Source organism: Coregonus lavaretus, assembly GCF_964263955.1.
Source record: "Coregonus lavaretus genome assembly, chromosome: 1".
NCBI classification, from domain to species: Eukaryota; Metazoa; Chordata; class Actinopteri; order Salmoniformes; family Salmonidae; genus Coregonus; species Coregonus lavaretus.
In genome coordinates this window covers 89,060,169-89,204,347 of record NC_139988.1, presented here as the reverse complement: position 1 = coordinate 89,204,347, position 144,179 = coordinate 89,060,169, and the positions used below count along the sequence as shown (strand labels likewise).

Below are 144,179 nucleotides of genomic sequence, written 5' to 3'. Positions count from 1 at the left end.
ACACACCACTGGCTCTACCTCGGGATCTGGAACGGGCCGGACCGGACTGGTAACACACCCCAGTCCCTCTCGCCGTGCCTCTACACCTTCCTTCCCTACTTTGACCAGTGGCCCCCGTAACCTGGTGGCCTTCTGAATCCGCCCCTTTTCTGCCTCCGTCAGCCCCGTCGTCCATGCCGTGTGCCCCCCCCTAAAAAATTTCTGGGGTTGCCTCTCGCCTGTCCGACGTTGACACTGCTGACGCCGCTGCTCCTCTCTCGCCAGGGCCTTAATCCTAGCCCATGGCCCTTTTCCCCCGAGCATGTCCTCCCAGGACCACACTTTGCCCACCTGGGCCATCGCCAACCTCTCCATCTCCTTTCCCGGCACTTCCTCCCATGTCCAGTCCAAGATCTGCCCCTGGACACGCTGCTTGGTCCTTGTATGGTGGGTTCTTCTGTCACGTCATTAATAGAGGAGGACCAAGGCGCAGCGTGTTGAGCGAACATACTTTAATTAGTTAAAGTGCACACACGATACAAAACAACTAACACGATAACGTGACAGCCAACGGTCAAACACAAACCTAACTAGAACAAGATCCCACAAACACAAAGGGAAAACAGACAGTTTAAATATGGCTCCCAATCAGAGACAACCAACGACAGCTGACACTCGTTGCCTCTGATTGGGAGCCACTCAGGCCAACATAGAAATACACAAACCAGAACTCCCAACATAGAATACACCACATAGAATGACCACACCCTGGCTCAACATATAGAGTCCCAGAGCCCGGGTGTGACAGTTGGGTCTGTTGTAAACAAATTGGAGTTTGGTTTGAAATGTAAACTGCTGATGTTCTACTCAAAACGGTCCTGTCATCTTTACTTCTTTCTTTATAAACATATGGCCCAACTTCCTTGCTTTTGTACTTGATGTTTCTACTTCTCAAGAGGAATTAGGAGCAAAACCTTCACTCTAATGTTGTTATTGGTACTAGGCTACAATGTTGCACCACTCACCTACTGCTCTGCCAATACTGTTTGAAGGTAGGTAAATGGCACAAGACAACAGGTAAGTGGTGGGAGACAGTATAGCCCAAGTGGTGCAAGACAGTAGGAAAGTGATGCAGAAAAGCACAAAAGTGACACGAGACAGTAGATAAGTTGCTTCCACCAGTAAAAAGTAGAAAGAACAAGTTTAGCTCCTACTCCTCCTGCTGTAGACCCTCGTCTTTCAAAACCCCATTAAATGATGCTTGTATGTGTATTTCAGATGACATTGCGTGATTCACAGCCAGTTGTGCTTGTTAAAAGCTACTGTTCCTGTGTGGCTGGGTGTGGGATATGCAATCATTTTGGTTGCATTACTATATCAGACCGCCCATTACTCTGAATGTGGCATGTCTGTCGTCCCTCCTGTGCTTTCGTGCACTGAAAACAGAGCAGAAGTGGCATAAACCACGAACAATGGTTTGTATCATTTCAATACCAGACAGTTGTGTCACATGCATACTAGCATCTCTCCTAATCTCCATCTCATAAATAAATAGGGAGTGAAGCCAGGACCTGTGGATGCCATGGTTGTAGTGAAGCCCAAACCAGATGCTACTCCGGCAAGGGGAATTAGGTATGCAGAGTCCAATTAAATAGGCAGACTACAATGTGTTGCGAAATAAATGTTATTAATCGCTGTTAGATTCTGGCGTATTTCCTAGTGAACCCTTTACTTTTCCTGATATTGTTATTCCAGATCTACGCTTTACAAAGGCTACAGCGGTGAGCTACCAGACCCATCAACCCTCAACCCACTACCTGCCTATGCTGACATGGAACCAGACTCTCTTCCCCTTATCTGCAGAATGAACATCACATCTGACAAACCACTCGTGGACTCCATTTTTGGCAAGGTACAAACTGGCAGTATCCTGTCATATCAACACCCACCACCTCCACCTGACAGTGTTGTCATCCATGAGGACGCACCACCGTTCCCAAAAGTGCCACTGGACGGTTACCATTTACAACCAACAGACTGTTCATACGAGATCGTGCCGGATCAAGAAAAGCTTCACCTCAGTTCTCTGTCTGTGACTTTGTCACTGTCACACCTGATTGAGGAAGCAACCAGATGCCGAAGTGAAACAGCCGAGTGGCAGTCACTGAGGAAGGAGAGCGTGACTCAAATACAGCTCAAATACATAGGCCTATATATTAAACACATTGGACATTTTTAATTTACCTTGTGAAAAACCTTATGTCATCATCAGATCCAGCAATCCGCTCCAAGCAGAACTTGCTGCTGATAGTTATCTCCTCAATTTGATTTCGGAGCCTTGCTATCTCTACACTAAGTTCTTCATTGTGGTCAAGGGACATATCCAGCGCAGCAGGTTCAGTACTGTTGCAGTAGTCATGGTCAGGAGGACAGTCCAATTCCACAGACGGATCATTCATGGTTTCTGTGTTGGGACGCTCGGTCCTTTCCCAAACTCCGGGCCGCGGGGCTGGAAGACTGAAATTGTTCCATTGAAACAGCACTGGAACAGCTCCCCTTCTTCAGACGTCTGCGCCCAGCTGGAGTCGGAGGCTCTATCACATCTTCACTTAGAAAGTGTCGGCTGCAGACTCGTGTGTTTGTTGTAAGAAAGTTGACTCGTCGAATGTTAATCACCCACCGTTTATGTAATTCACTGTCTTTGGGAAAAGTAAAAAAACGAACAGAAGAATTGCATCTGGCAGACACTGTACATTGTGGCACACAGCAGTGACGGCTGGAAGAGCTGTCATCCCGTTTTTGAAAGGACACTTTCGTACGTTTACACGTCATCGTGTTATAAGTCAAGACGAAGTATTACAAGTAAAATCATTAACATAAACATTAAGATAAACAACAACAACGACGAAAATTTACCGTTTCGGATGTTTTTGACGACAAGCATTCAATGCTAGCATACGGTAGCACAGCATTCTACGACAACCGGAAGTTTACATCCGTCCTGAGATTTAACCGGAAATACGTCATGCTCGCCTGTGAATATCGCCTATTCTGCAGTAAACAGTACTCGAAACACCAAAATAAAGGGATCCGATTCTGCAGTAAACAGAACTCGAAACACCAAAATAAAGGGTTCCGATTCTGCAGTAAACAGAACTCGAAAAGCCAAAATAAAGGATTCCAATTCTGCAGTAAACAGAACTCGAAACACCAAAATAAAGAGTTCAGGAGCTTTAGCGAGAGGAATGACACCAAAAGTGAATAGTGTTTTCAACCTCTTCCGGGTTAGTGCGTCCAGTCTCTGGCAAGGTGTTGCAAAACTCTTGATATAGTGCTGTTACAACACACCATGTCATGTTTCAGAACATCGCAGGAGGAATGTTTTAGTACACCTTAAATCTGTCCCAATACCCTGCCATGTGTTTCAATATTCCAGCATAGTTAAGGTTTCTACTCCTTTAACTGCTATTTATAAACTTTATATAAAAATTACACATGAGGAAAAAAGTTGTCGGCTTGAAGATAAATTCAGCCACTATTTATTGTTGAACTCAAGAGGTTTTGTCTGGCTAATAGCCTACACAAATGGATATTCAAGGTAAATTAAATTAGGCCTAAATCAAATTAAATCCAACTTGAGAGACTCCCCTGGTCTCCTGAAGTCCTCCTTTTTTGTGTGTGCAATGTTTTCACCACGGCCTGTAGGTTCAGGTTGCGTGTCCGACTGTTTTCTATACTGAGTATTGCAAACACATACAGTCTTTCCTCTGACATTGTGCATTATACTGCATGTCCATTGCGCTGCACACAATTTAAACTCAGTCTTGAATGATGCATGCCAAGATATACCAGAGATAAAGGAAGAATCACAAACGTTTTATTTTTTTGTTCAAGCCCTCGTGAACTGTTTCCCGCTAAATATGATAATCTGTTCGCATCTGCACATTTCTGGGGTGTCCAGGATCCAGACGACCCTGTCCCCAGAGCTTCCTATACAGTTCATCTCTTTCCGTAACGTGTTGAGGCCGGGCAATGAAGGAGAATGAGAGGCTCAATTAGCTTTCAATTGGCTCATTCATCCCCCCTCCTCTCCCCTGTAACTATTCCCCAGGTCGTTGCTGTAAATGAGAGTGTTTTCTCAGTCAATTTACCTGGTAAAATAAGGGTTAAAAATATATATATATAAAAAGAAAAAAGAAAGATGTTGCAAAACTGCTGTATTTGAAGCACTCCTCCCTTCTGCCCAGTTCCCCTGATGTTCCTACGGTAATCAAGCAGTTTTTACCATCCCTGTAACTGTTGTTTCTGTGGAGAGATCGTTTTCTAAACTAAAACTTATAAAGAACTACATAAAAGCATTAGGCTCTCGGTCTGAGTAAGCTCCACTCATTGCACTGGCGCGGCAGTAGCCTTGTCCACGGAATCTGTTCGCCGATGTCTCCCTTATCCTTTCAATTGTATTTTCCCAAGGCCTGAGGCACTTTTTCAGTCACATTCCTGAAGCCCAAGAAAGAAACACTTAGCTTCCTAGTACATATGGAAATTAAAAAGGTTTATGAATGAATTACTTTTTGGAGGGTTACTGTCAAAATGATTTATTACATTTTTAAAAACAGACATCGATGACAGGTGCATGGGCCCCCAGAGCTCGTGGGCCTGCAAGGGTGTCCGGTATGCCAGTGATGATCTCTTACACACAATTTTAGGCCCAGCCCTTGGAATGTGTAGCTCAGTTGGTAGAGCATGGCGTTTGCAACGCCAGGATTGTGGGTTCGTTTCCCAGGGGGGCAAGTATGATTTTTTAAAAACTAAAACTAAATAAATAAATAAAAACTTTTGGAACTTGACTGTTAGCACTTGATGGCCTATAGCAGCTCCCCAAAAACATAGGCTTCAGATGAGGCAGGTGAACCTGCAACCACAACACTTCAACAGCATTAGACAAGATGCTCTATAAGCATTACAGGAATATAGCGCTGAACATATATAGCAACACCTTCAACATAGGCATTCCTGTCTCTTCCCCAGATGTTATATATCCTTGCTACTGCTGTATCATCAAAGGAATAATCTAAGTGAGTCTCAGAGATGGCCAATATACTGAACGAATGTTATGTGATTTTAGCAAGTTCTTGATTTCATGAACCTTATTTGCTTATTTTAAAATGAGCTATTTTGAACCTTTTTTCACACCTCACATTGACAGTTTAGTGCACCTGGTGCTATAGTCTAAAGAGCTCTATTTTCCTTCATCTGCGGGTGATCTGAAAGAACTGGACAGGTGACGGCAAAGTCCGACTCTAGTGGATGACATCCTGTTTCCGGATCAGTGAACTAAGATGATGAGGGGAAGAGAGGAAGACGTTGTTACAAGACCATTGTTTTCATACAGCCACTGTGCCCCCTTTCTTAATCAAGGGATGTAGTGGCAAAGCTGCCATTGCTAGAAACAGTTACAATGGTGACGCTAATCATAGTAGTAATAATTGTCCGTTCTAGTTCTAGGCTACTATAAAAAGACATATGACGAATTTTGAGATATAGACCATCACTTTCCATGACTTGAATCCCTATCATGCCATAGCCCTCACAGTCCCTCCCAATACCTTCAACAGTCAACCAATACATTCCCTTCTCATTCCTCCGTTTCCCTTCCATGTTTCTGTCGCTAATCTGTACGGAGACAGCGAGGACGGTCGCTCCGCTCCTGGCGTGCAGGCATGGTACGCTTCTAGGCTTTTACCGATTCTCGACTGCTATTGGTTGAGGCGGAAAAGGGGCTGGCGCTTCGCGTTCGGTCTCTGCTCTCCTCTCATATCCTCTCATCCAGGAGCGATGCGGAGACAATAGGACTGGAGCTAGAGAACCCTGCGAAACCGCTAGCGGTCCGCTGAACAAGGTGCATTTACCGCTAGACCAGGTGTCAATAGCACAATAAGAAGAATTTTAATACCGACGGTGAAGATACATTTTTACATTAAACTGCAAAGCTATAAACTACTATCATCCTCACGATTATTATTTGTTTTTATCTGGCGTGACTTGGCTGACTTCAGAGCCCTTGTATGTTGGACGAATTGAATGGTGAGTAGCGTATTGCAGAATGAGCTGTGACTGATATTGAATTATCTAAGTCTAAACAATAGAGAATCCTCCGCTGCTGCTGCGGACTGGGTTATGCGCATTTGCCTGGCAGGAGATGCGACTGCTGCTTGCAAGGCTACTGCTGCAAGGTGTCCATCATTTGAAACAATCCAAGTAGCATTTGCATTTCTGTGCTGATTAATGTGTGCATTGACGTCCTCTGACCCGGATGCAATGTCTTCTGATTTGTATTATGGGCCTGGGTAAATGTGTTCCGGGATTATGCCAGGGATGTGTAGTGGATAGCATAATCCATTTTATCAGATTATTTATATATATTTTGCCTCTATTCGCAATGGTTATCTTGATTTGCTGTAGGTTATAAGGCCTACACTAATGTATGGAAATTAATTCCTTCTCTCTTTCACTCTCTCTCTCTCGTGCTGTCTTTCTCACGCACGCACGCACACACACACACATTCACACACGCACACTGAAAGCAATGATGTATATAAACCCTGGATCGCTGATGCTATGTATTGGCCATTGAGAGGCTTTGAAGCCACCGGTCCTAGGAGAAGTCATCCATAGGAATGAATGGAATTCTACAGTATTTCAATTAAATGTTTCATAGACAAAATTACATGTATTTAATTATGTTTTCTGTTGTAGTGGGGACAGTCACATTAGTAATCTCAAAAAAGTATACTTTAAGGAAAATGTTTTTATATATTTTTTTCATTTTCTAAAAGTATGCATCAAGGTGTTTGTAATAGAATAAATGTGGGAAAAACGAATGTAGACATTAATAAATGCATTTCTATAGCTTCCAAAATATGTTTTACACTGGTGAGGGAGTGCTAAGATGGAGGCACGGTGGCTTCAACACAGGGCCCCTATTGGTCATCTAGTGTATATATAAATCAGTGTCTGAAAGTCACTTTGCCTCATATTGACTGTTTTCCAGTCTCTATTTCCCCCTCTGCCTCGTCAGCTCTCTCTCTCTCTCTCTCTCTCTCTCTCTCTCTCTCTCTCTCTCTCTCTCTCTCTCTCTCTCTCTCTCTCTCTCTCTCATCAACTCTCTCTCTCTATTTCCCCCTCTGCCTCATCAGCTCTCTCTCTCTCTCTCTCTCTCTCTGCCTCATAAACTCTCTCTCTCTATTTCCCCCTCTGCCTCGTCAGCTCTCTCTCTCTCTCTCTCTCTCTCTCTCTCTCTCTCTCTCTCTCTCTCTCTCTCTCTCTCTCTCTCTCTCTCTCTCTCTCTCTCTCTCTCTCTCTCTCTCTCTCTCTCTCTCTCTCTCTCTCTCTCTCTCTCTCTCTCTCTCTCTCTCTCTATTTCCCCCTCTGCCTCATCAAATCTCTCTCTCTCTCTGTTGGTCACTTGCAGGTGTCGAGCAGGCAGAACCAAACAGTAGATATAGGATCTATACCTAACAGGGACACCAGCATAGCCGCGTCTGGCCGGGGTTGAGGCAGTTGCCGCGGGCTGCCAGAGCGCTCAGGGTCGGTCCGTCAAGCCGTCATAAACAAACCGATCAGATCCAACCTCCACGTCAGGGCCAGAGGGGAAGGGCAGCGTGATGTCGTAGGCTTGGGCTCCAGCTGCACCATGCAGCTACTGAGAATGCTGCCCCCCATAGAAATGATCATGCCTGATATAAGATGGGTGTCCTTTACACATACCTATATGTTTAGTGGCCCAGTGATCAGTCGGCTGGCCTCTAGTGGACACAGGGCTACAGCGCCGAGCACACTGATTGATCCAACCATCGGTGTGGAATTGATAGGCTACAGCAACAGCCCTGCGCTATACTGTGTCAGGAGAAAGTGAAACAATGGAAATTGAACATGTCACTCACCAACTGACTGGCTGACTGCTGGGAGGGAGTTGATTGAATTCATCATAACATTGAAATTGAAATGTCTCTCTTGATATTTGAAGGACATAGCTCCAGAGACAGTCCAATGAATATGATATCTTCCAGAGATGGTGCACAGCAAATTCTCCAGTGTTCAATTTAACACTGAGAGTGCTACTGCTCTAATATATAACTTTTTGTGCTACCTTTTTGTGCGACCTGATTAATATAGAAAATGTGTGTTATAGAGCTGTCATTCTCATTGAAAGCAAGTCTAAGAAGCGGTAGATCTGTTCTATGTGCGCTATTTCTATGCTTCCCGTTCTTAAGTTTAGTTTTTGCGTCTTTTACTTTTTGTACACCAACTTCAAACAGTTGAAAACACAATATCTTTGGTTATGGAACAGATATTTCACAGCGTTTTAGATGGTACAATGATTCTGTACACTATACTTGCTTGTTTTGTGACACTAGCATATTTCCCAGCATGCTCTATTGCAGATAGATTTTAAGAATTGTTTGTTTCACTATCTATGTTTTTGCATTTACATTGATTGATTAATTAATCTTATGCGTCTCAAATATAAGTGACATACATTTTCTAAACTAACTGTTACGGAAATGGGTGTTCCAGTTTAGATGCTTTAGGCAGTCTAATTTTTCAGTCTTCTCAACCCTGTCAGTCATTCTGAATACAGGTTGCGGGTAAGTAAAAATTCCTAAGGTTGGATATCCCCACTGGCTGGTTTTCAATAGGAATTATACAGTGGGGGAAAAAAGTATTTAGTCAGCCACCAATTGTGCAAGTTCTCCCACTTAAAAAGATGAGAGAGGCCTGTAATTTTCATCATAGGTACACGTCAACTATGACAGACAAAATGAGAAAAGAAAATCCAGAAAATCACATTGTAGGATTTTTAATGAATTTATTTGCAAATTATGGTGGAAAATAAGTATTTGGTCACCTACAAACAAGCAAGATTTCTGGCTCTCACAGACCTGTAACTTCTTCTTTAAGAGGCTCATACATCATACATCACTTTGCAAGTCAGCATAATGTGACAGGTTGCATAAATAACCCGACTGATAGCTCTTTGAAACGTCTATGTCAAGCAACTTGGAATCAGAGGGCAGTGTTGTAGTAAAATCATCTCAAGCACATTTGTGACCGACCAGCTCGATCTTACGTAGCAACATTTGAAATTGTGTTTTTTACATTGGATAAAAGAAGAGACTCAGAGCTAGAAAATTGTATATCATACACTACAGTTGAGGAACAATGGGAAAGTAATTCTGCTTTGAAAGTTGATAAACTTGAAAAATCACTTTTGAGAAAATGGCCCTTGAATGTTTTGGTACACATACTGGAGAGCTCTTCTTTGTCTACACTGATTCAGCATCGTTCACACCCTCTTAAGCTTTAGCCCCACCCATCTCTTTAAGGATTCACATGTTAGACCATGTACTAAACAACCAAAGATTTCAAGACTAAAGGCTGGTTTATACTATGGGTGTGTTCGTGAATTTAATCTGGAGTGCCAGGGTTTTTTCTGGGAGTTTGTAAACTCAGAGCGTTGTCAGATTGTCTGTTCGTAAATTCAGAGCGTTTCGCTCTCGGAGCGTTCAAAGCGCATACTGGACGCTCTGGCTGAGGAGTAGGGTTGATTTGAGCGTTCTGACCTAACAACAGCAGTCAATCACCCAAGCTAACTGGCTAACGTTGGCTAGCTTGCCATCTACTTCCAGACACAAATGAGAGAACAGCTCACTCTGACCCTTTTACTCACCCTAGCAGAGCTGGTTAGGCTGTTTTTATGTTATCCAGAGCGTTGGTGACTGCAACTGTGCTGCTGGCAACAATTGAATTACGTTTTTTTGCCAACGTTTACTGACACCGGCCATATTCAACGGGTGTTGAGCGTTCGTAAATTAGTCAGTTATTCTGCGCTCTGGCACACTCAGACGAGAGTGGTCTGAAATCGGAGTCAGCCAGCTAACATTAGCTAGCTAGCTAACAGTACACTTTAACTTGAAATGAAAACGACTTTCTGACAAAATTAGAAATGTGTAACATCTGAAAATGTATCTAGCTAGACTATCTTACATGTATACATGGATGGACGCTTCTCCCTCTCTGTCACGGATGCCATGGATGCCCTTAGTTTGAAGATGTAATCAGGAGACAGGTGTTTTATACAACAGCCTTCTGTGTGTTCTCTTTTCGACTCCGTCTGCATATTAGCAATCAAACGGCAGAATTTTCTCCATCTCCATAGCTATCATACTCTAATTCCACTGATTTCAAAACTCGGTCCTCCAGAAAGTGGAGAGCAACACTTATGCAGTTCTACTACTGATATTTTTCAAAAAAGCAGCGTTAGAAAGGATTACCTACACATAGTGACCAGCTCATTTTATACACAGAAGTATGCTACATGGCAGACCAATCCGAACTCATCTCTCGGCATGTACAGCCCGCTCATTATTTCAGCCAATCAAGGCTAGTGGGAAGGTTGCTGTCTTTTTCTGTGGCTAAACCAACTAGGCTCATAATTTAACAATTGTATTCGTATTTACAGATGGCATACAACTTTGTTATTAAGGCACATGAAAGTTCACATGTTCCAGAAGGCATTTCTGCCCCCCAAAAAACGCATTTTGATAAATAAAAAAAGTTTACATTCAAATGGCTCTCCTGTGAAGTAGTGACGCCCGACATACACCTAGTTTCCTGAAACGAGTCACATTTGAAATTGCATCAATGATATAATGCGTTATTCTACAGTATATCTCTCATTTGGTATGTCTCTTGTGATGCGGTTCACAGCAGCACTGACGGATGTATTGACTTGACAACTGCATCAGAGTTTTGAACAACCCTTCCCCCGTTTTGTTCCATGCTGGCTGAAGACCTAGCTAGCCAGTAACTAGCTAACACCAGACACAGATGAAGACCTAGCTAGCCAGTAACTAGCTAACACCAGACACAGATGGAGACCTAGCTAGCCAGTAACTAGCTAACACCAGACACAGATGAAGACCTAGCTAGCCAGTAACTAGCTAACACCAGACACAGATGAAGACCTAGCTAGCCAGTAACTAGCTAACACCAGACACAGATGAAGACCTAGCTAGCCAGTAACTAGCTAACACCAGACACAGATGAAGACCTAGCTAGCCAGTAACTAGCTAACACCAGACACAGATGAAGACCTAGCTAGCCAGTAACTAGCTAACACCAGACACAGATGAAGACCTAGCTAGCCAGTAACTGGCTAACACCAGACAGATGAAGACCTAGCTAGCCAGTAACTAGCTAACACCAGACACAGATGAAGACCTAGCTAGCCAGTAACTAGCTAACACCAGACACAGATGAAGACCTAGCTAGCCAGTAACTAGCTAACACCAGACACAGATGAAGACCTAGCTAGCCAGTAACTAGCTAACACCAGACACAGATGAAGACCTAGCTAGCCAGTAACTAGCTAACACCAGACACAGATGAAGACCTAGCTAGCCAGTAACTAGCTAACACCAGACACAGATGAAGACCTAGCTAGCCAGTAACTAGCTAACACCAGACAGATGAAGACCTAGCTAGCCAGTAACTAGCTAACACCAGACACAGATGAAGACCTAGCTAGCCAGTAACTAGCTAACACCAGACACAGATGAAGACCTAGCTAGCCAGTAACTAGCTAACACCAGACACAGATGAAGACCTAGCTAGCCAGTAACTAGCTAACACCAGACACAGATGAAGACCTAGCTAGCCAGTAACTAGCTAACACCAGACAGATGAAGACCTAGCTAGCCAGTAACTAGCTAACACCAGACACAGATGAAGACCTAGCTAGCCAGTAACTAGCTAACACCAGACACATATGAAGACCTAGCTAGCCAGTAACTAGCTAACACCAGACACAGATGAAGACCTAGCTAGCCAGTAACTAGCTAACACCAGACACAGATGAAGACCTAGCTAGCCAGTAACTAGCTAACACCAGACACAGATGAAGACCTAGCTAGCCAGTAACTAGCTAACACCAGACACAGATGAAGACCTAGCTAGCCAGTAACTAGCTAACACCAGACAGATGAAGACCTAGCTAGCCAGTAACTAGCTAACACCAGACACAGATGAAGACCTAGCTAGCCAGTAACTAGCAAACACCAGACACAGATGAAAGGGGAAACATAGAAGTATCTTTGCCATAGATAAATAAGGTAAACCTTTAATTATATTTGCTGACAACCTACAGCCAAATTTTGGCACCAGTAGAGTAGCTATCTAGCTTTATAAACCACGCCCCTCTGCAAAGACGCCTTCTCTGATGTCAGTTACAAGGCGGTACTTATTTAAAGAGAATATTATGTTACCATTGGTGTATTAAAATTAGAGTTAAGGTGATGTCACCTTGTCCCCTTAATAATGAATCCAAGTGTTTGACATGGGGGAGGGGACCAGTAATATTCCGGGACTATTACACTACTAAACCCACCTAGTGGGCAGATGTGACGCCAACTATACGGAGATGGACAAATAGGAATGGAAACAGTGTTACATTGGGTGGATTTGATTATGTTGAGCCGCGGGGCACGGGGAAAAGGGTGAACGCGGTCATCGGGTGAAAGCGGGGGGGAGGAGCGCCCTTTTCAAATCAAACTGTAATCTGTGCCACTCGGTCATGTTGTCAACAAGGCAGCATGGTAGATCGTCCAGAAACATACAACATCCCTTTTCCATAAAATATATGTTTGAATTTTCTAACTATTTGTCATTGGGAAGGCAGATAAAGCGTTTTTATCGAAAGCAATCACTTCTGCATGGAAAAACACAGAATCCTACTAATTACTACACATGCTTAATTACTTCACTTTTGTTTTGAGCCGACTTTGCCGTGGGCTTTGAACGGGGCACCACTCATGCAGAGGAAGCAGCCTGGTTCCAATTCGAATGCAATCAACTTTCAGCCGATGAAAAACACACCTACAGTGAGGGTAAAAAGTAGTTGATCCCTTGCTGATTTTTTAACGTTTGCCCACTGACAAAGAAATGATCAGTCTATAATTTTAATGGTAGGTTTATTTGAACAGTGAGAGACAGAATAACAAAACAAAAATCCAGAAAAACGCATGTCAAAAATTTTATAAATTGATTTGCATTTTAATGAGGGAAATAAGTATTTGACCCCCTCTCAATCAGAAAGATTTCTGGCTCCCAGGTGTCTTTTATACAGGTAACGAGCTGAGATTAGGAGCACACTCTTAAAGGGAGTGCTCCTAATCTCAGTTTGTTACCTGTATAAAAGACACCTGTCCACAGAAGCAATCAATCAATCAGATTCCAAACTCTCCACCATGGCCAAGACCAAAGAGCTCTCCAAGGATGTCAGGGACAAGATTGTAGACCTACAAAAGGCTGGAATGGGTTACAAGACCATCGCCAAGCAGCTTGGTGAGAAGGTGATAACAGTTGGTGTGATTATTCGCAAATGGAAGAAACACAAAAGACCTGTCAATCTCCCTCGGCCTGGGGCTCCATGCAAGATCTCACCTCGTGGAGTTGCAATGATCATGAGAACGGTGAGGAATCAGCCCAGAACTACACAGGAGGATCTTGTCAATGATCTCAAGGCAGCTGGGACCATAGTCACCAAGAAAACAATTGGTAACACACTACGCCGTGAAGGACTGAAGTCCTGCAGCGCCCGCAAGGTCCCCCTGATCAAGAAAGCACATATACAGGGCTGTCTGAAGTTTGCCAATGAACATCTGAATGATTCAGAGGAGAACTGGGTGAAAGTGTTGTGGTCAGATGAGACCAAAATGAATCTCTTTGGCATCAGCTCAACTCGCCGTGTTTGGAGGAGGAGGAATGCTGCCTATGACCCCAAGAACACCATCCCCACCGTCAAACATGGAGGTGGAAACATTATGCTTTGGGGGTGTTTTTCTGCCAAGGGGACAGGACAATTTCACCGCATCAAAGGGACGATGGACGGGGCCATGTACCGTCAAATCTTGGGTGAGAACCTCCTTCCCTCAGTCAGGGCATTGAAATTGGGTCGTGGATGGGTATTCCAGCATGACAATGACACAAAACACATGGCCAAGGCAACAAAGGAGTGGCTCAAGAAGTAAGACATTAAGGTCCTGAAGTGGCCTAGCCAGTCTCCAGACCTTAATCCCATAGAAAATCTGTGGAGGCAGCTGAAGGTTCGAGTTGCCAAACGTCAGCCTCGAAACCTAAATGACTTGGAGAAGATTTGCAAAGAGGAGTGGGACAAAATCCCTCCTGAGATGTGTGCAAACCTGGTGGCCAACTACAAGAAACGTCTGACCTCTGTGATTGCCAACAAGGGTTTTGCCACCAAGTACTAAGTCATGTTTAGCAGAGGGGTCAAATACTTATTTCCCTCATTAAAATGCAAATCAATTTATAACATTTTTGACATGCATTTTTCTGAATTTTTTGTTGTTATTCTGTCTCTCACTGTTTAAATAAACCTACCATTAAAATTATAGACTGATCATGTCTTTGTCAGTGGGCAAACGTACAAAATCAGCAAGGGATCAAATACTTTTTTCCCTCACTGTACACGGGTGCCCGGGCAAGATTAATTGAACCCCCTCACTAGCACAGAGACCAGCAAGCTCAACATTCAGTTGGACAGCAGCTCTGGCACCGGATTGGGTGGCACTTGGCAGCTCTGGCTGGTGATTGGCTGAGCACCCAGGAAGTGCTGTGTGAGACAGGAAGTCATTGCATTAGCCCATCTGTCTGTCTGTGGCATCATAAAAAATATTACTGCCGGTTTTGGTTTCTACGGCAATGCCATGTTATCAACTCCAGTCTATTTTGTATGTCCACTGCACCAAAGGGGCTTTACCCCCCCCCCCTCCCACCCACCCCACCCCACCCCACCTCCCCCCTTCAATCTCTATCTTTCCTACTCTCTTTCAGATGTTAGCTTTGCAGCATAGCTTTCAGACAGGAACCCGACGGCACTCTGCCCATTTCCATATTGCTGTTATGCAACAACCTGACATGTCTCAGTTAGCTGAGGCAAGCACACAAGCAACACAATGTTAATCGTCCAACTTTATAACATTTTACATTTTACATTTTAGTCATTTAGCAGACGCTCTTTTCCAGAGCGACTTACAGTTAGTGAGTGCATACATTTTTATACTGGCCCCCTGTGGGAAACGAACCTACAACCCTGGCGTTGCAAGCACCATGCTCTACCAACTGAGCTACACGGTACTGGTCTGCTCTGTTGCTGCTGATGTAGTTAAGCCAATAGCTCTCTAGAGTGTTACGTAAGCAGCTGTTAATAACTAAATGAAAGGTAATCATTTTGCCAGTCCACTGGAATAAATTAAATCAATCAGAATTGAAGATGAAATATGTATTCAAAAGACTGGAGAGAGCACTGGAGAGAAACAGACAGTCTGTAGTGGACAACCCTTCTGGAGAGAAACAGCATGTATTTGCATCTTTGCATCTTTGCATCTTTGCATCTCTCTCTCTCTCTCTCTCTCTCTCTCTCTCTCTCTCTCTCTCTCTCTCTCTCTCTCTCTCTCTCTCTCTCTCTCTCTCTCTCTCTCTCTCTCTCTCTCTCTCTCTCTCTCTCTCTCTCTCTCTCTCTCTCTCTCTCTCTCTCTCTCTCTCTCTCTCTCTCTCTCTCTCTCTATCCTTGCCTACGAGGCTGGCAGCTTTTCAGCAACACACAACCATAGTTTCCACCACCTACTTTGACCACAGAGCTTCAGGTACGCTGGCTCATTTCACACACACACACACACACACACACACACACACACACACACACACACACTGAAGAACCACATGAATTATTTTATGAATGCCAGCACCACAACAGACCACAAAAGCGCTTTGTCAAACCCTGGTGTTTAGTCTGACAGGTCCTTCACCCCAGTCCTTCACCCCAGTCCTACACCCCAGTCCTACACCCCAGTCCTACACCCCAGTCCTACACCCCAGTCCTACACCCCAGTCCTTCACCCCAGTCCTACACCCCAGTCCTTCACCCCAGTCCTTCACCCCAGTCCTTCACCCCAGTCCTTCACCCCAGTCCTACACCCCAGTCCTACACCCCAGTCCTTCACCCCAGTCCTACACCCCAGTCATTCACCCCAATCCTCAACAGAGCCTCATTCACCCCAGTCCTCAACAGAGCCTCATTCACCCCAGTCCTCAACAGAGCCTCATTCACCCCAGTCCTCAACAGGGCCTCATTCACCCCAGTCCTCAACAGAGCCTCATTCACCCCAGTCCTCAACAGGGCCTCATTCACCCCAGTCCTCAACAGGGCCTCATTCAGGACAACATAACGTTACCCAAAATGTAGATATAAATATATTCTATAGAACACACTTCCCTGTCCAAGAACTACCAAAGCCTCCTTAGCAACAGCAGCCAAGCAGTGGTTGTTTCCACCAGCTCTAGTTAGAAACAGACAGAGGGACACAACTGTACTTTACTTTCCCTGGTGGTGAATAGTGAAGCACAGCTCCCCCTGCTGGTGGTGAATAGTGAAGCACAGCTCCCCCTGCTGGTGGTGAATAGTGAAGCACAGCTCCCCCTGCTGGTGGTGAATAGTGAAGCACAGCTCCCCCTGCTGGTGGTGAATAGTGAAGCACAGCTCCCCCTGCTGGTGGTGAATAGTGAAGCACAGCTCCCTGTAGTTAGATACAGCTGGAGACCCTGCTGGTGGTGAATACTGAAGCACAGCTCCCAGTACTTAGATACAGGGGGAAACTTGACTTTAGCTGGAGACCCTGCTGGTGGTGAATACTGAAGCACAGCTCCCAGTACTTAGATACAGGGGGAAACTTGACTTTAGCTGGAGACCCTGCTGGTGGTGAATAGTGAAGCACAGCTCCCTCTACTTAGATACAGGAGGAAACTTGACTTTAGCTGGAGACCCTGCTGGTGGTGAATAGTGAAGCACAGCTCCCTCTACTTAGATACAGGAGGAAACTAGACTTTAGCTGGAGACCCTGCTGGTGGTGAATAGTGAAGCACAGCTCCCTCTACTTAGATACAGGGGGAAACTTGACTTTAGCTGGAGACCCTGCTGGTGGTGAATAGTGAAGCACAGCTCCCTCTACTTAGATACAGGAGGAAACTTGACTTTAGCTGGAGACACTGCTGGTGGTGAATAGTGAAGTAAAGGCAAGCTGTGCTCTCGTCAACATGGTGTTGGTCTGACCTATATCGTGACTCATCACGGATCTGTGTGTGTGTGTGTGTGTGTGGATGTATTGAACTATTCTAGTGGGGACCAGAAGTCCCCACAAGAATAGTAAATAAACAAACATTTGACCAACTGGGGACATTTTGTTAGTCCCCACGAGGTCAAATGCTATTTCTAGTGGGTTTAGGGTTAAGGTTAGAATTAGTGTTAGGGTTAGAATTACGTTAAGGGTTAGGAGCTAGGGTTAGTTTTAGGGTTAGGAGCTAGGGTTAGGTTTAAGCTTAGGTTTTTGGGTACAAGACTGTGTGTGTGTGTGTGTGTGTGTGTGTCATCATAACCTTTGATCAGCTGGGCTAGGCCTAGCTCTGCCTGCAGGCACACACACACACACACACACACACACACACACACAAGCACAAGCACACGCATACACGCACAAACACACACAAATAAACACACACACACACTGCCTCTGACTAGCTAATAGGATAGGATCTTTCGCTGCCTGATGACTCATCCAGCTATGAGGCTGATGCTTCTGCTGCTGCTTCCATAAAAGTACAGCAGGGCAGAGATACGCACACACACATGCACAGACACATGCACATGGATACCAACATATGTACATATGTACCTGTAAATGTTTGTCCTAGCTGCCAACACAGTGCTAAGGTGAGAGTACTGTTGGATGAATCCTCCTCCAGAGTTAAAGAGATGGTGCCTGTGTGTCTGTGTGTCTGAGAAAGAGTGAGAGAGAGGGAGGGAGGGAGAGAGAGAAGGACAGAAAGAGAGAGAGAGAGAGAGAGAGAGAGAGAGAGAGAGAGAGAGAGAGAGAGAGAGAGAGAGAGAGAGAGATGGGAGAGAGAGAATGAAAGAAAGAAAGAGAGAGAAAGAGAGAGAGGGAGAGAGAGAGGGAGAGAGAGAGAGAGATGAGAGAGAGAGCGAGAGAGACATGAAAGAGAGCGAGAGCGAGAGAAAGATGAAAGAGAGAGCGAGAGAGAGAGAGATGAGTGAGAGACAGATGAAAGATAGAGCTGAAAGAGAGAGAGAGAGAGCGAGAGAGAGATAGAGATGAGAGATGAGAGATATGAGAGAGAGATAGATGAAAGAGAGAGAGAGTGAGAGAGAGATGAAAGAGAGAGAGAGAGAGATGAAAGAGCGACAGAGATGAAAGATAGAGCTGAAAGAGAGAGAGAGCGAGATGAAAGAGAGAGAGAGCGAGAGAGATGAAAGAGAGAGAGAGCGAGAGAGAGATGAAAGAGAGAGATGAGAGAGAGAGAGATATATATGAGAGAGAGATAGATAAAAGAGAGATAGAGTGAGAGAGATGAAAGAGTGAGAGAGTGAGAGATGAAAGAGAGAGCGAGAGAGAGAGATGAAAGAGAGAGAGAGAGAGAGAGACAGAGAGAAAGAGAGAGAGAGAGAGAGAGAGAGAGAGAGAGAGAGAGAAAGTCATTCATCACTTAAACAGTCTCATTTCATCACCTGCTGGTGACACACACAGAAACACACAGACACACACACACACACACAGACACGCACAGACACGCACAGACACACACAGACATGCACAGACACACACAGACACACACAGACACACACAGACACGCACACCCTTTCGCTTACCTTGCGTACATGGTCTTTATTGAATAGCAAGGTGGTCTCATGTCACAGATGTTTTCCTGTGGACATTGCTCCGTCTTGACTTGAATTATATTCAAATTTGGTTTCTTTTGGTGATCCAATGTGTCGAAGGGAAAGTTATAGTATTATATTATTATATTATTATAGGAACAGGGAGGGACACTGAGATAGTATTATATTATTATATTATTATAGGAACAGGGAGGGACACTGTGTATAGTATTATATTATTATAGGAACAGGGAGGGACACTGTGTATACTTTTATATTATTATATTATTATAGGAACAGGGAGGGACACTGAGATAGTATTATATTATTATATTATTATAGGAACAGGGAGGGACACTGTGTATAGTATTATATTATTATATTATTATAGGAACAGGGAGGGACACTGTGTATAGTATTATATTATTATATTATTATAGGAACAGGGAGGGACACTGAGATAGTATTATATTATTATATTATTATAGGAACAGGGAGGGAAACTGTCTATAGTATTATATTATTATAGGAACAGGGAGGGACACTGTGTATAGTATTATATTATTATATTATTATAGGAACAGGGAGGGACACTGTGTATAGTATTATATTATTATATTATTATAGGAACAGGGAGGGACACTGAGATAGTATTATATTATTATATTATTACAGGAACAGGGAGGGACACTCTGTATAGTATTATATTATTATAGGAACAGGGAGGGACACTGTGTATAGTATTATATTATTATATTATTATAGGAACAGGGAGGGACACTGTGTATAGTATTATATTTTTATATTATTATAGGAACAGGGAGGGACACTGAGATATTATTATATAATTATATTATTATAGGAACAGGGAGGGACACTGTGTATAGTATTATATTATTATATTATTATAGGAACAGGGAGGGAAACTGTCTATAGTATTATATTATTATAGGAACAGGGAGGGACACTGAGATAGTATTATATTATTATATTATTATAGGAACAGGGAGGGACACTGAGATATTATTATATTAATATAGGAACAGGGAGGGACACTGTGTATATTATTATATTATTATATTATTATATTATTATAGGAACAGGGAGGGACACTGAGATAGTATTATATTATTATATTATTATAGGAACAGGGAGGGACACTGTGCATAGTATTATATTATAATATTATTATAGGAACAGGGAGGGACACTGTGTATAGTATTATATTATTATATTATTATAGGAACAGGGAGGGACTCTGTCTATAGTATTATATTATTATATTATTATATTATTATAGGAACAGGGAGGGACACTGTGCATAGTATTATATTATTATATTATTATAGGAACAGGGAGGGACACTGTGTATATTATTATATAATTATATTATTATAGGAACAGGGAGGGACACTGTGTATAGTATTATATTATTATATTATTATAGGAACAGGGAGGGACACTGTGTATAGTATTATATTATTATATTATTATAGGAACAGGGAGGGACACTGAGATAGTATTATATTATTATCACACACTGTTCTTATTGCAGCAGAAGTGATCAATACAAATCAAAAGAATAAATGAAGATACACTACATGACCAAAAGTATGTGGACACCTGCTCATCAAACATCTCATTCAAAAATCACGGCCATTAATATGGAGTTGGTCCCCCGTTTGCTGCTATAACAGCCTCCACTCTTCTGGGAAGGCTTTCCACTAGATGTTGGAACATTGCTGCGGGGACTTGCTTCCATTCAGCCACAAGAGCATTAGTGAGGTCGGGCACTGATGTTGGGCGATTAGGCCTGGCTCGCAGTCGGCCTTCCAATTCATCCCAAAGGTGTTCTATGGGGTTGAGGTCAGGGCTCTGTGCAGGCCAGTCAAGTTCTTCCACACAGATCTCGACAAACCTTTTCTGTATGGACCTCGCTTCTCCCCCGATTGCTCATTGTTATGCTGAAACAGGAAAGGGCCTTCCCCAAACTGTTGCCACAAAGTTGGAAGCACAGAATCACCTAGAAAGTCATTGTATGCTGTAGCGTTAAGATTTCCCTTCACTGGAACTAAGGGGCCTAGCCCGAACTATGAAAAACAGCCCAAGACCATTATTGGTCCTCCACCAAACTTTACAGTAGGCACTATGCATTGGGGCGGGTAGTGTTCTCCTGGCATCCGCCAAACCTAGATTCATCCGTCGGACTGCCAGATGGTGAAGCGTGATTCATCACTTCAGAGAACACGTTTATACTGTCCAATGGCGGCGAGCTTTACACCACTCCAGCCGATGCTTGGCATTGCGCATGGTTATCTTAGGCTTGTGTGTGGCTCCTCGGCCATTGAAACCCATTTCATGAAGTTCCGGATGAACAGTTATGTGCTGACATTGCTTCCAGAGGCAGTTTGGAACTCAGTAGTGAGTGTTGCAATCGAGGACAGACGATTTTTACGCACTTCAGCACTCTGCGGTTCTGTGAGCTTGTGTGGCCTACCACTTCGCAGCTGAGCCATTGTTGCTCCTAGACGTTTCCACTTCATAATAACAGCACTTACAGTTGACCGGGGCAGCTCTAGCAGGGCAGACATTCGACGAACTGACTCGTTGGAAAGGTGGCATCCTATGACGGTGCCATGTTGAAAGTCACTGAGCTCTTCAGTAATGCCATTCTACTGCCAATGTTTGTCAATGGAGATTGCATGGCTGTGTGCTCGATTTTATCCACCTATCAGCAATGGCTGTGGCTGAAATAGCCGAATCCACTAATTTGAAGGGGTGTCCACATACTTTTGAATATATACAGTGCATTCGGAAATTTTTCAGACACCTTGACTTTTTCCACATTTTGTTATGTTACAGCCTTATTCTAAAATTCCTTAAATTGTTGTTTTTCTCATCAATCTACACACAATACCCCATAATGACAAAGCAAAAACAGTTTTTTAGAAATTTTATCAAATGTATACAATGTTTGTTTTTTAAATCACATTTACATAAGTATTCAGACCCTTTACTCAGTACTTTGTTGAAGCACCTTTGGCAGCGATTACAGCCTCGAGTCTTCTTGGGTATGACACTACAAGCTTGGCACACCTGTATTTGGGGAGTTTCTCCCATTCTTCTCTGCAGATCCTCTCAAGCTCTGTCAGGTTGGATGGGGAGCGTCGCTGCACAGCTATTTTCAGGTCTCTCCAGAGATGTTCGATAGGGTTCAAGTCCGGGCTCTGGCTGGGCCACTCAAGGGCATTCAGAGACTTGTCCCGAATCCTCTCCTGCGTTGTCTTGGCTGTGTGCTTAGGGTCGTTGTCCTGTTGGAAGGTGAACCTTCACCCCAGTCTGAGGTCCTGAGTACTCTGGAGCAGGTTTTCATCAAGGGTCTCTCTGTACTTTGCACTCCACTCCACTCATCTTTCCCTCGATCCAGACCAGTCCCTGCAGCTGAGAAACATCCCTACAGCAGGATGCTGCCACCTATGGGATGAGTAGTGCAGGATATGTAAACATGATTAAAGTGGCTAGTGTTCCATTTCTTAAAGTGGCCAGTGATTTCTAGTCTATGTGTGTCAATGTCTATAGGCAGCAGCCTCTAATGTGCTAGTGATGGCTGTTTAACAGTCTGATGGCCTGTTAAACAGCCATCTCTGTACTTTGCTCTGGTCATCTTTCCCTCGATCCTGAAGAGTCTCTCAGTCCCTGCCACTGAAAAACATCCCCACAGCATGATGCTGCCACCCCCATCTTTCACTGTAGGGATGGTGCCAGGTTTCCTCCAGACGTGACGTTTGGCATTCAGGCCAAAGAGTTCAATCTTGGTTTCATCAGACCAGAGAATCTTGTTTCTCATGGTCTGAGAGTCCTTTAAGTGCCTTTTGAAAAACTCCAAGCAGGCTGTCATGTGCCTTTTACTGAAGAGTGGCTTCCGTCCAGCCACTCTACCTTAAAGGCCTGATTGGTGGAGTGCTGCAGAGATGGTTGTCCTTCTGGAAGGTTCTCCCATCTCCACAAAGGAACTCTGGAGCTCTGTCAGAGTGACCATCGGGTTCTTGGTCAGCTCCCTGACCATGGCCCTTCTCCCCCGATTGCTCAGTTTGGCCAGGCGGCCAGCTCTAGGAAGAGTCTTGGTGGTTCCAAACTTCTTCAATTTAAGAATTATGAAGGCCACTGTGTTCTTGGGGACCTTCAATGCTGCAGAACGTTTTTGGTACCCTTCCCCAGATCTGTGCCTCGGCACAATCCTGTCTCGGAGCTCTACGGACAATTCCTTCAAACTGGCTTGGTTTGTGCTCTGACATGCACTGTCAACTGTGGGACCTTATATAGACAGGTGTGTGCTTTTCCAAATCATGTCGATCAATTGAATTTACCACGGGTGGACTCGAATCAAGTTATAGAAACTCAAGGATGATCAATGGAAACAGGATGCACCTGAGCTAAATTTCGAGTCTCATAGCAAAGTGTCTGAATACTTATGTAAATAAGGTATTTCTGTTTTTTATTTTTAATACATTTGCTAAAATGTCTAAAAACCTGTTTTCGCTTTGTCATTATGGGGTATTGTGTGTAGATTGATGAGGAAAAACATTAATTCAATCAATTTTAGAATAAGGCTGTAACGTAACAAAATGTGGGAAAAGGGAAGGGGTCTGAATACTTTCCGAATGCACTGTAGTGTAAGTGTCGATCAGTGTTTAAATGCTCCATAGTATTATTGATCAGAGGTAACATAAAGCCTGCTTCTTTTATGGCATTCAGAGTTATGCAATGTGTGTGTGTGAGTGTGTGAGTGTGTGTGTCTGCATGTGTGTGAACCTATAGTCGAAGGAATAGGTCAGAGTGTTCTGGATCGTAAATGCTGTAGTTTTGAAAATAACAATTTCCTCTGTGAGAATAATCACACTGCAGTAGGTTGGAGATAGGCTGGTGTGTGTTTGTTTGCTTCTGTAGCTTTTCAGTTTTTTTGTTCAATATTTATTCATTGGACACACATTAGAGACACGAAGAAGAGTTCAAATGTTTTAGTATTGGTTGTTAAATGTCTGTATGTTTACTTTAACCTTTCCACTAACAAAATGTCTGTATGTTGACTTTTACCTTTCCACTAACAAAATGTCTGTATGTTGACTTTTACCTTTCCACTAACAAAATGTCTGTATGTTGACTTTTACCTTTCCACTAACAAAATGTCTGTATGTTGACTTTTACCTTTCCACTAACAAAATGTCTGTATGTTGACTTTTACCTTTCCACTAACAAAATGTCTGTATGTTGACTTTTACCTTTCCACTAACAAAATGTCTGTATGTTGACTTTTACCTTTCCACTAACAAAATGTCTGTATGTTGACTTTTACCTTTCCACTAACAAAATGTCTGTATGTTGACTTTTACCTTTCCACTAACAAAATGTCTGTATGTTGACTTTTACCTTTCCACTAACAAAATGTCTGTATGTTGACTTTTACCTTTCGACTAACAAAATGTCTGTATGTTGACTTTTACCTTTCCACTAACAAAATGTCTGTATGTTGACTTTTACCTTTCCACTAACAAAATGTCTGCCCGTTTCTATTTCTCTGTTCTTCTCTCCAGTTACACCACTCCTGTCCTGCCTGTGAGTCCGTCCCCTAAACCTGTCCCCTGTTCTTGTCCGTCCCCTAACCCTATCCCCCGGTCCACCCCCTAACCCGGTCCTCAGTATGAGTTCTTCTCCGCTGGGTTCCCGTGGAAACATGGACATTCTGGAGGAGCTGCAGCTGATCGCAGCACAGAACCTGGAGAGGTTAGAGGTCAACAAGTACTATGATGTTATCAGGGAGCTTGGCAAGGGCACTTACGGCAAGGTGGACCTGGTCATACACAAGATCAGAGGTGAGGAGGACACACACACACACACACACACACACACACACTAGACTTGATCTTGAGGATGCACACATTTAACAGGATCATTCACTGGTCCAGCTCTGCAGGATTATCTGCAGAATTACATGATCAACCACTATAATCATTCATCACTCCCATGTTGTTTTCCCCTCAGGCACCAAGATGGCCCTGAAGTTCCTGAGGAAGAAGACAACCAAGCTGAAGTCGTTCCTGAGGGAGTACAGCATCTCTCTCTACCTTTCTCCCTGTCCCTTTATCATTAACATGTTTGGGATCGCCTTCGAGACTGACGATTACTACGTGTTTGCCCAGGAGTATGCCCTGGCTGGGGACCTCTTCGACATCATCCCTCCACAGGTACGAGAGAGAGACAGGGATGCATATTTGGGATGTTCTGTTGTAATGGCTATGTAGGGTTATTTTAACCATTACTGCGCTAAATAATGTGCAATGACAGTTTATAATAGCTAATGTCACATTGAAGAATGCTTCATAGCACGTTTATAGTGGTTGTCATTACAGACATCTTTGAGGTTTATTTTGTTTCCTAATCTCTGCCCCTCTCCATCCAGGTGGGTCTCCCGGAGACGGTTGCTAAGCGCTGTGTGCACCAGGTTTCCATTGCCCTGGACTACCTTCACTGTAAGAAGTTGGTGCACCGTGACATCAAGCCTGAGAACATCCTCATCTTTGACCGCGAATGCCGCAAGGTCAAACTGTCCGACTTCGGCATGACGCGCCGCGCTGGCTCACCGGTCAAACGGGTGAGTGGCTAGAGGTCAAATCACAACAAACTTTATTTTAAAAAAACAAAAGTGGTGAACTGTATGAGAAATAGTTTGAGATGCAGAACCCACCAAGTATGCCATAAAAGAGACCAGACCTCATGGGAGCCAACTTAAATGAAGAATGAAATCTTCCTAATCAATTAACAAATATTATTTATTCCTCTCCTCCCAGGTGAGCGGTACCATCCCTTACACGGCTCCGGAGCTGTGCGACACGTCTCGCCACGAGGGCTTCTGCGTGGACTACAGCACGGATGTGTGGGCCTTTGGCGTCCTCCTCTTCTGCATGCTGACCGGTAACTTCCCCTGGGAGAAGGCCCTGCCCTCCGACTCCTTCTACCAGGAGTTCACTCGCTGGCAGAGACGGCGCACGGGCACCGTGCCCTCGCAGTGGCGCCGCTTCACTGAGCAGGCCCTCCGCATGTTCCGCAGGCTCCTCTCTGTGGAGCAGGACAGACGCTGCTCCGTCAAAGAGGTGTTTGGCTACTTCAGCCACAGTTGGATGCTGGATGGAGACAGCAACAGGAACGGAGGAGGGGGCGGAGAGAGAGAGAGGGAGAGAGGAGGAGGAGGAGGGGTGAGGGTGGAGGGGGACGGGAGCAGTACGTCGTCCTTGTCGGGAGAAGAGGAGGAGGAGATGCTGGTGGAGAGGATGAAACAGCAGACTCTGTCTCCTCCGGTGTCTGTGGAGAGGGGGACTGGGGGGACGAAGGCAGGGATGATGCAGTCGGGTGGAGGACACCATTTTGTGTCTGTTTCCAGCTCTGGGCCGTCTACCAACAGCTTTGACCGCATGCCCAGAGACAGCAACAGCGACCAGCCCCCCGGACACATACTGGTGGCCACGCCTATAGAGATCTGTGTCTGAGGTGTGTGACGAGCCTGGGAAGGACTGAGATACTGTAAACGGTACACATACAGATGCCTACACTCATATACACACACACATATCCACACATACACATACTCACACACTCTCATACACATTAAGTACTGTATACTCATACACAGGAAAAATGACATGTTATTATCCTTACCATTTTTTTTGGGGGGGGGGGGAGAACGGGGTCAAAAGGAAGGACCTTTAAAGAACGAATGAATTAACATTTTGCAAAAGAGAAAAGGGATCAACTGGATCCTGATGATTCCCGTTGGGGTATAATGATCCAGTCAGAGATCAGTCATTCTACAGACACAACAAATCTTTCTAGAGACTGCAAAGACTCAATGAACAACATACTGAACGATCAGCCAACCAACAGATAGACAGACAGACGGACGGGCAAGACATGGAAAGAGAGGTTGAGAAACACATTGTGATATGAAATGCTGGTATTCAGAGTCTCAGATGAAGACCAAAATGTATTTCTTAAAGCAATATATTTCCCCCAAAAAGACTGAAACCGAGGGTGAATTGAGCAAAAAACCACTACAGAAGTGACACGGAGGAACCATTTATGGCAAAGCCAAGAGATGAAGAGATGATGTTCTTTTGGTTAGTATTTTTTAAGCTGATAGAAATACCTTGTAAAATGTTCCTCAATGAAAGAATAACCTCAAAATGAACAGCAGTTTTATGTTTACTGTAATGCAATGTGAACTCTGGTACAAAGTATGTATGTGTGTACAGTACGTGTGTAGGTGTGTATGTGTGTACAGTACGTGTGTAGGTGTGTGTGTGTGTGTGTGTGTGTGTGTCTGTGTGTACAGTACGTGTGTAGGTGTGTGTGTGTGTGTGTGTAAGTGTGTACAGTATATCACTGTATGTTCCATGTGTATGGATGGGAAATATGATTAGGTGGATTTTTATTTGCCTTTGGAGTTACTTTATTTACTTAAATCCTAAATATCCAGATTCCATTTTTTCTATTGATTTTGAAAATTTGCTTTAGGAGTTTTCTGTTTGACTAATTTCAGTAAAGGTTTCTGGACGCTCTAGTGCAGCGGTGTCAAACTCATTCCACGGAGGACCGAGTGTCTGCGGGTTTTTGGTTTTTCCTTTCAATTAAGACCTAGACAACCAAGTGAGGGGAGTCACTTACTAATTAGTGACTTTCATTCATCAATCAAGTACAAGGGAGGAGCTAAATCCCGCAGACACTCGGCCCTCCGTGGAATGAGTTTGACACGTGCTCTAGTGCCAAATTTCTACTTGGTCGTCTGCAACACTTTTTGAACAGGAAAATTAATACTGTTGCAACAGCTGGATCTTGTAAAATCACTGCATTTAATAGTAGTTGTTGCATGGAGTATTCTTTCTTCAGTTTATCATTTAGATCTAGTCCGATGATGTGGTAGACATTAATATTGCAAAGATAAATAAAAATATAAAAAATATTTTATACAATATAAAAAAGATTTCGAAGCCACCAGATGGAGAAGAGTAAGGCATTAATTTATAATAATTTATAATAATTTTACAGATAACTTTATTCTGCCGTTGGCAGCAAGCCAAGATGTCCCAGAGCCTCCTGTCTGGAAACAGACAGATAGCTGTTAATGATGTCCAACACTTTATCCCTGACCCCTTAACAGACACGTATCTACTTCATGGCAGAAAAATATATTTTTACACATTTTAGTCAATTAATTTGATTGTTGTTTTGTTTTAAATGTCTTGATGTTGATGAATGGTGTATTGTTTGGAGTTTTGATTATTATTTCGACATTTAAATTCAAGCTGAAAAATACAGTGAAGATGTACACCATCGAATTTAAAAAAAAAATTGCATGACAAGTAACTAAAACATATCTTTATGGAAAATTTGAACTGGCTTTACAAAAAAGTTATGTCAAGATTGTTGTGATGTGGAATTTTGCTGTAGCACAATTTCTTGCATTATATCCCGGTGGGAATATTGTTGTGACCTCTCATGACATCTTAGGGCTAGAAACCAGACAGAACAATAGCAACGGCTAGTTTTGATTCAATGTGTTGTGTTTGTAGGCCGTTGATGCTGTTTCCATCTCACCAATAATATCTAGGATCCAGAGCTATTGAGCTACAATATGAAATGTATCTGTATCTACAGTATATGGAGACTTTCTGGATCCCATAATAATGCATTTTCTGATCAGGTGTGTCGGTAGCTTCTAAATTCTCACGTCTTGAGAAGTTGCAAGGGAAATCTGGAGATGATTTCTCACTTCATTGCCAAGCAAAACGTCACAAGAAAAGAGTGATTTAATGAGTCATTGTAAAGTCCGAAATAAGATAGAAAAAAAAATGATACAAAAAAACATGTGTGTTGTGATTTCCGGACATATTTGCATGAATCTGTATGTGCTGGAAAACAACTGTGGAAAAACTATTTTTCTGTTTTGCTGTCACAAGCGGTAGTATTATGTTGTTCACACTTGGGTGTATGAATGTTGAATAACAGTCAGTGAAGTTACTTTCCTCTTTCGTCTGGCATCTTCCAACAACGAACTGTTCAGTACAGTTTGTAGCCAGTTGAAGTATTGTTGAATTCGACCACGCCCCGGGTAGAAGTTGCCATTCAAATCCTCACCTTATCCACCCAAGGGTGAATCAGTGTCAGTGATTACTACACCTAGTGACAACCTATGACCTTGTGTTCGGACTCAAAACAACTTCCAGTCCCAATGCAGAGGGCTGTAGGGCTGGAGTTGTTTCTCTAACTAGAGGCTAGTGGTCACCAAACCTGGTCCTGGGGACCCACTAAGTGTGCATGGTTTTGTTCTAGCCCAGCACTAACACACCCCGATTCATCTAATCATCAAGACTGAAGGCTGGAACCTGGGTTGGAGACCACTGCTGTAGACAACAGATGAGTTGGTTTCTGCAAATCTATCATGATGTAATGTGTTGGAAGTTGTGTAACGGAGTTCTTTGTTTTTCTTGTCCAGTGACATATTTTGACGCGGCATCGTGAATTTAGTGGAGTTTTAGTGAGTAGGGGAACACAGCTCTAGAACTCGTGTCCGATTCTGTCTCTGCAATACAATTGTCTTCCCTGTAAGCTCCGATTTAGTCGACAATAAAATGACAACTCTTGTTGGAATGAATGCTGGTGTGAGTTCATTCCCTGGACTCAGAGATATGTGCCTGTACTCTGCAGGAGACGGACTTGCTCTTCTCACATTTCTAGCCATTGCAGTATTCATCCCCCTTGGCTTTTTTCCTATTTTGTTGCATTACAACCCGTAATTTAAATGGGGTTTTATTTGGATTTCATGTAATGGACATACACAAAATAGTCCAAATTGATGAAGTGAAATGAAAAAAATAACTTGTTTCAAAAAATTCTAACAAATAAATAACAGAAAAGTGGCACATGCATATGTATTCACCCCCTTTGCTATGAAGCCTCTAAATAAGATCTGGTGCAATCAATTACCTTCAGAGGTCACATAATCAATTAAATAAAGTCCACCTGTGTGCAATCTAAGTGTCACATGATCTCAGTATATATACACCTGTTCTGAAAGGCCCCAGAGTCTGCAACACCACTAAGCAAGGGACACCACCAAGCAAGCGGCACAATGAAGACCAAGGAGTTCTCCAAACAGGTCAGGGACAACGTTGTGAAGTACAGATCAGGGTTGGGTTATAAAAAAATATCAGAAACTTTTAACATCCCACGGAGCACCATTAAATCCATTATTTAAAAAATTGAAAGAATATGGCACCACAACAAACTTGCCAAGAGAGGGCCGCCCACCAAAACTCACGGACCAGGTAAGGAGGGCATTGATAAGAGGCAACAAAGTGACAAAAGATAACCCTGCTCCACAGCGGAGATTGGAGTATCTGTCCATAGGACCACTTTAAGCCATACACTCTACAGAGCTGGGCAATACGGAAGAGTGGCCAAAAAAAAGCCATTGCTTAAAGAACAAAATAAGCAAACACGTTTGGTGTTCACCTAAAGGCATGTGGGAGACTCCCCAAACATATAGAAGAAGGTACTCTGGTCAGATGAGACTAAAATTGAGCTTTTGGCCATCAAGGAAAACGCTATGTCTGGCGCAAACCCAACACTTCTCATCACCCCGAGAACACCATCCCCACAGTGAAGCATAGTGGTGGCAGAATCATGCTGTGGGGATGTTTTTCATCGGCAGGGACTGGGAAACTGGTCAGAATTGAAGGAATGATGGATGGCGCTAAATACAGGGAAATTCTTGAGGGAAGCCTGTTTCAGTCTTCCAGAGATTTGAGACTGGGACGGAGGTTCACCTTCCAGCAGGACAATGACCCTAAGCATACTGCTAAAGCAACACTAGAGTGGTTTAAGGGGAAACATTTAAATGTCTTGGAATGGCCTAGTCAAAGCCCAGACCTCAATCCAATTGAGAATCTGTGGTATGACTTAAAGATTGCTGTACACCAGCGGAACCCATCCAACTTGAAGGAGCTGGAGCAGTTTTGCCTTGAAGAATGGGCAAAAATCCCAGTGGCTAGATGTGCCAAGCTTATAGAGACATACCCCAAGAGACTTGCAGCTGTAATTGCGGCAAAAGGTGGCTCTACAAAGTATTGACTTTGGGGGGTTGAATAGTTATGCACGCTCAAGTTGTTACACAAGAAAAAATATTTTGCATCTTCAAAGTGGTAGGCATGTTGTGTAAATCAAATGACACAAAACCCCCCAAAAAATCAATTTTAATTCCAGGCTGTAAGGCAACAAAATAGGAAAAATGCCAAGGGGGGTGAATACTTTCGCAAGCCACTCATATAACACAGGCCAGTTAGCAACCGCAACATGTTACAGCAGCTCTGCAATAATATTATGAAGATTCATGTTTTCTATGGGAAGTCTAAGACAATGAGAAGTGTGAAAGGTTGGTCGTCTATACTCTATCACAGGGTTCTTCAATTCCGGTCCTGGAGGGCCGAACACTTCTGTTTTTTTATTTCTACCTGGTAGTTAATTGCACTCACCTGGTGTCCCAGGTCTGAATTAGCCCCTGATTAGAAGGAGGATGAAAAACAGAGGTGTTTCGGCCCTCCAGGACTGGAATTGAAGAACCCTGCTCTATCACTATTATGTAACTACTTAACATGTTGCTATTAAAATCAGGACTTACACAAAAAAGGGGTTCTACAAAATACTTATTTTAGTTACATTTACCTCTGTTACCCAGAGGTAAACCACAAAGTACAAAATAGCATCTGTAAAGTTGCCTTAAAATAAAGAGGGAGAGATGAGAAGTGACATTCGCGTTGGCAGTCCTTGTCAAACCTTAACCAAAACACCACTGACTGACAACTAACACAGATGAGGCATTGGAATGCGGTGTGTAGATTACACCAGTAGACTGTGAGGAAAAGGTTTAACCAGTAGACTGTGTAAGGAAAAGGTTTAACCAGTAGACTGTGTAAGGGAAAGGTTTAACCAGTAGACTGTAAGGGAAAGGTTTAACCAGTAGACTGTGAGGAAAAGGTTTAACCAGTAGACTGTGAGGGAATGTAAGGGAAAGGTTTAACCAGTAGACTGTGAGGAAAAGATTTAACCAGTAGACTGTGTAAGGGAAAGGTTTAACCAGTAGACTGTGTAAGGGAAAGGTTTAACCAGTAGACTGTGTAAGGGAAAGGTTTAACCAGTAGACTGTAAGGAAAAGGTTTAACCAGTAGACTGTGTAAGGGAAAGGTTTAACCAGTAGACTGTGTAAGGGAAAGGTTTAACCAGTAGACTGTAAGGGAAAGGTTTAACCAGTAGACTGTAAGGGAAAGGTTTAACCAGTAGACTGTGTAAGGAAAAGGTTTAACCAGTAGACTGTGTAAGGAAAAGGTTTAACCAGTAGACTGTAAGGGAAAGGTTTAACCAGTAGACTGTGAGGGAAAGGTTTAACCAGTAGACTGTGAGGGAAAGGTTTAACCAGTAGACTGTAAGGGAAATAATAATATCAGAAGCCAAAAACAAAACACAAACAACTCGTATCTTTAGAAGAATTGGAGCCCTGAGATTTAGACATGGAAACAACATTACAAACCAAACACATTTTACAACCATGGAAATAATAGTCCAAAAGCCATATTTGGTACAATGCATCCGTTTGATTAAAAACAGCAGTGGCAATATGGAACAACACCAGAGTGGCTGGCGCTCATTTAGCTCAGTATTTGATAAAATCAGTTTCACTGCAGCACATAGAAAAACATAGATTTTTTTTTCTCCAAAGATTGCACGATATAACGAGACGTGTTGCTAGGCGGAAGAGGTTTTGATGTGTAGCTAGCTACGCTCCAATAGCTCTCTGAAACTCACTTTGATGATAGTGGTAGCAATACAAGGTTATAACATTTACAGAAAATATAAATAGATACTGTCGAAGTAATATGGCTACAGGTTCATCTGCCTCACCTAAAGCCCATTCTGGTGGGAAGCTGCTTAAGACCCCCAAGTGCTAACAGTCAGTATCTGGATAACATGTGTGAAATGCTTGATCATGTATGTGATATCAATAGAGGTATACTTTCGGGGGGATTTAAATATTGACTGGCTTTCATCAGGCTGCCCACTCAAGAGAAAGCTTCAAACTGTAACCCTGAGTGGCGCAGTGGTCTAAGGCACTGCATCGCAGTGCTAACTGTGCCACTAGAGATCCTGGTTCGAATCCAGGCTCTGTCGCAGCCGGCCGCGACCGGGAGACTCATGGGCGGCGCACAATTGGCCCAGCGTCGTCCAGGGTAGGGGAGGGAATGGCCGGCAGGGATGTAGCTCAGTTGATAGAGCATGGCGTTTGCAACGCCAGGGTTGTGGGTTCGTTTCCCACGGGGGGCCAGTATAAAAAAAAAATATATGTATTCACTAACTGTAAGTCGCTCTGGATAAGAGCGTCTGCTAAATGACTAAAATGTAAATGTAAATGTAAAAATATGTAACCAGTGCCTGCAACCTGGTTCAGGTTATCAGTCAACCTACCAGGGTGGTTACAAACAGTACAGGAATTAAATCATCAACATGTATTGAAAATATCTTTACTAATGCTGCAGAGATTTGTTTGAAAGCAGTATCCAAATCCATTGGATGTAGTGATCACAATATAGTAGCCATGTCTAGGAAAACCAAAGTTCCAAAGGCTGGGCCTAATATTGTGTATAAGAGGTCATACAATACGTTTTGTAGTGATTCCTATGTTGTTGATGTAAAGAATATGTTGGTCCGTGGTGTGTAATGAGGAGCAAACCGACACTGCACTTGACACATTTATGAAATTGCTTATTCCAGTTACTAATAAGCATGCACCCATTAAGAAAATGACTGTAAAAACTGTTAAATCCCTATGGATTGATGAGGAATTGAAAAATGGTATGGTTGCGAGGGATGAGGCAAAAAGAATGGCAAATAAGTCTGGCTGCACAACCGATTGGCAAACGTATTGCAAATTGAGAAATCATGTGACTAAACTGAATAAAAAGAAGGAACACTATGAAACAAAGATAAGACATAAAGAATGATAGTAAAAAGCTTTGGAGCACCTTAAATGAAATTTTGGGAAAAAAGGCAAACTCAGCTCCATCATTCATTGAATCAGATGGCTCATTCATCACAAAACCAACTGATATTGCCAACTACTTTAATATTTTTTTCATTGGCAAGATTAGCAAACTTAAGCATGACATGCCAGCAACAATTGCTGACACTACACATCCAAGTATATCTGACCATATTATGAAAGACAAGCATTGTAATTTTGAATTCCATAAAGTGAGTGTGGAAGAGGTGAACAAATTATTGTTGTCTATTAACAATGACAAGCCACTGGGGTCTGACAACTTGGATGGAAAATTACTGAGGATAATAGCGGATGATATTGCCACTCCTATTTGCCATATTTTCAATTTAAGCCTACTAGAATGTGTGTGCCCCCAGGCTTGGAGGGAAGCAAAAGTCATTCCGCTACCTAAGAATAGTAAAGCCCCCTTTACTGGCTCAAACAGCTGACCAATTAGCCTGTTACCAACCCTTAGTAAACTATTGGAAAAAAATGGTGTTTGACCAGATACAATGATATTTTCCTGTAAACAAATTGACAAACTTTCAGCATGCTTATAGAGAAGGACATTCAACAAGCACAGCACTTACACAAATGACTGATGATTGGCTGAGAGAAATGTATGATAAAAATATTGTGGGGGCTGTTTTTGTTAGACTTCAGTGCGGCTTTTGACATTATCGACCATAGTCTCCTGCTGGAAAAACGTATGTGTTATGGCTTTACACCCCCTGCTATAATGTGGATAAAGAGTTACTTGTCTAACAGAACACAGAGGGTGTTCTTTAATGGAAGTCTCTCAAACATAATCCAGGTAGAATCAGGAATTCCCCAGGGCAGCTTTCTAGGCCCCTTGCTTTTTTCCATCTTTACTAATGATATGCCACTGGCTTTGAGTAAAGCCAGAGTGTCTATGTATGCGGATGACTCAACACTATACACGTCAGCTACTACAGCGACTGAAATGACTGCAACACTTAACAAAGAGTTGCAGTTAGTTTCGGAATGGGTGGCAAAGAATAAGTTAGTCCTGAATATTTCCAAAACTAAAAGCATTGTATTTGGGTCAAATCATTCATTAAACCTCAACTAAATATCGTAATGAATAATGTGGAAATTGAGGTGACCAAACTGCTTGGAGTAACCCTGGATTGTAGACTGTCATGGTCAAAGCATATTGATACAACAGTAGCTAAGATGGGGAGAAGTATGTCCATAATTAAGCGCTGCTCTGCCTTCTTAACAACACTATCAACAAGGCAGGTCCTACAGGCCCTAGTTTTGTCGCACCTGGACTACTGTTCAGTAGTGTGGTCAGGTGCCACAAAGAGAGACTTGGGAAAATTGCAGTTGGCTCAGAACAGGGCAGCACGGCTGGCCCTTAAAAGTACACAGAGAGCTAACATTGATGACATGCATGTCAGTCTCTCCTGGCTCAGAGTGGAAGAGAGATTGACTTCATCACCGCTTGTGTTTATGAGAGGTATTGACATGTTGAATGCACCAAGCTGTCTGTTTGAACTACTGGCACACAGTTCGGACACCCATGCATACGCCACAAGACATGCCACCAGAGGTCTCTTCACAGTCCCCAAATCCAGAACGGACTATGGGAGGCGTACAGTACTACATAGAGCCATGACTACATGGAACTCTATTCCACATCAGGTAACTGATGCAAGATTTTTAAAAACAGGTAAAAATACACCTTGTGGAACAGTGGGGACTGTGAAGAGACACACACAGGCACACATACATATAGACACTCACTCTACACATGGATGTTGTATTGTAAATATGTGATAGTGGAGTAGTGGCCTGAGGGAACACACTACATGTATTGGGTAAAGTGTTATAACTAACACTCTGTCTAATGTTATAACTGCCTTAAATGTTGCAAGACCCCAGGAAGAGTAGCTGCTGCCAAGGATCCTTAATAAATACACATACAAATAGCCATACAACTTAGAACGAATGCACAATACATTGCTTTATTCTAGGCGCTATACTAGTGTGGATATTGGAACAGACACACACACGTGAATCTCCTGCTGTGTGAGGAATCCTTTCTCAGGGAGCGGTCTGCTGTAAAAATTCACCATCACTGCTGTTCTGGCTCCCTGTACAGACTGACTGACTTCACTGAACTCAGACAGCACCACAATGCCCCTATGGACACACAGAGACGACAACCACCAGACAGCACCAACCGACAGCACCAACCGACAGCAACCAGCCACAGTGACATCTCCTAAATGTACAGTCTATCAAACCTGCTGCTTAGATCTACGTCTGCAGCAGGAGAAGCGTGGTAGCTGTCCTGGTTAGTTGTATTGATGTAACAGACCACAACGTCCTGGTTAGTTGTATTGATGTAACAGACCACAAAGTCCTGGTTAGTTGTATTGATGTAACAGACCACGACGTCCTGGTTAGTTGTGTTGATGTAACAGACCACAACGTCCTGGTTAGTTGTATTGATGTAACAGACCACAACGTCCTGGTTAGTTGTGTTGATGTAACAGACCACAACGTCCTGGTTAGTTGTGTTGATGTAACAGACCACAACGTCCTGGTTAGTTGTATTGATGTAACAGACCATAACGTCCTGGTTAGTTGTATTGATGTAACAGACCACAACGTCCTGGTTAGTTGTATTGATGTAACAGACCACAACGTCCTGGTTAGTTGTATTGATGTAACAGACCACAACGTCCTGGTTAGTTGTATTGATGTAACAGACCACAACGTCCTGGTTAGTTGTATTGATGTAACAGACCACAACGTCCTGGTTAGTTGTGTTGATGTAACAGACCACAACGTCCTGGTTAGTTGTATTGATGTAACAGAAGACAACGTCCTGGTTTCCATCGATCATGCTTGAGATGTTTCTACAACTTGATTGGAGTCCACCTGTGGTAAATTAAATTGATTGGACATGATTTGGAAAGGCACACACCGGTCTATATAAGGTCCCACAGTTGACAGTGCATGTCAGAGCAAAAACCAAGCCATGTTGTTTGTAGAGCTCCGAGAAAGGATTGTGTCGAGGCACAGATCTGGGGAAGGGTACCAAAAAATGTCTGCAGCATTGAAGGTCCCCAAGAACACAGTGGCCTCCATCATTCTTAAATGGAAGAAGTTTGGAACCACCAAGACTCTTCCTAGAGCTGGCCGCCCAGCCAAACTGAGAAATCAGGGGAGAAGGGCCTTGGTCAGGGAGGTGACCAAGAACCTGATGGTCACTCTGACAGAGCTCCAGAGTTCCTCTGTGGAGATGGGAGAACCTTGCAGAAGGACAACCATCTCTGCAGCACTCCACCAATCAGGCCTTTATGGTAGAGTGGCCAGACGGTAGCCACTCTTCAGTAAAAGGCACATGACAGCCCGCTTGGAGTTTGCCAAAAGGCACCTAAAGGACTCTCAGACCATGAGAAACAAGATTCTCTGGTCTGATGAAACCAAGATTGAACTCTTTGGCCTGAATGCCAAGCATCACGTCTGGAGGAAACCTGGCACCATCCCTACAGTGAAGCATGGTGGTGGCAGCATCATGCTGTGGGGAAATGTAAATTTGATATTTCAGTTTATTTTTAATACATTTGCAAAAATGTATAAAAACCTGTTTTTGCTTTGTCATTATGGGTATTGTGTGTAGGTTGATGATCCCTCTTTAGAGGAAGTACATTCACAAAATGAATATACGATACACATAAAACAGTTCCCTCAATAATTATTTATATCACTGTCAAATGACAAAACAAAGTGCAAGTAAAATCAGTTGAAAAGCACACCTCTTCTCACCCCCAGAACTAAAATCAGATGAATCTGGCATTATTTTCATCACATGAGAATAAACCTGTCAATTTAGCAAAGTATGGTCTTCATGAATAGATATCAGGTACCTGTATTGTAATCAGATATGGTTCTGTCGATAAACTTGTGGTCGATCTGAATACTAGACCATTCTGCACTGCTGCTATACGACCACCAGTTCATCTACCAAGTGGAGTCTTCATCATCAGGGTTCTTACTCATAACTTAAGACGCATACAAAAACACACCTCCAGGTAAATTGCTAAATAAAAACTAAAGCCACAAGATACCCCAAAAAATAAATAAGCAAAAATATAAATCACATACTTTGAAAGCTTTACAAAATAAAATATTTCCAATTGTTTGATCAACAATTCAATTTAAAAAAAAGGGAGACCATCCTTTTTCCTAATAAATAATTACAAAGCGATAGCACGCATTTAGCCATAAGCGACATGAAAACATTTCTCTTCAATCGAATGGTGACTGACATTGGCTTTGGGCCCCGCTCCCAACCTCCTCGGTTCTGTTCAGTCATTGGCCCATTTAGTAGCCACCGTTGCCAGTTAGTCCAGAACCATGAGAAGGACTGAAAGGTTGCAGAACGTTAGGACAGCCTTGGTCTCCTGCTTAGTCTTAGCAGTGCTTCTTTTATGTGGTGGAGATAAGAGGACAGGTAGCCGAGGCGTAGAGAGCCAGTTAAGGTTTGTGGGTGTTTTGCCTTCAGCCCCAGCCCAGCTGTCAATCAATCAGAGGACAGTTAGTGTCGCCACGGTTACCAGGCTCACAGGGGAAACCCCGTGTAACGCCACAGATGAACGACGTCTGGAACAGAAAAAAAAAAAAAAAAAAACACTCATTCAGTATGAAAAATGTATGCACTCACTAACTGTAAGTCGCTCTGGATAAGAGCGTCTGCTAAAATGACTAAAATGTAATGTTTCCAAACAAAGAGATTCTAACATTTAGCACTTTGGATATAAACATAAATGTCCTATTACCATCATTGTGATCAAAGAATGTTAGAATATGTCAAAACATATACAGATGTGTGACGCACGTGCAGATCAGTAATGCTGAAATAAAAGTGGACGACGACCAGAAGAGAGGTGGTGTTGTTGTTGTTGTTGTGTATAAATGTAAAAAAAACAGCAACTAACCATGTCAAGTCTGTCTTCTGGTTACGTCACCAGTCATCTCTTCTGCTCCTAGAAGGGCCCTGGAATGACTTGTTCTGGGGAGGAACAGACACGCAGTAAATCCCAGTAACACACAGTGAAACCAAACCGGAACAGTGAAAGGAGATCCCAGTGCACTGTGCACTACAATCATCACAGTGGGTGAGTGCTGGAGAAATCCAATCCCAACGTTCACTCTGATTTTGTGGGACCGTACAGAGCATGCAGTAGAGCTGTGTAGTCAGCGTCAGCATGAAGCAACGCTGAACTGAAGCAAGCCATACCTCATCTCAGCGATGTACAATAAAATCATAAAACGGAGGATTGCTAAAATTGTTGGCTCCGTGACAGCAAACTCTTTCACAAAGACAATCAATGAGACAGTGAGACAGAAAAAACACTGACAGCAACGGAGTGAGTGAATGAGATCAGCTTAGTAAGGATCAAACCTACCAGTCACTTCAATTAAAATCAACCCTCCATACCTTGTGCTTGGTGCATTTCATGGAGAAGTTCTCTTCATTGAGGACACAGTCTGTGGGGAGAAGAATGACTGGCTAAATGAAGACAGTTGGTGATTCATCAGACAGCAAAACAGCAGCTGAACCAGCCTCCACACATACCAACAGATATCATTCTTAAATGGAAGAAGTTTGGAACCACCAAGAGTCTTCCTAGTATTGAGTCAGGTTACAGACCATGTAACTAGGACTAAGACCCCCTAGACATAATGAGTCAGGTTACAGACCATGTAACCAGGACTAAGACCCCTAGACATAATGAGTCAGGTTACAGACCATGTAACCAGGACTAAGACCACTAGACATAATGAGTCAGGTTACAGACCATGTAACCAGGACTAAGACCCCTAGACATAATGAGTCAGGTTACAGACCATGTAACCAGGACTAAGACCACTAGACATAATGAGTCAGGTTACAGACCATGTAACCAGGACTAAGACCCCCTAGACATAATGAGTCAGGTTCCAGACCATGTAACTAGGACTAAGACCCCTAGACATAATGAGTCAGGTTACAGACCATGTAACTAGGACTAAGACCCCTAGACATAATGAGTCAGGTTACAGACCATGTAACCAGGACTAAGACCCCTAGACATAATGAGTCAGGTTACAGACCAGGTAACCAGGACTAAGACCCCTAGACATAATGAGTCAGGTTACAGACCATGTAACTAGGACTAAGACCCCTAGACATAATGAGTCAGGTTACAGACCATGTAACTAGGACTAAGACCCCTAGACATAATGAGTCAGGTTACAGACCATGTAACCAGGACTAAGACCCCTAGACATAATGAGTCAGGTTACAGACCATGTAACTAGGACTAAGACCCCTAGACATAATGAGTCAGGTTACAGACCAGGTAACCAGGACTAAGACCCCTAGACATAATGAGTCAGGTTACAGACCATGTAACTAGGACTAAGACCCCTAGACATAATGAGTCAGGTTACAGACCAGGTAACCAGGACTAAGACCCCTAGACATAATGAGTCAGGTAACAGACCATGTAACTAGGACTAAGGCCCCCTAGACATAATGAGTCAGGTTACAGACCATGTAACTAGGACTAGGACCCCTAGACATAATGAGTCAGGTTACAGACCATGTAACCAGGACTAAGACCCCTAGACATAATGAGTCAGGTTACAGACCATGTAACCAGGACTAAGACCCCCTAGACATAATGAGTGCAGCAAAATGAGTAGGCTAGTTATTGGTTTCATAACACTAAACCCACCTAACCAGACAGACTGTCTGTTCTAATAAGATGTAAAGCAACATTATGATAAATCACGTCTCAGAACTGACTACGAACAACATTCAATCAGTCACTGAGGTGGCTCAAACTTCTAGACTGATTGCAACCAGGTCCCATCTGAAAGTCTTGGCACGCGACAGACTGCAGTCACAGGCCCTCTCCTTAACACTTCAGCTCCACTAGAAGTGGTGCATTGCTTTGCCCTCAGCGTCATGTCATTGTGATGTTGTTTTGAGAGCAGAGAGGAAGAGGAGAGGAAGAGGAGCAGAGAGGAAGAAGAGAGGAGCAGAGAGGGAGAGGAGTAGATGGGGAGAGGAGCAGAGGGGAAGAGGAGAGAAGATGAGGGGGGGAGAGGAGAAGAGGAGCAGAGAGGAAGAGGAGCAGAGAGGAAGAGGAGAGGGGGAAGAGGACAGGAGAAGAAGAGAGGAGCAGAGGAGAGAGGAGCAGAGGAGAGAAGTGGGGAAGGGGAAGAGGAGAGGGGAAGAGGAGAGGGGAAGAGGAGAGGGGAAGAGGAGAGGGGAAGGGGAAGAGGAGAGGGGAAGAGGAGAGGGGAAGAGGAGAGGGGAAGGGGAAGAGGAGAGGGGAAGAGGAGAGGGGAAGAGGAGAGGGGAAGGGGAGAGGGGAAGGGGAGAGGGGAAGAGGAGAGGGGAAGAGGAGAGGGGAAGGGGAGAGGGGAAGGGGAGAGGGGAAGAGGAGAGGGGAAGGGGAGAGGGGAAGGGGAAGAGGAGAGGGGAAGGGGAAGAGGAGAGGGGAAGGGGAAGAGGAGAGGAGAGGGGGAAGAGGAGAGGGGAAGAGGAGAGGGGAAGGGGAGAGGGGAAGGGGAGAGGGGAAGAGGAGAGGGGAAGAGGAGAGGGGAAGGGGAGAGGGGAAGGGGAGAGGGGAAGAGGAGAGGGGAAGGGGAAGAGGAGAGGAGAGGGGGAAGAGGAGAGGAGAGGGGGAAGAGGAGAGGGGAAGAGGAGAGGGGAAGGGGAGAGGGGAAGGGGAGAGGGGAAGAGGAGAGGGGAAGGGGAAGAGGGGAAGGGGAAGAGGAGAGGGGAAGGGGAAGAGGAGAGGGGAAGGGGAAGAGGAGAGGAGAGGGGGAAGAGGAGAGGGGGAAGAGGAGAGGGGAAGAGGAGAGGGGAAGGGGAAGAGGAGAGGGGAAGAGGAGAGGGGAAGAGGAGAGGGGAAGAGGAGAGGGGAAGAGGAGAGAAGAGGAGGGGAAGAGGAGAGAAGAGGAGGGGGAGAGGAGAGAAGAGGAAGAGGAGAGGGGAAGAGGAGAGAAGAGGAAGAGGAGAGGGGAAGAGGAGAGAAGGGGAAGAGGAGAGAAGAGAAGAAGAGGAGAGGGGAAGAGGAGAGAAGAGAAGAAGAGGAGAGAAGATAATATTTATTATGGCATTTGCTCTGCACCCAATCCTACAGCAAATCAGCAATCTGTTCTCTGGCTCACCCGACCTTTGTTGATTGACAGTTTGCTGGTCCAATCAGAGTTCAGAGTGTGCGTTTCACTAGCCAATCTGTTGCACTTTTTATTGCAAAGGCGACGCTGCGGCTACTGCCTCTTGCTGCGTGGAGAGTAATCCACAGAGGCTCTGTGCCACAAAATAAGTCCAGAGTCTTGAGGCTCCAAGTCAAGTCTCAAATTATTTTATTTTCTGTCGAGTCTCAAGTCAAATTTGTGAGACAAGGAGACTCACCTGATGGTCCCAGCAGCGGATAAGGACAGAGGAAGAGACTCACCTGATGGTCCCAGCAGGGGATAAGGACAGAGGAAGAGACTCACCTGATGGTCCCAGCAGGGGATAAGGACAGAGGAAGAGACTCACCTGATGGTCCCAGCAGGGGATAAGGACAGAGGAAGAGACTCACCTGATGGTCCCAGCAGGGGATAAGGACAGAGGAGGAGACTCACCTGATGGTCCCAGCAGGGGATAAGGACAGAGGAAGAGACTCACCTGATGGTCCCAGCAGGGGATAAGGACAGAGGAGGAGACTCACCTGATGGTCCCAGCAGGGGATAAGGACCGAGGAGGAGACTCACCTGATGGTCCCAGCAGGGGATAAGGACAGAGGAGGAGACTCACCTGATGGTCCCAGCAGGGGATAAGGACAGAGGAGGAGACTCACCTGATGGTCCCAGCAGCGGATAAGGACAGAGGAGGAGACTCACCTGATGGTCCCAGCAGGGGATAAGGACAGAGGAGGAGACTCACCTGATGGTGCCAGCAGGGGATAAGGACAGAGGAGGAGACTCACCTGATGGTCCCAGCAGGGGATAAGGACAGAGGAGGAGACTCACCTGATGGTCCCAGCAGGGGATAAGGACAGAGGAAGAGACTCACCTGATGGTCCCAGCAGGGGATAAGGACAGAGGAGGAGACTCACCTGATGGTCCCAGCAGGGGATAAGGACAGAGGAAGAGACTCACCTGATGGTCCCAGCAGGGGATAAGGACAGAGGAAGAGACTCACCTGATGGTCCCAGCAGGGGATAAGGACAGAGGAGGAGACTCACCTGATGGTGCCAGCAGGGGATAAGGACCGAGGAGGAGACTCACCTGATGGTCCCAGCAGGGGATAAGGACAGAGGAGGAGACTCACCTGATGGTGCCAGCAGGGGATAAGGACCGAGGAGGAGACTCACCTGATGGTCCCAGCAGCGGATAAGGACCGAGGAGGAGACTCACCTGATGGTCCCAGCAGGGGATAAGGACAGAGGAAGAGACTCACCTGATGGTCCCAGCAGGGGATAAGGACAGAGGAGGAGACTCACCTGATGGTCCCAGCAGGGGATAAGGACCGAGGAGGAGACTCACCTGATGGTCCCAGCAGCGGATAAGGACAGAGGAGGAGACTCACCTGACTGTAGAGAACACCTGTAGTGATACTTGTTGGGGCATCCTTTGAAGAAGCAGCCCAAAGTGGCACCTGGGTTATGGCAGCGAGAACACGTCTGAAAACAGGAAATACAATCAATTGGTTTTGGCTTGTGTTACGGGCCAAGACCAAAGAACAGCTGCTATTTATTATTATTTTTATAAAAAAAAAAAAAAAATTATTAGTATTTTGCATTGCTAAACAGAGATCTAACACTATTACATACTACCTAAATGTTAAATAGTAAACAGGTTACAACAGCAGACATAGTCCCCCATGGGAGATCGCTATATGTTCACCCCAATCGTAAATCAATAAAGACCAACAAACACAGAGATACATCCGTTTCTATCCTGCAGGATTTACTCTTACCGTCTCCTGAGCCACCTTGACCGCCTCTTCAAGGCCGTAGACCCTCCCCTTCACCAGGAACACACCTGCAGACCAGATGCTGCAGTCCTCGTGGAGCCAGTACTCAAACTGGTCCAGAGGCACCACAGGGGGGATGTACCAGTCATCCACTGCAGCCCCGGCCTCAGATGTAACCCCAGGCCCAGCCTCAGTCCTGGCCCTCTTAGCTCGAGGGCTGCCTGAGGGGTCACTGTCACTGGTCCACCTCCCCAGCCGGCCCTCCTGGTTCAGCCGGGGGCCAGGTTTGTGGGGCCAGGGGACCCCCGGGGGCCGAGCACACTTTCTGCCCTGGCCTCTCACGCTGCAGGAGGAGTCAGAGTCACTGAAATCCTCCTCCTCTTCGAGGCCTGCTTTGCTAGCTGGGGCTTTAGTGCTGGGTCTGTATCCCTCAGGGTAGTAGGGCCCGTGGAGGTCCCCCAGGTCCATGGCGTTAGCCGAGCCTCCACAAAGGCAGCAGACCAGGGAGCTGTGGTACTGGCTGTGGGTGGAGATGCGGCCCAGGTGGAGGCAGGAGGTGGAGGGTACAGCCCCTGGGATGAAACCTCCGGATCCTGAGCCTCCAGCCTGCTGTTGCCCCTGGCCCTTCTGCCTGGGCTTCTCCTCCTCTGGGTAGTTGATGACAGCACAGTTGGCGGGGGAGGTGGAGGAAGGCTTACGCTCCACGTGGATGAACGGAGAGAAGGTTTCCACCCTCACGTCCCTCTTCTCCTCCTTGTAGTTGATGTATTTTAGTTTGATCTCAGGTTCCTGAGGGGAGAACATAGAAGACTGATCCAGTCTGGGTTTCTTCCGTTTCTTCTTGGGAGCAGGGGCCTTCCTTGATTTGGCTGTGGCAGAAGCTGGTTCACTGCTTGCGGTCTTAGCTTTATGCTTCCCGGGTTTCTTTGGAGATGCTTTAAGTGACGGTGATACAGTCAGTACATCCACCTCAGAGGAGGGCTCTGGACCTGACTCTCTGTGTTCCATCTCCTTCTCTGAATCACTGTCTGGAGCAAAGGGCAGGCTGGAGGTTATGGGAAATGTGCTGTGGTTGTTTGGGTATTTTGGAAAACGGGTGTGTTCAGAATCTGAGGTAGACTCTTTGCAGCTGTCTGCGTTCATGTAAATGCTATCCATACGACCTGTCGGTGAGGCTACTGCTGCCTTTACTTTAGCCTCTCCCTCTGCGCTAGATGCTGCTTTATTCTGGACCTTCTTCTTCACTACAGACAAGGTCTGTTTGTTAGGACTAACACCGGCTTTAGATGGACTGCTCTGGGTCAGGGGATTTGTCTGAGGATGGGCCTTTGAGGCCTTGTGCTTCTTAGTGGATCCTTTATACCAGTTAGGGTTTATGTTCATCACTATGGCCTCTAACCTGGTTCCCCTGCCAGAGCGAGGGGCGAGTTGTTTCCTCTCAGAAGTCCTCTGCTCTGCCTTCACATTACCATTCAGGTGAGTAGCAGCCGTCTGCCTGGGCTTCTTTTCTAAAACCTCTGGCACAGCGCTCTCGTCTTCTGTCAAGTCAACAATAGGCTCCGGAGCTGCCTTGGGTTTCTGGTAGTCCTCGCTGTAATCTAACCTTGGTGTATTATCCCCATTAGACCTTGTCCCCTGTACTGCAGACAGCCCAGGCCCTCCTCTCTCCAGCTCATCCCAGCGGGTATCAGACATCTCGTCTGCTAAAGAATTCTCAGCGCAGGGTGAGCAGGAGGCCTGAGACAGAATGAAACCGTCCTCTACGTCATGCAGTGAGACAGAGGGAGAGACCGGGTCCTCCAGAGGGCTGATATACTCCCTATTTGGAGAACACAGGTCCCTGGGACTCCTGCTGTCCTGCATCAGGACTGGCTCCTCTGTTCTAGAGATGAGAAAAATAAGTTCTGAAGCCCTCCTCTGTCCCTCCTCCATGTCTGTAGTGAGAGACTCTGGGGAGGAATCGACACAGATGGCAGAGTTGGACCAGCTGCTACTACCCTGGTCGTTCTGCAATCCTTCGTTGTCTGTGTCCTGAGAAAGAGTGCGTTCCATTGAACTCCCTCTCTGTTGAGGCTTGTATTTCTCCACTCCTCCGTTACTTGCAACTCGATCGCCATTGATTTCATGAGACTGCTGTATCAGACAAACTCTTGGGACATTCTCACCCACCACCTGGGCTGGAGGGATAGAGTCAAACATTTCAGACCGAGGCGCTAAGCCCAGAGGCCTATCCACCTGCTGCAAGTAGCCATCCATTGTTGAGAACCTGCTGATCGACGGGACGCCGTAGAGAGGGGAATGCTGGGAGAGAGTGTCATGGGTGGAGAAGACATGAGACCGGCTCACATACGAGAGGGTGACTGTAGTGTTGGAGAAGGCATTGTCCGGCTGGATCTGGTCTACTGGTTGAAGCATATGGTCAGTCTCGGGGAAGGAGAGTCCCTTGCTGCTCCCAGAGTTTGGGTACCAGCTGGGAGGCTTGACCACCCGTAGGGCCTCCATGGAGTTGGCTTTCAGGAGGCATTCCTCACCTTTTCTGGTCAGGTCCATCACAGCGGGAAGGCTACGGGTGGAGGAGAGGTCCTGTGGCTGTAAATCATCCGAGTCCCCCAGCGGTTTCTCCATAGCAACTGAAATTGAGCAGAAATACAGGAAGGTTGGATAAATACATGACATTGAAATGATCGAGCTGACCTCAGTGGGAACATGACTGGATATAGGCCAAGATTGGGTTCTATCATCAACACCAAGCACATTGGTGAATTGCAACTTTATCTAGCTAGCTAGCTGCAGAGTACAGACAACAAGCAGCTAGCTATCATGCATATCAAATAGATTTAGCTAGCTAAATATCTTCGGTGAAAATCTACTTTCAGAGTGCAACAAGCACTGCACACAAGTCAGAGCTAAACGCTAAACGTGAACTAAAGTTGTTTTCGTTGGCTGTAAGCGTTCACGCAGTTTTCCGTTAGTACCGTTCAAAGTAATGCAGTTGACGTGATATCAGCTAGAATGTTGCAGATTCATTAAGTGGCTGGTTATGCGTTGGCACTAGCAGCTACAGTACAACCTGACTTCGGAAAAGTGGCCAAAATAATACAAGTGTAAACTGAAAATGCATCAAAATAATTTAGATGGGGTTAAGAAAAGATATAGTGACAAAAGTTAGCAAACTGGCTCCGAACCTTTTTTTCACAAACAAATACATTTAGCTAGCTACATTTCTGTTTAGCTAACTTTCCGTAACCTGGAATGACAGCTGACAGTCCCATGCTAGCTGCTACTAGCTAGTTAAATGTTTTGTCGTTAGTCAAATGGGTTATGACTAGGGAGTAGAGCTACGACCAGAAGTGACTTTTCCCGTAACAGGTTAGGAGAATTAACATGGCAGGTTAAGAGATTTAAATTAAGGTTGGGGAAAAGGGTTAGGATTTAACTAAAACGCTCTCCTAACCTGTTACCAAAAGTCACTTCCGGTCGTAGGTGTACTCCCTCAAGTCCAGCTACGACCAGTCAAATGTGAAGGATGATTCGTGCCACAACAAGAAGAACTACAGTACCTCGCTAGTTATCAGATTAACCTAGTTGTGTATACAGGATACGTGTTATGGTTTGGTTAGTTCATGTAACCAGTTCACGATGTTCACTAAACTAAACTGGCTAGGTAGTTAGCCGCTTACCACAAAACAATGTCGCATTCCATTCCCTTCTAAAAGTTGCACCTTATCAAATACTCTTCTAAACTGACCAGTTTAATCTGTAGCTGATATGGTAACGTCCTTTTATTGGGAAATAATGGTGGATGGCTGGTGGTTATAATAATGCAATCATTGAATATTTGCTGGTTTTTGCCATTCAGTGTTGGGGATCGATTTCCCGCAAACCACGGAGGGGTGGAGTGATGCATTTATTGGATGAAGCTAGCTAGCTACCGACTTTGATTTATTCATGGTTTCCTAGCTAGCTTGCTAAGCTAATTTGCTAGGCCCTTCGTATGAAACAAAAGAGCGAGCATACTGCCCTGCCGGAGACTGAAACTTACCCAAACAGGAAGGAGTGGGGGGCTTTACAAAAATCAAATTCAACAGTGAGTCCCACCCAGCATCTTGGTCAAGAGCCAATCTACCTCTTGTACCCTAAAACTCCGAATTAGATGTTTGAAAAACTCCTCATTTGTGTCAGTAAACGGGATAAAAAAAAAAAAATCCCTGTACTTTCCTGGACGCGCGTAAACTGCGCAGCATTTCAAGTCAGCGCTTGTCAGCTCTCAGCTGGCGATCACAGTGAAGCATTATGGGAAGTTGGGAAACGACGAAACTTCATAGACAGTCATTGGGACGAAAGCTGGCAGAGTTGCTTTTCATCGGCAGGTTTTCTTGTCATGGTCCTTAATTTATAAGCATACTTTTTTCCCCACACATATATTATATATGGAATAATCGGGACATATTGTATAAAAATACTTATTTGTTTTTAGAATATTAGCAACGAAATAATATCCTATTGGTGAGCCAACTTGTAAATGCAGAGGGTCTTTTAATTAATTATAAGGAATTCTTACCACTTTACAAGATCCCTGTAACACCTAAATATTTTGCCATTGTTTTAGATGCCATTCCCTCAGGTGTTGCTTTATTATTCAGGAACGTGTCAAGACCTGACCTTCAGAACATACAGTTGAAGTCGGAAGTTTACATACACCTTAGCCAAATACATTTAAACTCAGTTTTTCACAATTCCTGACATTTGATCCTAGTAAAAATTCCCTGTTTTAGGTCAGTTAGGATCACCACTTTATTTTAAGAATGTGAAATGTCAGAATAATAGTACAGAGAATTATTTATTTCAGCTTTTATTTATTTCATCATATTCCCAGTGGATCAGAAGTTTACATACACTCAATTAGTATTTGGTAGCATTGCCTTTAAATTGTTTAACTTGGGTCAAATGTTTCGGGTAGCCTTCCACAAGCTTCCCACAATAAGTTGGGTGAATTTTGGCCCATTTCTCCTGACAGAGCTGGTGTAACTGAGTCAGGTTTGTAGGCCTCCTTGCTCGCACACGCTTTTTCAGTTCTGCCCACACATTTTCTATAGGATTGAGGTCAGGGCTTTGTGATGGCCACTCCAGTACCTTGACTTTGTTGTCCTTAAGCCATTTTGCCACAACTTTGGAAGTATGCTTGGGGTCATTGTCCATTTGGAAGTCCCATTTGCGACCAAGTTTTAACTTCCTGACTGATGTCTTGAGATGTTGCTTCAATATATCCACATAATTGTCCTTCCTCATGATGCCATCTATTTTGTGAAGTGCACCAGTCCCTCCTGTAGCAAAGTACCCCCACAGCATGATGCTGCCACCCCTGTGCTTCACGGTTAGGATGGTGTTCTTTGGCTTGCAAGCATCCCCCTTTTTCCTCCAAACATAACGATGGTCATTATGGCCAAACAGTTCAATTTTTGTTTCATCAGACCAGAGGACATTTCTCAAAAAAGTAAGATCTTTGTCCCCATGTGCAGTTGCAAACCGTAGTCTGGCTTTTTTATGGCGGTTTTGGAGTAGTGGCTTCTTCCTTGCTGAGCGGCCTTTCAGGTTATGTCGATATAGGACTTGTTTTACTGTGGATATAGATACTTTTGTACCTGTTTCCTCCAGCATCTTCACAAGGTCCTTTGCTGTTGTTCTGGGATTGATTTGCACTTTTCGCACCAAAGTACGTTCATCTCTAGGAGACAGAACGCGTCTCCTTCCTGAGTGGTATGACGGCTGCGTGGTCCCATGGTGTTTATACTTGTGTACTATTGTTTGTACAGATGAACGTGGTACCTTCAGGCGTTTGGAAATTGCTCCCAAGGTTGAACCAGACTTGTGGAGGTCTACAAAATGTTTTCTGAGGTCTTGGCTGATTTCTTTTGATTTTCCCATGATGTCAAGCAAAGAGGCACTGAGTTTGAAGGTAGGCCTTGAAATACATCCACAGGTACACCTCCAATTGACTAAAATGATGTCAATTAGCCTATCAGAAGCTTCTAAAGCCATGACATAATTTCTGGAATTTTCAAAGCTGTTTAAAGGCACAGTCAATTTAGTGTATGTAAACTTCTGACCCACTGGAATTATAAGTGAAATAATCTGTCTGTAAACAATTGTTGGGAAAATTACGTGTGTCATGCACAAAGTAGATGTCCTAACCGACTTGCCAAAACTACAGTTTGTTAACAAGAAATGTGTGGAGTGGTTGAAAAACGAGTTTTAATGACGCCAACCTAAATGTATGTAAACTTCCGATTTCAACTGTACCTACGATTAACCCTGTTGACTCATCAGTAGGAAAGATTCGTTTTTCTTTGTCCATTCAACAACAATAGAGCTATACGAGCCTTGTTTCAACAGGATGTTGTAACTATAAACCTTATTATAAAGCCTTATTGGAATGTTTTTATTGATAAAATCTTTTGGAAAAAAGTTTGGATGTTGCCACACACATAACTACTTAATAACAAAATTAAGGAAGTTTCTTTTTAAATTATTCATAAATATTATCCTGCCAACCACTATATGAAGAAGTAAAAAAAATGTACTGCTTGGATTCTTTACCAATGATAGAAATAAGTTGAAACAATTGTATGTAATTCACTTCATTATTATTTGCCAAATTTCATATTCACAAATGTACATTTACATTTTCTTACCTTACAAAAATTAATATAACTATATTTTAAGACATTTAAATACTCTACCAGCAAAAAAGCTGGTAGAATTATGTGTGCTTATGTCCCCTAAAGATCCTTGTGTAATGTGATATTATGCCCCCTAGCCCAATTGTCCTTTGTATATTCTTTTAAAATTATATACTTGTGTTCCCCCATGTACTTTTTGTACTGATTTGTTAATAATAAAAAAATAAAAACGGCAGAGTTCAATACATGAATGTTGTATGTCATTTTACTTGAGTGAGACAACTTGTATGGTGTGAAAAGGTTTGCCGTGAGTCATATATTAACTATATATTATAGACATTTCCATTAGTGCTGAGCGATTAGTGCTTTTTGAGGTTGGTTCAGTTCGATTATTAAAACATTATCATGGTTTTCGATTTCGGTTTTGATTATTTGGGTTGAATGCTGTAACACAGAATAAAACAATTAATAAAAGCCCCATGATGGTAGTGACTGCCCATTACTGCTTATCACTTATTAACCATCCTTTATTCACATGACTTTACTTTAATAAAATATTTCAGTTGTTGTGTATTATACATTTGTTTTATTTGATGACTTTATTTAATTCCAAGTCGTCATCTCACAGTGGCTTGTATTCATGGAGGCCAAGGGAAGCCAGTCTTCCCCAAAAAATTGACAACAAAGAAAATAAATAAAAAATAATGTATCTTTCGTCTCTCTGTGTTTCACTGTAGAAAGCATCCGAGCGGCTGAATCACTGTGTTTCACTGTAGAAAGCATCCGAGAGGCTGAATCACTGTGTTTCACTGTAGAAAGCATCCGAGAGGCTGAATCACTGTGTTTCACTGTAGAAAGCATCCGAGAGGCTGAATCACTGTGTTTCACTGTAGAAAGCATCCGAGAGGCTGAATCACAGTGTTTCACTGTAGAAAGCATCCGAGAGGCTGAATCACTGTGTTTCACTGTAGAAAGCATCCGAGAGGCTGAATCACTGTGTTTCACTGTAGAAAGCATCCGAGAGGCTGAATCACTGTGTTTCACTGTAGAAAGCATCCGAGAGGCTGAATCACTGTGTTTCACTGTAGAAAGCATCCGAGCGGCTGAATCACTGTGTTTCACTGTAGAAAGCATCCGAGCGGCTGAATCACTGTGTTTCACTGTAGAAAGCATCCGAGAGGCTGAATCACAGTGTTTCACTGTAGAAAGCATCCGAGAGGCTGAATCACTGTGTTTCACTGTAGAAAGCATCCGAGAGGCTGAATCACTGTGTTTCACTGTAGAAAGCATCCGAGAGGCTGAATCACTGTGTTTCACTGTAGAAAGCATCCGAGAGGCTGAATCACAGTGTTTCACTGTAGAAAGCATCCGAGAGGCTGAATCACAGTGTTTCACTGTAGAAAGCATCCGAGAGGCTGAATCACTGTGTTTCACTGTAGAAAGCATCCGAGCGGCTGAATCACAGTGTTTCACTGTAGAAAGCATCCGAGAGGCTGAATCACTGTGTTTCACTGTAGAAAGCATCCGAGCGGCTGAATCACAGTGTTTCACTGTAGAAAGCATCCGAGAGGCTGAATCACTGTGTTTCACTGTAGAAAGCATCCGAGAGGCTGAATCACTGTGTTTCACTGTAGAAAGCATCCGAGAGGCTGAATCACAGTGTTTCACTGTAGAAAGCATCCGAGCGAGCCAAACAGCGCCCCTCTGTCTCTTTGTGTGTAGGCCATCTATCTGATGCTGTCTGGTCCAAAAGAGTATGACATTGTTGCCGCCCGTAGCATTGTATGCAAGGGAGCCAGCGAGCACTTGGCCTCCCTTGATAAAAAAAGTATAAAAGAATTGCCAATGAGCTAAACTGAGTGAGCTCAACTGTGAATGGTAATAGCACACCAAAAAAAATGTGTTGAGGGAAGTGTTGAGGGAAGCCAGTTTGGATTTGGCATCACTCCTATCAATTCACATCTAGAGCATACTTCATTGACAGAAACAACTTGAATTGTTGCATCTATACTGAAAAAAAATATAAATGCAACCATTTCTAAGATTTTGCTGAGTTACAGTTCATATAAGGAAATCAGTCAATTTAAATAAATAAATTAGGCCCTAATCTATGGATTTCACATGACTGGGCAGGGGCACAGCCTGGGAGGGCCTGGGAGGGCATAGGCCCACCCACTGGGGGAGCAAGGCCCAGGCAATCAGAATGAGTTTTAAAAAGGCTTTATTACAGACAGAAATACCCCAAAGTTGACATCAGCAAACCACTCGCCCACACGACACCATACACGCTGTCTGCCATCTGCCTGGTACAGTTAAAAATGGGATTCATCTGTGAAGAGCACACTTCTCCAGCGTGCCCAGTGGCCATCGAAGGTGAGCATTTGCCCACTGAAGTCGATTACGACGCCAAACTGCAGTCAGGTCAAGACCCTGGTGAGGACGACGAGCACACAGATGAGCTTCCCTGGGACGGTTTGTGTAAAACCCCCAGTTTCATCAGCTGTCCGGGGGGCTGGTCTCAGACCATCCCACAGGTGAAGAAGCCAGATGTGGAGGTCCTGGGCTGGCGTGGTTATACGTGGTCTGGGGAGGTCCTGGGCTGGCGTGGTTATACGTGGTCTGGGGAGGTCCTGGGCTGGCGTGGTTATACGTGGTCTGGGGAGGTCCTGGGCTGGCGTGGTTATACGTGGTCTGGGAGGTCCTGGGCTGGCGTGGTTATACGTGGTCTGGGGAGGTCCTGGGCTGGCGTGGTTATACGTGGTCTGGGGAGGTCCTGGGCTGGCGTGGTTACACGTGGTCTGGGGAGGTCCTGGGCTGGCGTGGTTATACGTGGTCTGGGGAGGTCCTGGGCTGGCGTGGTTATACGTGGTCTGGGGAGGTCCTGGGCTGGCGTGGTTATACGTGGTCTGGGGAGGTCCTGGGCTGGCGTGGTTATACGTGGTCTGGGGAGGTCCTGGGCTGGCGTGGTTACACATGGTCTGGGGAGGTCCTGGGCTGGCGTGGTTACACGTGGTCTGGGGAGGTCCTGGGCTGGCGTGGTTACACGTGGTCTGGGGAGGTCCTGGGCTGGCGTGGTTACACGTGGTCTGGGGAGGTCCTGGGCTGGCGTGGTTACACGTGGTCTGGGGAGGTCCTGGGCTGGCGTGGTTATACGTGGTCTGCGGAGGTCCTGGGCTGGCGTGGTTACACGTGGTCTGCGGAGGTCCTGGGCTGGCGTGGTTACACGTGGTCTGGGGAGGTCCTGGGCTGGCGTGGTTATACGTGGTCTGGGGAGGTCCTGGGCTGGCGTGGTTATACGTGGTCTGGGGAGGTCCTGGGCTGGCGTGGTTATACGTGGTCTGGGGAGGTCCTGGGCTGGCGTGGTTATACGTGGTCTGGGGAGGTCCTGGGCTGGCGTGGTTATACGTGGTCTGGGGAGGTCCTGGGCTGGCGTGGTTATACGTGGTCTGCGGTTTTGAGGCCGGTTGGACGTACTGCCAAATTCTCTAAAACGATGTTGGAGGTGGCTTATGGTAGAGAAATTAACATTCAATAACCTGGCAACGGCTCTGGTGGACATTCCTGCAGTCAGAATGCCAATTGCACGCTCCATCAAAAACTTGAGACATCTGTGGCATTGTGTTGTATGACAAAACTGTAGATTTTAGAGTGGCCTTTTATTGTCCCTAACACAAGGTGCACCTGTGTAATGATCATGCTGTTTAATCAGCTTCTTGATATGCCACACCTGTCAGGTGGATGGATTATCTTGACAAAGGATAGAATGTTCACTAACAGGGATGTAAGCAAATTTGTGCACAGAATTTGAGAAGAATAAGCTTTTCATGCATATGGAACATTTCTGGGATCTTTTATTTCAGCTCATGAAACACGGGACCAACACTTTACATTTTATGCATTTATATTTTTGTTCAGTGTACATATTAAATTACCCTTTGAGGTTTTCATTCAGTTTGACTTACTGTATCTTCAGATCGTCTTTGTGGCAGCCACATTTATTTTTAGACAAGCACAAGAGACCAATTATAAGCCATTATCAAACATCTGCTAACAGAGGTCACATATGACAACACAGAAAAACATTTGATAAACAATGTTAACCTCACCAACAATGGCCTCCAGTCTTCTTATGTCAAGGGCCTACTTGGCAACAGGTCAAAAGAGGTAAGTAGAATAGGTAAGTATATCAATATGAACATACTGTATATTTGCACACAAACACAGACTTATTAGCTAGCATGACAGAGGCTACATAGCTACATTTCAATGGGGATAGCAAACAGCTAGGCTAAACACAAATCTCTATAACAACAAAACAGCTAACCGTTTAGGTAGGCAATCTTTTTGATGTGGTAAAAAGTTATATAAAGGTCTTAACGACATGAAAGTATTCATAAAACATAATGGAAAGTTCAATTTACAGATGGTTCCAGCAATGAAAGACACCATGACAAAGGATGGAAGATGATTACATTCAGGTTTGTCAAAAATAGTAGTTAGCTAACAACCAACTACTTCCTGTTTTGTCTTCTGCGGTTGCGAAAAGTGTAGTCTGGCTCTACATCAAGTAGTGCAAATCTCTACCTGATTACTGGAAACTACTGTTTTCCTACTGAACACTGCAAAACTCTACTTGTGTATCTTGAGTAGTGCACGAACTACACATTCACTACAAGTCTATAGTCACTACTGCACCAATTACGTTTTGTGTAGTAATTCAGTAGTACTTTTTCATGAGGGAAGATGTCTTTGTTTTTAAAAGTATTTTTTTTATTTAGAAAATGTGGAGAAGGTTGTGTAGATCTGTTGGAAAGAAATCCAATTTAATCCCTTTTTAGATGTAATTTTAAGGCAGCAAAAATGTGAAGAATGTGCAAGGGGTGTGTAGACTTTCACTAGACACCGTAAGAGTTCTCTCTGGGCAGCTGAGCAATGAAATAGCAGACAGAAAAAAATCTACTTGACTGGGGCCCTTGAGAGAAAAGTGTTGCAGTGTATAATTCGTTTAATCAGTTTGGAAAAAGATTAATACAGTTTAGTAGATTAAAAACACTCAAACTAAAAAGACAGGGTGCAAAAATATTTATTGCTAATAAACCTGTTGTCAGTTGGTGTACATTTGCTGTATATTTACAACAGTAGAATACATAGGGATGGACATGTGAGACAAAACACACTTAAATAAATACAAAGGGACTGCCACTGAACAAGACTACAGACATAACTGACTGCAACACGACATCCTCCCCTACAGATGTGCCAATACGATTACAGAGAGAAGAATGGAAATATATTTATATTATAAATCAGCTAATCCCATCCGTTCTGTATCATTTTTAAAATGGTCCTGTTTCAGAAAACATTCTATGATGTTAATAGATCATCATATACAAGCCAACACCTCGGGCAATGAAGGAGCAACATCCAACGTAGCAGATAGTTTACTTGTACAATGATGCAGGCAAACATTTTCTTTCCATAGCTTGTTAAGCGGGTGAAGGGAAGCGACCGCATGTGGACACTGACCTCACCTAGCATAAACACGCAGGCCTGAAGGCAAGATTGTTCCTACGGTTTTGCTCATGTAAGTAATTATTCCATCAGCATTATTGTAGTTGTATTTAGCCTTTACAACATTACATTTATTCCTTCGGCTATTAACACAAGACTAAGGAGTTTAAACAGTAGCTTACACTGTCATCTTTTTTAGTGTATGCATGATAGATGCTTCATTAAAAACCGTACAGAGTATTTACAGTAAGCCATGGCGATGAAAACAAATTGTCATAGTAACTGAAGTGCACGGAATGAGCCTAGACATAAAATTCAATCTTCATACCATGTTTTTTTTTTTTGTTTTTTTTATATACGACGTGTGTGTGTGTGTGGTGACCAGTGTGTTTCTAAATAAGTAATTACAGAAAAAATATAGTGGCCTTTCTAAACATGCAGCAGGGTGGCTGGAGCGGTGCGACACAGGCCACGCTGTCAGAACTCCTTAGTGTCTTTGTCAAACAGGTGGAGGCGCTGCTCGGCAGTGAGCCCTTCCTTAAGACTCTGGGGGGGAGGGGAGGACAGGAGAGGAGAGAGAGAGAGACCGAGAGACAGAGAGAGAGACAGAGAGACAGAGAGAGAGACAGAGAGACAGAGAGAGAGACAGAGAGACAGAGAGACAGAGAGAGAGAGAGAGAGAGAGAGAGAATGTTAATGACGGTGGCCAGGTTTAACTGTGACTTTCTGGTGAACAGGACTGAATCCTTGACGAGGAAGCAGATTGATGCAAACAGAGACGTGCACAAATTTCTGTCACTGGTAAAACTGATATGTCTCTGTAGTCCCACTGGTGCCAACGAAAAGGTGATCCCATTCAAACCCATTATCAATATGTGATTTTGGCTGTTAATGTGTGTGATCCAGAGGGCTTTTCTCTCATTCCGTACCCCTCATTCGTACCATAAACGTGGGGCAATAATAACGTAATACTCTTCTATCCACACCCAGAGTGACGTTGGAGACAATTTAGAATGAGCAAAAGGGGGTATAGTGATTATTTCTGGGTGACACACTGCTGAAGGGTGAACATATAAACATAATGGTGGTACACCAATGGATGCACTCCTATTGGTGGTAGTCTGGTTTGGTAAGTGACCAATAAGGAGAAAGGTAGTCCTTTAGGGCAGAGGGCATATCACAAGACACAGACTGAGGAGAGAAGGTGGGGGGGGACGACGACGACGACGACGACACACTTCTCTCCACATATTATACAATCATTTTAACCCACAATCAAATAGCACACAGGGATTTGTTTCAAGGTTTTAAGAGTAAAATATATTTTTTAACTGCCAATGGAGCCACACAATACAGTACATTCACCTGCTGGGGGAATTAAAAAGTTGCAGTGTAACGCAGTAGTTAACCTGAAGGTGGCATTGTGTCACAGCTCATTGGCACTTGGTTCCAACTGAACTGTTCTCACACACAACCTTCAGCTGTGGGAGACTTCTCTACTGGGTAAAGCACATGAAAGATGTCTTATTCAGGTGTTAAGAAGGCGTACCTTTGACCTCATGGTGCGCTCGGCGCGTTTGGCTGCAGCAGCCGCCATCTTGAGAATGTCAGGGTTGCTTTTGGACTTCATGATATCTGAGGAGAGATAAGACAACTACTTTAAAAAGACAAGTCCTTTGGAAAAGAGGGCTACTGCGGCTTCTGTCCAGTTTACTATAGACACTACTGTAATAAACGGACTTCTCTGGCTGCTTGTTGTAAGGAGGTCAGTGGGTTGCAAGTCGGAGACTATATTTGACATTGAGACATCTTCTTGTGTAAATGCAGAGACCAAATTCAAATGTTGAGGCATTGTGGCACATTGGTTATGACTGAAACAAAAGGCTCAGGGTTTTGGTCAAAGGTAGTGCACTAAGTAGGGACTAGGGTACCATTTGGTAACACACACATGGAGTAGAAGGCTAGAAAGTCTTCTATATTCCTACCGTATCCTCCTGCCCTCTCCACCTCCTCTAGTGAGGGTTCCCCCAGTGCATCGTGGGCCAGCTGCAGCTGTTCTCGGAGCCTCCCTAGGTCTCTCTCTGCTTTGGCCCTCACGATGCTCAGCTCCGTGTAGATGTCCTTGTACTTGTCCGTCGCATACTTCTTATCCTGGAGGGACAAATGATACATTGTTTAAGGTGGTAGGGTGAGGAATACAACCTCAGCATAAAATAATGAGAAAAGAGCATAAAATACATTGAGAAAGTCTAAAAAGCAGTTTTAGGTAACTTGGGTCTTGGGACTTACTCGTTGTGCGGCCTGGAGTTCATCCTTCAGAGAGTTGATCTCCTGTTTTAGATACTGGACCTCTGACTCCTTCACCCTCAACATCACCTGCAACAGACCAAAACGGTAAGATTAAGGGGTATAAACTTCAGCTGTGCATAAAAGCAACGCACACTTTCGACAAACAGGAAGACTTCAGCGCATTTAAAATCGTCCAATCTTATGTTCACCTCGAGCGGAGCTTACCTCTAGCTCGTACAGTTCCTTCCCATGTGTGATGTTGCAGGTGTTTCCACCCCCGTCTTCAGTGGCCATAGAGCGCATCTTCGTGATCTCTGCAGCTAGACGGTTGTTGAGCTCCTACAGACACAAGGCACATGTCATGGTAAGTGTGAGGACTATTACCTGGTTGTGTGTGCGTGTACCTGTGTGTGTGTGGGCGCGTGTACCTGTGTGTGTGTGCGCGTGTACCTGGGTGTGTGTGTGTGCGCGTGTACCTGGGGGTGTGTGTGTGTGCGCGTGTACCTGGGTGTGTGTGTGTGCGCGTGTACCTGGGTGTGTGTGTGCGCGCGTGTACCTGGGTGTGTGTGTGCGCGCGTGTACCTGGGTGTGTGTGTGCGCGCGTGTACCTGGGTGTGTGTGTGCGCGCGTGTACCTGGGTGTGTGTGTGCGCGCGTGTACCTGGGTGTGTGTGTGCGCGCGTGTACCTGGGTGTGTGTGTGTGCGCGCGTGTACCTGGGTGTGTGTGTGCGCGCGTGTACCTGGGTGTGTGTGCGCGTACCTGGGTGTGTGTGCGCGTGTACCTGGGTGTGTGTGTGTGCGCGTGTACCTGGGTGTGTGTGTGCGTGTGTGTACCTGGGTGTGTGTGTGTGTGCGCGCGTGTGTACCAGGGTGTGTGTGTGCGCGTGTGTACCAGGGTGTGTGTGCGCGCGTGTACCTGGGTGTGTGTGCGCGCGTGTACCTGGGTGTGTGTGCGCGCGTGTGTGTACCTGGGTGCGTGTGTGTACCTGGGTGTGTGTGCACGTGTACCTGGGTGTGTGTGCGCGTGTACCTGGGTGTGTGTGTGTGTGTGTGTGTGTGTGTGTGTGTGCGTGCGTGCGTGCGTGTACCTGGGTGTGTGTGCGCGCGTACCTGGGTGTGTGTGCGCGTGTACCTGGGTGTGTGTACCTGGGTGTGTGTGTACACCTGGGTGTGTGTGTGTGCGCGTGTACCTGGGTGTGTGTGTGTGCGCGTGTGTGTACCTGGGTGTGTGTGTACCTGGGTGTGTGTACCTGGGTGTGTGTGTGTGTGTGTGTGTACCTGGGTGTGTGTGTGTGTACCTGTGTGTGTGTGTCCCTGGGTGTGTGTGTGTACCTGGTTGGGTGTGTGTGTGTACCTGGGTGTGTGTGTACCTGGTTGTGTGTGTGTGTACCTGGGTGTGTGTGTGTGTGTACCTGGGTGTTTGTTAGTGCCTGGTTGTGTGTGTGTACCTGGTTGTGTGTGTGTGTGTACCTGGGTGTTTGTTAGTGCCTGGTTGTGTGTGTACCTGGTTGTGTGTGTACCTGTGTGTGTGTACCTGGTTGTGTGTGTGTGTACCTGGTTGTGTGTGTGTATACCTGGGAGTGTGTGTACCTGGGTGTGTGTGTGTACATGTGTGTGTGTGTGTGTGTGTGTACCTGGGTGTGTGTGTGTGTGTGTGTGTGTACCTGGGTGTGTGTGTGTGTGTGTACCTGGGTGTGTGTGTACCTGGTTGTGTGTGTGTGTACCTGGGTGTGTGTGTGTGTGTACCTGGTTGTGTGTGTGTGTGTGTACCTGGGTGTGTGTGTGTACCTGGGTGTTTGTTAGTGCCTGGTTGTGTGTGTACCTGGTTGTGTGTGTGTGTACCTGGTTGTGTGTGTGTGTACCTGGGTGTGTGTGTACCTGGGTGTGTGTGTGTGTACCTGGGTGTGTGTGTACCTGGGTGTGTGTGTGTGTACCTGGGTGTCTGTTAGTGCCTGGTTGTGTGTGTGTACCTGGTTGTGTGTGTACCTGGTTGTGTGTGTGTGTACCTGGGTGTTTGTTAGTGCCTGGTTGTGTGTGTACCTGGTTGTGTGTGTGTACTTGGTTGTGTGTGTGTGCATACCTGGTTGTGTGTGTGTGTGTGTACCTGGTTGTGTGTGTGTGTGTGTACCTGGTTGTGTGTGTGTACCTGGTTGTGTGTGTGTGTGTGTGTGTACACCTGTGTGTGTGTGTGTGTGTACCTGGGTGTTTGTTAATGCCTGGGTGTGTGTGTGTGTGTACCTGGTTGTGTGTGTGTGTGTACCTGGTTGTGTGTGTGTGTGTACCTGGTTGTGTGTGTGTGTGTACCTGGTTGTGTGTGTGTGTGTGTACCTGTGTGTGTGTGTGTGTACCTGGGTGTTTGTTAATGCCTGGGTGTGTGTGTGTGTGTACCTGGGTGTGTGTGTGTGTGTGTACCTGGGTGTTTGTTAGTGCCTGGGTGTGTGTGTGTACCTGGTTGTGTGCGTTGAGCTCCTGGTTCTCCCTCTGACACTGTCTGAGGGCCTGTCTCTCAGCCTCCAGGGCCTGGGCCAGGTGGGCGTTCTCCAGGCACTTCTGAGAATACTGCTCAGACAGCACCTCGATCTCCCTCTGGAACGAACACAGCTCCTCTCTGGAGAAAAAGAGAAAGAAAGAAAGAACAAGAGGGATAGGGAAAGAGAGGGAAAGAGAGGGAGGGGGAGAGAGAGAGGGAAAGAGAGAGAGGGAAAGTCAGAGAGGGAACGAGAGAGGGTGAGAGAGAGGGAAAGAGAAAGAGAGAGAGGGGGAGAGAGAGAGGGGAAAGAGAGAGAGGGAAAGTCAGAGAGGGAACGAGAAAGGGTGAGAGAGAGGGAAAGAGAAAGAGAGAGAGGGAAAGAGGGAGAGGGGGAGAGAGAGAGGGGAAGAGAGAGAGGGGGAGCGAGAGAGGGAAAGAGAGAGAGGGGGAGAGAGAGGGAAAGAGAGAGAAAGAGAGAGGGGGAGAGAGAGAGGGAAACAGAGAGAGAGAAAGTCAGAGAGGGAACGAGAGAGGGAAGGAGAGAGGGTGAGAGAGAGGGAAAGAGAAAGAGGGAAAGAGAGAGAGGGGGAGAGAGAGAGGGGGAGCGAGAGAGGGAAAGAGGGAGAGGGGGAGAGAGAGGGAAAGAGAGAGAAAGAGAGAGAGGGGGAGAGAGAGAGGGAAAGAGAGGGAGGGGGAGAGAGAGGGAAAGAAAGAGAGGGAGAGAGAGGGAAAGAGAAAGAGGGAAAGACAGAGAGGGTGAGAGAGAGAGAAGGAAAGAGAGAGGGAGAGAGAGAGAGGGGGAGAGAGAGAGGGGAAAGAGAGAGAGGGGGAGCGAGAGAGGGAAAGAGGGAGAGGGGGAGAGAGAGGGAAAGAGAGAGAAGAGAGAGAGGGAAAGAGAGGGGGAGAGAGTGAAAGAGAGGGAGGGGGAGAGAGAGGGAAAGAAAGAGAGGGAAAGAGAGAGGCAAAGAGAGAGAGGGAAAGAGAGAGAGGGAAAGAGAGAGTGGGAAAGGGAGAGTGGGAAAGGGAGAGGGGGGAGAGAGAGAACACAGGAAAACACTCAGTAAATCAGACAATACAAGGCAACACACTCAGCCAATCAATATCATACATTTACCACCCAATACCACACTCAGCCAATCAATATCATACATTTACCACCCAATACCACACTCAGCCAAACAATTCCATACATTTACCACCCAATACCACACTCAGCCAATCAATATCATACATTTACCACCCAATACCACACTCAGCCAAACAATTCCATACATTTACCACCCAATACCACACTCAGCCAATCAATTCCATACATTTACCACCCAATACCACACTCAGCCAATCAATTCCATACATTTACCACCCAATACCACACTCAGCCAATCAATACCATACATTTACCACCCAATACCACACTCAGCCAATCAATATCATACATTTACCACCCAATACCACACTCAGCCAAACAATTCCATACATTTACCACCCAATACCACACTCAGCCAATCAATTCCATACATTTACCACCCAATACCACACTCAGCCAATAAATTCCATACATTTACCACCCAATACCACACTCAGCCAATCAATTCCATACATTTACCACCCAATACCACACTCAGCCAATCAATACCATACATTTACCACCCAATACCACACTCAGCCAAACAATTCCATACATTTACCACCCAATACCACACTCAGCCAAACAATTCCATACATTTACCACCCAATACCACACTCAGCCAATCAATTCCATACATTTACCACCCAATAACACACTCAGCCAATCAATACCATACATTTACCACCCAATCAATACCATACATTTACCACCCTCTCTTTTCCCTCATAATAGCTGACCAAAGGAAACAGCAGCACAGAGCATAGAAAACCCCTTCATTCTGTAGGGCGAGTTGGAAAACACCAGACTTAGTTCAGCAACTCCTTCCTTCATATTTTAGTTCTGGCCTGACACTGGAGCTTCAGTCTATTCAGAGGCCAGACAGACTGGGCCAGACTGCTGCTAATCAGTTCCTTAATCAACCCCAGACAGACGGATGGAACTGGAACCGTCTTCGGTCTGTAATTCCGAGTTTGGCAAGGTCACCCAGCTGCCACCTTAGTTCCAGGTTGCCCTGGTTACAGCTGGCAAGGCACAGCCAGTCACAGTCACATACTGGCTTCGTTCCCATGGCGCTGGGTTGGGTTTGAAGTTCAATAAAAAAAAAACAGCATCACAAAATTAAAGTTATTTATCTGAAATATCCCCATTTTTGACGGATGATGGACAACATTCTCCCCCCCCCCCCCCCCCCAACTCAGTTTTTCTCCTCAAACTGACAGGAATGAAACATTTTCATAAATCGGCCATGTCAGGGCATCTGCAGTTACACCTGTGACTGAGGTGAGACGTGTCATACGATAACAAGCACTCTGGCCACCTGAGGAGAAATACCGGCACAAAGGTCAAAACTAGTCATCAGCCCAAGCCGTATAAACTCAGAGACCTCTTGATAACGAAGAGACCCTCTTTGGGACTGAACTGGGGATAGAAGGAGGACGCCGGATTGGCGCACATTCAACAAAATCTGACCTACCAAAGTGGATATTCGTCAAATCCGTCATGATTGATGCATTATAACAGGCCCACAATGTGGGTACTGAAGTCACATTTTGATATCATTTGGCTGTTTTCTCTGCATAACATTTAGAAGTTGTCCCTTTTCAGGTTTAGAAGAAGTACCTGCTAAATGCTAACTCCCGTTCGTATTCACTGGTAACATACCTTGTACACAGACATCGGTGGTGGTAGTCAGTCATTTTGAACTGTAATGCAGTTGATTGGTGACGACGTTATGAACATGTATTGGGGTTGACATCCATACAAGCATTATCCTACGATTTTTTACCTCAAAATAGTGTGAAATACACATATAAACAACAGGCTAAATGTAGGAGACTCTGGATCTTTCCGCCTGCGTTTCCATGGCATTTCCATCGTTTTGGTTGATTTTGATTGACCTCTTTATGATTGACCTCTTTATGACCTCTCGCATGTATGGGTCGTTCAATGAATAGAGCACATTTTGGGTAGTGTATCTTGGTCACAAAAAGCAAGTAATTTCACCTCATTTTAACATTGTCATAAAGAGCACATGTTCAACTCCATAAAAAAAAAAAAACATGTTTTCCCATCATAAATATGATTTATTACTATATTAAGTGCCAATAAAAGGCCATTCAAGTAACAGAGTTGACCGTAACAGGGTTGAGGTTTTCATCTTAAAACAGCAATGAATCCCCTTGTAACAGGGGGGCTGGAAGCTTGTTGTGTGCAAAAGGGAGGGTCGTTTAAATGCAAGCTTCACAATCTTTTTAAATTGTTAAAACATTTCTAGCCTGTCTATGGGTAACAGGGTTGACGTGTTATGCTCGACACGCTCAGTTTTCCACCACTAAACACCAGGAAATGGCCAAAAAGATTAGAACCAGCGCACCTGCTTTTACACTATGATTTGACTATCAGATGATCGAAACTTGACATTTTGGGGTTAAGTGGTTTAAAAACTTCCTAGAAGTTGCAGATTTTTGGAACTTTAGCAAGTCTTTACTCATATAAAAATCGGATTTATTGAAATTTCCACGGTCTTTATTAAAGGGCACTTCATAAAGGCATTTAATTCAATATTGGTGCACAATTTCTCCTTAAAATATCAAAAGGGACGCAAAATGTACCCGTATGTTGTAAGGCAGTTCTTTGGGACTGATGGGGACTTAAGTCCTCAGTTTTGACTCAAGAGGAATAGTAAACATTGTAAATATTGACTCAAGAAGAGTCAGGACTGGAAAATTGAGTCTTGACTCTTATTGAAGAGTGTACGATCTCGGAGAGTCTCTGTGTGTAGTATAATGTGCTTGTGGTACTGAGGGGATATGACAACTTTAAGATAATATGGTCTTGGAGATGGTAATATGCTTGCAGTACTGAGGGGACATGATATCACATTTTATCACAAATCAATTTATAACATTTTTGATTTTTTTGTCTCTCACTGTTCAAATAAACCTACCATTAAAATTATAGACTGATCATTTCTTTGTCAGTGGGCAAACTTACAAAATCAACAGGGGATCAAATACTTTTTTCCCTCACTGTAGGTGTTCCTCTTGTCCAGGTGTAATAGGGCAGTGTGTAGCGCAATGGCGATTGCTTCATCTGTAGATATGTTGGATGATATGCAAATTGTAGTGGGCCCAGGGTGTCAGGTAAGGTGGAGCTGATTTGGTCCTTGGGACCAGCCTCTCAATGCACTTCATGATGACAGAAGTGAGTGCTACAGGTTCGATAGTCATTTAGGCAGGTTATCTTTGCTTGCTTGGGTACAGGGGCAATGGTGGACATCTTAAAGCACGTCGGGGATCACAGACTGGGACAGGGAGAGGTTGAATATGTCTGTGAACACTCAAGCCAGCTGGTCTGCGCATGCTCTGAGGACGTGGCCAGGGATACTGTCTGGACCGGCTGCTTTGCGAGCATTCACACGCTTGAAGGTCTTACTGACGTCAGCCGCAGAGATCGAGAGCTCATAGTCTTCTACAGCAGCGGGCGCCCTCATGGGAGGATCAGTGTTGATTACCTCAAAGCAAGCATAAAAAGTGTTTGCTCGTCTGGGAGAGCGGCATCGGTGTTCGCTGGTTTTCCATTTATAATCCGTGATGGTTTGTAGTCCTTGCCACATGCGTCTCACGTTGGAGCCGTTCAAAAGCGATTCCACTTTATCCCTGTACTGTCTTTTTGCATATTTGATTGATTTCAGGAGGTCGTAGCTGGTCTTTTTGTATTCATCCATATCCCCAAATTGGTCCGGGCTCTCAGTTTTGTGCCATTTACCCATGGTTTCTGGTTGGGATAGGTGCGAATAGTCACTGTTGAGAGAATGTCCTCTGCATTTCCTGATGAACCCCATGACTGAGTCTGTATACTCGTTGATGTTATTGTCGGAGGCGACCTGGAACTTTTTCCCAGTCCATGTGATCAAAAGCAGTCCTATAGCATAGATTCTGATTGGTCAGACCAGCATCGAACCGAACTTACCACGGGTACTTCCTGCTTTAATTTCTGTTTATAGGTTGGTAGGAGCAGGATGGAGGCGTGGTCTGATGAGGCACTTTTCTCAGATTTCCTTTACAGCCGTGATTATAACCACTGGGAATTACCTCAGGAGATAGTGAGGTCAGCATTTAATCGTGAGGTATTCCAGATTGGGAGAACAGAAAGTCCTGAGGAATTGTAAGTTACCACAGTCACACCATGAGTTGTTGATAATGAAGCAAATCCCGCCTGTCCACGCGATATATACGGAAAACCCAGCAGGCTGCATAGCCGAATCCAGCACAGAGCCCATGAGCCACGTTTCAGTGAGGCAAATTACGTGAGTCTCTCGGGTCCCATTGGTAGGAAATCCTCACTCTGAGCTTGTATAACTTACTGTCCAGAGACTGTACATTTCCTAGTAAAATACTAGGAAGCATTAGGTGATTTGTCCTTCTCCTTAGTCGGACCAAAATGACAGCTCTCTTTTTGGTAGGGCTCCTGGAAAAAATGGAACTGCTTCAGGAGAACTGAACAAAGGGTCCAGTTCTGGAAAGTCGAATCTGTCAAATTTGTGGCGCGTAACCGCCGATCTGATGTCCAGGAGTGCTCGTCTGTCATACGAGATAATACTAGAAACATTCTGAGCAAATAAAGTAAAAAAAGAACACTCAAATAATCAAAAGACTGCAAAGTTGGCTAGGAGCAAGCAACAGGGGCGAACGTGTCTGTCGGTGCCATCTTGTCATAATGATATGCTAACTTACTCGTGTTGCCTGCATATCTCCTCTATGTCTGCGTTCTCTGTGTTGCTGTTGGACTTGCGGGCCTTGTCCAGCTCCTTCTCCAGCTCCGACCGGTGTGCGTTCTTCATCGCCTCGATTGCTGGGGCAACCAAAACAAAGAACGTTGTTATTGAGGAGAGATCATCTGGCATAGCCGGACCACGTTAGGTTATCGTGTTGTTTTAGAAAGAAAAATCCACTGTTTTATAAAGCAGAGCCCGAAGACCATGGTAACTCACATTTATGGGTTTGTGTACACAAGTGAACAAAATACTTCATGTTAGCCTGATGCTACTGCTGTGCCTATATAATTACCAAGGTGCTACTGCTGATAGGGTTAGCGTTAGCTGCTATCGCAATTACTACTGACCGGCTATGGTAGCGGCAGTCTCCTCGGCTAGCAGCCTCTCCTTTTCCTCGTGTAGGTTCTCCAGCTCTCTCTGGTTTTTCCTCTGCAGCTCGTCGACCACCCTCTGGTGGGACTCCTCCATGGCAGCAAAGCCCCTCTCACAGGTGGCCTATCAACGGAGGGGAATGGGTGCAAAGTGAATCTACATGAAACCATAAGATAGGGCCAGGGAGTTTCCTGCGTGACCATGTGAACCTGACTAGGAAAACCTCTGGACCCTAGTTATAGGGTATAGAGTGCACTGGAATTTTTCCTGGTCAAACTCTGGACCCAGAACTCCTGACCCCAGCCACAACCACTGCTGATCATCTATTCACTGACGACAAACACCAAGCTAGCTACTTTAGCCATTAACAACACAAGCCTCTGGTACAGAAGACACAATACGTTGAAGAAATGCGTAGGCGGCAAGAACACAATGTGATTGAGAAGCAAAACAAAAACAGAAGGCTGTGTTCTGTAACCTAATTATCCCTGCAACAGTAAAGGTATTCAACCACTGCCAGGTTTTTTAGCCAAGTAAACCCGCTCGCTCACAAAACACCTATTACAGATTGAGTTAATGTCTAGTGTCTCATATTGTTAGCCGTCTATAAATGTGAAAAACCTCTAATCTGTTTTTATTGGATAAATCTGGGTGGAATGTAGGAGGTTGAGATGAGACCAAATAGAACGATGGATAATAGTGGGGTGATTCCGTGGGGACAGACAGACAGTGTGGAGTCTGGTGTGTCTCCATCATAAGGGGCCAGGGACAGCCTGTCTGTGTCAAATGAGGCAGGATTGCCAGTTTAGCACCAACACCTTTTAGCAGTATAGAGAAAGAAGGCTGGGGAGGGGAGGAGGGGGTCTGATCAACACGGTTTTAGCAAGGGCCATTCACAACGCTATTATAATTACAGTGCATGTTTCCACAAGAGGGGATTTGAATGGCCTTCCGACCAGCTCGACCCAAATCCTACTTCCGTCCTCTATTCAGCGCTGCTAATCTGAGTACTCAGTCAACGGAGCTGTCCTATAAATTCCCAGCGTTCGGGAAACTGGCCTAGGTGGGAACAAACTTTGAGACAGAGTGAACCAACCCCCCCCCCCCCCCCCCCACCCCCTCCCTGGATATATGGGGGCACTTCCTGCTGTGACATCACAGCAAGCAACACCTGCCCTTTGTTTAGTGTGTAAGGGATGAAACCTGTCCTGCACACGGTCATCAAGGACCAGGAAGAGCACCGCTACAATGTTCCCTACCGGCACTACAATGTTATTGCAGTTAGAGGACCGCACCACCAGTCTGTCCCTATACACAACAGCAATACAAAGATTACATCATCAGCAGCGACAAAAGACATGGTGTAGCATATGTCAACGTGTCAGCTGTGCTCCCAAGCCGTGTTATAGACCTGAGTAGAAGACCCCATGTTTCCTTCCTGAGGTTTACAACCCCATGTCATCTGCTTAGAAACAGCCTCTATTCAGGCCTAATAAAACCATGCAGAACTCAACAGCTCTTAAAACTATTCATATAGTGCTGGAGCCTGATTATAAATTACCTGTGTAATTCTTATACACGTTTACTTGAATTCTCTAAAGAAATACACAAAACCTAGGATCTATGAGGTATGAAAACATCTGGGTAACTATATGTTTACATACATTACCAAGGATTCTGGGTAGATGATCATGGTGGAATGTGGTTAATAGACTTTTCATTTGCGATTAGATCTCGTTTTGCATTTCTTCCTTTTTTAGAATGACTTTTCCAAGAAAGTAAATATGTCTATGCTTCAAGCATTCTGCAATGTTTTGATAGCCTGTCAATTATCATTACTTGTTAATCAGCATGTCAGAAGGGGGAAAGTTGTTTGTTGTCAGTTAAAGCAACATCACATCAAAGACAAAGAGGTAAGCCCCATGCATCTTTAAATGCAGTTCATTTAGGCTTCATCATCCTCAAGAAAAAAAGCAATATGTCCACCTATCTAAATGATGTATCTGTTGAGGACAACAATAGGTAGACAGCTTTAAAGGGCTTCAACCATTTGTCTAGGACACTTCTAATATATACGACGCCTACTGTAGCTGCCGAGGAACTCATTTCATCAGCAACTATACCTGCTGGGATGATCATTTCACATTGCATGTGTAAATATGCTGATAGATACTAAATAACATGACCTGAATTATTTGTCAGCCTCACTTTCATGGGACTGTAGGACAGGTTCTGGTTGGTCTCCCTAAGCAGATGGGTTGCCTCCCACATTAACAATGTTCCAGTTGGGATTTCGGAGACTAAGTTCTGGTTAACTAACCTTTTCCTGTCAAACAAAAACGGGTTCCTCAGCGCACAACTAGCGTCAACAACCACATGCACTAACAGTGGATTAGTCACCATGCAACACTGGAGGATACTGGTTTACAAAGGAAAGGGAGGTACGAGGGGGTCTGGAGGGTGGGGGGTGGGGGGGGGTAAGGGAGGTAGAAGGGGGTCGGGAGGGGGTAAAGGAGGTAGGAGGGGGGGGGGTCGGGAGGGTGGAGGGGGTCGGGAGGGTGGGGGGTTCCACAAGGAGACAAGGCATCACGGACGGAGAGAACAGAAAGGACAAGGTACGGCTTCCACCTTCAGATTCTCCAGGTCTTTGTCGTATTTCAGCCGGAGGATAGCTGCGTCGCCCTGGAGCTCCCTCCGCTTCATCTCCTCCGTCATGGCCGAGATCTGGGCCACCAGCTCCTGGATGCGCTCCTTGAGGGCGGAGGTTGTGGAGGTCTCAGGGGACATCGTCCCATCCTCTGCCCCAGTGGGATAGCCTACTCCTGGGGTGACATCCATCTGGTGATGGAACTTCTCCAGTAGGACGCTCCTCTCTGTCTCGTGTTTCTTCTTCAGGTTCTCCATGCAGACAGTCAGAGAGTCGATCTCCTTCACGTTTTCTTCACGTTCTAGACGCAATATCTCGGCCACCTTTGCCACCTCCTGTCTCAGATTTTCTGTTTCCTGTGCGTAGACGTCCTTGATCTCCCGCAGCTCCAGCTTGTGCTTGGCAACTACGTCTTGCAGCTGTATGGCCTTGTCCAGTGAGTCAATGGGCTCCCCTTCAATCTGAATGTGTGTTACTGGTCTAGTATCTTCACTCATAGTGCTTTCAAGGCATGGCAGATGATTCTGTAGATCCGCCAATTTGGATTGGAGATCTCGGTTCTGTTCTCTCAGTAGAGAGCAGTTGGCACAGTCAGAGTTGCCAATCTGAAGTTTCTCAAACTGTGTTTCTTTCAGCTCTTTCTCGTGTTGGAAGTTCAGCCTGCTGATGAGATAGGACATGTGAGCTTCTGTGGCTGCGTCTTGAAGGTGCTCAGACCAACGTTTCTTAAGTTTGCCGGAATCAAAGCTAGCTAAGACCAAGGACAGGAGCTTGTCATTTGTGGACATCTCAATGGTGGAGGCAATTAGGTTAAACAAATACACTTTCTCTTGCAATGCCTCTGTTAGATCTTTCAAAATGTGCGTGTTGGTGTCATTATCAAGCCAGCTGCACCAATTCAAAAGGTCTGCTTCCATGGTCTGTGCAGTCACAGTAAACTCATTATCAACTTCCATCTTGGGTCGAGGAGAAATCCTGTTCATCAACAGCAACATGCTCTTCTCAGCTACCATACGCTGTGCTACACACCTTTCAAAACGACATGCACCTTCAGTCTCGCATGGGCTAACCTCTAGAGCGCTCAACAGACCACTCCAGAACGCTGCCTCTAATACCAACCTTTTCATTACTCTCTGACTTACTTCATCTGGCTCCTCTTCAAAGGATCCGAGGCCGTCTGTGATATGTAAAGTGCTTTTCAGATCAATTAGCGTTTTCTCCACACTAACATCTACCTTCACTAACACCTCTAACACCCGACTAAGGGCCTCAGACTTCATCTTTATCTCACTTACTACTTGCCTTACAACACTTTCGTCTGCTACCTGCCTCAACTCTTCACTAACATTCACTTCTCTTTCTCCCCTAGCCGACTTCGCCTCTACCTCCAACTTTCCTCGCAACATCCTAATCTCATTCTCTGCCTCTAAAAGTTTCGGCCTCTGGACTCTCTCCGATTCCTGGTTTCTAGCTTGAAGTTCAACATTCTGAGCTTGAAGTTCTCTACAGAGCTCTTCCTTTTCTAATAGCATGGCCCCTGTTGCCTCCAGCTGCTCTTTGAGTTGCTCCTTCTCCTTAGGAGCACCTTCCTCGGCCATCTGGAATCCCAGACCTTTGAGAGTGGCCTCTTTCAGCTGCAGTCTCCTCTCCCTGTCCTTCAGGCTGCTTCCTAGCACCTCCAAGGTGACCAGGGCTTCGTGAAGCTTCACAGACTTCTCATTCAGCTCGCTCTCATAGAACTCCCTGTCGATAGCGTTGGCTTGGCTCTCCGCTAGTCTGACCCTGACCCTGTTCAGCTCCTCTAGGACCAGTAGGTGTTGTTTCCCGCCTTGCAGGTTGATCAGCTCCGCTTTAAGCCTGTCGATCTCCCCATCTGCCTCAGTTAGTTGGTTCACTATCTCCTGACAGTGCTGGTACAGCGCTCCATTTTCGCTGTTTAGAAGTTCAACCCGCCGGGACAACGTCCCGATGGTCATCTCGTGGCTTTCCGAGCGGTCTTCGATTTGACACAGTGGTCCGTAAGGGGTCTTCAGGCTCTCCGCCTTCTGAACACTTCCCAACATGTCCTCCATGGCCAGGAGACGTGATTCGTAACTGCGGATGCTTTCGCCCGCCCTGGTCAAGCTCCTCTTCATGTTCTCATTCTCTACCTCTCGTTGAGACTTCCAGCTCTCCAAGAGCCTCTGGCAGCTACCCTGTTCTCCTATATCCTGACTACTCTCCAGGCTGACTTCACCGTGCGATTTTAGCAATCTAAGCAGTCCCTTCAGAGTCAGGGGCTTTCCTGATATCAAGTCCTCTAGCTCTTGAATCCTGTCGGCACTATCTTCGATCAAAAAGCTAACAGTCTTTTTGACGGGTGGCTCTGAGGAAGGCAGGCTCTCCAGAGGGGTTGTTGTTTGGGGGTCGGAAAGGTAAGGTTCCGCGAGGGAGAGGTGAGAAAGCGAGAGGCCAAGCTGCGCCTGCATATTACGCTTTTTCAGTTCTTGCAGCTGCAGGAGCTCTTTGGTCTCCTGGTACTTCCTTGCTAAGCTCTGAGCTTGAGAACTAACCAGTTCCGGCCTCTTCGTCTGGGGCTCGGGATCGGACTCCAGAACCAGCTTGGAGAAGGGGACCAAAAAGTTGGTTAACACACATAGCAAAGGGTGAGAAGGCTAGCAAATTTTTTTTAGATTAATACATCAATTATTTCCCTCTGGATTCAGAGCAATGAAACATTATGAAATCATAATATATGTCATTTTGAGTTCAACATTATACCATTTAACCATAATGATGAAAAAACATTGCAGAAGTAGAATCCAGCTTCACTCATTAATGATCAGAATTAGAGAGCTGGAAAGAGATGTAATGGTCATGATTAGTGAATCACAAAATAGCATGCACATTAAATGGATGAGAGTTATTTCATGGGGTAAGGGATGAAAAGTTAGTGCTAGCTAGGTGGTTTCATTAGAGATGGGAGGCATACCAGGCTCTAGGAATAAACGATGTTCTTGAACTATCATTTTTCTGAATTCTTTGTGTTCTTCACAAAAACATTTCTCAAAAAAAGGCACTCATCACATCGCATCACACTGTGTAATAGCAATGTAACAATGCTGGTCAAAACTAAAATCAAACAGTGTAATGAATGTGAAAATTGCTTCTTAAATTAAATAAACCAAAAATAAGTAAAAACAACATGAACAGGACATTTATTATTTTCTCCTGAAATGACCTTTAATTTGGCTTTAGAAAAATGCAAAGGCCAGCATAAACTAATTACATTCTCTCCCTCTCTAAACAGCAAAGTTGTCAACTCAAAAATGTCTCCAAAGCCCCTTTTGAACTGAATCTCATTTAATTTGTTACATCCAAGAAAACCTACTATCTTTGATAAACTCAGATTTACACAATACGTGGTGAAGAATTCAAAAAGCATACTTTAACCCTCCATACGGACACACACTCACCTCTCTCCCTCTCTAACACACATAAACACAAGCAAACATCCAATAGAAAACTATTATCTGCATAATGGTATGGCTCACACATCAGTTAAAAAGAAGAATGGATGGTCGGAACAGTAGTTCATAAAAAATCTGAAATCCATGCAAAGAATTCATTAGGAGACAAGCCGAACATGTTATTTAAATACAGTTCCGAGCCAAACGTCATCATTTCAACAACTATGGCTGTACTGTTGAAGTCAAGCAGCCTAACGCATTCATGCCATTTACAGCATCACAGGAACATCGAAAAGGAAACGTATCCATCTAATGTTAATCATTAAATCGGATGCATCACATTCAATACACATGCATGAGTTTGGAACATCTGTCCTACCTGAAAAGAAACAACATCAGCAAGAGGTGATGGACGAAAAGAAGCCGTAAAAGGAGAAAAACAAGATCTTCACGTTTCTCCTCACATGCAACCAACGGACTCATGCAAAAGGCACGTTCTGGAGAGGTTTTGTAGCTTTGATGTCAGTTTGTTTGATGTTTTCTCACAATAAAAATACAACATGCAAAGGAGGTTACGAAATGGAAAGAGAACACACAGCTCAATCTGTACGGTTGAGTTTATGAAATCTGAACTTGGGTATGAACTCAACAGGACTGCCTATAGAGAATAGAACAGCTCTGAGGAGGAGAACAAAAATAGCTGGTGCTGCTTACCTGGGAGATGTATCCGGAACGGACGTGCTGCTCTCTCTCCAGAGCCGTCCTCAGCTGGACCTCCAGATTGTGTTTGTGCTGGTTGGAGTCCACCAACTGCTGGTGACAGTTCTCCAACTGCACCTTGAGCTCTTCTACCTGGGAGAGGCACGGTACAATGGACAAGGTGAACGTGTGAGGAGAGCACTGACCTATCAAGAATCTCTGACCTTTGACATTGCATTGATCTCGGTTCACATAAACACCCACCCCTTTCTTGTAGCTCTCCAGGAGTTTCTCCAGCTCGGCCGTCTCCCTGGTCTGCAGCGTCGAGGGCAGAGGTACCCGCCTCTCATCCCTGATGGGTGTCTGCTCCACCTGCTGCCAGTGCTGCTCCATCTCCTCCTCCGCCTTCTGCTGCATCTCCAGGGTGGGGGGACCCCCACCCTCACCCCCAGGGCTGCCTTCACTCTCTCCCCCCCTCTCATAGTCCATCCTCCCACCTTCAGAGCCTGTTGATTGGTCCACGGAGGAGCTAGTCACAGACTCATACCTCCTCCTTCGTTCTTCCCTCCGCCGACTCCGATCGGGGTCTCCGATGTCAGTCTGCAGGGGCTCGGACTTCTGGGCCCGCTGCTGGGCCAAAGCCTGGGCAATGGGTCGGAACTCTCCCCAGTCGAAGGTCTTGGAACGGCCCTGTTGTCGGCGCTCGCGTGCCCGGCTCTTCTTGGGGCCTGGCCCTTGCTCACGCTCCACGGACGAGGTCTCGGAGGGAGGGGAGTCCTGGGTCACGTCCGGCTGAACCAGCCCCTCCAGTGGGGAGAAGGAGCTGTGGTTGCTAGCCACGTCTGGAGCGGTGGAGGGTCTGACGTTCTTCATGACAGCCTGGATCCAGTTCCTCCGTATGCCTGCAGTCATGGCCGACAGGGTGTGTACGCCCTCCTGGGTCTGAGGACGACAGTTAGGGCGTTAGATTCACACTGTACAATAACAGCTATAGCATTGGGTGACAGCGAAGGGGTCTGTTACTTCCATACACTGAAGTGCTTTTTGATAATAAAACAAGTGACAAAAAGGGTTACATGAACGCAAATCAATCAAATCATTACTACTACAGATGATAATCTGAGACTGTATGTGAGTGATTGGGGCTTACATGTATCTGGAAGCCGTAGTTGCGTTGAGCCTGGTATTCAGTGACATTATAACACGTACACAGGTCTATTTCCCCGTCCAGATCTGAAGCCTGCAATACAGCAGCATTACAGATCATAAAGTCAGGAACAGAAGACTATTATCAGCGTACAAGCAGCCAGTTGCAGGAGTTAAACAATTATTTTGAAACTGTGTACTTACACTAAACAAAAACATAAACGCAACATGGAATAATTTCAAAGATTTTACTGAGTTACAGTTCATATAAGGAAATTAGTCAATTGAAATAAATTCATTAGGCCCTAATCTATAAATGTCACATGACTGGGAATACAGGTATACATCTGTTGGTCACAGATACCTTAAAACAAAGGTAGGGGCGTGGATCAGAAAACCAGTCAGTATCTGGTGTGACCACCATTTGCCTCATGCAGCGCGACACATCTCCTTCGCATAGAGTTGATCAGGCTGTTGATTGTGGCCTGTGGAATGCTGTCCCACTCCTCTTCAATGGCTGTGCGAAGTTGCTGGATATTGGAGGGAACTGGAACACGCTGTCATACACATCAGTCCAGAGCATTGTGTACAGATGCTTGCAACATGGGGCCGTGCATTATCATGCTGAAACATGAGGTGATGGCGGCAGATGAACGGCACGACAATGGACCTCAGGATCTCATTATGGTTTCTCTGTGCATTCGAATTGCCATCGATAAAGTGCAATTGTGTCTGTTGTCCGTAGCTTATGCCTGCCCATACCATAACCCCACCGCACCCATGGGGCACTCTGTTCACAACGTTGACATCAGCAAACCACTCGCCCACATGACGCCATAAACGCTGTCTGCCACCTGCCCGGTAGAGTTGAAAACGGGATTCATCCGTGAAGAGCACACTTCTCCAGCGTTCCAGTGGGTCTCGAAGGTGAGCGTTTTCCCACTGAAGTCGGTTACGACGCCAAACTGCAGTCAGGTCAAGACCCTGGTAAGGACGACGAGCACGCAGATGAGCTTCCCTGAGACGGTTTGTGTAAAACCCACAGTTTCATCAGCTGCCCGGGTGACTGGTCTCAGACCATCCCACAGGTGAAGAAGCCAGATTTGAGGCCGGTTGGACGTACTTCCAAATTCTCTAAAACAAGGTTGGAGGCGGATTATGGTAGAGAAATGAACATTCAATTCTCTGGCAACTGCTCTGGTGGACATTCCTGCAGTCAGCATGCCAATTGCACACTTCCTCAAAGCTTTTGACATCTGTGGCACTGTGTTCCGACACAAAAATTCACATTTTAGAGTGGCCTTTTATTGTCCCCAGCACAAGGTGCACCTGTGTAATGATCATGTTGTTTAATCAGCTTCTTGATATGCCACACCTGTCAGGTGGATGGATTATCTTGGCAAAGTAGAAATATTCCCTAACAAGAATGCAAACAAGTTTTTGCACAACATTTGAGCGAAATAAGCTTTTTGTGCATATGGAACATTTCTGGGATCTTTTATTTCAGCTCATGAAACATGAGACCAACACTTTACATGTTGCGTTTATATTTTTGTTTAGTATACAAAGTTATCAATAGGAAATCAATACCGTATTGACTAACACGTATTCCATTTCTTTTAAAGATAACCACTGCCCTTGCTACAGTCGGTCACAGTTGAACTAGCACGATTGACGAGTCTGGATGGATTTAGAGATAAGTCACCTCTTCAGCAATTGAGTCCTTGTAGTATCGGAGGCTGTGGTCTGTCAGTACGAACCAATACTTCTTCCACTGTAGGGGAGAAAGGGGACACAGAGTTCACTGGGAATACAGAAACGGTTCTGCTCCCCCTGTAGACTGAGAATAAAACATCTATTTAGCGCCAGTGGGAGTTATGGAGAAATTTTACATTTTTAAATTTTAGTCATTTAGCAGCCGCTCTTATCCAGAGCGACTTAACAGTTAGTGAGTGCATACATTATCTTTGTATTTTTCATACTGGCCCCCCCGTGGGAATCGAAACCCACAACCCTGGCGTTGCAAACACCATGCTCTACCAACTGAGCTACATCCCTGCCGGCCATTCCCTCCCCTACCCTGGACGACGCTGGGCCAATTGTGCGCCGCCCCGTGGAATGACATCAGGAGCTTGGTTCTGTGTGCAACACATAGATTTTAGTCATTTAGTGGTGCGTCTTACAGTAGTGAGTGCATACGTTTTTTCATACTTTTCGTACTGGTCCCGTGCGGAAATCAAACCCACAACCGTGGCGTTGCAAGCACCATGCTCTTAACAACTGAGCTACACTATACCCAGCACAGACAAACACCGAAACAAACCCCCGGAAGAGGAGACTGGGGATGTTGGTAGCCCCTCTGAAAAGTAAGGATTTCTATGAAAGCTGTGTGTTAACTTGGACTGTGCAATAAATCAAATCAAAGTTTATTGGTCACATACACATCATTACAGATGTTATCACAGGTACAGCGAAATGCTACTGTATCTAGCTCCAACAACGCAGCAATATCTACAAATGTATAGCGTTGGCGCATCGGTCTACACATTAAATATAGCTGTAAAAAGAACATAGATCTGCTGTATAAAGAGAGGCACCACATCACCCTTTCAACTGTCACCCATTGAAGCTGTGCCATCAAAGACTGACTGACGCTCGGCTCTAAAGGCCATAGAATACTAGAACATTCTAAAAAGGCATTAGATGAACCTTCAGATGACTGTTTGAACTGCAACTGACTCCCTGCTTTGATGATCTGACCTAAAAAATAAAAATACCATTTAAAAAAAATCTCATGCCATCAAATAATGTTCATTATTCAAGAGTTTAAATTTCCCAGGAACATATCAAAAAAACAAAAAAAACATCAGTTGTTTTGGTGATGTTGGTAGGTTTGGTTTGTTGCTTACTTGTCCTTCCTCATCCAGCTTCACCATCCAACCTTTCTTGAAGTTCAGCAAGTCGGGCTGGACAAAGAAACAAAAATACATAACTTTAAATCTTTAAAAATGCCAATGAAATCAACCCGAGGTCCAGTAAAGTTAGTCTAGTGAACCCACACAGCAACATCATGCAAGATGAACCAAGAGATGCTGAAACGCACAGATTCCAGGTGACCAAAGGTGCAGCCTTTTAAAAACAACATCCATCTGAGATCCACGTAGCTCTTCATAACTTTAACATGTCATACTTACAGGCGCCCACAGCTGAAAGAAAGGTATGAGTTATCCCGACTAGGCGTCTACAATACATAGCTGGCAGATGCGTTGCAATTTCAACAAGCTGCATTTTCTGCACTTTGTTACATAGATGTTACCGTATTTCGACTATTTTGAATATTTGTAATGACTATTTTGAACATTTGTATGGTTCAAAAATACCCTTTAATTAGTTAACTTTGGTCAACCTTCAAAAAAATACTTTATGTTTGAGAAAGAGCAGAAGAAAAAAAACTCCACATTCTGGCTCTGTTCAAGGTAGAAATTTCCCCTGAACACAGACCTAGGATCAGATTACCTTACTGCCAATCCTACCCAATCATTTCGAGGATACAATAATAACTGACCCCGGACCAGTGGTTAGGGGAAACACGTACCTACTCCACTAGGCATCACAAATCCTGCTATAGAAGTCTTAGTGCCCAGTAAAACAGTTCATGTCTGTTGTGGTTTCACACAGTGGGAGAAAACACACACACACACACACAGTGGGAGAAAACACACACACACACACAGTGGGAGAAAACACACACACACACAGTGCCCTGGGGAAGCGGTGCTGGTTTGTGTCGCACACACACACGCACACACACACACTTGAGACAAAAAAAAACACACACACAAACCGTGCGGAATGGGTGCCAACACACAGAGGCCTGAGAACCATGGCTGAACACAGGAGAAGCAGGAAGAAAACCTGGAGAGGAGAGGGAGCTGTGCTGCCCCCTGCAGCATGGAGGACTGCATTAGGACGTCCACGACACCAACCAACCAGCTCTGAAAAAGCATGTCCCAACCACGTCACCCATCACAGCCCCCATTGACTGTACTGCCCCAGCCACGTCACCCATCACAGCCCCCATTGACTGTACTTCCCCAGCCACGTCACCCATCACAGCCCCCCTTGACTGTACTGCCCCAGCCACGTCACCCATCACAGCCCCCCTTGACTGTACTGCCCCAGCCACGTCACCCATCACAGCCCCCCTTGACTGTACTGCCCCAACCACGTCACCCATCACAGCCCCCATTGACTGTACTGCCCCAGCCACGTCACCCATCACAGCCCCCCTTGACTGTACTGCCCCAGCCACGTCACCCATCACAGCCCCCCTTGACTGTACTGCCCCAGCCACGTCACCCATCACAGCCCCCATTGACTGTACTGCCCCAGCCACGTCACCCATCACAGCCCCCTTGACTGTACTGCCCCAGCCACGTCACCCATCACAGCCCCCCTTGACTGTACTGCCCCAGCCACGTCACCCATCACAGCCCCCCTTGACTGTACTGCCCCAACCACGTCACCCATCACAGCCCCCCTTGACTGTACTGCCCCAACCACGTCACCCATCACAGCCCCCCTTGACTGTCCTGCCCCAGCCACGTCACCCATCACAGCCCCCCTTGACTGTACTGCCCCAGCCACGTCACCCATCACAGCCCCCTTGACTGTACTGCCCCAGCCACGTCACCCATCACAGCCCCCCTTGACTGTACTGCCCCAACCACGTCACCCATCACAGCCCCCCTTGACTGTACTGCCCCAGCCACGTCACCCATCACAGCCCCCCTTGACTGTCCTGCCCCAGCCACGTCACCCATCACAGCCCCCCTTGACTGTACTGCCCCAGCCACGTCACCCATCACAGCCCCCCTTGACTGTTCTGCCCCAGCCACGTCACCCATCACAGCACCCCCTTGACTGTACTGCCCCAGCCACGTCACCCATCACAGCCCCCCTTGAATGTTCTCTACAGTATCATCCTCTACCAACCCAGTCATGAAAACCCTGGCCGCTAAAACAGCCAAAAAGAGTAGGAACCGAAAGACACCCCCTACGAGGTGCAGACTAATAGATCATTAACTATAACAATCTCTAGACTGCCTGTTTTATTAAACTAACAAAAGGCACGGCGTACCAAAATGGGTTCATTACATCATTAGTACGGCCGAGCCAGGAGCTGATGTAAGGACGTGTCCCTAGCCAATCCGGCACCATGCGGCTGAACGGACACAGTGACTCATCATCATAACGTTTACATTAGCTGAGGCCTGCTGCACCCTTTCTCAACCCAAATACTTTATGCCCTTATCTTTTATTATTTCTTATTGTTGTTGCGTTGTCAAGTGGGGAACCTGAAAGTAAGCATTTCATTGGACTGTTTATAGAACGTGTATCCCGTACATACGACTAATAAAACTTGAATACTCTTAACCCAACCTATATACTCCACCAACCCCACAACCCCTTTAAACCTCCACTCAGCAGGGCTAAAGTCCTGCATTGCTGATGACCTCTAACCCCGCAGCTTTAGGAGAACAGTAGAACTATTGCGGTGTTGTCTGGACCTGGAGAGAAAGCTCCTACACACACACACACACACACACACACACACCCCTTGGGTAAACAACAGCGCTAACTGATTACAATGTTCTCATTTGAAAACTCTCCCTGGTGAGTTTGAGTATGGCAGACTGACCCATAGAAAGACTGAACGACAGAAGAGAGGAGAGTGAAATGGTACTCACGGTCATGACGGACTCGGTGGTCCTGCGGTCCAGGGACTTGGCTCGTCTGAGAGGCGGCAGAGTGGAGGGGAAGTCCAGGCCCTGGCCCAGGTCATGTCTCTGCCCCTGAGACACACAACATAACATCAATACTCCAGCAGCCATTTGGGTCAAAATGGTCAATGTCTGAAGACAGGGGTCACATCAATGTATCATGAGCCTAATTCCGTTCCTATAGAACACCTACCTACCTCATGGATTTCAGAGGAGCAAATCATATCATACTATAGCCTTAATGTATGTTATTTGTGTTTTTATGATCAGAACATCGACTCCTTCAATGTGAACAGTTTAACGTATGCTAAAATGAGATACCATCTCTGCACAGCTGTCATAAGAAGAACAAGTATTTTTCTATCAGAATCACACGTCTTCAAACAAGAACTTGAACCCAACAGCCTTTCACTAAACCATCACACATCTTCAAACCAGAACCTGAACCCAACAGCCTTTCACTAAACCATCACACATCTTGTAACATGAACCTGAACCCAACAGCCTTTCACTAAACCATCACACATCTTGTAACATGAACCTGAACCCAACAGCCTTTCACTAAACCATCACACATCTTCTAACCTGAACCCAACAGCCTTTCACTAAACCAGAGAGAATGGAAACCAAGACAACCGGACATTGAAGAAAACAAGCCCCATCCAGGAGCAGTGTGTGTGTCTCAGAAAGAGAGAGTGAGAGCGAGAGCGAGAGCGAGAGAGAGAGAGAGAAAGCATAGAGAGAGAGAGAGCGAGAGAGAGAGAGAGAGAGAGAGAGAGAGAGAGAGTGAGAGATGGAGGGAGACAGAGAGAGAGACAGAGAGACAGAGAGAGAGAGAGAGATGGAGGGAGAGAGAGAGAGAGATGGAGGGAGACAGAGAAAGATAATGGGTGTGTACATGCAGGTGGTATGATGTTTACTAGACCTGCCCTTTATTTGTGCCAGTCTGAAAATGCCAAACATGCTCGACAATACAGACAGGACAAACATGACAAAACAGACAGGACAAACTTTGTGTACAAGTCTGACTTCTGGGGACATTTTTCTCTGGAATTTTTTTGGAGGGGGACAATTGCTCTCTTTTGAGGTCTTTCTGTTGTTGATGTTCTGGACCAGACCAGGCCAGAGCAGAGTCACGGTGGGAAAGGGAAGTTAGTATCATCAGGGGAATCGAGCCACAGAATGGAAAATGGAAATGAATACAGCACACGCTCCTGACCTCAAAATAAGGAAAGAGGGAGACTGTGTGTGTGTGTGTGTGTGTGTGTGTGTGTGTGTGTATATGAGAGAAAGAATCTGCTTCATATGCAACAGCTAACAGAATCTAGCTGAGCTATTTCATGTGATGTTGCTTGTAAAACACTGAGCTATAAAACAAGTAGACAATGTCCTGTGTCAGCTAGGGCTATCATATCTGGGCAGACGCTTTTCTCATACTTGATAACCTCTCTATGATCAGCGAACTGAACGGGTTTAAAGGTCATAGTATGACCCTGTAGTTGTACCTCTGTGTGGAAGCGTCTGTGTTCGCTGCGGCCCTGCCTGACTCCAGACCTCCCAGTCTCCTCCACCTCCATCCTCTCCGTGTTCTCCAGCTCCAACGCCTCCAGCTTCTCTATCACCCCAGATCGGCTGGAACACACAGGGAACAAGGTTAAAGGTCAGAGGTGAAGGGTAGAGGTTAGATGCCTTTAGTTGAACTTTCATTACATTTTCCTGTGGATAAAAAAAAAATGGATACAGCGAAAGATAGAATTCCTTCTCAGGTGGAGAGAATAAAATAACCATTGGATAGTTCAGTTTTGCGTGTGTGTGTGGGAGGGGGGGGGGGGGGTCGTTCACCAAGTAAACATCGCATAATCCACATGCATATAAATGAACATTACTTTACACTGCTACATGAAACTGAGAAACCGTTCTAACTTCCACAAACAAACACAGACACACTGACAGCATTCCTCCACACACACACACATCTTTCTTTTAACCTTCTCTTCAGATAAGGAGGAGAGCTATTCGGCTTACAGGGAGCTTGGAAATATAACATTACTGTTTTTATTCTGCCCTTATTAGGGGAATCCTCTGCGGTAGCTGGCTTCCATAAAAGGCAACAAGCGAAGGAGGGAGAGAGAGAGAGAGAACGGAAGAAAAAGAGAAAGAAAGAGGTATAGACAAGAGTGGCAGCGTGTGTGTGTGTGTGTGTGTGTGTGTGTGTGTGTGTGTGTGTTACATTTACATTTACATAATTTAGCAGACGCTCTTATCCAGAGCGACTTACACATTGGTGCATTCAACTTAGGATAGCCAGTGGGACAACCACATCTTGATCACAGTAAGTACACTTCTTCAAACAAGCAGCTGTGAGCAAAGTCAGTGCAATCAGGGACAACTACGTCTCGATCCCAATAAGTACATTTCTTTAAACAAGTCAGTGCTAGCAGGTGAAATAAGTCAGGTGTTAGTTTAGACAAAAGACAGTGGTAGTAAAGGGGGGAGGTAGAAGGATAACTATTATACTATTCCAGGTATTCCTTAAAGAGTTTATAGTTAGTTATAATTCAGTAATAGCGTGTCAGTTGGCTGCTGGGGTCCGTTGGCAGCGTTCCCAACTGAAACCAAACGGACAATAAGTCTACAGGACCGTCCTCCTCTCCTCCTTTCAGGACCAGTTCTGGATGAGGGGACGAGGCGGGTGGGGGTTGGATCTGGGAGGAAGAGGATGAAGCACACCCCGGTGTGTGTGTGTGTGTGTGTGTGACCTCTTGACCCTTTTCCCAGAACAGAGTCAGGAGTGGATGATGAGCGAATGGAAAGTACAAAGCCTGTTTATTCAGTGTGTTTATGTTGAACCTCAGCCCTGATAAAACCACAGGGAAAGATTATTATCAATAATCAACATAGTTCATGGGAAGCATACTGGATCTGTGGAAGACAGAGATTCACACATCTTACACTGGCTGGATTTCACCAAATACAGCCTTTTCCTCTGGGACTGAGTGTGTGTGTGTTGACGCAGGTGCGTTGGGGGTGTGTGTGCATCACAAGGATGTGTGTGTGTGTGTGTGTGTATGTGTGTGAGTTTAGAGGCAGAGACTGTGTATGTTGCTGCGTCATGGGATTCTCTACAGATGTCCTTCTGCTAGTCTAAGATGGCAGTCAGACAGTTCACTAACCTGGTTTACCAGTCTATGTCAGTACCTGATTAACAGATAAAGCTTTACCTAGATAAATATATCCCGGGTAACAAACGGTGATTGCAGTCAGAATCACCTCCTCTCTGAACTAAGACAGGACAAAGACTCACCTCCTCTCAGGACTGAACACGGCCTCTCTCTAACGTCTCTCTGAACTAAGACAGGACAAAGACTCACCTCCTCTCAGGACTGAACATGGCCTCTCTCTAACGTCTCTCTGAACTAAGACAGGACAGACTCACCTCCTCTCAGGACTGAACACGGCCTCTCTCTAACGTCTCTCTGAACTAAGACAGGACAGACAGGACACTCACCTCCTCTCAGGACTGAACACGGCCTCTCTCTAACGTCTCTCTGAACTAAGACAGGACAGACTCACCTCCTCTCAGGACTGAACACGGCCTCTCTCTAACGTCTCTCTGAACTAAGACAGGACAGACAGGACACTCACCTCCTCTCAGGACTGAACACGGCCTCTCTCTCCCGTCTCTCCTCACCAGGACTCCTCACTCTGCTCCTCTTCTCTGCCTTCCTGGCCTCGGCCTCCAGCCTCCTGGACCGTGGTGTATCATGGTGCCCTCCAAGGGCCAGCCCTAACCGCCCCGCCGGGTGGCTCTCTGCGCTGGCCACCGTGCTGCCGCTGGCGTCAGAGTCCAGCGAGCTGACCGAGCCACTGATGTGGGAGCCGTTGGACAGCAGGGAGCTGCCGGAGGGGAAGGGGTCGCTGGGGACCGGGGAGAGACAGCGGGGCACCCCGCCCAGGCTGGAGCAGGAGCCTGTGGGGGACAGGAGGTCCTGGTGGGGGAGGGGGACCGAGCCGTGGAGGCCGCTTCGGTCCACCTCATCACCGTTGACTGAGCCGGCGTCTGAGCCCCGGCCCACGGAACCAAAGTCACCTGGAGAAGGCAGGGGGTGGAGGGTCAAAGATGGAGACGGACAGACGAGATCATCTCCAAATTGTAATGTTATGTTTTACCACTGTGCTGCTTGCTAACACCATACCAATGCTTTCAGATATATTTGATGTCCTATTTATATTAGACTATATAATGGGGACTATGGGACTAGATGTGTAGTGCACTGTGGTTCCTCCATACCTGTAGAGGGCAGTGGTGAGCCCAGCCGGGCCAAGTCAGCAGCAGGCCACAAGGCCGCCCCTTCAGCCTCTCTGTGGCTCAGCTCCTCCTGCCAGATTATGGAGCTGGAGTCTGGAACGTTCTCCGAGCCCGCCTCAGGGATACCTGACCCCTTCACCGCCACCTTTGCTGGTCCTGGCTCCTGAGAAGTGTTGGGCTCCACCTTGCGTTTCTTCTTCTGGTTCTGCTTGTTGGTCCTGGGATACACCACCAGCTGTTCTGTCCAGCTGGGCAGAGAGAGAGGAACAGAATGTTAACCTGGGCATAGAGAACACACACCAGACACACACACACCAGACACAGAGAACACACACCAGACACACACACACCAGACACACACTTACCCATTGATGATTTCTTTGTTCTCCCCGCGTATGAAGTACTCCTGTTCGGGAGTGAATATGCAGAGAGCGTTCTTCTGGCCCGTCTTGGGCTCTGCGTCGATGACGTCAGTACACAGGTTCATATTCACCGTGCCCTGGGGAAGAGTGCTCGACTAGAAGGGGAAGAACAGACGAACAACATTCAGCCACAGGTAACGGCCAAACCTGACATGACACACTGTATACCAGGGGAAATACCAGTAGAACATGACTAGAATCAACACAATGATGAGAGGTGATTGCCCTGTAGCAAACTGGGAAATGTAGTCTACATCCGATTAGTCCCTTTCAACAGCCGCAGTGGAAACTTCAACTTCTGACAGGTGGATAGATCTCAGTCTGTGCCTAAGCAGCTGCTATATAACAGGTGGATAGATTTCTGCATCGCAGTGCTAGCTGTGCCACTAGAGATCCTGGTTCGAATCCAGGCTCTGTCGTAGCCGGCCGCGACCGGGAGACCCATGGGGCGGCGCACAATTGGCCCAGCGTCGTCCAGGGTAGGGGAGGGAATGGCCGGCAGGGATGTAGCTCAGTTGGTAGAGCATGGCGTTTGCAACGCCAGGGTTGTGGGTTCGATTCCCACGGGGTTATGAAAAAATGTATGCACTCACTAACTGTAAGTCGCTCTGGATAAGAGCGTCTGCTAAAATGACTAAAATGTAATGTACATGTAATTTCAGTCTGTGCCTGAGCAGCTGCTATATAACAGGTGGATAGATCTCACGTCCCTTCTCTGTTAATCTTCCCTCCCTCCTTCCACACAGAGAGGACGTGTATGGTGGGCTACTGTAAGTTCACGCCACTGTTATCCAGAGGGTTGCCATGACAAAGAGGGGGGAGGGGATTCGCTTCGGTTCCAGAGAGGGCACAGCGGAGTGAATGGAAGAGGTGACAGCCCTGGGAGGCTGGACTAGAGAAGCGTGTGTGTGTGTGTGTGTGTGTGTGTGTGTGTATTACTACTAACGCACATGTGTGGGTCTGCATATACAGTACCAGTCAAACGTTTGGACACACCTACTCATTCCAGGGTTTTTCTTTATTTTTTACACTGTAGAATAATAGTGAAGACATCAAAACTATGAAATAACACATATGGAATCATGTAGTAACCCAAAAAGTGTTAAACAAATCAAAATATATTTTATATTTGAGATTCTTCAAAGTACCCACTATTTGCCTTGATGACAGCTTTGCATACTCTTGGCATTCTCTCAACCAGCTTCATGAGGAATGCTTCTCCAACAGTCTTGAGTTCCCACACATGCTGAGCACTTGTTGGCTGCTTTTCCTTCACTCTGCGGTCTAACTGAGTAGGTGTGTCCAAACTTTTGACTAGTACGGTATGTGCATGTGTGCCTTTGGAGGGGCACAATTCATCACGGTTTCTCCCAAACTCGTCACCTCAGAATTCCCAGAAAACCCTAGGATACCCGCTGAACCCCAGCTTGTGTTCTCTCTGGTTCAGTGGGAGTCCTGTCCTGGTGTTATCAGACCCAGACAGTACTGTACTCTGCCTGCCTGGTGTTATCAGACCCAGACAGTACTGTACTCTGCCTGTCCTGTCCTGGTGTTATCAGACCCAGACAGTACTGTACTCTGCCTGTCCTGTCCTGGTGTTATCAGACCCAGACAGTACTGTACTCTGCCTGTCCTGTCCTGGTGTTATCAGACCCAGACAGTACTGTACTCTGCCTGTCCTGTCCTGGTGTTATCAGACCCAGACAGTACTGTACTCTGCCTGTCCTGGTGTTATCAGACCCAGACAGTACTGTACTCTGCCTGTCCTGTCCTGGTGTTATCAGACCCAGACAGTACTGTACTCTGCCTGTCCTGTCTTGGTGTTATCAGACCCAGACAGTACTGTACTCTGCCTGCCCTGTCCTGGTGTTATCAGACCCTGACAGTACTGTACTCTGCCTGTCCTGGTGTTATCAGACCCAGACAGTACTGTACTCTGCCTGTCCTGTCCTGGTGTTATCAGACCCAGACAGTACTGTACTCTGCCTGTCCTGGTGTTATCAGACCCAGACAGTACTGTACTCTGCCTGTCCTGTCCTGGTGTTATCAGACCCAGACAGTACTGTACTCTGCCTGCCCTGTCCTGGTGTTATCAGACCCAGACAGTACTGTACTCTGCCTGTCCTGGTGTTATCAGACCCAGACAGTACTGTACTCTGCCTGTCCTGGTGTTATCAGACCCAGACAGTACTGTACTCTGCCTGTCCTGGTGATTTCAGACCCAGACAGTACTGTACTCTGCCTGTCCTGTCTTGGTGTTATCAGACCCAGACAGTACTGTACTCTGCCTGCCTGGTGTTATCAGACCCAGACAGTACTGTACTCTGCCTGCCTGGTGTTATCAGACCCAGACAGTACTGTACTCTGCCTGTCCTGTCTTGGTGTTATCAGACCCAGACAGTACTGTACTCTGCCTGTCCTGTCCTGGTGTTATCAGACCCAGACAGTACTGTACTCTGCCTGTCCTGGTGTCATCAGACCCAGACAGTACTGTACTCTGCCTGTCCTGTCCTGGTGTTATCAGACCCAGACAGTACTGTACTCTGCCTGTCCTGTCCTGGTGTTATCAGACCCAGACAGTAGTGTACTCTGCCTGCCTGGTGTTAACAGACCCAGACAGTACTGTACTCTGCCTGTCCTGTCCTGGTGTTATCAGACCCAGACAGTACTGTACTCTGCCTGTCCTGGTGTTATCAGACCCAGACAGTAGTGTACTCTGCCTGCCTGGTGTTAACAGACCCAGACAGTACTGTACTCTGCCTGTCCTGTCCTGGTGTTATCAGACCCAGACAGTACTGTACTCTGCCTGTCCTGTCCTGGTGATTTCAGACCCAGACAGTACTGTACTCTGCCTGTCCTGTCCTGGTGTTATCAGACCCTGACAGTACTGTACTCTGCCTGTCCTGTCCTGGTGTTATCAGACCCAGACAGTACTGTACTCTGCCTGTCCTGTCTTGGTGTTATCAGACCCAGACAGTACTGTACTCTGCCTGTCCTGGTGTTATCAGACCCAGACAGTACTGTACTCTGCCTGTCCTGTCCTGGTGTTATCAGACCCAGACAGTACTGTACTCTGCCTGTCCTGTCCTGGTGTTATCAGACCCAGACAGTACTGTACTCTGCCTGTCCTGTCCTGGTGTTAACAGACCCAGACAGTACTGTACTCTGCCTGTCCTGTCCTGGTGTTATCAGACCCAGACAGTACTGTACTCTGCCTGTCCTGTCCTGGTGTTATCAGACCCAGACAGTACTGTACTCTGCCTGTCCTGTCCTGGTGTTATCAGACCCAGACAGTACTGTACTCTGCCTGTCCTGTCCTGGTGTTATCAGACCCAGACAGTACTGTACTCTGCCTGTCCTGTCTTGGTGTTATCAGACCCAGACAGTACTGTACTCTGCCTGTCCTGTCTTGGTGTTATCAGACCCAGACAGTACTGTACTCTGCCTGTCCTGTCCTGGTGTTATCAGACCCAGACAGTACTGTACTCTGCCTGTCCTGTCCTGGTGTTATCAGACCCAGACAGTACTGTACTCTGCCTGTCCTGGTGTTATCAGACCCAGACAGTACTGTACTCTGCCTGCCTGATGTTATCAGACCCAGACAGTACTGTACTCTGCCTGCCTGGTGTTATCAGACCCAGACAGTACTGTACTCTGCCTGTCCTGGTGTTATCAGACCCAGACAGTACTGTACTCTGCCTGCTTGGTGTTATCAGACCCAGACAGTACTGTACTCTGCCTGCCTGGCTGTCTGCTGCAGATTTAAAACAGGTGTTGTTTCTCTCCTACTTTTAAGGCCATTCACATGGATCCTGTTTTAATGCAGGCTGCCAGTAAACCCTGTGGGCTTCCAAATATGGCTATTACACTGGGTCACACTTGTTATGGTGCAGAGGGGAGGAGGGGGGTAGGGCTGGGAGAGGGTTCTCTGTCTCATAAAAGATGCACCTCTATCTTTGTGAAGGAGAAAGCTTGAAGGTATTACATGGACTTGGTCACGCTTTTCCCTTGTTCCCCCCAAATGGTGGATAGGATTGAGGGAAGATAAGATGATTCTAGATCTGTGCCAGAGCAAGTCCAGTCCACACGGACAGAGAGGGCCAGTCCAGTCCACACGGACAGAGGGGGCCAGTCCAAATGGAGAGAGAGGTGTGTTCTTTATGTAATGTTGTCTGATCTGATACAAGCGTCAACACAAAGAATCCTCCATCTGCCAACAACACTGCCATTGATCCTCTTTGGCTAAGTTCCAAATTGCACCCTATTCCCTATATTAGTGCACTACTTTTGACCAGAGCACTATGGACCCTGGTCGAAAAGCAGTGCACTATATAGGGAACAGGGGGCCACTTGAGATGCAGTCCATATGCTGTAGTGGGTTTGATTTCTCCAGATCCAATTCCATAGCCTCCTACTGTGCTACCCCACCGAAGACATTCTTTAAAAAAAAAAGTATACTCGGTCATAACAGACTTTATATGGGCAAATAAAACTCTGAGAATAAAAAGGAAAGTTTTACATCTTCCTAAATCGGAGCGTGGTTTTAACCTTCCAGACTTGAAATTGTATCAACTTGCCACCCAAGGCTTTTACTTGCAACATACTGTATAGTTAAATGCACTAAAGATGCGCACGCTCATCCCCAGAATCTTTTTACATGTCTATTTTCAAAGGATAAAGCTATGAACATTAACAACTTCATGGTTAAGAACACTATAACAATATGGAAGAAAACGTAACGTATTCTACAAGAACCAATATCACTTCCTAAAAACACAACCTTATGGAACAATCCTTGGATAGCTTTTCAGAATTCATCGATAAATTGGCCCACATGGAAAACTAAAGGTATAGACATTGTAAATTACTTGGTAATAGGAAATACATGCATTTCCATGACAGAATTAAAAAGTAATTTTGGACTGAACAAAAATATAAACGCAACACGAAACAATTTCAACGATTTTACTGAGTTACAGTTCATATAAGGAAATCAGTCATTTGAAATAAATTCATTAGGCCATAATCTCGGGATTTCACATGACAGGGAATACAGATATGCATCTTTTGGTCACAGATACCTAAAAAAATACAAAGTAGGGGCGTGGATCAGAAAACCAGTCAGTATCTGGTGTGACCACCATTTGCCTCATGCAGCGTGACATCTCCTTTGCATAGAGTTGATCAGGTTGTTGATTGTGGCCTGTGGAATGTTGTCCCACTCCTCCTCAATGGCTGTGCGACGTTGCTGGATATTGGCGGGAACTGGAACACGCTGTCGTACACATCGATCCAGAGCATCCCAAACATGCTCAATGGGTGACATGTCTGATTAGTATGCAGGCCATGGAAGAACTGGGACATTTTCAGCTTCCAGGAACTGTGTACAGATCCTTGTGACATGGGGCATTGCATTATTATGCTGAAACATGAGGTGATGGCGGAGGATGAATGGCACGACAATAGTCCTCAGGATCTCGTCACGGAAACTCTGTGCATTCAAATTGTCATTGACAAAATGCAATTGTGTTTGTTGTCTGTAGCTTATGCCTGCCCATACCATAACCCCACCGCCACCATGGGGCACTCTGTTCACAACATTGACATCAGCAAACCGCTCGCCCACACAACGCCATACACGCTGTCTGCCATCTGCCCGGTACAGTTGAAAATGGGATTAATCTATGAAGAGCAAACTCCTCCGGCGTGCCAGCGAAGGTGAGCATTTGCCCACTGAAGTCAGTTACGACGCCGAATGATAGCCTAACTCATAAGTCATGTTGTAACCTATAGGCCTATATAAACGGTGTCAGAGTGAGACTCGCAGAGCCAGCTTTAGAATTAAGTGGAGTACACCCACTCCATAAATGATCAATTCTTCCGGGGGTTTTTATTGGCCGGGCCGGTGGCAAGTAGCGTCAGAAACCACTGCTCTGCTCTGCTCTGGGGTTGGAGTGAAGCAGGAAGCTGCTGTTTAATATGCCATATGTGCCTCGACACGCCGCTGCATCAAACAGAATACACACTACTCCTACCTTCCTTCCTTCCTTCCGCGGACAAACAGACAGACAGTCTCGGTCACTCACTATAGTTTCTAGTCCCGTCGGCTGAATACTTAAATACCTCAGTGAATACTAGGGTTAAATACCTCAGTGAATACTAGGGTCAAATACCTCAGTGAATACTAGGGTCAAATACCTCAGTGAATACTAGGGTCAAATACCTCAGTGAATACTAGGGTCAAATACCTCAGTGAATACTAGGGTCAAATACCTCAGTGAATACTAGGGTCAAATACCTCAGTGAATACTAGGGTCAAATACCTCAGTGAATACTAGGGTCAAATACCTCAGTGAATACTAGGGTCAAATACCTCAGTGAATACTAGGGTTAAATACCTCAGTGAATACTAGGGTTAAATACCTCAGTGAATACTAGGGTTAAATACCTCAGTGAATACTAGGGTTAAATACCTCAGTGAATACTAGGGTTAAATACCTCAGTGAATACTAGGGTTAAATACCTCAGTGAATACTAGGGTTAAATACCTCAGTGAATACTAAGGTCAAATACCTCAGTGAATACTAGGGTTAAATACCTCAGTGAATACTAGGGTCAAATACCTCAGTGAATACTAGGGTTAAATACCTCAGTGAATACTAGGGTTAAATACCTCAGTGAATACTAGGGTTAAATACCTCAGTGAATACTAGGGTCAAATACCTCAGTGAATACTAGGGTCAAATACCTCAGTGAATACTAGGGTCAAATACCTCAGTGAATACTAGGGTTAAATACCTCAGTGAATACTAGGGTTAAATACCTCAGTGAATACTAGGGTTAAATACCTCAGTGAATACTAGGGTTAAATACCTCAGTGAATACTAGGGTTAAATACCTCAGTGAATACTAGGGTCAAATACCTCAGTGAATACTAAGGTCAAATACCTCAGTGAATACTAGGGTTAAATACCTCAGTCAGGGGATCACAACGGCACTGTGAATTCAACACCTGGTGAAGACAGGGGTCCCAGGATGGTATCTACTCTGCTCCCTAGCATTATATCAGTCAAGTGTGGACTGTGGAGAGAACTAGACGACCCCGTTTCCTGTCACTCACTATCCCTCCTGGTCATTGACCCTCTGGCCCAGGGTTTCTCAACCAATTATCATCAGGGACTGAGGAGCTGTAGTCCTTCTTCTTAGGAGGTCCGTTTAGATTAAAACAAGCACTTCAGAACTGCCCAACTGGTGTCAGTCGACTACCTAAGGGACTGTTCTGCAGCAGCATCTCAGGGACCGGTGTCAGTCAACTAATGTTAGTACTATGTTTTGTGCTGCTGCCATGTTGTGTTGCTACCGTGTTGTTGTCATGTTGTGTTGCTACCGTGTTGTTGTCATGTTGTGTTGCTACCGTGTTGTTGACATGTGTTGCTGCCATGTGTTGTTGTCTTAGGTCTCTCTTTATGTAGTGTTGAGGTGTCTCTCTTTATGTAGTGTTGTGGTGTCTCTCTTTATGTAGTGTTGTGGTGTCTCTCTTTATGTAGTGTTGTGGTGTCTCTTTATGTAGTGTTGTGGTGTCTCTCTTTATGTAGTGTTGTGGTGTCTCTCTTTATGTAGTGTTGTGGTGTCTCTCTTTATGTAGTGTTGTGGTGTCTCTCTTTATGTAGTGTTGTGGTGTCTCTTTATGTAGTGTTGTGGTGTCTCTATGTAGTGTTGAGGTGTCTCTCTTTATGTAGTGTTGAGGTGTCTCTCTTTATGTAGTGTTGAGGTGTCTCTCTTTATGTAGTGTTGAGGTGTCTCTATGTAGTGTTGTGGTGTCTCTCTTTATGTAGTGTTGTGGTGTCTCTCTTTATGTAGTGTTGAGGTGTCTCCCTTTATGTAGTGTTGTGGTGTCTCTCTTTATGTAGTGTTGAGGTGTCTATGTAGTGTTGTGGTGTCTCTTTTTATGTAGTGTTGAGGTGTCTCTTTTTATGTAGTGCTGTGGTGTCTCTCTTTATGTAGTGTTGTGGTGTCTCTCTTTATGTAGTGTTGTGGTGTCTCTCTTTATGTAGTGTTGTGGTGTCTCTCTTTATGTAGTGTTGTGGTGTCTCTCTTTATGTAGTGTTGTGGTGTCTCTCTTTATGTAGTGTTGTGGTGTCTCTCTTTATGTAGTGTTGTGGTGTCTCTCTTTATGTAGTGTTGTGGTGTCTCTCTTTATGTAGTGTTGTGGTGTCTCTCTTTATGTAGTGTTGAGGTGTCTCTCTTTATGTAGTGTTGTGGTGTCTATGTAGTGTTGAGGTGTCTCTCTTTATGTAGTGTTGTGGTGTCTCTCTTTATGTAGTGTTGAGGTGGCTCTCTTTATGTAGTGTTGAGGTGTCTCTCTTTATGTAGTGTTGAGGTGTCTCTCTTTATGTAGTGTTGAGGTGTCTCTCTTTATGTAGTGTTGAGGTGTCTCTCTTTATGTAGTGTTGTGGTGTCTCTTTATGTAGTGTTGTGGTGTCTCTTTATGTAGTGTTGTGGTGTCTCTTTATGTAGTGTTGAGGTGTCTCTCTTTATGTAGTGTTGAGGTGTCTCTCTTTATGTAGTGTTGAGGTGTCTCTCTTTATGTAGTGTTGTGGTGTCTCTCTTTATGTAGTGTTGTCTCTCTTTATGTAGTGTTGAGGTGTCTCTTTATGTAGTGTTGAGGTGTCTCTCTTGTCGTGATGTGTGTTTTGTCCTACTTTATTTGTTTAGCCCCCGTCCCCGCAGGAGGCCTTTTGCCTCTTGGTAGGCCGTCATTGTAAATAAGAATTTGTTCTTAACTGACTTGCCTAGTTAAATAAAGGTTAACTAAAATACAAATAAATATCCAAGGGAATGGCCTGCAGCAACATCTCAGTGACTGGCGTCAGTCAACATCACAGGGACTGGTGTCAGTCAACTACCCAAGGGACTGGTGTCAGTCAACTACCCAAGGGACTGGTGTCAGTCAACATCACAGGGACTGGTGTCAGTCAACTACCCAAGGGACTGGTGTCAGTCAACATCACAGGGACTGGTCTGCTTCAATATCTCAGGGTTGGAGAAACACTGCTACAGTCTCCGTCTCTCGTCTCTTCTCATTCTCTCACCATCTGTCTCTCACCTTCTCAACGCCCAATCCCAATCCGATGTAGTAACATTACATTAGCCTACATTAGATCTGGGTGCTTGCAGTGGCAGGCTGCGTGTGTGGAATGTTTTGGTCTGGGGCATATCTGGCGTTTCCGTGTGGTTTTGGGGTCTAATGCTCTCTCTCTCTCTCTCTCTCTAGCCCCGTTAGTTACTTGGAGTCCGCTGCACTTCACCAAATATGGGCATATCAGAGGAACGCTGTGTAGAGCCTAGACCTCTGAGCATCTCCTGGTCAGTCCGTCTCCTCGTGGGCTGAAATAGTCCGGTTCCAAGAACACACTAAACATCTTCAGTGAAACCTTCCCTTAATTCTTCCCTGAAAGACCTTATTTTTTATAACATTCCCCTAACTATTTCGTGTATATTATGTGTCACACGCAAAACAACATCTTGTGGGGAAATGTGGCCTTCCAATCTGCCTTCCACGCACGTCATGACGCACGTCATGGTTCCATGGCAACAAACAACCTGCTCAATGAATCATGACATGGGGAGATCATTAAGATCAATGTTTGAAATCCATCTACCCGTGAGATAGCTTTATATTTACCAGGATTCATCAAGTGCTGCTCTAGTCATTGTTGATGTTTCCACTAATCCCGTCGTGGCGTCGGCCCAGCCCTTCTACCCCCGTGGGTTGGGCTGGGTTACCTAACTCTGGCCTCTTCAGCTGGCCAAGAGCACAGGAATGACTAACAGTAACCACCACTTTTGGAGGAGAAGGGATACAGCAGTCCATATTGGGTCTTTTATGGGGGTAAAGTAGCAGACAGAGCAGAGGAGAATCAGGGCTGAGGTTCGTATTCTCTCTGGCACATCCCAGCTAGCTAATATCAACAACACATCTGTGAAGTGTGGTAATTCTCTGGCGCTAAGCGAAACCATCTTTAGCATTGTCAGGTGGCTGGCTAATCAAGAACATCTTCTGTCGATACAAGAGGAGAGTGTTAGAATGATCAGAGAACAATGGCATCTTTATCACTGGGAAAGCGAGGAGAGTACTGTACAGTGAGATATGGAGAGAAAAGCTCCTCAGAAAGCTGAAGGGCTGAGCAATAGAAGACAAGATCCCTTCATCAAAAAGAGAGGTAGAGATATTAGTGCCATGTTGTACAGGGCCAGGATATAGACTATAGAGATATTAGTGCTATGTTGTATAGGGCCAGGATATAGACTATATAGATATTAGTGCTATGTTGTATAGGGCCAGGATATAGACTATAGAGATATTCATGCCATGTTGTATAGGGCCAGGATATAGACTATAGAGATATTAGTGCTATGTTGTACAGGGCCAGGATATAGACTATAGAGATATTAGTGCTATGTTGTATAGGACCAGGATATAGACTATAGAGATATTAGTGCCATGTTGTACAGGGCCAGGATATAGACTATAGAGATATTCATGCCATGTTGTATAGGGCCAGGATATAGACTATAGAGATATTAGTGCCATGTTGTATAGGGCCAGGATATAGACTATAGAGATATTAGTGCTATGTTGTATAGGGCCAGGATATAGACTATAGAGATATTAGTGCTATGTTGTATAGGGCCAGGATATAGACTATAGAGATATTAGTGCCATGTTGTACAGGGCCAGGATATAGACTATAGAGATATTAGTGCTATGTTGTACAGGGCCAGGATATAGACTATAGAGATATTAGTGCCATGTTGTACAGGGCCAGGATATAGACTATAGAGATATTAGTGCTATGTTGTAGAGGGCCAGGATATAGACTATAGAGATATTAGTGCCATGTTGTACAGGGCCAGGATATAGACTATAGAGATATTAGTGCTATGTTGTATAGGGCCAGGATATAGACTATAGAGATATTAATGCCATGTTGTACAGGGCCAGGATATAGACTATAGAGATATTAGTGCCATGTTGTATAGGGCCAGGATATAGACTATACTGGTATCTGTATTATGTAGGCATATATGTCAAGCAAGGGGAAATTCTCTCTCTACTATATACAGGTGGCCTATATATCTCTCTACTATATACAGGCGGCCTATATAGCTCTACTATATACAGGTGGCCTATATATCTCTCTACTATATACAGGTGGCCTATATAGCTCTCTACTATATACAGGTGGCCTATATAGCTCTCTACTATATACAGGTGGCCTATATAGCTCTCTACTATATACAGGTGGCCTATATAGCTCTCTACTATATACAGGCGGCCTATATAGCTCTCTACTATATACAGGCGGCCTATATAGCTCTCTACTATATACAGGTGGCCTATATAGCTCTCTACTATATACAGGTGGCATATATAGCTCTCTACTATATACAGGTGGCCTATATAGCTCTCTACTATATACAGGTGGCCTATATAGCTCTCTACTATATACAGGTGGCCTATATAGCTCTCTACTATATACAGGTGGCCTATATAGCTCTCTACTATATACAGGTGGCCTATATAGCTCTCTACTATATACAGGTGGCCTATATAGCTCTCTACTATATACAGGTGGCCTATATAGCTCTCTACTATATACAGGTGGCCTATATAGCTCTCTACTATATACAGGTGGCCTATATAGCTCTCTACTATATACAGGTGGCCTATATAGCTCTCTACTATATACAGGTGTCCTATATAGCTCTCTACTATATACAGGTGTCCTATATAGCTCTCTACTATATACAGGTGGCCTATATAGCTCTCTACTATATACAGGTGGCATATATAGCTCTCTACTATATACAGGTGGCCTATATAGCTCTCTACGATATACAGGTGGCCTATATAGCTCTCTACTATATACAGGTGGCCTATATAGATCTCTACGATATACAGGTGGCCTATATAGCTCTCTACGATATACAGGTGGCCTATATAGCTCTCTACGATATACAGGTGGCCTATATAGCTCTCTACGATATACAGGTGGCCTATATAGCTCTCTACTATATACAGGTGGCCTATATAGCTCTCTACTATATACAGGTGGCCTATATAGCTCTCTACTATATACAGGTGGCCTATATAGCTCTCTACTATATACAGGTGGCCTATATAGCTCTCTACTATATACAGGTGGCCTATATAGCTCTCTACGATATACAGGTGGCCTATATAGCTCTCTACGATATACAGGTGGCCTATATAGCTCATGGGGTTGGGGTCCGATCAGGGCTGAGGATGTATGTTGATGATGAATAAGAAAACAAAACGTTTCCATTTCCATCTTCTCCTGACGTGCGCTGAGCTCAACGCTGAACTCCCAAAATGTTGTATCAGCTACATTTTAGGAACGTTCCTATTCTAGAGGGCTGGGGGGGGGCGCACAGTGACGGCAACAAAGCGGCCATTTTCCTGACCCAGTTTCCCGGTGCCGTTCCGGAGTGTTCCCTGAGCTGAAGATGAAAAGGCAGGAGGACAATGAGGCCCACCGCGTCAGACTAGCCTAACCAGGGTAACAATGAGAGGAAAACCCTGCTGCAACCCAACGAACAGGTGTCAGTCACACAAAATTCACACTGGAAAAATGGACGCACGCAAGAATAGTCGGTGCGCGCACACACACACACACACACACACACACACACACACACAGAAACTGTGATGTTTCCTCCCTTTGTCATCGCGTGCGGAATCCATGATAACAAGAAGATAATTATTATGATTTCAAACATCTCATCTCCACAAAGCAACCACCTACACAAAAACACAGTGCCCAGGCCCACATCTCAGCAGTCATAACCAGCATTAACCCAGTGCCCAGGCCCACATCTCAGCAGTCATAACCAGCATTAACCCAGTGCCCTGGCCCACATCTCAGCAGTCATAACCAGCATTAACCCAGTGCCCTGGCCCACATCTCAGCAGTCATAACCAGCATTAACCCAGTGCCCAGGCCCACATCTCAGCAGTCATAACCAGCATTAACCCAGTGCCCTGGCCCACATCTCAGCAGTCATAACCAGCATTAACCCAGTGCCCAGGCCCACATCTCAGCAGTCATAACCAGCATTAACCCAGTGCCCAGGCCCACATCTCAGCAGTCATAACCAGCATTAACACCGTGCCCTGGCCCACATCTCAGCAGTCATAACCAGCATTAACCCAGTGCCCAGGCCCACATCTCAGCAGTCATAACCAGCATTAACCCAGTGCCCAGGCCCACATCTCAGCAGTCATAACCAGCATTAACCCAGTGCCCAGGCCCACATCTCAGCAGTCATAACCAGCATTAACCCAGTGCCCAGGCCCACATCTCAGCAGTCATAACCAACATTAACCCAGTGCCCAGGCCCACATCTCAGCAGTCAAAACCAGCATCCTCTCTTCATCATTTTGGATTGCAGAGAACTGAGGGTTTGATCCAAGTGGGTTACTATAGGCCAGCGACTGAAGCAGCAGTGTGTAAAGGCCTCTCACACAAGCAGCCTAATCTCCAGCCTGATCTCCAGCCTGATCGGCCAGTGGGGTTGGTCACCCGTGTCACATTCCCCAGTGACGCACACACACAAAGAGGGGACGTCCTAAGCTGTAACGGAATCTCTCTAGTCTACGTTCCTCTGTTTCTTTCTTTCACAATCTGTATTATTCTACCTCTGTTCCTCTGCTTCATACACTTCTCTCTCCCTCCTCTGTTCCTCTGCTTCATACACTTCTCTCTCCCTCCTCTGTTCCTCTGCTTCATACACTTCTCTCTCCCTCCTCTGTTCCTCTGCTTCATACACTTCTCTCTCCCTCCTCTGTTCCTCTGCTTCATACACTTCTCTCTCCCTCCTCTGTTCCTCTGCTTCATACACTTCTCTCTCTCGCCTCTGTTCCTCTCCTTCTCCCAGGGATGACCCCGACAAAAAAATAATCTTAGTAGCCCGAGAGTCATCTGTTCTTTCGACCAATCGATTGGTCGACATTTTAAAACATGTATTTTTCCATACATAGAAAGAGCCTATGTTTGAATAAAATCAACTATATGTAGGCTACTGAGCTTGTCTGATGCTTTAAGCACTGCCATTAAACATTTAAGACACACAAATTACTAAAGAGGGAGCCAGAGATCAATACAGAGTAACCAGAAGAAGAAAACCTGTTCCCGACCCTTCTCCTCCCGCTGCTCCTGAAGTTGCCGGTGATAGGCTACCAACCCTTTCCATTTAGAGTGCCAAGTTATCGTACCATTTCTACTGATCTGCGCGCCAGTTATGATTTTCATATGCACATTTTCGTGGAACAGTTTTCATTTCATTTATAATAAAGTCTTCATATCTCAAAATCAATGTCATGTGGTTAATCAAAATGATATCTAAATGAAAATGATACAAATTCTAAAGTAACTTCTATTGCCAACTATGTAAAAATAGCCTCCATAAAGCCAACAAATAAAAACATTGCAGCCTGCAGGTAGAAAATATCCTGATAAAAAATAAATATCCTATAAATCACATTGGCTATGCATGGCCTGTCTGCAAGGAACTTGAAACATTGTATCAACTATTATATTAACCTAGTCAGGCACTAAGCTTATTCAAGCAAACTAGCAACATTGTATAAAATATTCTGGGCCCTCAGCGTTTCCTGTGCCAGTGAGCTCGGGACAGACACAGCTGTAGACTATTTTGCGCCAAGGGATAAGAAGTAATCAGGTAGGCCTATACTATGACGTTTCCACCGGATCAGAGCATGACGTATTTTTCCTCTTTCATGCTGAGTCGGTTATCAAAAGGGAGAGAGCTGGAAAGATTTTTTCAAATAGATTACGTTGAGGAACTATTGTCATTCTCAATGGATGTAAAAACAGACTTTGTTTACTTGCTGTTTGAGGCGAATCAAAAAATTGCTTTGAGAAGCTCCACAGTGATGGTGAGTTAAGACAATCAGAAATAGTATCAGATCCCCAAATGGGCACATTTATAGGCCAGGTAGCCTAGGCCTACTTCTATATGCATAATTAGGTGCGTGTCCTTACTCAAGATTGACAGGAGCGCTCGAAACAAAAGACAATGACTAAATGTACAACTCGTGAATGAAATAAACCAAAACCTTTTTTTGTGTAGCCTAGGTTGTGTACTCTGCAAACAACATGTCCACTCCTACAATGACAACGGTAAGACTGGAATAATAATATATTGAATGCATTAACAGGAATGAGCGTAACCAAACAAACATTGTAGATTAGACATTATGGTAATTAATGGTAAATGTACTACTGGTGATGCTGGTGTACCACCCCCGCGGCTTCCGCAATGGACTAGTCCACTCAGACAGACCTGAATCAGACAGGTGTCTGGATTAGTCCACTCTGACAGGCCTGAATCAGACAGGTGTCTGGATTAGTCCACTCAGACAGGCCTGAATCAGACAGGTGTCTGGATTAGTCCACTCAGACAGACCTGAATCAGACAGGTGTCTGGATTAGTCCACTCAGACAGGCCTGAATCAGACAGGTGTCTGGATTAGTCCACTCAGACAGGCCTGAATCAGACAGGTGTCTGGATTAGTCCACTCAGACAGGCCTGAATTAGACAGGTGTCTGGATTAGTCCACTCAGACAGGCCTGAAATCAGACAGGTGTCTGGATTAGTCCACTCAGACGGGCCTGAATTAGACAGGTGTCTGGAGTAGTCCACTCAGACAGGCCTGAAATCAGACAGGTGTCTGGATTAGTCCACTCAGACAGACCTGAATCAGACAGGTGTCTGGATTAGTCCACTCAGACAGGCCTGAATTAGACAGGTGTCTGGATTAGTCCACTCAGACAGGCCTGAAATCAGACAGGTGTCTGGATTAGTCCACTCAGACAGACCTGAATCAGACAGGTGTCTGGATTAGTCCACTCAGACAGGCCTGAAATCAGACAGGTGTCTGGATTAGTCCACTCAGACAGGCCTGAATTAGACAGGTGTCTGGATTAGTCCACTCAGACAGGCCTGAATTAGACAGGTGTCTGGATTAGTCCACTCAGACAGGCCTGAATTAGACAGGTGTCTGGATTAGTCCACTCAGACAGGCCTGAATCAGACGGGTGTCTGGATTAGTCCACTCAGACAGGCCTGAAATCAGACAGGTGTCTGGATTAGTCCACTCAGACAGACCTAAATCAGACAGGTGTCTGGATTAGTCCACTCAGACAGGCCTGAAATCAGACAGGTGTCTGGATTAGTCCACTCAGACGGTCCTGAATCAGACAGGTGTCTGGATTAGTCCACTCAGACAGGCCTGAAATCAGACAGGTGTCTGGATTAGTCCACTCAGACAGGCCTGAATCAGACAGGTGTCTGGATTAGTCCACTCAGACAGGCCTGAATCAGACAGGTGTCTGGATTAGTCCACTCAGACAGGCCTGAATCAGACAGGTGTCTGGATTAGTCCACTCAGACAGGCCTGAATCAGACAGGTGTCTGGATTAGTCCACTCAGACAGGCCTGAATTAGACAGGTGTCTGGATAGTCCACTCAGACAGGCCTGAATTAGACAGGTGTCTGGAGTAGTCCACTCAGACAGGCCTGAATCAGACAGGTGTCTGGAGTAGTCCACTCAGACAGGCCTGAATCAGACAGGTGTCTGGATTAGTCCACTCAGACAGGCCTGAATCAGACAGGTGTCTGGATTAGTCCACTCAGACAGACCTGAATCAGACAGGTGTCTGGATTAGTCCACTCAGACAGGCCTGAATCAGACAGGTGTCTGGATTAGTCCACTCAGACAGGCCTGAAATCAGACAGGTGTCTGGATTAGTCCACTCAGACAGGCCTGAATTAGACAGGTGTCTGGATAGTCCACTCAGACAGGCCTGAATTAGACAGGTGTCTGGAGTAGTCCACTCAGACAGGCCTGAATCAGACAGGTGTCTGGAGTAGTCCACTCAGACAGGCCTGAATCAGACAGGTGTCTGGATTAGTCCACTCAGACAGGCCTGAAATCAGACAGGTGTCTGGATTAGTCCACTCAGACAGGCCTGAATCAGACAGGTGTCTGGATTAGTCCACTCAGACAGACCTGAATCAGACAGGTGTCTGGATTAGTCCACTCAGACAGACCTGAATCAGACAGGTGTCTGGATTAGTCCACTCAGACAGGCCTGAAATCAGACAGGTGTCTGGATTAGTCCACTCAGACAGGCCTGAATCAGACAGGTGTCTGGAGTAGTCCACTCAGACAGGCCTGAATCAGACAGGTGTCTGGATTAGTCCACTCAGACAGGCCTGAAATCAGACAGGTGTCTGGATTAGTCCACTCAGACAGGCCTGAAATCAGACAGGTGTCTGGATTAGTCCACTCAGACAGGCGGGAATCAGACAGGTGTCTGGATTAGTCCACTCAGACAGGTGTCTGGATTAGTCCACTCAGACAGGCGGGAATCAGACAGGTGTCTGGATTAGTCCACTCAGACAGGCGGGAATCAGACAGGTAATTTGTTAAAATATATTTGCCGCTGCTAGAATAAAATAATCTCGGTCGACCAACAGCCTATCGACCAAACAATCGACCAGTGGACTAAATGTGGTCAGCCCTACTTCCTCCATAGACATTTGTATGGTTCTTCAGTGAGAGGTCTACTCTGCGGTAGGGTGGGCCAGAGCTAGGCTAAATGGAAGAGATAAGAAGGCTACCCAGTCATCTATTTTCCAGGCAGGTACCACTGATTACACCAACACTACACAGTCATGTCCTTCAACTTTCCAACATACAGGGACCACATGAAACACTACTCTTCCCTGTCACCTTGGCTCTGCATGAACCCAGAAGGCAGGACAGCTAGTGATATAGCTGCGTCTGTGACCAGGTTAAGGAGCGCTGTTAAGCTGTTAGGTAGGAAGCAGAAGTAGCATGGCTGACGCGACAGATCCTTACCGATTCGTCCAGGGCGAAACGCAGGCAGCCATGTTCATACAGCACAAAGAACCTCCGCTGCCATTTCTGTCGGGAGAAAGAGGAACGTCGTTAGATCTTAATCTGAAGACAGTTTAGAAACGGCCTATAAACTAATACTGTACGTCTGCAGGGAGAGAAAGAAGCATTGTTATTGGGCTGATACATACCACAGGACTACTAGTGTGTAGTGAACATTCAGCTAAGAGAAACTTAAAAAGATGCAATAACTAACGTGACGACCCTGCAACGGACCCTTAGGACTACGTCCACTGTATCCAAGCACTACCTACGCAGGCTTAAGAGTCCTTTTCTCTGACTATAAGATCATAGGTCTGTATTGTTTCAAACTCTTCCATTACCGCCCCAAAGAAGATCCAGCTTACTTCCCCAAATGGATTTGAAATGGATGAAAACCTCCTGATGGTCCAGGTTCCCTCATCCCCTCTCTCACCGTGGGGTTCTGCTGCCTGGGGAATGGTGTTCGTCTAAATGTTTATCATGTGACTAGTGCTATGGAACAGCGAACGTACATTCTAACCCATCCCCCCCATTCCATGTGAGCGCACACACACGCGCGCCTCATGGGTGCTCTTACCCGGGATCTCTGCATGGGATTGCCAAAGTCTGTTCCCTCGGGGGCCAAGCACAGCCATCCGCCATAAATAGGTTTGGCCTGTAAAACAGAGGAAAGAGCAATTTAGACAATCATTAAAATGGTGGGGGAGGGGGGGGGAAGGCAGTGAGAGAGAAAGTCGGGGTGAATGAGTAGACAGAGAGAGACCCTCAAGGCGAGGCCATTTTAAAACCACACCAGTTAGCAAGCCTGTCAGCGTAATCAGCAACATTTGATGCCTTTCCTTCAAATTGCTTAGATGAGTCTAGAATTAAGCTTTCTTATTTTTGCTGTATATATGTACAGTTGAAGTTGGAAGTTTACATACACCTTAGCCAAATACATTTAAACTCAGTTTTTCACAATTCCTGACATTTAATCCTAGTAAACATTCCCTGTCTTCGGTCAGTTAGGATCACCACTATATTTAAGAATGTGAAATGTCAGAATAATAGTAGAGAGAATGATTTATTTCAGCTTTTATTTCTTTCATCACATTCCCAGTGGGTCAGAAGTTTACATACACTCAATTAGTATTTGGTAGCATTGGCTTTAAATTGTTTAACTTGGGTCAAACGTTTTGGGTAGCCTTCCACAAGCTGCCCACAATAAGTTGGGTGAATTTTGGCCCATTTCTCCTGACAGAGCTGGTGTAACTGAGTCAGGTTTGTAGGCCTCCTTGTCTGCCCACACATGCTTTTTCTATAGGATTGAGGTCAAGGCTTTGTGATGGCCACTCCAATACCTTGACTTTGTTGTCCTTAAGCCATTTTTCCACAATTTTGGAAGTATGCATGGGGTCATTTGGAAGACCCATTTGCGACCAAGCTTTAACTTCCTGACTGATGTCTTGAGATGTTGCTTCAATATATCCACATAATTGTCCTTCCTCATGATGCCATCTATTTTGTGAAGTGCACCAGTCCCTCCTGCAGCAAAGCACCCCCACAGCATGATGCTGCCACCCCCGTGCTTCACGGTTGGGATGGTGTTCTAAGGCTTGCAAGCCTTCCCCCTTTTTCCTCGAAACATAACGATGGTCATTATGGCCAAACAGTTCTATTTTTGTTTCATCAGACCAGAGGACATTTCTCCAAAAAGTATGATCTTTGTCCCCATGTGCAGTTGCAAACCGTAGTCTGGCTTTTTTATGGTGGTTTTGGAGCAGTGGCTTCTTCCTTGCTGAGCGGCCTTTCAGGTTATGTCGATATAGGACTCGTTTTACTGTGGATATAGATACTTTTGAACCTGTTTCCTCCAGCATCTTCACAGGGTCCTTTGCTGTTGTTCTGGGATTGCTTTGCACTTTTCGCACCAAAGTACGTTCATCTCTAGGAGAGAAAGCATCTCCTTCCTGAGCGGTATGACGGCTGCGTGGTCCCATGGTGTTTATACTTGCGTACAATTGTTTGTACAGTTGAACGTGGTACCTTCAGGCATTTGGAAATTGCTCCGAAGGATGAACCAGACTTGTGGAGGTCAAAAATATTTTTTCTGAGGTCTTGGCTGATTTCTCCATGATATCAAGCAAAGAGGCACTGAGTTTGAAGGTAGGCCTTGAAATACATCCACAGGTACACCTCCAATTGACACAAATTATGTCAGTTAGCCTATCAGAAGCTTCTAAAGCCATGACATCATTTTCTGGAATTTTCCAAGCTGTTTAAAAGGCACAGTAAACTTAGTGTATGGAATTGTGATACAGTGAATTAAAAGTTAAATAATGTGTCTGTAAACAATTGTTGGAAAAATTACTTGTGTCATGCACAAAGTAGATGTCCTAACCGACTTGCCAAAACTATAGTTTGTTAACAAGAAATTTGTGGAGTGGTTGAAAAACGAGTTTTAATGACTGCAACCTAAGTGTATGTATACAGTTGAAGTTGGAAGTTTACATACACTTAGGTTGGAGTCATTCAAACTCGTTTTTCAACCACTCCACAAATATATATATATATATATATTATATTTTTGTACCCCTTTTTCGTGGTATCAATTGGTAGTTACAGTCTTGTCCCATCGCTGCAACTCCCATGCGTCCTCCGAAACACAACCCAACCGCACTGCTTCTTGACACAATGCCCGCTTAACCCGGAAGCCAGCCGCACCAATGTGTCGGAGGAAACACCTGGCGACCGTGACACCGTGCACTGCGCCCGGCCCGCCACAGGAATCGCTAGTGCGCGATGGGACAAGAACATCCCTGCCCTAACCTGGACGACGCTGGGCCAATTGTGCGCCGCCCCATGGGGTCTCTCGGTCTCGGCCGGCTGCGACAGAGCCTGGACTCGAACCAGGACCTCTAGTGGCCTTCGACCACTGCGCCACTCGGGAGGCCCCTAGAATGAAGCTTTCTGTGGGAATGACAACAGCTCCCGCCTATCAATCAACATTCACCTCATGGAAGCTGTTTGAGCCAAAAAAAACTTCATTTCCAATGAAAACACGGAGGAGAAGTTCAAAAGATGTGGAAACGTATAAACATGGAGCAGAGTTCCGACAGGGCGAGGGGGAGAGACGTTTAAAATGGGTGCTCTTTGCACTCTATTAAAACTCTGTCTGTCTCTGATTTTTACTGTTAAACATTACCAAGCAGCAGCTGTCTGCTGTCTGCCAGGCCTGTTTGGCTCTTTTCTACCCCTTAAATTCCAGGCTAGCGTCTCACCTGCAGTAGAGAAGTGTACGATTATTAGTCTGCGGGGATATTCACCGTGTCGCTAGCTAGCCCGTGTCCCTGCATGTCTGTCATAAATCCATATGTGCCTTGTTTCAGCTTGCAAAGAACTGCCTGAATAATAGAGACAGAAAGATGAAGTGGTTCCTTTTAAAGGTGATTGAGGTAAACGTGTCACGACTTCGTCCTTAGACATCTAATAAGTAAGAGTCTGGCATTTTGACGGAGGATTTGACTGATGATTAGCATACACCACAGACGATCCAAAATGGATGTTTCCTGTCCTCAGATCCTATATGGGGCGGCAGATAGCCTAGCGGTTAAGAGCGTTGGGCCAGTAACCGAAAGGTCGCTGGTTCGAATCCCGAGCTGACTAGGTGGAGGGGGGAATCGTTGTGCCCTTGAGCAAGGCACTTAACCCTAATTGCTCCAGGGTCGCCGTCAATAATGGCTGATCCCAGGACGTGACCCCACTCTTCGAGTGCCTCATGGGGAGTGGGGTATGCACGAAACATTTCCAAATATATATAATAAATTATTATGGCTATAAGGGTAATGTTATCAATAAATGAGCCCATATCACACAGGTAAGTGGTGTTTTAAAGCATAACTTGTGCGAGAGACAGCGGCAGAGTGAAACAGAGCGAGCGAGAAAGAGACTGACAGGAGAGAATGAGAGAGTCAAAAGGAGAGGTAGAAGCGAGCGAGCAGCTGTGGCACGTAGTGATGTTGGCGGGCCTGAGGAGCCAGGAGGCCTGGAGAGGAGTGACACACCCTTGCACTCCGCCTCCACACACAGGCCTCACTTCCTCTACAGTGGTCCTCCCGTTACCTCGCCGTCCCCTCTCAGCTCTCCCCCACGGCCCTCCTATCCTCCCCCAAGGCAAGCCCTACCACTGGCAGTGAGGTTAAGGCTCAATCCCAATAGAGAGCAATAGTAATGGAGTCTTTTCCTAGGCACTAACTTCGCCATTGCTCGTTGGCCAAAGCCTATGGGGAAATTAATGTTTTTTGGGGGGCATTTTACCCCCCTTTTCGATCTTGTCTCATCGCTGCAACTCCTCAACGGGCTCGAAGGTCAAGTCATGCGTCCTCCGAAACATGACCCGCCTAACCACACTCCTTAACACCTGCCAGCTTAACCCGGAAGCCAGCCGCACCAATGTGTCGGAGGAAACACATGGCGACCGGGGTCAGCCCGCAGGCACCCGGGCCCGCCACAAGGAGTCACTAGAGCGCGATGAGCCAAGTAAAGCCGTCCTGGCCAAAGCCTCCCTTAACCCGGACGATGCTGGGCCAATTGTGGCACAGCCCGGGAATGAACCCGGATCTGTAGTGACGCCTCTAGCACTGTGATGCAGTGCCTTAGACCTCTGCGCCACTTGGGAGGCCCAATGAATGGTTTTTTTGTAGGGTTTTTGGATAAAAACGCAGAAAATAAGATCTGCAGTAAAACACAGGCTTAGGAGATCTCAGGGTGCCGATGACGTGGACGTCGACTAAGGCAGACCCCCGCACCTCTCCGATTCAGAGGGGTTGGGTTAAATGCAGAAGACATTTCAGTTGAATGCATTCAGTTGTGCAACTGACTAGGTATCCCCTTTCCCTGACTTCTTACACGTTTTGTTCTATGAGATAATAGTCATCAGCTAACATCACTTTGTGAATTTTAAAGCATTTACGTAAATCAAAACGAGTACATTGATGCTTCATAATTCATAAAGGTCATGTTAACTGACTGATATTCTCATAACCTCAGACGTTTATCCCAAAATCCCATTCTTTCCCCCTTCCTTTCACCCATAGGAACGGCTGAACGAACCTGAGGTAACTAATTTCCGGCTTTTAGGAAAAGCCCCACCATCTCCCAGTCTTCTCTCTCCCGCCCCCCACCATCTCCCAGTCTTCTCTCTCCCTCCTCCCTGCCCCCCACCATCTCCCAGTCTTCTCTCCCTCCTCCCTGCCTCCCACCATCTCCCAGTCTTCTCTCTCCCGCCTCCCACCATCTCCCAGTCTTCTCTCTCCCTCCTCCCTGCCCCCCACCATCTCCCAGTCTTCTCTCTCCCGCCTCCCTGCCTCCCACCATCTCCCAGTCTTCTCTCTCCCGCCTCCCTGCCTCCCACCATCTCCCAGTCTTCTCTCCCTCCTCCCACCATCTCCCAGTCTTCTCTCCCTCCTCCCATCTCCCAGTCTTCTCTCCCTCCTCCCTTCCTCCCACCATCTTCCAGTCTTCTCTCTCCCTCCTCCCATCTCCCAGTCTTCTCTCCCTCCCTCCCACCATCTCCCAGTCTTCTCTCCCTCCTCCCTGCCCCCCACCATCTCCCAGTCTTCTCTCCCTCCTCCCACCATCTCCCAGTCTTCTCTCCCTCCTCCCTTCCTCCCACCATCTTCCAGTCTTCTCTCTCCCTCCTCCCTGCCTCCCACCATCTCCCAGTCTTCTCTCCCTCCCTCCCTCCCTCCCTCCCACCATCTTCTCTCCCCCTCCTCCCTGCCCCCCACCATCTCCCAGTCTTCTCTCTCCCTCCTCCCACCATCTATCCTGAGTGTGTTCTCCCTCTCTCTGATGCCCCAGGAACTACAGAGCAGTGTAGCTCAGCGATAGCCTAGATCCAGAAAAACAACCTTTAAAACTATCTCCTCTCCCAACAGAACGTACAAACTGCTCTCTCTGGCACACACCACATGAGTTTACAGGCATTTAGGCCTCAGTCTACACTAGGGAAATAAGTCATTTTTTCAGACTAAACTAACTGCAAAAGGAATCTGCTCCGACGCTCCCTCTCCTCCCACAGTTCCATCTTCCTCCCATTTGTGCGGTGTATAACGAAGGACATTGTTTATATTGGATACGGTTCCTCCACATTCTGTTCCTTTTCCTTCAGATAACGTATCCATGTGGGCTAGGATTTTTTTCTTTTTCGTCAATGCTGCAATCACGAGGGAGGTTTGATCAAATGACTTGTAAAGAGTGAAAGTTTGAGCTAAGCAACTCCCTTTTCCTTCATGTCTAGATTGAGAATAACTTGCTTTTAAAATTTAGGGCTCAAATTCAGTTAAGATTAAGGAGAGCCTCTCTTGGAGCCATTCATAGTGTTTTAACTTCATTAAGACACCACTGAAGCACCCTGACCTCTAGTAATCTACTTACTAGAGGCCCAGTGGATGGAAGTGGAACCATCCTCCATGTTCCACTTCTGATTTCTACCCTCCCACTTCCTGTTCTTTTCATTTGGTCCACTCATCCCAAAAGAAGTCATTACAGAATACGAGAGAGCGGATAGGCTAGTTTTCAATCATGTTTACGTTGTCTTGTCGAAAATGGCGGTCAATGCCATGGATAGTTCCTTAGAATGGATTTGGGCTAGAAATGTGTTTATTTTATAAAGTATTGTTTTATTTTATGAAATTAGGTCTAGCTAGCGTACAAGGTTGTTTACATTGTCAGGTAAAGATTCCCTGGTAGGAGACCAACTCATGTCTAGCCCTATATGGAGAGAGCAGCGAACAGAAGCATCTCTGGTTCCACTGGGCGAGAGCAGGGAAAAGTCTAAACAGGATCCTTGGGACTTCCCAACTCTGATGTCACCCCATTGAAGTGGACATTTAAAATGGTTTGGTAAGTGTTAGGGTTAGGTAAGGGTTAGGGGTTAAGGTATAGACCTCCCAAGGATCCGGATAGCACTAACCGAGAGAGCAGGGTTGGGTCTCACGGAGATTAAGAAAGTGATGTAATCGCTTTAAGATTCTAGTCCTGACTCAGCAGTCCGGGTCTGAAGGGGTTAACCCCGCAGCAATCACAAGCAGGCCGTCACACACACACTTTCTCACTCGCACATGCAGAGAAACACACTTTCTCACTCACACATGCAGAGAAACACACTTTCTCACTCACACATGCAGCGAAACACACTTTCTCACTCACACATGCAGACAACACACTTTCTCACTCACACATGCAGAGAAACACACTTTCTCACTCGCACATGCAGAGAAACACACTTTCTCACTCGCACATGCAGAGAAACACACTTTCTCACTCGCACATGCAGAGAAACACACACAGTCTCTGTGGAGGCGAGGATGCTTGCTGATGTTGCTGTTCTTAAGCCACGTTCAACGGCCCATCTGGACGTCATCGCATGGGATCAATTACAGGATACAACAGAGACTAGTTAACGATCTCGGAGAGAGATCGTCTCACTCATTATTTCACTGGCTGAAGGAAACCGGGGGGGGGGGGGGGGGTGAAGGAAAGGAGAGACGAGGAGAGGGAAGCTTTTTTTTTTTACTGGAAACGTGTCATTCAACCAAAGACTTGTTTATAACGTGGACTTGAGTACATGCACGTGAGGACTTTGTTTATGTGTATACTTAAGTTACGTCTAGACCTTCATATTTTCAGTTTTGTGCACAAACATCTTGAGATGGGGTGTAATGGTACACGTATTCATATCAAACCATTCGGTACCTCTGTTCGGTCCGCACTGTGAACCGGATGAATACATAAAAACAACATTTAAAAGACAACACGCCTATAAGGCTGCATTGTATGCCTCGAGTAAATCTGAGCTGAAAATTCTGTTAAAACAACTAGAGCCTATGCAGACATTGTAATCTAAATTCAAATCTTAACTGGCACATTTCAAACTGTCCTTTAGTGAGGCGCAGCCAGGAACTAGTTCTGGACGGTGGCGAGTGGTGGGGTCCATAAACCAGGAGGATTCTCATCATCGTTTAAATCTCTAGTTTGGGAACATTTTGGCTTCCCAGTAGATTACAATGGCGATGGACATAGAGAGTGTGTTGCCACTGCTCAACGAGAATAGCCTGTGCAACTGCCAACACCTAAAATACGTTGACACATTTACGCCGACATCACCCCAGTATTCCTACCACCGGAGCGAGACGGAAACTCAAAAAAAAAAAAAACTTCTCCCCTCTGCATTAAAGCACCCCTTCGCAGCAGATTCTGACCGGGCCAAATAACATTACAATGTATGTTTATAGCCATGGATATGCATCCATTCTCAGTGGTTGAGAAGAATAGGGGTTTTTCAGTACATTTACATCATTTAGCAGACGCTCTTATCCAGTGCTCGAACCACGTCACAAACTTCGACGTCTCGCACCCATTTCAGCAAACAAGTAGCAACCGCTCTATGTAAGAAAGCAAAAGTTGTCAATGAATTGGCCAATGAACCCTGTGTTGCACTTGTCAGCAAATCAAGTTTTCAAGATATGTAACTTTCAAAATACAGAAATCCTCCGCGTATGATTCATTGTTGATGAGTAATCGTGTGTTTTCATTTAAGAAAATCCAAAGTGTTGTTATTCCTGATGGTGCTCTCATCAGGCATTATATGACCGATGATCATATTTGGAGTCAGGAATAACAACACTTTGGATTTTATTAAATAAACAAAAATTAAACTGCTGTAACTTTTGGCATTTCATTTTCCCGCTGTTTACCGAAACTGAACTGTGACCCCGAAACCGCAGTAAGTACCAAAACGTGGCTTTGGTGAACCATTACACCCCTAATCTTGAGTCAGCTCAGCTGCAAAGAACCCACGGCCAGGGTCACGTTCAGGAGGGCAAAACCTTATCGTTTGCGGCCAGTTTTCTGTGTGACAAACAGTCCCTTGAGTCAGCTGGTGACCCTGCATGCCAGTGACAGACCTATGGGACAAGGGGATCTTTCAGGGTAATGTCTCCCAAATATTGGGCCAGGATCCATGATGGGTCAGCTGATTCCTCCTTTTGGGTGGGTGGTGTTATTTGCCAGTTAGAACTGTTATTCCTAACCAGAAGCTGGTCAAAAAACCTGGTTCATCTATCTATCCAAATCTAATGTTCATCTGTGGCTTTCCACCTTGCTTTATCTTGGCCAGGTCGCAGTTGTAAATGAGAACTTGTTCTCAACTGGCTTACCTGGTTAAATAAAGGTTAAATAAAATAAAATATATATTACCACAGCTTATTCCTCATTTTGAACCAGTGGTTGATGAATACTAATTGTACTTATTTTGCACTATAGCCTATTTATTGCCTTACCTCCATAACTTGCTACATTTGCACACACTGTATATATATTTTCTATTTTCTGTTGTATTTTTTGACTTTATGTTTTGTTTTACCCCATATGTAACTCTGTGTTGTTGTTTTTAATCGCACTGCTTTGCTTTATCTTGGCCAGGTCGCAGTTGTAAATGAGAACTTGTTCTCAACTGGCTTACCTGGTTAAATAAAGGTGAAATTAAAATTTTAAAAAATGGTGAGAAACACTGGTTCAGAACCACACCTTAGTTTATAGTCAGGCTGAAGCAGGGTCAACACCATTAGTTACTGAATGAGGATACAGCCTGAATGTCTCACTCACACACACACACACACACACTATTGGCAATAGGAACGCTGATTAATAGACTTGAGGAACACAAGCATTTCGCTACACCCGCAATAACATCTGCTAAAATACGTGTATGTGACCAATAAAATGTGATTTCATTTTAAAGATGGCATAGTAGACAGCATCAAATATGCCAACATTGTGTCACAATTTAAAAAATGCGTTAGAATGTTATTAGAACCTACAATACTATGCGAAGATCCATTGGAAGTTTGACTAACTAACCGGCTCATTCGATTGTTACACAACTTGACCGCAACAGCAACCTTGATACGCCCAAATGGTTACATTGTAGCTAGATTAACAAGGAGTTCGTGGACGTTAACAAACACCTATGCTACAATGTGGCAACATCATCACAACAACAACAACGAATTACCTGATTCAGATCTTGATCGGTCAAGAGATGCAACTCCCGAGGTTTGAAGCAATTCTGACATTTACTTTTATTAAAAATGTTCGCCTGGAATTTCCTGCATGAGTTCTCTTTCGCCGTAGACATTGTATTTTGCCTCCGTTCACCGTAAATTGCAAATGTAAAAAAAAAAAAAAGTGTATATACCAACAGTGTATATACCGTTGTTTTCTTTAGCTACGTTTCTTTCATCCAATTTGGTACATGGGCCCAGCAATCAAATGCATGATGATCCAAATAACCAGCTAACTAGTGGTCTTGAGTTTTACACACACAATCCATATTCAAGGTATTGTGTTGTTTAGTTGTACCCAATTTATATTATCCAAAATAATAATAGTGCTAGCCATCAAGCTAGTTAGACACCATTCGGGTGCGTTATTCAGTCCATGGCCTGTATCCACAAAGCCAAACGAGCAAGCGAGTAACAAGGTAGTTTTGTTGTAATCAATAGTTAGCTAGCTAACTAGCTAATGTTATTGTGCGAACCGCAAAAATAGAAATTGCACAGTGTTAACAGCCTCGTAGCTCCAATGCAAAAGCTTCCATCGGGTGGTAACCTACACCCATTTGAAGAAAAATCACAAAAGTGGAGGTAGCTGGCTACAATCGTAGCAGTTGCTCTTTGCGAAGTTTACCACCACTGTTTATTCGCTGGCTAGCAAGCTAGCTATTGAAATCCTCTCGCCTAGCTAGCTATTTAGCTAGGGTAAAAAAAAATCCAGAATACAAATCTTCTGCATAATTCACTCCCCGCGGACACATTGTACTCCGACGAAGCGCTTCTTGCAGAATCATTGAAGCATAAACTAGTTTTCCGGTTTTGTTTTCATTGCTAGCTGCGCCCCCGGGTTTATTTTCTTCCTATTTTCGGGAGAGATCTTTCCCAATGGAGGGAGGTGGCGAGCTCACAGATTTGCTGGAATTTTTAATGACATCTCGCGATAGTTGCTCTACAACGCCATCTTGCTAGGGATAGGGCAGTATCAATAATATATAAACACTAGATTTAGTTTTAGCTATGTATTGGCCAATGATAGGCTTTGAAGTTCCAGTCGGCCATATTGGTACTCCCCAGAGACGCAGTCCTCCATAGGAATTAAGGGAATTTTACAGTATTTCAATTAAATGTTTAAAGGACGAAAGTGCATGTATTTAAGTATTTTTGTTGTTGTGGTGGGGATAGTAACATTAGTAATCTAAAAAAATGACCCTTTAAGGAAAATGTATTTCTAAATGTTTACCTCACATAATATACTTTAAGAGCATTATGCAATAAATTATCTGTAATAGAATAAACGTGGCAAAAACGAAAGTAGACATTCATAAATACTTTTCTATTGCTTCTAAAATCTTTGTTTCACACATGACTGTAAGTCGCTTTGGATAAAAGCGTCTGCTAAATGGCATATTATTATTATTATTATTATTATTATTATTATTATTATTACAACGGTGGGGGAGTAGTAAAATGGAGGAGTGGTGGCTTCAAAACAGCACCCACTGCTAGTCATCTAGTTTATATAAATCATTGGACACAGGGAGCGCTCCAATTACCATTTGTGCCTCTGAAAACGGATCTAGAATCAGATTTCTCTTCTGTTATTTCATCCTAAAGCCAACCCAGGATCAGTAGCTAATGGAATAAGTACCAAGGACAAACCAGTAGCGGTGCATGGGTAAAATCACTGAGGAAGCCAAGCCAAGACAGTAAAAAAGACATATTACAACCTACATTGTGATAATTGCTTTGTTTGCTCTATAACATTTTACATTTTTACATTTTAGTCATTCAGCAGACGCTCTTATCCAGAGCGACTTACAGTTAGTGAGTGCATACATTTTTCATAACCCATTCGTTCATACGCCACCGTGATATACAACAAGGCTGTGACAACAAAAAGACAACATTCACACAATGGCAGAATAAATTGTTTCATCACAAAACCAGAGAGCAACATCTGTTCGGTGAAGTCCACAAAGCAAATATTGCATGTAACAAACCTACGGTATGGTCAAGCAGGTTCATGTTTTCAACAGTTTACTAAACAACTACTGATTTAGAACCACAGAGAAAGTCAGCACAAAGACAACAGGATCACTGCCTCCGCTATTCCACCACCATTTCAACTTAAACTGCTTCAAGTTAGCATTCTAAAGCATTTTAAAACTGTGACACAATGTTGTCATATTTCGTGCTGTCTGTCTACATCCTCAAGTCTATTAACTGATGGGCATCAAAGTGTCCTTCTGTGATTATAGCTCAGCTTTCCTATTGCCAAACATACAGTAGAACATCCCATTTACGCAAACATGCTTTCAATCCATAGAGTTTCTATCATGTTTTCTGACACATAACTGAAAATCACAGATCTTATCACGTACCATTGTAATATTCCTACTGTCTAGTATCACAAGTTTGTCCTACTATCTGTGGTGATAAGCAGAAGGCCATGTGAAACACCCCAACCATCCTCGGTCTTTATGAAATGAGAGCGAATCGAAATGGTTTTCCCATGCATGCTCAAATAAAGCTTTAGTATATTGAGATCGGACTGCCTTCAATAGTGGTTTTTCCACCACATAAGTCAGGCCTCAGATGTCAGTGATAACATCTGCCTACAGAGGTAACCTACTTGTTATCAACATAGTCTGCATGCCCATAGTGGACCTCTGAAATAGATTTTGGGCACTACATATGCCTACTAATAAAAGTAACAATCAACAAAGTGTGAAAAAGCATACATCTGTAGAATCTGTTCACAGTGATGTTCAGTTATTTTGTTGATGCAGTGTAGATGGAGTGCGAGTCATCACACAGTTGCAGTTCAGTTTCAGTAATTGGGGCGGCAGGTGGCTTAGTGGTTAAGAGCGTTGTGGCGGTAATCGAAAGGTCGCTGGTTCTAATCCCCGGGAAAAATCTGTCTGTGCCCTTGAGCAAGGCACTTAACCCTAATTGCTCCTGTAAGTCGCTCTGGATAAGAGCGTCTGCTAAATGACAAAAATGTAATTAGTACGTCACACCTCAACACCCTTTCTCACAGCTTTGCTACTTTAAAAGCTGATTGGTAACCTAATCCTTAATCAGTGACAAGTAAGCGTCTGAATAGTTCTGATGCTAACAATAAGCGTGTTGTTAGACAGAGTTAATACATTTGAACTGATAGAGGGATAGAGGCTTAGGCCTGTTACCTAACTGAACCTGGAAAACAACAGAGGATTAGCTCCTTACGCAAGCTGTAAGTGATCCGAGAATAACCCAGATTACAGGTGTGTGTGTGCGTGTGTGAGTGCTGTAGCCGTATAGCCTATGTGTTAACCAGGCGATAACCCAGACAGATCCCTAGGCCTTGTGTCAACCTACCAGTGCTGTGGTCCCTGCATACAGAGCACAAATATCCCTTTTGTTTATGAGAATTGGTGTCACGATAAATTATATTTGTTATTGTATAGGGCAGGTAAGGTCATGTGTTTATGTCCCCATTTCCTCCCTGGGGGTATTCAGGGACTATCCTGGAGGCATTTAGAGACTATCCTGGAGGCATTTAGTGACTATCCTGGAGGCATTTAGTGACTATCCTGGAGGCATTTAGTGACTATCCTGGAGGCATTTAGTGACTATCCAGGGGGGGCATTTAGTAAATTTCCTGGATGCATTTAGTGACTATCCTGGAGGCATTTAGTGACTATCCTGGAGGCATTTAGTGACTATCCTGGAGGCACTTAGTGACTATCCTGGAGGCATTTAGAGACTATCCTGGAGGCATTTAGTGACTATCCTGGAGGCATTTAGTGACTATCCTGGAGGCATTTAGTGACTATCCTGGAGGCATTTAGTGACTATCCAGGGGGGCATTTAGTAAATTTCCTGGATGCATTTAGTGACTATCCTGGAGGCATTTAGTGACTATCCTGGAGGCATTTAGTGACTATCCTGGAGGCATTTAGTGACTATCCTGGAGGCATTTAGTGAATATCCTGGAGGCATTTAGTGACTATCTTGGAGGCATTTAGAGACTATCCTGGAGGCATCTAGTGACTACCCTGGAGGCATTTAGTGACTATCCTCGGGGGCATTTAGTGAATTTCCTGGAGGCATTTAGTGACTATCCTGGAGGCATTTAGTGACTATCCTGGAGGTAGTTAGTGACAATCCTGGAGGCATTTAGTGACAATCCTGGTGGGCATTTATTGATGATCCTGGAGGCATTTAGTGACTATCCTGGAGGCATTTAGTGACTATCCTGGAGGCATTTAGTGACTATCCTGGAGGTAGTTAGTGAATTTCCTGTAGGCATTTAGTGACTATCCTGGAGGCATTTAGTGACTATGCTGGAGACATTTACTGACTATCCTGGAGGCATTTAGTGAATATCCTGGAGGCATTTAGTGACTATCTTGGAGGCATTTAGAGACTATCCTGGAGGCATCTAGTGACTATCCTGGAGGCATTTAGTGACTATCCTCGGGGGCATTTAGTGAATTTCTTGGAGGCATTTAGTGACTATCCTGGAGGCATTTAGTGACTATCCTGGAGGTAGTTAGTGACAATCCTGGAGGCATTTAGTGACAATCCTGGTGGGCATTTATTGATGATCCTGGTGGCATTTAGTGACTATCCTGGAGGCATTTAGTGACTATCCTGGAGGCATTTAGTGACTATCCTGGAGGTAGTTAGTGAATTTCCTGTAGGCATTTAGTGACTATCCTGGAGGCATTTAGTGACTATCCTGGGGGGCATTTAGTGAATTTCCTGGATGCATTTAGTGACTATTCTGGAGGCATTTAGTGAATATCCTGGAGGCATTTAGTGACTATCCTGGAGACGTTTAGTGACTATCCTGGAGGCATTTAGTGAATTTCCTGGAGGCATTTAGTGACTATCCTGGAGGCATTTAGTGACTATCCTGGAGGTGACACAGTGCAAGGCATTTAGTGGTGACAGGCAACTTGGTCCGGCCCAGAGTATATTTAGCTGTTGTCCTCAGACACTCTTTACATGGCCAGTGTGTCATCGATGCTACCTAACTCACCCTGCAAAACCCTGGAGGCTTACATGCACAGGGGAAAGACAGGGATATACATAGATCAACTACTGTACATGATTGGGGCTACTGGTCTGGCTATACTTTAGTGATATTGTCAGTGTGAGGAGTAAAGTACACTCTTAGAAAAAGGGGTTCCAAAAGGGTTCTGCGGTTGTCCCCATAGAAAAAAACTTTTTGGTTCCAGGTAGAACACTTTTTGGTTCCATGTAGAACCCTCTGTGGAAAGGGTTCTACCTGGAACCCAAAAGGCTTCTACCTGGAACCAAAAGGGGTTCTTCCAAGGGTTCTCCTATGAGGACAGCCGAAGAACCCTTTTTGGTTCTAGATAGCACCTTTTTTTCTAAGAGTGTAGGGGTAAAATAGAAGTGTTTGCTCTTTAGGTGGTTAAGTGGTGTCTTGGGCATATGCATGCTCCTATCCAATCCTTGTAGATCTAGAGCCTTGGGGTTTGGGGTGGGTTTGGAAGTTGGCCCTGGGGTTTGGGGTGGGTTTGGAAGTAGGCCTTGGGGTTTGGGGTGGGTTTGGAAGTAGGCCTTGGGGTTTGGGGTGGGTTTGGAAGTAGGCCTTGGGGTTTGGGGTGGGTTTGGAAGTAGGCCCTGGGGTTTGGGGTGGGTTTGGAAGTAGGCCCTGGGGTTTGGGGTGGGTTTGGAAGTAGGCCCTGGGGTTTGGGGTGGGTTTGGAAGTAGGCCCTGGGGTTTGGGGTGGGTTTGGAAGTAGGCCTTGGGGTTTGGGGTGGGTTTGGAAGTAGGCCTTGGGGTTTGGGGTGGGTTTGGAAGTAGGCCCTGGGGTTTGGGGTGGGTTTGGAAGTAGGCCCTGGGGTTTGGGGGGTGGGGTTTGGAAGTAGGCCCTGGGGTTTGGGGTGGGTTTGGAAGTAGGCCCTGGGGTTTGGGGTGGGTTTGGAAGTAGGCCCTGGGGTTTGGGGTGGGTTTGGAAGTAGGCCCTGGGGTTTGGGTGGGTTTGGAAGTAGGCCCTGGGGTTTGGGGTGGGTTTGGAAGTAGACCCTGGGGTTTGGGGTGGGTTTGGAAGTAGGCCCTGGGGTTTGGGGTGGGTTTGGAAGTAGGCCTTGGGGTTTGGGGTGGGTTTGGAAGTAGGCCTTGGGGTTTGGGGTGGGTTTGGAAGTAGGGCACAGCTTTCCTCGGGAAGGGTTCAGAGTCAAACCCATATGACTGCCTCTACATGCTGAAACGTGACCCACGTGTTTCTCTGTCATCCTCATTCACATCTCTACATGAATATAGGAAGAGAGGTGTTGAATGTTGTCCTGCGGTAGACACCTGATCACCAGCATTCTTCCAAAACCCCAGGTTCATTCCTCAAATGTATAAATCATGTTACACTGTGTTTACCACAGTTTAAATATCTGTTATTTGATAACATTATGGTGAGATATTATTTCTGTTTGTCAATGATACAGAAACATGATGGGAACTTAAAATATTGTACATCACAAACCGAAATAGAAAACAATCACATATTAAACCGAAATAGAAAACAATCACATATTAATTTACCAATGGCCCCTCTCTCTCTCTCCTCTCTCTCTCTCTCTCTCTCTGTCCTCTCTCTCTGTCCTCTCTCTCTCTCTCTCCCCCCCCTCTCTCTCTCTCTCTCTCTCTCTCCTCTCTCCTCTCCTCTCTCTCTCTCTCTCTCTCTCTGTCCTCTCTCTCTGTCCTCTCTCTCTCTCTCTCCCCCCCCCCTCTCTCTCTCTCTCTCTCTCTCTCTCTCTCTCTCTCTCTCTCTCTCTCTCTCTCTCTCTCTCCTCTCTCTCTCTCTCTCTCTCTCTCTCTCTCTCTCTCTCTCTCTCTCTCTCTCTCTCTCTCTCCTCCTCTCTCCCTCCCTCCCTCTCTCTCTCTCCCCTCCCTCTATCACTCTCCTGCAGCAGATGGCGGTCCCCAGTGTGATGGATGGCGCTGCCCATGCTGATTGTGGTGGCTGCTGGGATCTTCTACATCTATAACCAGATCAGTCCAAGGTTGAGAACAAAGAGGAGGTCATCACTGATGTCAGGAAGTGGGAAGTGGTGGGGATTTTCCATAGTCTTATTCGTAATTCAATCTCAATTCAAATGGGGGAAATTTGAATGGACTGTATAATGCATCTCCATTCAAGAATAGCCTGGGAAGAATAACATTCTATTAATGCTAATAATGTAATATTGTTCAATGCAGAAACAGAGGCATCCACCTTGGACTGGGTAAATACCACAGTTGACTAAATCCATCCCTCTCTCTCTATCTTTCTCTCACACTCCTCTCTCCCTCCATCCCTCCCTCCCTCTCCAGAGCGTGCTATTCTCTTCAGTAAGGGTGGTGCCAAGCTGATTCTGTGTGGGCCAGCTGGGACAAGATGTAGTGTCTGTACAACACATTGACCAGCGGGGCTGACCCCAGAGTGGTGAGTCATTAACCAGAGGGGCTGACCCCAGAGTGGTGAGTCATTAACCAGAGGGGCTGACCCCAGAGTGGTGAGTCATTAACCAGCGGGGCTGACCCCAGAGTGGTGAGTCATTAACCAGCGGGGCTGACCCCAGAGTGGTGAGTCATTAACCAGCGGGCTGACCCCAGAGTGGTGAGTCATTAACCAGCGGGGCTGACCCCAGAGTGGTGAGTCATTAACCAGCGGGGCTGACCCCAGAGTGGTGAGTCATTAACCAGCGGGGCTGACCCCAGAGTGGTGAGTCATTAACCAGCGGGGCTGACCCCAGAGTGGTGAGTCATTAACCAGCGGGGCTGACCCCAGAGTGGTGAGTCATTAACCTGCGGGGCTGACCCCAGAGTGGTGAGTCATTAACCAGCGGGGCTGACCCCAGATTGGTGAGTCATTAACCTGCGGGGCTGACCCCAGAGTGGTGAGTCATTAACCAGCGGGGCTGACCCCAGAGTGGTGAGTCATTAACCAGCGGGGCTGAACCCAGAGTGGTGAGTCATTAACCAGAGGGGCTGACCCCAGAGTGGTGAGTCATTAACCAGCGGGGCTGACCCCAGAGTGGTGAGTCATTAACCAGCGGGGCTGACCCCAGAGTGGTGAGTCATTAACCAGCGGGGCTGACCCCAGAGTGGTGAGTCATTAACCAGCGGGGCTGACCCCAGAGTGGTGAGTCATTATCCTACAGGGCTGACCCCAGAGTGGTGAGTAACAACACTAATAGGAGCAAAAGAAGAGTTTCAGTTAAAGGTCTTGTCATAGTTTTGTGTGTTGTCTCTATCTCCCCAGTCACCAGTCCTCTTCTGGTGACAGACAATGGCAGGATATCCCCTCTGATATACTGTCCTCTGGGTGTCTCTCCTGCGCAGTGCAGAGCAGTGGTGTGTTCATGGAAAAATAACATACTGTATGTCATCAACACCAACACTAGAAAGAGGAGATATGATGATGAGGAAAGACAGCAGCTATTTGGTGTGTTAGGGGATAAGGTAAATGTGTAAGAGGAGTTTAAAGTTAGGGTTAAAGGTTAAATAATCCTTTATTTCAAGCACAATCAGATACTCTAGCGCTGGCTGTCTTCAGACCTTCACACCCATGTTGCTATTGTGTTGCTTAATGTAAAGTCTTCTTAACAGTATAAAGTCACTCTTCTCTCCTCTCCTCTCTTCTCTCATCCCTCTCTCCGCTCTCCTCTCATCCCTCTCTCCTCTCCTCTCTCCTCTCTTCTCTCATCCCTCTCTCCGCTCTCCTCTCATCCCTCTCTCCTCTCATCCCTCTCTCCTCTCATCCCTCTCTCCTCTCCTCTCTCCTCTCTTCTCTCATCCCTCTCTCATCCCTCTCTCCTCTCTCTCTCCTCTCCTCTCTCCTCTCTTCTCTCATCTATCTCCTCTCTTCTCTCATCCCTCTCTCCTCTCATCCCTCTCTCCTCTCCTCTCTCCTCTCTTCCCTCATCCCTCTCTCATCCCTCTCTCCTCTCTCTCTCCTCTCCTCTCTCCTCTCCCCTCTCTCCTCTCTTCTCTCATCTATCTCCTCTCTTCTCTCATCCCTCTCTCCTCTCTTCTCTCATCCCTTTCTCCTCTCTTCTCTCATCCCTCTCTCCTCTCTCCTCTCCTCTCTCCTCTCATCCCTCTCTCCTCTCTTCTCTCCTCTCTCCTCTCCTCTCTCCTCTCATCCCTCTCTCCTCTCCTCTCTCCTCTCTTCTCTCATCCCTCTCTCATCCCTCTCTCCTCTCTCTCTCCTCTCCTCTCTCCTCTCTTCTCTCATCTATCTCCTCTCTTCTCTCATCCCTCTCTCCTCTCATCCCTCTCTCCTCTCCTCTCTCCTCTCTTCCCTCTTCCCTCATCCCTCTCTCATCCCTCTCTCCTCTCTCCTCTCCTCTCTCCTCTCCCCTCTCTCCTCTCTTCTCTCATCTATCTCCTCTCTTCTCTCATCCCTCTCTCCTCTCTTCTCTCATCCCTTTCTCCTCTCTTCTCTCATCCCTCTCTCCTCTCTCCTCTCCTCTCTCCTCTCATCCCTCTCTCCTCTCTTCTCTCCTCTCTCCTCTCCTCTCTCCTCTCATCCCACTCCCCTCTCTCCTCTCTTCTCTCTCCTCTCTTCTCTCATCCCTCTCTCCTCTCATCCCTCTCTCCTCTCTCCTCTCTTCTCTCATCCCTCTCTCCTCTCTCCTCTCTTCTCTCATCCCTCTCTCCTCTCTCCTCTCTTCTCTCATCCCTCTCTCCTATCTCATCTCTCCTCTCTTCTCTCATCCCTCTCTCCTCTCTCCTCTCTCCTCTCATCCCTCTCTCCTCTCTCCTCTCTCCTCTCTTCTCTCATCCCTCTCTCCTCTCTCCTCTCTCCTCTCATCCCTCTCTCCTCTCTCCTCTCTTCTCTCATCCCTCTCTCCTCTCTCCTCTCTCCTCTCTTCTCTCATCCCTCTCTCCTCTCATCCCTCTCTCCTCTCTCCTCTCTCCTCTCTTCTCTCTCCTCTCTTCTCTCATCCCTCTCTCCTCTCTCCTCTCTCCTCTCTCCTCTCTTCTCTCATCCCTCTCTCCTCTCTCCTCTCTTCTCTCATCCCCCTCTCCTCTCTTCTCTCATCCCTCTCTCCTCTCTTCTCTCATCCCTCTCTCCTCTCTCCTCTCTTCTCTCATCCCCCTCTCCTCTCATCCCCCTCCCCTCTCTTCTCTCTCCTCTCTTCTCTCATCCCCCTCTCCTCTCTCCTCTCTCCTCTCTTCTCTCATCCCTCTCTCCTCTCTTCTCTCATCCCTCTCTCCTCTCTTCTCTCATCCCTCTCTCCTGTCTTCTCTCATCCCTCTCTCCTCTCTCCTCTCTCCTCTCTTCTCTCATCCCTCTCTCCTCTCTCCTCTCTTCTCTCATCCCTCTCTCCTCTTTTCTCATCCCTCTCTCCTCTCTTCTCTCATCCCTCTCTCCTCTCTTCTCTCATCCCTCTCTCCTCTCTTCTCTCATCCCTCTCTCCTCTCTCCTCTCTCCTCTCTTCTCTCTTCTCTCTCCTCTCTCCTCTCTTCTCTCATCCCTCTCTCCTCTCTCCTCTCTCCTCTCTTCTCTCATCCCCCTCTCCTCTCTCCTCTCTCCTCTCTTCTCTCATCCCTCTCTCCTCTCTTCTCTCATCCCTCTCTCCTCTCTCCTCTCCTCTCTCCTCTCTCCTCTCTCCTCTCATCCCTCTCTCCTCTCTCCTCTCATCTCTCTCCTCTCATCCCTCTCTCCTCTCTTCTCTCATCCCTCTCCCCTCTCTCCTCTTCTCAGATGTTCCCTCCCAAGCTGGTGCTGCAGTGACATGGACAGTATGACTGAGATGGTGGATGAGGTGGTGAATGAGGTGGTGGATGAGGTGGTGGATGAGGGGGTGGATGAGGGGGTGGATGAGGGGGTGGATGAGGTGGAGGATGAGGGGGTGGATGAGGGGGTGGATGAGGGGGGTGGATGAGGTGGTGGATGAGGGGGTGGATGAGGGGGTGGATGAGGGGGTGGATGAGGGGGTGGATGAGGTGGTGGATGAGGGGGTGGATGAGGGGGTGGATGAGGGGGTGGATGAGGTGGTGGATGAGGGGGTGGATGAGGGGGTGGATGAGGGGGTGGATGAGGTGGAGGATGAGGGGGTGGATGAGGGGGTGGATGAGGTGGTGGATGAGGTGGTGAATGAGGGGGTGGATGAGGGGGTGGATGAGGTGGTGAATGAGGGGGTGGATGAGGTGGTGGATGAGGTGGTGGATGAGGGGGTGGATGAGGTGGTGGATGAGGTGGTGGATGAGGGGGTGGATGAGGGGGTGGATGAGGGGGTGGATGAGGTGGTGGATGAGGGGGTGGATGAGGTGGTGGATGAGGTGGTGGATGAGGGGGTGGATGAGGGGGTGGATGAGGTGGTGGATGAGGGGGTGGATGAGGGGGTGGATGAGGGGGTGGATGAGGTGGTGGATGAGGGGGTGGATGAGGGGGTGGATGAGGTGGTGGATGAGGGGGTGGATGAGGGGGTGGATGAGGGGGTGGATGAGGTGGTGGATGAGGGGGGTGGATGAGGGGGGTGGATGAGGGGGTGGATGAGGGGGTGGATGAGGGGGTGGATGAGGGGGTGGATGAGGTGGTGGATGAGGGGGTGGATGAGGGGGTGGATGAGGTGGTGGATGAGGGGGTGGATGAGGGGGTGGATGAGGGGGTGGATGAGGGGGTGGATGAGGGGGTGGATGAGGGGGTGGATGAGGGGGTGGATGAGGTGGTGGATGAGGTGGTGAATGAGGGGGTGGATGAGGGGGTGGATGAGGTGGTGGATGAGGTGGTGGATGAGGTTCCCTTCAGAACCTCCTGTATGGATGTTTTACATAGTTCCCTTCAGAACCTCCTGTATGGATGTATTACATAGTTCCCCTTCAGAACCTCATGTATGGATGTATTACATAGTTCCCCCTCAGAACCTCCTGTATGGATGTATTACATAGTTCCCCTTCAGAACCTCCTGTATGGATGTATTACATAGTTCCCCTTCAGAACCTCCTGTATGGATGTATTACATAGTTCCCCTTCAGAACCTCCTGTATGGATGTATTACATAGTTCCCTTCAGAACCTTCTGTATGGATGTATTACATAGTTCCCCTTCAGAACCTCCTGTATGGATGTATTACATAGTTCCCCTTCAGAACCTCCTGTATGGATGTATTACATAGTTCCCTGCTGCATTCCACACACTTTCTATGAGATGAAAAACATGTTGCACTTTCACAGAGGAACTTGTAGTTCTCACAGTGTGGTGCACAGGATTCCTGAACAGTACAAGATAATGATTAGGAACAGTATCTCTTCTGCAATGTATGGAATGAGCCTCAGCAATGGGTTTGTGTGTGTTATTTCAGACTCTGCCTCTAAGCATGCGGTGCAAGTCGAGGCGGAGGAGTATGGGAGAGGAGTCAGCACTTTTAGCAACACCTTAATCAACGCAGCTGCCCCCTCCAAGCACCCTGCTAAACCTCAGAAGGGCCTGCCTGCATATACTGTAAATACATAATGCAACATACTGAACATACACCATACCGAACATACACCACACCGAACATACACCATACCGAACATACACCATACCAAACATACACCATACCGAACATACACCACACCGAACATACACCATACCGAACATACACCATACCGAACATACACCACACTGCACATACACCATACCGAACATACACCATACCAAACATACACCATACCGAACATACACCACACCGAACATACACCATACCGAACATACACCATACCGAACATACACCACACCAAACATACACCACACCAAACATACACCACACCGAACATACACCACAGCGAACATACACAACATTGAACATACACCACATTTAACATACACCATACCGAACATACACCATACCGAACATACACCACACCGAACATACACCACACCGAACATACACCATACCGAACATACAGCATACCAAACATACAGCATACCGAACATACAGCATACCGAACATACAGCATACCGAACATACAGCATACCGAACATACAGCATAACGAACATACAGCATACCGAACATACAGCATACCGAACATACAGCATACCGAACATACAAATTAGGGGTTCAACAAGGGTTATTCTAAGATCCTCAAAGTTCTTCGAAGAACCTTAAGGTTCTTGGCACTGAAAATTGCCCCCAAAAGGTTATTCCAAGAACCCCATAGGAGGTGGGGGTTCTTGCAGGAACCTAACTGGCCAACTGAAATATTTGGATTTGAATGGACGGCAGGTGCAGGCACGTAACAAAACATTTTAAGATCGCCTCAATTTAAGGTAAAGTTTGTCCCTTGTATGATCTAAATTGATATTGTTTTATGATGATACCATCTATCTTTCCATATTTGTGCAAATCATTCTAAAACAGAAAATGGACACAATTCAGGATATCAAATCAACAAAGAGGTAAGAATATGTAGGCTATAAGAATATGTTGAAGGCTAACTGTATTGGGTGCAGATGACTGAACTGCTCACTTTTGTGTCTGTAGGTATACAGACGAGGAGGCATACAAAGGTATGTCAATTGGTATTGGTATGTTATGCAGGGGGGGTAGTTCAAAAATGAACCCCAAAAAGTTATTCAAAAGTTTATTTGAGGATCTAATATGGTCCTCTGTAGCTCAATTGGTAGAGCATGGCGCTTGTAACGGCAGGGTAGTGGGTTCGATCCCCGGGACCACCCATGTGTAAAAATGTATGCACACATGACTGTAAGTCACTTTGGATAAAAGCGTCTGTGAAATGGCATATTATTATTATCTATTAAAAGGGGTTCTTTGAAGAACTTATAGGAGTTCCCCCACAGTTTCAATTTGAAGAACCCCTAAAGGATACTCCAGGAACCTTTACTTTTTAGAGTGTACACCATACTGAACAGAAAACATACTGAACAGACAACATACTGAACAGACACCATACTGAACAGACAACATACTGAACAGACAACATACTGAAGAGACAACATACTGAACAGACAACATACTGAAGAGACACCATACTGAACAGACAACATACTGAAGAGACAACATACTGAACAGACAACATACTGAAGAGACAACATACTGAACAGACAACATACACCATACTGAACAGACAACATACTGAACAGACAACATACTGAACAGACAACATACTGAAGAGACACCATACTGAACAGACAACATACTGAAGAGACAACATACTGAACAGACAACATACTGAAGAGACAACATACTGAACAGACAACATACTGAACAGACACCATACTGAACAGACAACATACTGAAGAGACAACATACTGAACAGACAACATACTGAACAGACACCATACTGAACAGACAACATACTGAACAGACAACATACTGAACAGACAACATACTGAAGAGACACCATACTGAAGAGACAACATACTGAAGAGACAACATACTGAAGAGACACCATACTGAACAGACAACATACTGAACAGACAACATACTGAACAGACACCATACTGATTAGACAACATACTGAACAGACAACATACTGAACAGACAACATACTGAAGAGACACCATACTGAACAGACAACATACTGAACAGACAACATACTGAACAGACAACATACTGAACAGACAACATACTGAACAGACAACATACTGAACAGACAACATACACCATACTGAACAGACAACATACTGAACAGACAACATACTGAACAGACAACATACACCATACTGAACAGACAACATACTGAACAGACAACATACTGAACAGACAACATACTGAAGAGACACCATACTGAACAGACAACATACTGAAGAGACACCATACTGAACAGACAACATACTGAACAGACAACATACTGAACAGACACCATACTGAACAGACAACATACTGAACAGACAACATACTTAACAGACAACATACTGAAGAGACACCATACTGAACAGACAACATACTGAACAGACAACATACTGAACAGACAACATACTGAACAGACAACATACTGAAGAGACAACATACTGAAGAGACAACATACTGAAGAGACACCATACTGAACAGACAACATACTGAACAGACAACATACTGAACAGACAACATACTGAAGAGACACCATACTGAACAGACAACATACTGAACAGACAACATACTGAACAGACAACATACTGAACAGACAACATACTGAACAGACACCATACTGAAGAGACAACATACTGAAGAGACACCATACTGAACAGACAACATACTGAACAGACAACATACTGAAGAGACACCATACTGAACAGACAACATACTGAACAGACAACATACACCATACTGAACAGACAACATACTGAACAGACAACATACACCATACTGAACATATAACATACTGAACAGACAACATACTGAACAGACAACATACTGAACAGACAACATACTGAACAGACAACATACTGAACAGACAACATACAACATACTGAACAGACAACATACTGAACAGACAACATACTGAACAGACAACATACTGAACAGACAGCTCTCTCTGTCTAGTGCAGGGGTGGGCCAACCTTTTGGCCCAAGGGCCACATTGAGATTTTGAAACCAAGTGAAGGGCCACATACTATATGTGTGACAAAACATGTAAAGCCTTTATTCATTTTCACATTGACACGCAACTACTAGTGTACATATGCTTGCAGAACAATTCTACCCTTCTACCATCTCTACCCTGGTTTTTTGTGAACACATTTTCCACAAAAATGATATAATTTATAACATCACAGACACAGTCAAACACACACACAGATTCTGCATCTCTACCCTTGTAAAGTACAATCAAACTTACAGTCACAATATAGAAACTTAAAAATAGATATTTATTGTATGACTGGAGACATGCTAAATGTAACAGCAGATGTGTCGTAGTCCCGCGTAGCTCAGTTGGTAGAGCATGGCTTTTGCAACGCCAGGGTTGTGGGTTCGATTCCCACGGGGGGGCCAGTATGAAAATGTATGCACTCACTAACTGTAAGTTGCTCTGGATAAGAGCGTCTGCTAAATGACTAAAATGTAATGTGTAAAAAAAAAAAAAAGCATTCTAAAATTTGAGTGAAACATATGGTAAGAGCATCTGTTTAATTTGGAATGGTCTGTTTTTGAAAGCATATTAAGGAACAATTCTCATCTCCATTGTGAGCCATATTTACAGTTATCCAATCACCTCAGCACAAATCTGACTGATTAGTTATTACCTGTATCCAAGTGCATTGCTGGATAATTCTCACTGCATAACCAACACTATGAAAAAGCATAATCCTACCCCAGTCACGGTTATTCGAGTCTTAAAGTGAACAATGGGTCTGGTCACCTCTCTTGGCAAGGGCATCAAAGTCTGCTGTCATCTTTGATGTAGAGATTCTCAGAACAGCTGACAACTGGTCATTTGTTAAATTTGACCTGTGACGGGATTTGTTGTAATTCATGACTGAGAACGTTTGTTCACACACATATGTGGACCCGAATAAAACAAGCATCCTTTGGGCGTGCTTTTTAATGTTTGGAAACGTTTTTTCATTCAGTGAGCCATAGAACTGTTCTATTGTTGCTGTTTTGTACTTCTCCTTCAAAGCACTGTCACATTGGATGTCGATGAGCTCCAACTGTGTGTCTGGTGGTGCTTTCTCCCTGTCGAAAGACAGGAGGCATGATACAAGCTCCAGCTCAGTCTCAATCTTGGTGAAGTCTGAGAAGCGGCGGGAAAACTCAGCATGCAGGTCGATCAAAGTGCTACTGTGTGTCTCAGTGCGGCTCTGCGATGTGGGCGCGTTCAGTGCGGCCAGTGTCGGAAAATGAGCGAGAGACCGGCTGCTCATTTGTCTGGAGAACAACATAAGTTTGGCCTTGAATGCTTTCACATTGGAACACAGTTCATGCACAAAAACACCCTTTCCCTGCCGTTTCACATTTAGATCGTTCAGTTGCCCCAATATGTCCACACCGAAAGCAAAGTCGCCCAGCCAGTCTGTGTCTTTCAACTCTGAGAAGTCGTCAGCTTTACCAACCGTATCAAGGAACATACCGATCTCCCCTCTCAGTTCCCACACACCGCGAAATACTTTTCCCAGGCTTAGCCAGCGCACATTTGAATGGTACAACAAGTCCTGGTGCTCTGCCTCTGTGTCATTGAGCAGCTGAATGAACTGACAATGGTTAAGACCCCTTGCCATATAAAGTCTTACAATCACTTTGACATTTTCCAGCTTTAACACACTTTTACACAGGGCTTCCTGATGAATAATACAGTGAAGAAATATCAATTCCTCTGAGTTAGGGCTTTCTTCTTTTACTTTGCTTGAAAAATGACGATTGAGATTATATTCCTTAAAAACGGCAACACTTTCTTGGCATACAGACATACCGCCTTATGTCCAATATTAGTAAAAATGTATGTTGCTGTCCATTCTTCTTTAAACACATGATATTCAGAGTCCACTTTTCTCATTTTCGCAGCACTCATTTTTCACGTCAAAGTCATCAAGCAATGAAGTGGCAATGATGACTGAACGCATTCTGAATCTGACTGTAGGCCCAAATACAGAGCGAGCTGCCAGGCTACAGCGCCATCTACTGGAGGTTGTTTTGTATATCATGGAATTAGTCATTTTAGGCCAAAAATCATAACTCAAATATAATAATATTTAATACGCTTAAAAAATGTATCGCGGGCCGGATGTAAGTGCCCCCAAACCCCCCCCCCCCCTTGGTGTAGTGTCTCCAAACACATGCATATACACCGATAGTTACCGGAGTGTAACTCCAGTTCTATGAGTGGAGCGGAGCCCCATAGGGGAGCTCTGCTCCTATTGGTTTACCCTCTGCCCTAAGGCAGCAACAGCCTGAGACAGACGCTGTTTTGAAAGTGGTCTACCTAGTGCAGCCACACCGTGACACACAAACAGCTGAGGCGATGACCTAATCGCTGCTGTGCGCTCAACGTAACACGCCAAAGCGCGCACTGGGCACAGGCGATGGAGCCTTTCCTCTCTCCTCTCCCCATGAGGAGGGGGAGAAAAAGCCCACAGCTCCACGGTCTGTGACCTATATGAACTCCTAATAACCTTCGGCACAAATGCCGGGTTAGGAAGTAACACCGCTCTGCTCAAATCGCCATTAATGGCAAGGCAGTCGGGTCTCGTCGAAAGAGCAAACAAATCACTGACACGCTTAGCAGTAGTCAAAGTGAGCAACAGTGCTGTCTTCATAGACAGCATCTTGAGGGGTATTTGATTCAATGGCTCGAACGGCGACTCACAGAGCGCTTCGAGTACCAAGGCCAAATCCCACTGAGGAAGCGTGGCTCTAGGCATTGGCCTAAGCCACCGCGTTCCTAATAAGAAACGTTTCACTAGAGGGTGGCTGAAGACAGTGTCTCTGCCAAACCCCTCGTGACAAGCTGAAATCGCCGCTGCAAACACCTTAATGGTGGCAGGCGATAGCTGCTTATCAAACATAACCTGTAGGAAAGAGAGAACACTCTCAACCTGACAGTTCATGGGGTCTACATTCTCTGTGACGCACCATTGTGAAAAAACGTTCCATCTACTGGCATACATCCTGGAAGTGGAACTTGGACGTGAACCCTGTATGGTCCTGATCACTGCCTCAGATAACCCACGGCGCTCTAGCCTGTCCCTCTCAGCAGCCAAGCCTTCAGTGGTTGGCCGATTATGGGCAACAATGCAGAGAAAGCGGGCGAGCGCGAAGCTGTGGTACATTCAGTAGGAAGGACCTGTATTCCTCGATGGCCCTTGCTGCCGCTGTTCTCCAGCACTGAGGTGGTGGAACAGCCCAAGGCGGGCCTCCCATGAAAGGGAGAGGAAACATCAGCGCGTTCTGAGAGAAATGGGGGCGCCAATACGTTGGTTACACCAGTAACTCTAGTATTCCGACCCTCTGTGAACGCAGCACGGGTCTGAGCTGCACTGACTGAGGTGTTAGCCTGAGACAGAGCACCATCCCCAGATAGCGGTCGCGTCATCATGCCATTATCTGGCTGAGACTGCTGCCTGCTATGTGAGACACTCACTACAGCACTCCTAGGGGTCTGTGACGTGAGGTCTCTAAGAGGTGCCACAAGACGGCACCTTGATACTTTTTAACACTCGCCTTTTTAACACGCACCCCTGGTGGGCTGAGCTACACTCAGAGTGGTGAACATCAGCACGTTCTGTGAGAAACGGGGGCGCCGATACGTTGGTTACATCCGTAACTCTAGTTTTCCGGCCCTCCGTGAACGCAGCACGGGTCTGAACTGCGCTGACTGAGGCATTAGCCTGAGACAGGGCATCATCCCCGAATAGCGGCTGCGTCATCATGCCATTGCCTGTCTGAGACTACAGCCTGCTATGTGAGACCTTCACTACAGTACTCCTAAGGGTCTGTGGTGTGAGATCTTTATGAGGTAAGCTAAGGCTGTGCCTTGCTACCTTTCTCCTCCTCGCCTCCTGTGTGTGCTCAGCTACGCACCTTAGGTGGGCTGAGCTACACTCAGAGTGCTGGGGGAGAGACATAGGGCGTCAAGTGTCCTGAACGTTCTCAGACGTGTTATGGAAAAGAGCTCTCTTGTGACAATGTCAATGGGAGCCAACTCTTTATTAAACACATCAGAACAAACAGTCTCCTCCATACCCTCAACAGAAGGGTGGGGGGGGGGGGGGGAATAGTGGGCTCAGTCGTACCCCGCGCCGAGCCAGCTCCCATTCTCTCCCCCTCGTCCCGTCATTGACGTCGCCTCTTATTCGCCCCCTTAGGGTGCTGCCAGGTCGACGTCTTGATCACCTCCCTCTCCGGTGGAATCGTCGTAGCCACAGGTGCTGCTGGGGGGGGGGAGGGGCCCACTCGCCTGCTGCTCGCGGCTGACGCCTGACGCCTGGCACGCCGCCTTGCTGTAGATCCTACTCTACTGGGGGCGTTGGAGGTAGACGGCTTCTGTGGCGTGTGGCTAGACTTCCCTGCCAATGGCAGGTGTCTTGCCAGCTGCTTCTTCTCCTCGTCCATCTTTTGCAAAAACGCTCCGTCACCTCTTTGACGCTCTGTCGGTCTCCTTCATGGCCGTCAAAGACAGCTAGAGGTGTCGCTCCGTGACCACCGAAGTGGCCACGGACCTCCCCGCACATACAGCTGACGCCTGAGTTAGGAGAAGAATAGCGCCAGATATTCTAGACGCCTCTTCCACCTCCTCCCTTGTGAGCTCAGTTCTACCCGTTGTTAAACGGGATAGAGAGGCCGCGAGGAGGGCAACATTGTTAGCTGCTGCTACAGCTTGGGCTCCCAACGTGAAGGACTTCTCTGCCAGCTGCGCTGTGAGTCTGTCCTTTTGTGTTGGCAAAGTGGCTTTTTTGGAGGAGGGCCAGGGACTCGAACCCGGCACTAGATACGCCGCCATGGCGCTCTCGAGCCTGGGGATTCCCTTGGCAGCCATCTCCCTTCCTTCCACTCTAGTGAATGGGCAGTACATTTTAGCTGGCGAACGCGCCGCTAAAGGTGCCTCCCATGAGCCCTCAACGTATTTGCTGAAAGAGGGCATGGCTGGAGCCAATGGCTCTGCCGCCCTTCTCGGCCGAGAATACGGTCCGCCCTCCATCATATCCACTTCCGCAGTGGGGGGAATGGAAGCAGCACTATCTTTAGTCGTTTGGCAGCCCGCTCAATGAGCCCAGGAAAGTCTGAGCGCAGAGAGGCCGCTGCGAAGGACAGGGCTACTGATCTCTCAGAGCCTGTGTCGTCATAGCCTAGGGAACTACAAGCCCTCTCACTCTCCACTGGAAAGGGGGTCTTGAAAGTCTGGGTCAGAGGGACGGATTGTTCCATTGGAATATCCATCTCTTCCCCATTCTCCCTGTCATCCTCAGAGTCGGCACCCTCAGATGATGCCTCAGAGGCTGAGGCTAGCACTGAGAGCACATCCTCCAAGGGGATATCCTCCCTGAAAAACGCCCAGCGCTGCTTCCTCTCCTTTAAAGAAAGGAGGGCGCAGCTGGCGCAATTAGGGGGATCGCTGACGCCCTCCTTGGCGTGCTGTGAGCCCAAACACATGAAACACAGCCGTCATGGAGGTGCAGCGGCATTGAGCTCTGAAAATAGCTTTTGGGGGTGGAAAATTCCCTGGTGTGCTCATTGTAGGACGACGTCGATGACTGGAAAATCAGACAGCGTATCTCGTCCTGAGTCTTCTCTTCGTCTCTTCTTGGCTTCTTCAGTCTAGTCCAGTCGCTGAAGATAAAGGGAGGCTGATTGAGGGGAGGCATCACCTCTTATAGGGACACCTGTACTCCTATTGGCTGCAGGTGTGTGCATAATTTTGTCTCAGGCTGATGCTGCCTTAGGGCAGAGGGTAAACCAATAGGAGCAGAGTTCCCCTATGGGGCGGAGCTCCACGATATAGAACTAATGGTTTCCGTTGGTGATGCCGTTATATGTTTTAATGTTTTGAGACCTTTCATTTTCGACCAATCCCTGTTATGTTATGCTAACTCCTGTCTTCCTCCTTCTCTCCTCAGTTGGCGTGCGGCCGGCCAATCTGGCCAATGGGATTGTGTGAACGGTGAGCAGGAAGAAGAAAGAGGTTCTGCTGGCCCACCCCCATCACCATGGTCGCTCTCTACCTCCGCTCCTTCTTTCCCTCGGTCTTCTTTGCCGCTGGAGTGAAGGACTCTGGCATGGCAGAACAGACGCAGTGGAAACAAGGGAAGAGAAAAATAAAGAAGGACAATATAATGTAAAGTGTATGACAGCACAGTGCAATACACTGTAATCTAACCCATCAGGTTAGAAGCCTATATTCTACATGGCCATGGCCTCTGATGACATTGCAGTTTGCCGTGGTTCCTGTAGATGGCAGCAGTTAACTGTTATTGTATTCAAATCAAATCAAATGTTATTTGTCACATACACGTGTTTAGCAGATGTTATAGCGGGTGTAGCGAAATACTTGTGCTTCTAGCTCCGACAGTGCAGTAATATCTAACAAGTAATATCTAACAATTTCACAACATATACCCAATACACACAAAACTAGTAAGGAATGGAATTTAAGAAAATATACATATATGGACAAGCAATGACAGAGTGGCATGGACTAAGATACAGTAGAATATTATAGAATAGAATGCAGTATATACATATGAGATGAGTAGTGCAGGATATGTAAACATTATTAAAGTGACTAGTGTTCCATTCCTTAAAGTGGCCAGTGATTTCAATAGGCAGCAGCAGCCTCTAATGTGCTAGTGATGGCTATTTAACAGTCTGATGGCCTTGAGATAGAAGCTGTTTTTAATTCTCTCGGTCCCAGCTTTGATGCACCTGTACTGACCTCGCCTTCTGGTTGATAGCGGGGTGAACAGGCAGTGGCTCGGGTGGTTGATGTCCTTGATGATCTTTTTGGCCTTCCTGTGACATCGGGTGCTGTATGTGTCTTGGAGGGCGGGTAGTTTGCCCCAGGTAATGCGTTCGGCAGACCGCACCACCCTCTGGAGAGCCCTGCGGTTGCGGGCGGTGCAGTTGCCGTTCTTCTGACGTGCCTGTGCCAAACGTTACACCACTTACCACTAACAAAATGCACTTGTTTGGCTCCCACTTTAAATATAGTTCTTGCTATTGGATATTTCACTGTGTAGACTAACCACATTATATGGCCTCATATGAAGATGTTGTTTTGTAGGTGATGGTTGTCTTTTCATTTGACCTTATCCTGTATCCAATACACTTGAATTACTTTCTTTGTCTGTGATTTTTATAGAAAACATTGATGTAAATATTTGATTGATTTCATTGATATTTTAGTGCTATTGTATATTGCATTAATGTCGAGCAATAAGACATACTTGGGGTTGATTTTGCTAACAACAAACACATGCACGCGCGCACACACACTCAGCCATGTGACCACCCATCCCTTGCTTGCACACACACACACACACACACACACACACACACACACACACACACACAAAGCATTGTGACAACCATTTCTGTGATGACCCCTCCCTGTGAAATTGTCATGTAAATGAAGGAGTCAGAAAGAAGGTTGAAGGTTGGGCATTAAGTCCCAGCCAATGTCATGTCTAGTTTAGTGGATCCATGTCTGTGAAATGTTGTCTATTGTTTATTGTCTATGTTTCTTATAAAATAAAATAAACTAAAATCTTACAAAACAAATATATGAAGGAGTCAGTGAGTGAGGTCATCATCTCTAAGCCTGCACGTGTGTGTGCCGTATTCAAGTGTGTGTGTAAGTGTGCATCTGTATTTAAGTGTAGTGTGTGTCCCAGTCTGAGGTGCAGCTGGCCTGCAGGTCTCTCTCTCTAGGGAAACCTCTTCTCTCCCTCCGTCCTTGAGAGGAATCTATCTCTGACAGGCAAATGAATAAATGCAACTCGCTGACATTTTGAAATGCAAAAAAAATGAGGGATTTATTTGAGTGCTCAGCTGGACCTTCCAAATTGACGTTTTGATCTGCGGTATTTACGTCTGTCATGGTGGAATTATGTATGTTTTGGTGGAATTATGTATGTTTTATTGTACGCAATAAAGGCTGTATACTTCACTTATCCATGTTTCATGAGTGAGGGTGGACCATGCATGGGGAATTAAATGATCATGCATATTTGGGTATTTTGTGACTTTCAAATGAGTGTCAATTCATGGTGAACAGCATTGAATGACTGAACCAGATATATTGTGCAGTTGGATGCAATGACAACTAAAGACTAATTACACATTTACAGTCTCTCCCCATTCACTAATATAACAGAGCTGAAGCCATTATGTGAAGTGACATGTCTTAAATATTAGCCATGACACCATGTACCGATACATACCCCCTCAGGCATGGGCTGTGAGAGAGGGATGTGATCACCCTTATCCATATTTAAAGGCTCTGTGTTGACTCTATCCTGAGTTATGGAGGTTATATAGAGGGCAGGGTAATGATCGTCCAAACCTTAATCTACACAACACCAGCAGGCTAGGTTTACTACTAGGCCCAGAGTAGCGGACATATCGGATACTGCCAACACTGCTGCTTGACTAGGCCTAGAGTAGCTGACATATCGGATACTGCCAACACTGCTGCTTGACTAGGCCTAGATTAGCTGACATATCGGATACTGCCAACACTGCTGCTTGACCAGGCCTAGAGTAGCTGACATATCGGATACTGCCAACACTGCTGCTTGACTAGGCCTAGAGTAGCTGACATATCGGATACTGCCAACACTGCTGCTTGACTAGGCCTAGAGTAGCTGACATATCGGATACTGCCAACACTGCTGCTTGACTAGGCCAAGAGTAGCTGACATATCGGATACTGCCAACACTGCTGCTTGACCAGGCCTAGAGTAGCTGACATATCGGATACTGCCAACACTGCTGCTTGACTAGGCCTAGAGTAGCTGACATATCGGATACTGCCAACACTGCTGCTTGACTAGGCCTAGAGTAGCTGACATATCGGATACTGCCAACACTGCTGCTTGACCAGGCCTAGAGTAGCTGACATATCGGATACTGCCAACACTGCTGCTTGACTAGGCCTAGAGTAGCTGACATATCGGATACTGCCAACACTGCTGCTTGACTAGGCCTAGAGTAGCTGACATATCGGATACTGCCAACACTGCTGCTTGACCAGGCCTAGAGTAGCTGACAAATCGGATACTGCCAACACTGCTGCTTGACCAGGCCTAGAGTAGCTGACATATCGGATACTGCCAACACTGCTGCTTGACTAGGCCTAGAGTAGCTGACATATCGGATACTGCCAACACTGCTGCTTGACTAGGCCTAGAGTAGCTGACATATCGGATACTGCCAACACTGCTGCTTGACTAGGCCTAGCGTAGCTGACATATCGGACACTGCCAACACTGCTGCTTGACCAGGCCTAGAGTAGCTGACATATCGGATACTGCCAACACTGCTGCTTGACCAGGCCTAGAGTAGCTGACATATCGGATACTGCCAACACTGCTGCTTGACTAGGCCTAGAATAGCTGACATATAGGATACTGCCAACACTGCTGCTTGACCAGGCCTAGAGTAGCTGACATATCGGATACTGCCAACACTGCTGCTTGACTAGGCCTAGAGTAGCTGACATATCGGATACTGCCAACACTGCTGCTTGACTAGGCATAGAGTAGCTGACATATCGGATACTGCCAACACTGCTGCTTGACCAGGCCTAGAGTAGCTGACATATCGGATACTGCCAACACTGCTGCTTGACCAGGCCTAGAGTAGCTGACATATCGGACACTGCCAACACTGCTGCTTGACCAGGCCTAGAGTAGCTGACATATCGGATACTGCCAACACTGCTGCTTGACCAGGCCTAGAGTAGCTGACATATCGGACACTGCCAACACTGCTGCTTGACCAGGCCTAGAGTAGCTGACATATCGGATACTACCAACACTGCTGCTTGACTAGGCCTAGAGTAGCTGACATATCGGACACTGCCAACACTGCTGCTTGACCAGGCCTAGAGTAGCTGACATATCGGATACTGCCAACACTGCTGCTTGACTAGGCCTAGAGTAGCTGACATATCGGATACTGCCAACACTGCTGCTTGACTAGGCCTAGAGTAGCTGACATATCGGATACTGCCAACACTGCTGCTTGACTAGGCCTAGAGTAGCTGACATATCGGATACTGTCAACACTGCTGCTTGACTAGGCCTAGAGTAGCTGACATATCGGATACTGCCAACACTGCTGCTTGACCAGGCCTAGAGTAGCTGAAATATCGGACACTGCCAACACTGCTGCTTGACTAGGCCTAGAGTAGCTGACATATCGGATACTGCCAACACTGCTGCTTGACCAGGCCTAGAGTAGCTGACATATCGGATACTGCCAACACTGCTGCTTGACTAGGCCTAGAGTAGCTGACATATCGGATACTGCCAACACTGCTGCTTGACCAGGCCTAGAGTAGCTGACATATCGGATACTGCCAACACTGCTGCTTGACCAGGTCTAGAGTAGCTGACATATCGGATACTGCCAACACTGCTGCTTGACCAGGCCTAGAGTAGCTGACATATCGGATACTGCCAACACTGCTGCTTGACTAGGCCTAGAGTAGCTGACATATCGGACACTGCCAACACTGCTGCTTGACCAGGCCTAGAGTAGCTGACATATCGGATACTGCCAACACTGCTGCTTGACCAGGCCTAGAGTAGCTGACATATCGGATACTGCCAACACTGCTGCTTGACTAGGCCTAGAGTAGCTGACATATCGGATACTGCCAACACTGCTGCTTGACTAGGCCTAGAGTAGCTGACATATCGGATACTGCCAACACTGCTGCTTGACCAGGCCTAGAGTAGCTGACATATCGGATACTGCCAACACTGCTGCTTGACTAGGCCTAGAGTAGCTGACAGATCGGATACTGCCAACACTGCTGCTTGACCAGGCCTAGAGTAGCTGACATATCGGATACTGCCAACACTGCTGCTTGACTAGGCCTAGAGTAGCTGACATATCGGACACTGCCAACACTGCTGCTTGACTAGGCCTAGAGTAGCTGACATATCGGATACTGCCAACACTGCTGCTTGACTAGGCCTAGAGTAGCTGACATATCGGACACTGCCAACACTGCTGCTTGACTAGGCCTAGAGTAGCTGACATATCGGATACTGCCAACACTGCTGCTTGACTAGGCCTAGATTAGCTGACATATCGGATACTGCCAACACTGCTGCTTGACCAGGCCTAGAGTAGCTGACATATCGGATACTGCCAACACTGCTGCTTGACTAGGCCTAGAGTAGCTGACATATCGGATACTGCCAACACTGCTGCTTGACTAGGCCTAGAGTAGCTGACATATCGGATACTGCCAACACTGCTGCTTGACTAGGCCTAGAGTAGCTGACATATCGGATACTGCCAACACTGCTGCTTGACTAGGCTTAGAGTAGCTGACATATCGGATACTGCCAACACTGCTGCTTGACTAGGCCTAGAGTAGCTGACATATCGGATACTGCCAACACTGCTGCTTGACTAGGCCTAGAGTAGCTGACATATCGGATACTGCCAACACTGCTGCTTGACTAGGCCTAGAGTAGCTGACATATCGGATACTGCCAACACTGCTGCTTGACCAGGCCTAGAGTAGCTGCCATATCGGCTACTGCCAACACTGCTGCTTGACCAGGCCTAGAGTAGCTGACATATCGGATACTGCCAACACTGCTGCTTGACCAGGCCTAGAGTAGCTGACATATCGGATACTGCCAACACTGCTGCTTGACTAGGCCTAGAGTAGCTGACAGATCGGATACTGCCAACCAGGGGCGCAACTTTGGTTTTAGAAGTGAAAAGTCAAAAGTTTGGACACACCTACTCATTCCAGGGTTTTTCTTTATTTTTAATATTTTCTACATTGTAGAATAATAGTGAAGACGTCAAAACTATGATTTAACACATATGGAATCATGTAGTAACCAAAAACGTGTTAAACATATCAAAATATGTTTTATATTCTTAAAAGTTGCCACCCTTTGCCTTGATGACATCTTTGCACACTCTTGACATCCTCTCAAACAGCTTCACCTGGAATGCTTTTCCAACAGTCTTGAAGGAGTTCCCATATATGCTGAGCACTTGTTGGCTGCTTTTCCTTCACTCTGCGCTCCGACTCATCCCAAACCATCTCAATCGGGTTGAGGTCGGGGGATTGTGGAGGCCAGGTCATCTGATGCAGCACTCCATCACTCTCCTTCTCGGTAAAATAGCCCTTACACAGCCTGGAGATGTGTTGGGTCATTGTCCTGTTGAAAAACAAATGATAGTCCCACTAAGACCAAACCAGATGGGATGGCATATCGCTGCAGAATGCTGTGGTAGCCATGCTGGTTAAGTGTGCCTTGAATTCTAAATAAAACACAGACAGTGTCAACAGCAAAGATCCACCACACGATAACACCTCCTCCTCCATGCTTTACATTTACGTCATTTAGCAGACGCTCTTATCCAGAGCGACTTACATTATTTTATTTTTGCAAATTATTATTATTATTTTTTTTAATACTGTCCCCCCGTGGGAATCAAACCCACAACCCTGGCGTTGCAAACACCATGCTCTACCAACTGAGCTACATCCCTGCCGGCCATTCCCTCCCCTACCCTGGACGACGCTGGGCCAATTGTGCGCCGCCCCATGGGTCTCCCGGTCACGGCCGGCTACGACAGAGCCTGGATTCGAACCAGGATCTCTAGTGGCACAGCTAGCACTGCAATGAAGTGCCTTAGACCACTGCGCCACTCGGGAGGCCCGGGTGGGAAATACACATACGGAGATCATCCGTTCACCCACACCGCGTCTCACAAAGACACAGCGGTTGGAACCAAAGGACACATTTCCACCGGTCTAATGTCCATTGCGCGTCTTTCTTGGCCCAAGCAAGTCTCTTCTTCTTATTGGTGTCCTTTAGTAGTGGTTTCTTCGCAGCAATTCGACCATGAAGGCCTGATTCACACAGTCTCCTCTGAACAGTTGATGTTGAGATGTGTCTGTTACTTGAACTCTGTGAAGCATTTATTTGGGCTGCAATTTCTGAGGCTGGTAACTCTAATGAACTTATCCTCTGCAGCAGAGGTAACTCTGGGTCTTCCATTCCTGTGGCGGTCCTCATGAGAGCCAGTTTCATCATAGTGTTTGATGGTTTTTGCGACTACACTTGAAGAAACTTTCAAAGTTCTTGACATTTTCCGTATTGACTGACCTTCATGTCTTAAAGTAATGATGGACTGTTGTTTCTCTTTGCTTATTTGAGCTGTTCTTGTCATAATAGGTCTATCTTCTGTATACCTACCTTGTCACAACACAACTGATTGGCTCAAACGCATTAAGAAGGAAAGAAATTCCACAAATTAACTTTTAAGAAGGCACACCTGTTAATTGAAATGCATTCCAGGGGACTACCTCATGAAGCTGGTTGAGAGAATGCCAAGAGTGTGCAAAGCTGTCATTAAGGCAAAGGGTGGCTACTTTGAAGAATCTCAAATATAAAATATATTTTGATTTGTTTAAAAAAATGTTGGTTAGTACATGATTCCAAATGTGTTATTTCATAGTTTTGATGTCTTCACTATTATTCTACAATGTAAAAAATTGTAAACAAAATGAAGAAAAACCCTTGAATTAGTAGGTATGTCCAAACGTTGGACTGGTAGTGTATGTATAAAAATAAAATTCCTTTTTTTTTTCTTCCCCTAACCCTACCATCCCTCCCCTAATTGGAGTAAACTAATGGACAACAACACTTAGGCTTCTAATTCCAGCTTACACATACTATATACATTTAACGGACACAGTATATTTTACAATAGTTATCTTTTGTTTGCTTTAAGTCCCATCCTTCAGCTCCACTCAACCCCTCCCATCTATCTCTGAAGACCATCCAGTTTTGATTTAAATGTTGCATATATTTTTCAACTGTGCTGTGATGTTTCACAAAACCTTTATATTCTCATAGATTCCACATTTTTGCTAAGTTTATTATTATATTATTGATCGTTTGCTGGACAAAGAGAATAAAGTGTTGTATCTGCACTATTCACCTCACCTCTGTCACAGACTGGTCTTCCCTGGCTGCCTGACTCTGCTGTGACCCCTGTCACCATCTGATCCTCCTTAAATGAGGCATGACAAAGAATTACCTTGGGGGGTTTGTATCATTGGATTTACACAACATGCCTACCACTTTGAAGATGCAAAATATTTTTTTGGGTGAAACAAACAAGAAATAAGACAAAAAAAACGGAAAACTTGAGCATGCATAACTATTCACCCCCCCAAAGTCAATACTTTTTAGAGCCACCTTTTGCAGCAATTACAGCTGCAAGACTCTTGGGGTATGTCTCTATAAGCTTGGCACATCTAGCCACTGGGATTTTTTCCCATTCTTCAAGGCAAAACTGCTCCAGCTCCTTCAAGTTAGTTGGGTTCCTCTGGTGTACAGCAATCTTTAACTAGGCCATTCCAAGACATTTCAATGTTTCCCCTTAAACCACTCAAGTGTTTCTTTAGCAGTATGCTTAGGGTCATTGTCCTGCTGGAAGGTGAACCTCCGTCCCAGTCTCAAATCTCTGGAAGACTGAAACAGTTTTCCCTCAAGAATTTCCCTGTATTTAGCGCCATCCATCATTCCTTCAATTCTGACCAGTTTCCCAGTCCCTGCCGATGAAAAACATCCACACAGCATGATGCTGCCACCACCATGCTTCACTGTGGGGATGGTGTTCTCGGGTTGATGAGAGGTGTTGGGTTTACGCCAGACATAGCATTTTCCTTTATGGCCAAAAAACTCAATTTTAGTCTCATCTGACCAGAGTACCTTCTTCCATATGTTTGGGGAGTCTCCCACATGCCTTTTGGCCAACACCAAACGTGTTTGCTTATTTTTTTCTTTAAGCAATAGATTTTTTCTGTCCACTCTTCCGT

At 45.7% G+C, this 144,179-nt stretch overlaps 3 protein-coding genes across 5 annotated transcripts; 1 reads left to right on the top strand and 2 right to left on the bottom strand.

Moving 5' to 3' along the window:
• Nucleotides 1–24,485: 24,485 nt before the first annotated feature.
• Nucleotides 24,486–26,328, top strand: LOC311131097 (serine/threonine-protein kinase SBK1-like; the record flags this gene model as incomplete). The annotated part of the gene is made up of 4 exons (XM_084163910.1): nucleotides 24,486–24,657; nucleotides 24,827–25,029; nucleotides 25,245–25,436; nucleotides 25,633–26,328. 4 exons carry the CDS (start codon nucleotides 24,486–24,488, stop codon nucleotides 26,326–26,328), a joined length of 1,263 nt encoding a protein of 420 aa, XP_084020036.1.
• Nucleotides 26,329–37,642: 11,314 nt separating this feature from the next.
• Nucleotides 37,643–48,182, bottom strand: LOC311131869 (uncharacterized protein). Of its 2 annotated transcripts, none has more exons than XM_084164992.1 (6): nucleotides 47,972–48,182; nucleotides 43,933–46,559; nucleotides 43,543–43,636; nucleotides 39,406–39,455; nucleotides 38,903–38,976; nucleotides 37,643–38,567 (listed from the first exon to the last, which is right to left on the bottom strand). In XM_084164992.1, the coding sequence occupies exons 2-5, from the start codon at nucleotides 46,552–46,554 to the stop codon at nucleotides 38,929–38,931; spliced, it is 2,814 nt and encodes a 937-aa protein (XP_084021118.1). In that variant the 5' UTR covers nucleotides 46,555–46,559; nucleotides 47,972–48,182; the 3' UTR covers nucleotides 37,643–38,567; nucleotides 38,903–38,928. The 2 variants fall into 2 exon arrangements, with proteins under 2 accessions (XP_084021118.1, XP_084021119.1); XM_084164993.1 differs by lacking the exon at nucleotides 47,972–48,182 and adding an exon at nucleotides 47,384–47,466.
• A 7,494-nt stretch (nucleotides 48,183–55,676) lies between these two features.
• Nucleotides 55,677–114,609, bottom strand: LOC311136087 (myosin phosphatase Rho-interacting protein-like). 2 transcript variants are annotated; one of them, XM_084170167.1, is made up of 22 exons: nucleotides 113,683–114,609; nucleotides 104,203–104,280; nucleotides 103,587–103,652; nucleotides 85,556–85,707; nucleotides 85,173–85,438; nucleotides 84,527–84,971; nucleotides 82,387–82,513; nucleotides 80,849–80,953; nucleotides 78,008–78,064; nucleotides 76,804–76,872; nucleotides 75,103–75,192; nucleotides 74,217–74,894; nucleotides 73,968–74,105; nucleotides 69,786–72,404; nucleotides 67,133–67,280; nucleotides 66,745–66,862; nucleotides 60,858–61,017; nucleotides 58,635–58,748; nucleotides 58,410–58,496; nucleotides 58,106–58,271; nucleotides 57,670–57,755; nucleotides 55,677–56,666 (listed from the first exon to the last, which is right to left on the bottom strand). In XM_084170167.1, the coding sequence occupies exons 1-22, from the start codon at nucleotides 113,803–113,805 to the stop codon at nucleotides 56,598–56,600; spliced, it is 5,961 nt and encodes a 1,986-aa protein (XP_084026293.1). In that variant the 5' UTR covers nucleotides 113,806–114,609; the 3' UTR covers nucleotides 55,677–56,597. The 2 variants fall into 2 exon arrangements, with proteins under 2 accessions (XP_084026293.1, XP_084026294.1); XM_084170168.1 differs by lacking the exon at nucleotides 69,786–72,404.
• Nucleotides 114,610–144,179: the final 29,570 nt, after the last annotated feature.

Bases quoted from the DNA above. Each gene is read 5' to 3' on its own strand.
- LOC311131869 (XM_084164992.1), bottom strand. From the start codon at position 46,554: ATGGAGAAACCGCTGGGGGACTCGGATGATTTACAGCCACAGGACCTC. The intron at 43,637-43,932 runs GTAAGAGTAAAT...TCCTGTTTTCAG, and splicing joins TCAAGGTGGCTCAGGAGACG to ACGTGTTCTCGCTGCCATAA. The intron at 39,456-43,542 runs GTGAGTCTCCTC...TTCTCCCCACAG, and splicing joins CAGGTGTTCTCTACAGTCAG to ACTGTGTCCTCAATGAAGAG.
- LOC311136087 (XM_084170167.1), bottom strand. From the start codon at position 113,805: ATGTCTACGGCGAAAGAGAACTCATGCAGGAAATTCCAGGCGAACATT. The intron at 66,863-67,132 runs GTCAGTAGTAAT...TGGTTGCCCCAG, and splicing joins GACTGCCGCTACCATAGCCG to CAATCGAGGCGATGAAGAAC. The intron at 57,756-58,105 runs GTAGGAATATAG...ATCTCTCCTCAG, and splicing joins GGAGAGGGCAGGAGGATACG to ATATCATGAAGTCCAAAAGC.